General features: G+C 44.3%; 7 protein-coding genes across 8 annotated transcripts; 2 read left to right on the plus strand and 5 right to left on the minus strand.

The window, feature by feature from the left end:
- Positions 1-247: 247 nt before the first annotated feature.
- Positions 248-41505, minus strand: slc49a4 (solute carrier family 49 member 4). The gene is made up of 9 exons (XM_071538840.1): positions 41097-41505; positions 37854-37947; positions 29330-29601; positions 28213-28342; positions 24054-24162; positions 18187-18254; positions 12137-12264; positions 10006-10188; positions 248-2955 (listed from the first exon to the last, which is right to left on the minus strand). Exons 1-9 carry the CDS (start codon positions 41389-41391, stop codon positions 2840-2842), a joined length of 1395 nt encoding a protein of 464 aa, XP_071394941.1. The 5' UTR covers positions 41392-41505; the 3' UTR covers positions 248-2839.
- A 430-nt stretch (positions 41506-41935) lies between these two features.
- hspbap1 (hspb associated protein 1) lies at positions 41936-52389 on the plus strand. Its single transcript, XM_071538845.1, has 8 exons — positions 41936-41947; positions 42328-42526; positions 43843-44027; positions 45850-45986; positions 47444-47615; positions 49210-49293; positions 49771-49881; positions 50803-52389. The coding sequence occupies exons 1-8, from the start codon at positions 41936-41938 to the stop codon at positions 51394-51396; spliced, it is 1494 nt and encodes a 497-aa protein (XP_071394946.1). The 3' UTR covers positions 51397-52389.
- A 2760-nt stretch (positions 52390-55149) lies between these two features.
- slc15a2 (solute carrier family 15 member 2) lies at positions 55150-67961 on the minus strand. The gene is made up of 22 exons (XM_071538829.1): positions 67925-67961; positions 66634-66721; positions 66002-66143; positions 64822-64914; positions 64553-64652; positions 64141-64231; positions 63618-63695; positions 62660-62742; positions 62214-62297; positions 61885-61974; positions 61261-61305; positions 60877-60912; positions 60341-60429; positions 59580-59661; positions 59332-59457; positions 58584-58754; positions 58271-58317; positions 58090-58197; positions 57052-57151; positions 56800-56943; positions 56545-56649; positions 55150-55727 (listed from the first exon to the last, which is right to left on the minus strand). Exons 1-22 carry the CDS (start codon positions 67931-67933, stop codon positions 55515-55517), a joined length of 2124 nt encoding a protein of 707 aa, XP_071394930.1. The 5' UTR covers positions 67934-67961; the 3' UTR covers positions 55150-55514.
- A 1707-nt stretch (positions 67962-69668) lies between these two features.
- Positions 69669-78001, minus strand: cyp27a3 (cytochrome P450 family 27 subfamily A member 3). Its single transcript, XM_071538842.1, has 9 exons — positions 77666-78001; positions 77109-77299; positions 75816-76015; positions 74402-74599; positions 72945-73108; positions 72385-72551; positions 71203-71284; positions 70663-70869; positions 69669-70195 (listed from the first exon to the last, which is right to left on the minus strand). The coding sequence occupies exons 1-9, from the start codon at positions 77924-77926 to the stop codon at positions 70037-70039; spliced, it is 1629 nt and encodes a 542-aa protein (XP_071394943.1). The 5' UTR covers positions 77927-78001; the 3' UTR covers positions 69669-70036.
- A 2034-nt stretch (positions 78002-80035) lies between these two features.
- eaf2 (ELL associated factor 2) lies at positions 80036-84372 on the minus strand. 2 transcript variants are annotated; one of them, XM_071538847.1, is made up of 6 exons: positions 84224-84372; positions 83729-83823; positions 83452-83588; positions 83061-83233; positions 82228-82476; positions 80036-81536 (listed from the first exon to the last, which is right to left on the minus strand). In XM_071538847.1, exons 1-6 carry the CDS (start codon positions 84324-84326, stop codon positions 81487-81489), a joined length of 807 nt encoding a protein of 268 aa, XP_071394948.1. In that variant the 5' UTR covers positions 84327-84372; the 3' UTR covers positions 80036-81486. The 2 variants fall into 2 exon arrangements, with proteins under 2 accessions (XP_071394948.1, XP_071394949.1); XM_071538848.1 differs by having other exon boundaries at positions 83058-83233.
- Positions 84373-116235: 31863 nt separating this feature from the next.
- On the plus strand, positions 116236-128310 carry arhgef49 (Rho guanine nucleotide exchange factor 49). The gene is made up of 7 exons (XM_071538846.1): positions 116236-117491; positions 117636-117935; positions 122172-122367; positions 123982-124175; positions 125787-126381; positions 126726-126871; positions 127476-128310. Exons 1-7 carry the CDS (start codon positions 116236-116238, stop codon positions 128308-128310), a joined length of 3522 nt encoding a protein of 1173 aa, XP_071394947.1.
- Positions 128311-130435: 2125 nt separating this feature from the next.
- Positions 130436-135430, minus strand: tsn (translin). Its single transcript, XM_071538852.1, has 6 exons — positions 135272-135430; positions 134405-134498; positions 134116-134212; positions 133745-133860; positions 133580-133659; positions 130436-132156 (listed from the first exon to the last, which is right to left on the minus strand). The coding sequence occupies exons 1-6, from the start codon at positions 135335-135337 to the stop codon at positions 131926-131928; spliced, it is 684 nt and encodes a 227-aa protein (XP_071394953.1). The 5' UTR covers positions 135338-135430; the 3' UTR covers positions 130436-131925.
- Positions 135431-139204: the final 3774 nt, after the last annotated feature.

Raw genomic sequence — 139204 nt, forward strand, 5'->3', positions numbered from 1 at the left:
GCCACTGATTCTGATTGGAACCAGATTTGAGAAGTCTTCTACCATTGCATGCATACCGGCCCTGGAGGCCTGCACTCTGGCCTGCAGCAGACCATGAGCTCATCCCCAGCTGAGGAGGAAAGGGGGGGGGAGAAGCTGTATATACAGGGGCTTAATGGAGGCTTAAAAACAATGAGGTCATGCACGTTCACCCTTAATTGTATCACAAAACTGAACTGGGGAAAAACGAGATGGGATATTTCCTGGAAGTGCGGATGTCCTCTGGGTGTTGTGCACTGCAGCAACTCTTGCCTGAGGATGATGTGCGAGAATGAGATGTGTTTCCGTGCTGCCAAAATAACAACACAAACAGGTTCAGACTCCACTAGAGCATGATGTAATCTGCTCCTTAAAGGAAAAATTCAGCCCATTACAATGTAACACTGTTATTGGCGATGTGCCTGGCCTTTCTGGGTCCATTTTGCTGTTTGGTGGTGTGTTTTTCTTACTCCTGCTGGTCAGACATAGGTGATGTCATGTCATGTCGAGATATTTCCAGCACAGCTACAATGGAGTCTCATCAGTCCACATTTTTCAGCTATCTGAAACATCAACAGTAAATGTCAGGTTTCAGTGTCAGTCCCTCAGAATCAAATTGAAGGCAACAAGTTGATGCCCATTCTGTGGGGGTTGTCAAAAGGCACTCTGGGAAATGTAGGAATTCACTAACTGAAAAAGTAGGTGGCAGGTTGAGGGAAAGTGGATGCACCAAAAAAAGTAAATTACAATAATTCATCACAAAATAACTCCTGGAATGTACTGAACATCACAGATTGATGATATATATCAATGTCAGAGTATCCAAGGGTGGAGTTTTCCTTTAATAAGCTTCTTATTCTTAAAATGTTCATTTTAATAAAGTGCTGAAAATATTCAACAGTCATACATGTTCTTTTTTTCCTTTCCACAGAACAAGGACATTTATAACCCCAGGAAACCTCTGAGCAGTGCTGCAGAATCTGAGAACATGACCTTTTAACCGTATACATATAGAGACGAGCTAGTCACAGTGTGGAGGAGAGGGAGGAGGAGAGGGAGGAGGAGAGGGGGGGGCTGAATGCACAGCACCGGGCAATTAAGGCAACATGTCACAAGGTAAAAGACAACCCTTTCTGTACAAGGAGAGTAAAAAATAAAATACTAGCATCAGGATATACATTATAAAGCCTCCTCTCCCCCCAAAAGGAAAACAAATTCAAACACTTCCCGTAGTTCCTGTGCATGGCACCACCGACTGAAGAGGAAGAAAACAAACACAGAAAGAGAAGTCACCAACAAGTTAGAGTAAAACTGTGTCAATAAAGGGCAGGTGTGTTTTGCAGTTTGCCTGAATGTGGTTCTGTCCCTCCAGATTTGGAGCTGAGGTCTGTTGCAGTTCCCGTCTTATCAGTTGAGAAAATGTCTATTTCCTACTCTCTCCCTCAGGTTTTTGTCAGTAGATGCTCAGTCAGCGCAGTGACTCCTGCTGGTGCTTTTTGATGAAGAGCGGCTTGGCGATTACAATGCGATGTAAACCCCCATTTAAAAGAAACTCCCTCTGCTTAAGTGTGCCTCAGCAGTCCTGTTTCACTATAACTGTCTCTGGTATTAACCGTGTTAGTGTTGTAATCCCTCAAATAAATATTGGTTATAAAAGCTGGCTACTGAGGAAAACAAAATGTTAAAAACTGTAAAAAAAAAAAAAAAAAAAAACAGACAAAAAAAACAAATAAACTTAATTAAGTTAAGCTTCAAAAATCTCCCGTAAATGAACACCATTATCTGTAAATAGGTAAAACGTATGAGAACAACTTCTGAAATGTGACATACATACTTCCAAACACATGCTCGCTCGGCAGTTCAGATGACACAGGAGAATGGCTATTCCACATTATGAACAGTTCATTAGGGAAAAAAACAACCAAAAAAACCAGACAGAGTCGCATTGCGAGGGCTTATCCAATCCCAGCCCACGTCTCTGGCAGGCGACCAGCGTGGTGTCAATCATTTTGGTAGATCGTTTTTAGGTCTTGCATAACATTAGGCTTGAGAGGGCCGTAAAAGGTAATATGAGTGTCTGTCTCTCAATGACGGGCAATATCACAGGTCACTTAACAGCGCTGGGCCAGTTACGGCTCCCCAGCTAGTCATAGCCCACAGTTCTGAGTGGCACTAAAACACTAGGAGGTCCCTTGTTAGCCCCGACTCAGCACAGCCAGGCCCGCTGATTGGCTGATGAAGCCGTCCAATTATCACCCTTTACTTCCGCCACTAGACGCTGATCTGGAATCAGTTCGCCGTCCAGCTTGTACCGTTGTAGATTATGGGGCAAATGGAAAGGAAACTGACTGAAGACCAGCTTCTAGGCTTTGGGGCTATTGGAGAGGAACAGGGAAAGTAAACTGAATGGCCTCATGGGTGCGACACTGAGAACAACTTTAAATATTACATCATCTGTAAACAACAACAGTCCCTCATGCCATGACTGGTTAAAAAAATTAAACCGTTCACAAATGTTTGCTTACATACAAACGTAGGTTGACATATAAAAACAGACGGTGATGCGTCAGACGGCCATGTGGCGCCGAGTCAATCACGTATAAAGAGTAAACATAGACACAGAAACTCCTCTCGCTGCCTGGTGCCTCTTCTCGGCAGCCGTACAATGACTGAATCACAACGCATCACCACTGTTGCCAAAGATACACATTTACATAAAATCTTAGAGAGAGCGCTGGCTTCCCCCTTTCTCTCCCTTGTTTTTTCCTCTTTGTGCAAGAATTATTATTATATATTCAGTCATTTTTTTTCGCTGGTGGTTTCAAACGGAGACAAAGACGTCCAGGTAGAGGCGGTCGTAGGACTCCCTGAAGAAGAGGATGAGGACCAGGCTGAAGAGACAGGACCCAGTTAAACACCAGTTCAGCCATGACAGATCTGGATGGAGGAGAGGAGGGAGAGAGGAGAGGACATTTTATATTTTAGGCATTTAGCAGCATGCAGCTCTTATCAGGAATGACTGACACTAAGTGAGCAGGTAGGTGGCTCAATGTCCTGCTCCAGGACACTTCAGCAGGCTACATGGACGCTGATGGATGCACATGTTTGCTATTGTAGAGACTGAACCTGTGACCTTTTAATAGCGGGACAGTCTCCACCCGGCTAACTAAGGACCAGACCACAACATCATGTGTTCCTTCATAATGAAATATGAGCAGTCTGCATACATCAGGAAACCTAATGAGAGTCAGAATGAAGTAGTGCTGAATAATTTATGAATAATATATAGGACTAATGGCTAATCAATAGGAGTCCGAGCCGTACCGTATAGGAAATAAGAACCGCCTGCACTCTTTTGATCATGATTCTGAATAATTCAATGATATTGGGAGTGTTTGCCCATTATCATTGACCTAAACCTGAACCTAAATATGGTTCAGAATGAGGTGCTCTATTTTCTCTGTTTTGTTCAAGCTCCATTAACCAGAGGAAAGGTGCTTTGGCTGTCTGCAATAATGCTGGATGTGAAGGGCGACTGGAAAGCTAGTCCGACTGCACTGAGCCATCGGCTTCTGAACTCATCATCACAGGCAATCTATTCCTCGTACACAATCTCTCTATCACACACACACACTGACACACACACACACACACACAGAGAGATACGTGCACACACATGCACACACCTTGATACAAATATCCAGTCTGGGCAAAACCCAAATCAATAAAATCCTCCTTTCAAATGCAGTCAGCAGCACTTGCTATGAAGCCAACTGTCTCAACAACATGTAGGCGAGGTGTTTGAGGTGTTGTGTTTGGACTGACAGAGACATAAAGCAGAATCTACGCCGCTCGACGGCAACGGCCAACTGTTCAGCCAAGACGGAGGACGCGGTGGCAGCAGGCAGCTGCTAGGGTCCTGATAACGGGCCAGACTAAATATAGAGAAATCAGGTCACAACACACAAGCGAGCCCCGGGGACCCTGCCAGCGCGATGCATCTCAATTCACACCGGGCCCGGTTCGATCGCAGCGGGCGAGCCTTTCATAATGTCGTCAATCAATTGCCCCTGGCCTAAAGAGAGCGGCCGATCGATGCGTGGAGAGACTGGGGCTTGGACAGCACGGCCTGGCCTCTTTGGGGTAAATTGTATGATTTGGCTGTTAGGCACAAACCCCCGTGCGCTTGGTCACTCAACAACTCTCTGGCACGTGGACAAAGAACATGGGATGAGAGGGCAAGGCTGGGAGGAAAGGCGATATGGAGGCAAAATGGGGGTGGAGAGGGGGATGGAGGCTTGGTGAAAAGGTGTGAGAGGGGAGGAAGGTGAGGGATTGGGCGAGGGTGTTTGCAGTGTGGTGTCGAGACTCCCAAAGCAACCTCATTAATCAGGGGTGTGTGAGCCGGACAGCAGGAGACCTGGCATGGAGGCAGGTTAATGGAGTTGTGTTTATCTGACCCACCGTCTCTCCATCTAACTCTCTCTCTCTCTCGTTCTCACATGTATGCTTAACACAGACTCATCCATTTAAAGTTGGAGGCTCACTGTCTATGTGTCTGTGTGTGTGTGTGTGTGTGTGTGTGTGTGTGTGTGTGTGGGGGGGGGGGGGTGCGTGCGTGCGTGCGTTTAGGCCTGCAGCCTAGAATGAATGCTAATGTGGGCCCAAGGACCTCTTGGGTAATTCAATCAGGTGCTGTGGTAAAAATGGATAAGCGGCTCAATCGCTCCCCTCTGACATACCAACTGCAAGGAGGAGCCGGGAGCAAAGTGTGGGGAAATGGCATGGGAGCCCACCAAATGCTATACATCTGATTAAACACTAGAAGTTAGGGTATCAGCAGATTGGAGGAGAGGAGAGGAGAGGAGAGGAGAGGAGAGGAGAGGAGTCACAAGTCAAAGTTTACCTGTTCGGTTTTAAGTTGATTTTACGATTTCACTTCACCCACTATAAACCAGTGTGCAGCCTCAGATCATCATTCCAAACTCTAGGCTGAAGACTAAAGGTGACCTGAGCTTAGACTTGCAAAATCAGTACCATCTTTTAAATAATTTCTTAAAACTTATTTTTATTGCCTTTATGTGATGTGTTTCATCCTGTTATTTCTGATATTATATTGTTTTTGACCTGATATTCTTATCTTTTTATGTTTATCCTTTTATGTAGGTTCCCTCTTGTTTTTATTTGTTTCAATTTAGTTATGATAATTACGATAATTTAGTATGATGTTTGTTTTCATATTAATTGTTAAAGCACTTTGTAAAGTCTTTTAAACAAGTGACATACAAATTAAGTTTATTATTAGGAGGAGAGGAGGAGAAGAGAAGTTTGACGGACATGTGATGTACAAAAGGAGAATTGGTAGACAACGATGGCAGGGGAACTTAGAGCAGTTCAACCGGTGCGCTATGCTTTAACTGAACCATTACAAATGGACATCAGCCACAATTCAATTGATCACCACTGCCATGAACTCTAATGTGTTCTCTAAAGGCATTACCATATACAGAGGACATCAGTGCGAACATCAGACAGTTCATCATATTAACAACCTATTACAGGAGCTGCCACAGTCAGCAGATTGGTGCTACAGATGAAGATTGAGACGTGAGGGGACAGGCGTCTCACGGCCTTAATCAGTCATAATTGAGGTCAATGCAGCGTTGTAATTAATGTGAGTTCTCAATAGGACTCAATGTCCCCTTTATGGTGGCTTCTTCTGTTGGAGAAGAGAGGGTGACACCTCAAGATACATAGGCAAGCTTGCCACAGAGAACAAGATCATCCATCAAGAAATGAAAGCTTGTAACCATTTCCTCTTTACAATGCATGTGAAAATATTTACTGTAGAATGATGGAGCTGGTGAGCACACACACATCTACTATATCTGCATCATTCAAAATGACTGTCTAAGTGTGTGTGCGTGTGTGTACTTTGTATGTGTGCACTTGTGTTAACCTAGCTAATGCACTGCCATTCGTTTACTGTGTCAATGTTACCTCTCGCTCATGACTCACAACTCTTCCAAAAATAAAAACAGCAAAACAAAAATAAAGTGTTTATTCTCTCAGGAATGAACCGAGCTCCACACAGAAATGCTGTTTTTGTGGGGGTTTTTGAACACCTCCACACTCTTCGTGGGGGGGGGGGCTGAAAAAGTCAGCCTGCGAAGACATTTCCACTTCAGTCGAGCATGCAAAGTTTAGCGGGAAGAAGAAAAAAAAACTCTGCGGGACTGAAGAACAGCGGCAATTATTTCACTGCAGTGAATAATCCCTGCTTGCCCTATGCAGAAGACTTTAACAACACACAGCTGAACGGCAACTCTGTGCCACCCCTTCCCTCCTCGCCTTCCTCCTCCCTCTCCTCCTCCTTCTCTTCTTCCTCTACAAAGCCTTTGACGTTCTCTTGCTCCACAGTGCCTTTTGCCGCTTTGTATTCCGCCCAACGCACCACGCTAAATCACACAAACACACAACAGATGAAATCGAAAAAGAGCGACAAGTGCAGATATATGGCCGGGAGGCTCCATTCATGTTTCTCAGAGACTTTGGGAATTTAAAAACACGACAACAGGGCCGGAAGGGCAGTTAGGGCTCACTGAACCAAGAACAGCTTCTCACAGATATTAAAATGGACATGGAGGTAAATTCATAAATGCCTCTCCGCTCGTAAAGGAGCCATAATTCAGAATGCATAACTGGGCAGTGGGCAGCCAAAAAGAAATCCTAAAGTGAACTGTAACCTGGAAATAAATGAAAATCTTTGAGCCTGGGATTGCCAATTTTCTAAACCAGGAGATGAGAGGGTTTTGAAAAGACGGGGCTCATGTAGAATTTATCAACTTTGAAGTCTACATATTACCTGCCACATCCATTACGGAACTACACAGAGGAAATTAGAGTAATGAGACAGCCCACTAGAATACTTTCATGGGGAATTTACATAATAATCACATTAATCTGTGGAAGAATGATCTCTCCGGGAGAACAGAACACAGCTGTTTTCTAAACAGGACAGGAAACTTTTTTTTTTTCACTGGCCACAGTGGCTGCTAGATTTCACTATTTACCAGCCAGGGAGCTTTTCAGAATAGAGACAAACCTACAAACAGTGGTTGTTACTTGCCAATGTGGCCGGCAGAATAGACTCAGTCATTTTTTACTAGTAGTCAGCTGGTGGCAATTTACCACTCGTTTTCTTGAGCCATTCGTGTTCAGTAAAGTTATCTACAAGCTTACATGTACTGTGTGTCCAAGTCTGTATCAGTGTGAGCTATCTGACAAGAGAGCGCAGATGAATCACATGCTAGGAGACAACTTCAGGGTGGGATGTGAAGAATAGAGCCACAATAACTCCATCACCATGGCTTGATCTTCTTCCTGGCTGTCACAGGGAAGTTGTCAGGATCTATCTTACCGCATCAGATGCCTTTGGCTCGCCCGCACACACACACACACACACACAAACGCACAGCCATCCATCGATATTCGCACTTGCACACAAGCACGCACCCACACACAAGCAGATGGACGCAGAAACACACACTGCACAGGCACAACCACAAGGCAGACAGACACATTAAAGATGCAGACACAGAGAGACACACACACACACACACACACACACACACACACACACACACACACACCTCTGTCCACATCAAGCAGTCAATCATTCAGCACCCCTGAGAGGGGAGCAGAGCAGAGGATACATCATGTATTCTTTATGAGTCCTTCCTTTGTGAGTGTGAATATGTGTGTGTGTGTGTTTGGTTGTGTGTGTGTGTGTGTGTGTGTGTGTGTGTTCGCCTGCAGCTGCTATGTCTCTATCTACCTGATGCTCTCTGTCTGTCCACACCCTGTCTGGGCTACACTGCCGTCCAATCTATGATTTATCACAAGCACACTGGCACACTACCAGCTTAGGGAATTCAAAACACGTCACTGGTAGTGCTGAAACGATTAGTCAATCGATCAATCAATAGACAGAAAATTAACCGATTATAATTTTGATAATTACCTCTGCCAAAGAGGTTATGTTTTTGGTGCCGTTTGTTTGTCTGTTTGTTTGTCTGTTAGCAGGATTACGGAAAAACTACTGGCCCGATTTTCATGAAACTTCGTGGAAGGGTGTAGCATGGGCCAAGGAAGAACCCATTATTTTGGAGCGGATCCGGATCTGACTCACAAACAAGCAATAATAGCACGAACCTTGGCGGAGGTCTGCGCTCTCCGAGTGCCCTTCTAGTTGATTAGTGGTTTTAGTCATATCAAGTAAAAATACCAAATATTTGCTTGTTACAGCTTCACAAATGCTAAGATTTGCTTGCTTTTCTCAGTTTCACATAGACTAAAGGATTAAAAAAAGGATAATGAAAATAATCATTAGTTGCAGCTTAATCACTTGTGATCAGGATTGCAGTCTAAGTTCCAAACAATCACAGTTTAGAATTATTCTATGCTAAAAATTTAGTTGGGTGGGAAAATAATGACAGCAGCAGGTGAATTTTGTTCCCCAGTAACTAGGAATAGTTCAATTTCCCTGTAATTTAATTCATTAGAAATTATCCCAATTAAAGAATGTATAAGAATGACTATTGTGATCATAGCTTTCACACTCACCACTATTATATACCAACGTACAGTTTAGACAGATAAACAATTCAATATTAAATCAACAACAATGAGGGTGATATGGGTGTCGCAGGGAGAAAAATCTTATCAAATTGGGGTCCGTGGCCTTATGCAAGCCTGTGGCAAGAAAATGTTAGAGAACTGCTGCTCTAGACAAAAGAAGCTGGTTTCCTGCCCTGGCTGGAACACACACACACACACACGCTGCCTGACTGTCATACTTGTTAGTGGGCTCTAAAGGCCTCCAGGTCAAAGCATATCCACCTGCACCGGGAAGACAATCCAGAAGAAAAGGATCAAGATACAGTTGTCAGGGAACAGCTGTCAGTAGCCTCCTCCAGCCTCACGGCAATTGGAGGGACTTGGCAGTGGAGGAGGATGAACCTTATGAATATGTATGAGGATCTGAAAATATATATCCTATTTACTTAAACAAAGAGGGGAGAGGGAGTGTGTCATGTTCTCTGGAAGATTTATCCATCATTCCAGCTGACTGGCTCTGCGATGTTGCCAAACTTACAGGGAAGGTTAATCAGACCACGAAGAGGTTGGGGAAAAATCACAGTGGAGATGGGCTCACGGAAAAGACATGTGGACCTGTGTACACACCCATACACAAAAACACACACTCACATGCACGGATGACTGAGCTCTGTTTACTTATGATTTGTCTGGCTCCTGTGAAAACGGTGGAGGCAGAAGAAAAGGAGACGACACACTGTCCTCTCTGCTGTGGGCCGACATTATTCTATCAAACCATGCCAGGCTGCCAACTCGAAGATAAATCCAAGGCTAAACTACAAAAGGAAAGTTTTTCTCTTTTCCTTCTGAACGTGTCAAGTCAGGGAACCTCATCTTCCCATCCTCTGCCGATTATCACCACTATCGTCAGCGCTTGGATCCCACATCCAGAAAGCACCTGTCATCTTGAGCTCAAAAACAGTGCATTTTCAGTGCATGATGTGACTTTAATGTTTTAGCCTAATCAGTATCTTTGCCAGGGAAACCGTTGGTACAGTCCCACCTGCCGCACCCCTTCCTGCCTGTCAAACCTCTGACATTACCTGAGGATATTTGAGATTTCCTTTTCTATCAAGAACAATGCTATATTTAAGATAAAAGATTATGGATGTGATTCCCAGCCACATTCCAATCCAGTTTTTCCATGGTTGCGATTGATTGAACTGAAACCTGCAACCTTCCCTGGAAGAATAATGGTTTAAAAACCAATATTCTGAATCTAATCTAATCTCCACTTCTGAATGTGCATTTTCAAAACAGTTCTACAGCAATGGGGGTTTTGTCACATATTGCTTCCCCGTCATTGCCCAGGCAGTCCTCCTGTCTTACCAGTACAGTAGAAAGTGAGGAAGAAGAGCAGCAGGCCGGTGACCAGGTTGCCCAGGAAGGTGACCACTCCGCAGGTGATGCCCTCGGGGACCGGGTACACCGTCTCGATGAAGAGCTCAAAGAAGATGGGCACGCTGCTGTTGATGAAGATGCCCACCAGGATGCAGGAGGTGTACAGGGTGGCTACGAAAGGGCAAGGAGAGAAAGAAGAACGACATTGGCTTACAATTTTATTCACATTTTAAATTTGCTGACACAAGAGAAGCCGTGAGGAAAAAGAGCCTGCACTCTATTTGCCGCTGCAGTGCTCTTTCTGGGATTTTATGTATTGTGTGGTAATGGGGTACAGGCCATTCAAGCAGCTCTTTAAATAGCGTGGGCCAACCTGCTGGTCAAGCTTACACAGCTGCAGTCAAGTTATATGCCACCTTCCCTTCCTTCCAGATGGGACTGCTGAGAGGGAACAGGTTTAGCTAGTTGAGTCATTAAAATAATCAAGGTCAGTGATCCTCCATCAACACTTCTGCTGTGAAAGACTTGACCATTACAGGCCCTGGTGCTTAACTAGAGGAGAAACATCATGAAAGAGAGGCCATCGAGCACTGCAACACTACACAAACAAATCTCCCACTGGTTTCCTGCTGTAGATGCAGCTCTGGTAATATGGCTGGGCTTTGATAATGAGACAATGGTGGTTAAGCAGTGGGTGGTGGATGTAGGAAAATCCACAGGCTTTAAAATCCTGCTGTGAATACTGGCTAAGTTTATTTCCCAGAATGAACCAATTGAGGTCATCTTTTTCAAAGGTTTGTGGAATACAGTGTTATTGCCACTACATATAACTGGTCAATGCTGACCGTGTGTGTACGTTTGGCCTTGTTTGCAGAGCATTCAAAGAGTGCTGACTGCGTTTGGCCACCATAGTGGTCTGTCTCAGCTGCAGTGCTTTGGTTGGGGCTTGGGGTGAAGAGCGTGTGTGTATTAGAGTGGATGTGTGAGCAGATTAAGCCATCACCTCTGGAGCATCACGGCACCCTCCATCTCCCTTATCACAGCAGATTGGTCCAAATGAGCAACCCATTAGCCTGCACGTCCCTTTAATCACAGTGCCTCCGAGGGCCCTCGCATGCCCGCCCGCCCGCCTGCCTGTGACGGGGAACCCAGGCGCCACTCACGCAGCCATCAAAGGCTGGCTACTCCCCTGCTCGTCTTTATTCAACCCTAATGAAGCGCTTATATCAAACACTTAGCCCAAGAGCTTCACCCTCTGGGCTTTTTCCTCACATTATTACATCAGGTATCAACCGCCAATCCCTATAAGGCAGTGGGAGATCCCTTGAGGGGAAGAGCTACATGGTAACATCAGCACTAGGCATGTGGTACATGTTTGGTGTTAACCCCTGTCTTTCAGCACTCCCTACTGTTTTGGAGTTGTGAAAATAATTGTAGCCTGTGGATATCAATGGGTCCAGGTAGGATAAAAGGATAAGGCCTGACAGACAGAAAAGCTACACAGACAACACACCCCATTAACAACATCTGTGCAAACTATTTAAAAAAAAAAAAAACCCACAAGTGACTAGCTGCTTGCTGACAAAAACCTACAGGAGATTACACTGATTGGTGTGTGCTGCTGAACATCCCACCGAGGATAATAAGGGGTATTTGGCAGACTTTGTTGCAGGATCATGCCACCCCTTGTATGTATGCCAGGTGGATGAGCAAGGTTGGAGCCTGCCTGTTGTGGGCTGCCAGTGTCTGGGATGGGAGGGGGCGAGATAGAAAGACAGCGGTGCCAGAGACGGTGAATGATGATGGATGATGATGGCTAGAATCAGTGGCTTTGAACGACATATGCTTGTTGGTTTGGCTCAAGGAAATTCAGGGGAAAAACTCCTGTGCTGTTCAGTCCATTAATGTCTGTAATCGGTCTGTCACTGACGTCTACTGCAAATGGATTGGTTCCACTGAATATGTATTAAATATAAGAACCAAGTTGGAATACAGGAATACAGAGCAAATACAGCTACATCTGTGTCTATGGGCTTAACAAATCCATTGAATAATGCAGGGGGTGTTATCCCGCAAATTCATCCTAATGTAAGAGCATCAACATCCACTATGGACCCACCTGCAGTGGAGGGGAGGTGAGTGAGGCTGGTCAGACAGGTGAGTGTGAACCAGGTAGAGGCCAGCGAGGCTCCTGCCATCATTAGCACAAGGATCAGCTTCAGCATGCCCCGGATGGAGTCTGCAAACCTGGGGGAGGGTGGGAGGAGGGCGGAGGAAGGGAGGAAGAGCGAGAGAGAGAAGGAGAAGGGGAGGAGGAGAGAGGCTAGATTAAAAAAAAGGTACAAGAGGCAAAAAAAAACGTACTCAGACCTCCAAACCTGGAACACACCAGGAGCAGACAGAGTGAGACACTGTAGTGAGTAAAGAAAGCAGCTCCAAAAGCAAGAGGCATCGTTCACACGATGAACAGCAGTGCCATCTCTCAGTGCTGGCCTCTTCTGTGACTTTGTGTCATAATCTATTACTAGAGACACACACTGTTTCAGCGGCAGGCCAGATCGTTTCCTGCCCCCCTCTTGTTTCTGAGTGCCTTTGTTGTACTTGTCATTAGACACCCAGACACTATACCAAGAGTTGATTCAATTTGTCTCACCAGCTAAGCAGGCAGATATCAGATGAGCATTATTCTATATTGTTGAAGACAAGCCATCAGGCGGTTCCCAAACCCGCTTGAGTATTGTTTCTCTTTGCAGCCTCTTATAAACCCTCACTGTTCGTTAGCTCTTCTCCACTCCTCTGGGTATGCATACATACACTGGTGAATGGTTAGATGAAGCTACACGGAAGCCTGTAGCGAAGACAGACGCTAATTGCCTTTGTTATGTTGCACACAGACAAGATGCTTGAGAGGAGAGGGTTGAACTTGACAATGAACGTGTGGGAATGGACCCACCCCATACATGTGGGAATTGTCTAATTAGTTTGGCTAAGTCGTGAAGTTCTGTCAGTATGCTGAGGGCCAGGGGATAAGGAAAATCATCTTTTGGACAGCTAACGAGAACATCTTCCCTCAAACCTTTTCCTCCGGCGTGGTATTTTTAGATGACATTATTGTCTACTGGGGTTTCATGAACTGTCATTCTGTGAACACTTGACCCGATAGCCTAACACATAACTGTCTGTGTACAGGAATAAATCAGAGCACTGTTCTATGTATATTCATACCTTTGGACTCTAAACTGCCATGAGGGAATCCAGTGCAGCCCAAGGGCAAAATATAACTAACATGTTTGCACAGTGGATTTTGCACCAAACTCCTTTTAATATTAATGTATGACTTGTCATGAATTTCCTCCATCTTTGGTAAACAGATCTGCAGCCAAGATACAGCCATAGTATAAGCGTTTAAAAGAATGTGCGCTGACTGTACTGGAGAAGGGGGTTTGGTACGAGGACCCAGTGAATGCCTCTACCCAGAAAAGTCCAGTTTCTCTGCCCACAGCTACACCCCACAGATCCATATCTTCCATCTGCCACTGACTGGCTCCCATCCACAACCCTTCAACAATCCCCAGTGCCATAGAAGGACTAAATTCTGAGCCTGCACCCAGCCAAGCCCTCATCTCTTTGGGTAGAGGATCACCGCCCAGTCCCCTGTATCAATCCCAATCTGATCCTCTAGGGAGAAAAGCCGTAAGTAGCTTATTTCCTAAACTCTACCTCTGATGGTCCCTGAATCCACTTATAAAGGGCCTGATCGGCGATTGGCATCGGGTGCACCAGAGCTTGAATTAAACTAATAACATTGAGTGGAGTTTGGATTTTGAAAGCCGCCGATTTATAATCCGCCACCAGCAATATCAACACTGTATCATCGTAATTCTTGCATTTTTGTTACCTGTCATATCTGAACACTAAAAACATTCTAGGGCATTGTTACACTCCACAATGGCTGCTGAGAGAGGGGCAATGTCTTCTCGTGAGGTAATGTCTGAATTGAAAGCCTATCATTTTCACTCCCCTAACAGAATTTATTGGGCATAAAGATAGCATCATTTAAAATCATGTCGCATCAGATTCCATTTTCTGTACTCCTCATGTCTGTGAGGAATGATGCAATAGTCATTCAGTCTGATATTATCATTTGAGCCTGTCTACGTTTTCACTGTGGGACATGCAGAGAATTACCAAACAGATGTAGATGGTATAATATGATGACCAGCATGCTATCACAGAGGGGCCCCTGCTTATTGGCAAAACAAATTAGGCTGTGGATTCTATTTGCTCAATCAAATCTCTCATTAACCTGAAGTATTGTCTGGCTGAAACCTCTGCGATGTGAAAGAGCACAACCTGGTTCTCTTTTCCGCCTCCTCCTTCCTCTCCCCCTCTCTACTGTCTTTTCCTGGGGCTAGTAATGAGAGGATAACGAGCTACACTTATTCGTTCTTTTCACCCTCCCCTCCCCGCGCAAAAAGCGGCGGCAGCGATGCCACCTTCATCTCTGGCTCCAAGCTGCCTCTGCCTGGGCCACACAATTAAAGAGCTGCCAGACAGTTTGTCAAATGTTTCCGTGACGAGTGCTACACCTTTGAGCATCCACCACTAATTGACCCCGCCGCGTCAAGCTCCTTGCCATTCATCTATCCATCTGTGCGACATGAGCAACCAATATTAGCTAAGCAGCCAGTGTAGTTTGACGAGGGCAAGTGCTAACCCCCCCCCCCAAGAAACTTTGCCTTGCAGGGGTTTAAACCACTTAAAATGTGCCACTGCAACACCTGCAGCACAAAAAGCTTTTAATAGGGGCCATTTTTCTGCTCCCTGTGGCAAGCTGTGCTCAGCCGTGGCACAGTGCTGTGCTAGCTAGAGGGAGAGGGACAGATAGTGGCATATAATAACTCACATCTCGACATTAACATCTTCAGGGTGGCTAGTGGGGGAGGGACAAACATCGCTCCCTGTCCAGTCCATTAGGACAAGCTAGCCAGGGAAATGTATCTAATAATGGCATATTGCACCCTAGTGTTGTGGACAAAGTCAGGAGGATAGGAAGACGGAGAAAGAGTGGGGAAGAGCAAAGGGAGGCAGAATTGAGGGATAAGGGGAGAGAGAGCGAATAAAGAAATGAAAGATACTGCAACATCTCCTGTTTCTAAAACGTTTTTACTAATCAAGTAACCCCAGCTGGCTTGCATCTAGGGGCCCGTCCCTCGACGGACGTCCCAATCAAGGAGGAGACGTGAGAAGGAGAGCAATCAGCCAGGTGACTGAAGACGCTTAATGAGTTTGTCTGCGTCCCACTGTGCATGCCCCAGGAGCAGCTGCCACAAATCACAACAGGTGAACACTTCATTCACATTCTGGCTTAGCATTATGATATATCAACTCACACCAAGCCAAAAATTAGCAGTTTTATGGGTATAAGGAGACAGCCGTTAACATCTTACAGCCAGCCGTTCATTATGCTTGGAAAGCCTAGCATAACAAAATGAACCGAGGCGAGGGCAAACCGCAGTCTGGACTGATGCTCATATTCAGCTGTTTCTTCATGTGTTCTTAACTGCTATGAACACCACAGAAGGTCAATTACAGTAAAGAGCGCAGACAAGTTCAGCTACGGGGACTGGAATCGAATTTCTTTTGAATCCTACTGCCAAAATCTCTCAACTCACAGGATGACAGTTTACCAAAATTCGGTCCAATAAACAAGCTAATTTTGAGTCAATGAGTCATTTACATGTGTTGCCAATACCACCATTAAGGCAATAGTCTGATGAGGCTGTTTACATGACAGTATAAACTGACAACTCTCCATAATAATACTGTTTACATGGCTTAAGTATTTATTTTGATTATCCAGAGAAAACTGTGGAAATGGGATTTTTTTTTTTTTTGCTAAAAAAAAAAACCCAATTTGCCCACCACTATCAAATTTAAGCCAAAAAATTACAGCCTTGATTCAGCTCTACCAAATCATGTTGTTCATTGCAGCCATAAGCCTATCTCTATAGTAATCAAAAAATGCAATGTTTCAAGCTCTACTTTTGGGAAACCTGTTGGAAAGCAGTTGTTGCACCCTGGCAACTCGGCGTTTTTGGATGAAGATACAGAGTGAGGATTGGTGGACACAGGTGATCCTTCAGTGATGTAGAGTGGAGGGAACTTTAGAATGGAGCTGTGGGAACTACTGCGTCCAATGAGTCTCCAGGATGTCACTGTCCGTCTCCTGTATAAACTTGGAAGCTGTACGGAATAGCCTACCGAGTTATAACCAAGCAGTTTGGTGTACACAAAAACACAGAAGGTTGTGTACCTATTTTGCAACAGCCTGGGGCTAGTTGTGCAAGATTTAATAATCGTACCCACATTGGTTGAGGTGTGCGTAATTGTGCAGCACTTGGAAAATGCACATCACATCCCTCAAATTAGAGGCTGCCGATGGAACGAACATACCTGTCCTGCCACTTTCATATGAATTTCATCAGCAGAAATGTATTCTACAAGCAGTTGTGGATGGCAGATATTGGTAAGAATCACTCCTTAATCTAGGTCAGTACAGGCTACAGTTCCCTTCTACCTCCACATAAGAATGGTGAGCTGGACACATACTTGACCACAGTTCAAGAAATGTGACTACGCTGTATACATGTCCTAACTGGTGTCTATTAATGTGATTAAAATTATAGTACTCCATATATTACTATGATTATGCTTACTTTGACTATGAGCATAAATGCATTAACATAATCAGAGTATGGTATTTACATGGGCTCTGCCTTAATCACATTATTGTCTTAATCACATTATAATCACATTTTTATCTGCATATTAATGTAGCTAGTGTTACTTTTGTTTACAAGCCCTGGTTTGCTTGTAATTGGGCAGTGTGAACCTAAACCAACCGAATACAAAAATGCAACAAGTAAACATTTCCACTGTTCGGCCCCATTGAAAACAAACTGCAGGTGTGATCGCACCCTAACAAGGCCACACCCAAACCCTACAAACCAAGCCACTTGTGCATTTCAACAATTGCACATAAAGTCCAGTGCAAACAATGTGCAGCCAAAGTCATTAAAGCTGAATTTCACTGAACTATCTACTGTTGTTGCAAAGAAAGACTTATCAATCCCTCCACGGACTCAGAGTCTGTGCAATCAACACAAATAATTCAACAGCCCTGTTTACATATACTTTCAGCGCATGCTGCAAACAGCTTCATTGATCAACTGTGGGAGTTATGGGCTCATTTCCCTGATTACAATGTTAAGAAAACATTGGGCCCTGCCTGGAAGTGCTGATTGGGCCCCCGCTTGCGATAAACGTATATCCGTCAGCGGAGGAATGAATCCCTTGCTTTTGCAGACTCCACACTTTGTCTTTGCAGTGCGGCTCTCTATCCATCAATGGAGGTGAAGTGGTGATTGCATTAGCATCCATTCCCCTCACTCTATCACAATGTGGCTGCATTCAGATCATATATTAGGAGAAAGAGAGTAGATGAGGTAACGGGAATGAGACCCCCTCCTTTACCTCAAAACAACCCTCCACTGTTCTTTATTAAGAGATATGAGGGTTGAATATTTATGTTATTGATAATATTATAAACAGTAATTCTTCGCAAATGTCAGAGGGACAGATTGAAGTACAAGCCTCAAGAATGCAAAGAGATCAGAGCTATCCCACAGTGAAGAACACTTTGCAAAGGTAGGCCTACTAGTTGCTAATATTGTTTGCCGGCACAGCCAAGGTTATCATACAGAATGTGAATATTGAATATTCCCATGTATACTGAATGGAAGTATACTAAGCGAGTGTAAAGGAAGATTTGTAGTAAACACTGCTCTAATTTGATGCCTCAACGGTTTCACGGACATCGTTGGGAATATTATGAGCACCAGTAGTCTGGATTTGCACAGGTCTTAGAAGTCTGGACCAGACCTCATGACCAAGTATAGTGAGTGATACACTGCTGAGCCAGACTTCACTGCGTTGGGCAGCACCACACAGTGGCAGTGTTGCCAGATCTGGCCAGGAGCATTCAAGTTATCTTACCTTGCAAGCTGATGTTCATGTTTTGAAGTTGTTTGAAGCCATATTCAACAGTCATACAACAAGTCAACAAGTCATACAATGAGATTGATGAGAAAACTGGGTAAAGCTTACCTGGCCATTGCAATTCCAAACACACAGCCACCCACAATGGACCAAAATCCAATCCAACCTGCATCCACCTGTATATGGGAAAGAGTCAGAGGTAGGGGTATAGGTGAAGAGAAGAGAATTGAAGAGAAGAGAAGAGAAGAGAAGAGAAGAGAAGAGAAGAGAAGAGAAGAGAAGAGAAGAGAAGAGAAGAGAAGAGAAGAGAAGAGAAGAGAAGAGAACAGAACAGAACAGAAGAGAAGAGAACAGAAGAGAACAGAAGAGAAGATTATTCAGGGTTCAGCATGCCGTACACGGCTGTAAGTACAGAGCTAGACAGAGAGCAGGCACCAAGTGTCTGAAGTCTGCTGAGGCCTGTCAATCAGTGAGTCTAGCAAATTGCAAGGCAGCATTGTGGCTGGAGAGAATGAAACTGGCCTGTGTGGGTGTGTGTGTTTTTGTGTGTGTCGGATTGATGTCCTTTCTGATTTACATACATGAAAGCAAACGCACACACTTGGCCTGACAGATGGAGAGAGAGGACATCATGACCAAGGGTCTACGGCAGAATCAGTGTGAGGATAAGTCTAGCACATGCACACACACAGACACACACACACACACACAACCAATCAGTGCGTGGCACACAGGAGAGGACGTCTCTGAGTGCCAATGAAGGTGTTTGACTCCCATCAATCTCCCTGAGGCAATAACTCACGTACAGCCAAACCCAACCAGATGGGGGATGAAACAGCAAGGGACCAGAATCTAAAGTAGGATCTGATGCTTTTTGTTTAATCATACACTGCACTGCGCTGTCAGAAAAGTCTATAATAAAGAAAAGTGGACTATCAAAGTTATTAAATGGAAAATGTATTCAGGCAGAGTAAGTGATGAATGACAAAATGTCATTACGTTTGATCTAAATTACAACCCTCCTAGTAGTCCATGTGAGCAAGCCTTCTGCGCGATGCTAAAAGCTCACTGGGAAGGCGCCCATCTCTTGTTTACACGGCCTGAGGCGGTGCGGTGCAGTGAACTGCACCCCCTGGAGAGGACGAGGATCTGTGCCACTGTTGTCATAGAGACATCTCAAAAATATTCGACTCCCAAACATTCTTAAACACCCACCGCCCCCTGCCACCTATTACTACCAGTTATTATCTATGTAGGTTGTGCATCACCAATCCAAGTGTTTCAAAGGCGTATAATTTGACATCAGTTTTTGCACCAATTTAGGAAGCTCAACACAAATTGCTTGATGAGCCATTTCAATTCTGGAATGCAAATCACTGTGTTTCATGTGCGGGTGGAGAGTTAATTAACTGCGGTATTCTTAGTGCCTCGGAACCCAAAAAAGGCCTGATTTGAAGCTTAATCATGTCTGCTATTTTGTGATTGTGTCAATAAGCTGGAGATGGCTGCTGTTAGAGTAGGGAAAGCCGGGACTCCAGGCTCTTGACACATGAATGTGTTTGTTTTCCTTAATTCTCTCTCTGTCTCTCTTGTTATAAGCCATTTAAGCCAATAATCAAAGACCTTATCCTTAGCTTTAGTTTGACACGGTATTCCTACACCAATTCACTTGGTGTAATCCCAGAAAATCCATAAAACAGTCTAAAACAGCGAGGAAGTATTCTGTCTGGAGGCAGAGCATGCAGTCTGATAAACTTATACAATGCTCCTAGAGTTTACAAGCCACTTTGTAAGGGAATAAAAAAAAATCTCTGTAATCAAACTAAAAGAAGGAGGCCACATTTACAGATCAGCCTTCCAGCTCTGTGAATACTTAATGGCTACTCTCCATTAAGGGAGCAATTACATATGAATGATGAGCGCAGCGTGGAACCTGTTTCCTGAGCCCGGCTCATTATGGTGATGCGGAGCTCCGTGCTCAGCCCCTCTGTCTGGAGGTCTAGCACTGTTCCCCCTGCAGAGCTCACACAGTGGCCATTCGGGTCCCTGGAGTACAGTGTTTCTACTTTATCTTGCTATTCTGATTGTCCAAATTAGATCCAAACCAGAGATTACACACTTTTGCCTTAGTCTGACCATCTCCATCTTCAACCCCCCAACCCCAACAGCCTAATGCCTGGTTCATGCTTCGTGCAAACATTTAATTGCAGCTGAAATGACTGGCCGCATTGGCTGTATTTAAGAGTCAGGCACCATCTGAAATTAGCTACATAGACGTTCTTCTATTGAGGACAGGATGAATGAGGAGGAACTAAAGCCACTGGCCCATTCCGGATGTTTTTTCTTCTTGTTTGGGGGTGGACAGCTGAATTTTCTTACAGCGTCACTCAAGTTCTGAAGTTTTCATGAGAAGTATGAATGCCAAGGCACGCAGATAGTAACTTGTCTGCATTCATACAGAACTTGCACACATGAAGCCACAAAGAAAGCATGAACCAGGCATAAACCCAGCCTAGCTCCAGTTCTAGCCACCCCCTGCCTACTTTGTTCCACTCGGACATATCACCTCCTGCTGCTCTATTTCCCAGCCAGCCGATCCCTGCGTGCCTCTGTCCCACTCTCTGTTATTTATGGGATCAATTCCTGCTGTCTGGTTGTAGACACCGCAGGATGAGAAGGATGCATTTCTGGGTCATATCTAGTCAACTCCGGAGGACTCAGCATGACAACCTCTTAAACTGGGCTCAGATTACAGGAGTTTTAAAATCCTAACTGATTTTGAAATCGGGTTGCATCGCGCACATAAGGAGAAAGTTAACCAATTTTCTTCTCTTAAAGCGCAAACAAGCTCACACTACAAGTTTAAAACATGACCGTGCATCACATACTACAAGATATTATTATGATTATCTTGCCCGACGGAGCTTCTGTATGCAACACCTCATGTGACCATGGAGAGGCAGGAGGCAGATGTTTACAAACTTGGAGGCGGAACAGCTGGCTTTGGTGTGTTCAGCAGTTTGCAGTAGTTTGCCAAAGAAAAGTGAAAGGCCAGACGAGTTTGGATGAGGAAATGGATATTCAAATATCTGTTTGTTATAACGTTGGTACGCTATCGCTAGCCTAGTGCTAAAAATGACTGCATCACGCAGAGGTGGAACAAAGTGGTCACCTTCAAAGAGGAGACAGAAGAAAGAAAGGTGATGCTCTGACTGGCCCGCCACCCCCCACTAAGAGCACGTTAGAAGACTGAAAACAGCATCTGACATCTGCAATACAGAGGTCATCATTATGGGGAAGGAGGGCGAGAAAGGCACACAGCAGCAGTCCTCCTGAAAAGTGGCACAGTAGCAGAGAGATTGACAGGCGACATTTGGGTGAAATGAGGGGAGAGAGCGAGAGAGAGAGTGAAAGAGAGAGAGAGGGAGAGAGAGAGAGAGAGTGAGAGAGAGAGAGAGAGAGAGAGAGAGAGAGAGAGAAGTGATTGGAAGGCAGTGAAGGGGGACAACGCTGCAATGCTGGAGCAGTGCTTCTGTATTGATCTGGCACCAAATGAGCAGAGTCTGGATTATAACAGACTGGCACAGGCTACACACACACACACACAACATCAGCAACGGTGGCACAATACAGCAAGTAAGAGTGAAGGGAAAGAAGAGCTACGATGTATCATGGTGTGTGTGTTTGTGCATATGCATGCACACGCACACATCTCCACCGTAATGAACAAATTAATGGAGAGAATGAAGGAAATTAATAGAAAGTATGAAACTGTTCTCTTAATATTACTGCATTGTTCCTTTGCCCTTGGCAATCACTGCATACTTAAAATTACCAGCGAGAGAGTCAAACCCAACAACATTTTACAGGGATGAGAGCAAGACAGCAAAAAAGCAGAGGAAAAAGGCAAAGAAAAACTGTTATCTCCCATTACAAATGAGAGTTGTGTGCTGAAAAATCCAAAACATCACATCCTTTACTTGTATCTATCAGTCATTTCACACTCCAACCGGTAGCTATCTCTATTGTTTTTTGATCTTACAGTATCAGTGGAGCTTTCAGCAGATAGGAAAGCTGGAAGAGTGAAGGTCATGATTCGGTGGTGCCAACATTTGCAAGTGAATAGTGAGCTTGAGGAGAGACAACCTATTTACTTTTCCACACTGCAACTTGACTGTGAGAACAAATATATCAACACCTCCAGAACAATCTAACACTGTGAAAACCTTCTGTTGCATCTGCACTCCTCCTCACCCTGTTGCGTCGCTATATTGTTTCATAGGGTTTTTTTTCTAGCTCTAAGTTTTGTGCCCAGGGGACATCCTGTAACAGAGATCACTTCATTGCAATAGACTTTTGTTCAGACATCTTCTTATGTAGCGTAGATAAAAGAACTTTGGAGGGGGGGAGTGGGATCTTTTGACAACAAATGAAATCCAAGAACAATTTGTTATGCGCTCGGCGGCTCTGACAAAGAGGTAAAAAGATAGAGGTGTGATGAGAAGTGTCTCATCCTCCGCTCTCCTGTGTGTGATCTCTCCAGCGGTACCTGTCTGACGTTAACCTTGAAAAGATCCTCCCTTTGTCTCCTGGAGAACGGCTGTGTCAGGACACAGAACATGCAAACTATCTTGAGCTCCGTCTCTACCCGGGCCCCTCCCCTCGCCCCTCCACTTGTCTTCCTCTTTTGTCTGCCTCGGTCTCGGATGTAAATGTGAAGAGTGGCGCGGAGAGCCTCAGACGGGGAACTTCTCATTAGAACGAACAGGATCTTGAGTGGCTAAGTGCTCGTCCTCGTTGCGCTCGGCGTCTTCAGGCTTGCAAATAGAGCACCGAGGGCTTCGCACGCTGCGTTTGATTGGGCCCTTCAAAAAGAGTTACATGGGGAAAAGAGCTGAAAAGATGGACAGAACCTCTGTTTTAGATCAGTGAGTGTAAAAGAGAGAAAGAGAGAGAAAATCATTGAGCCTCGATGGATGAGTTGTCTCTTTTTTCATGTTAGGAGTCATATTACTGAAGCCGATTTTGTACGGTAAGGGATGGTGTTTTTGAAGTTCAAAGTGTATTCACAACAGTCTGAGAGTGAATTAATCCGCCAATCCTGAAAAGTTTAGCTGTCTGGGGGCCTCCTGCACTGAACTGGCCTTCAGTACTGGTGTTGGCAGTGGAGCATTGGGGTTAATTACCTGTCAACATAGCCAGAATTACAGATCTGCTTTAAAACAGAGAATTCATACTTGGATTAATTCCCACCCTCGCCAGCACCTTGGAGGACCACACTGCACTGTACGGGGCACCTGTAACTTCAGAGAATACATACTCTCTGTGCCTTGGCCTTAAAGAAATAACATTACCAGGTCAGTAACAGACCTCATTCTCTGGAGGCACAGGGGTTTCTGAAAGGTGTTTCAGGACACGGCCGAGAGACAGCAGGGCCAACTTGCTAGCTATTGATCCCATCGTTCACCTGTGCAGGCTCCAGTTGTGAGAAGCTTACAAATCGTATTCTGCAATTTAAAATGCTGGCACACCTGGGCTTCTTCAGGTTTTCAGAATGGGAAAAACAAACCTGGAAAAAGGAAGCCTCAAGAGCACTGCTATTCATGCTGCTTCACTTTCATGTGGAAATAAAAAAGAGAGCTATATATAGCTGGTTGCAACGTATCCATTAACAGAGTAACCTAGATGAAAACTAGTCTTTTGCAGAGATTAAATGGTGACTGGTTCTGCACAATTAAACAGAAGATGATCAAAGTAGCAATAAAAATAAAATAATGAATTATACATCAAATTAATAATAAATAAAAATATTTATTGGTCTTCTAAAGAATATATTCTTGCCGTTTTTGTCAATAACCTGGGTTACTGTTATGCTTCCTTTTTCCAGTAAATCTTATATGATCAGAGCAGATATAATGATATTCGGTGTGTGTGTGTGTGCGTGTGTGCGTGAGTGTATGTGTATGCAGGCCTACCTGACTGACTTTGGCTGGCGTAAGGATCATGTCTAAGACTCCAGACCAGCCGGCGACCACTCCAGTGGGGACTGCATAGGCCAGCGCTATCATCAGGAACCGCAGGTTACTAAAGGGGACAAACACACAGAGATGAAAGGTTCTACTAAGTAAATCTTAAGGGACAACAGAACCTGGTAACAACGTTTTACAAAGTATGATGTTTGTGTAGCGATTCCAATAAAAACAATCCAATATGAATGACCGCTCTGACCAGCTTTGTCAATGTGTGAAGCCTCCTCCCTGTACAAGCTAACAACACTGAGATGAAACAGTATCTTTTCCCCTCCTGTCCACTAGTGTTTTAGAGGCCTGCAATGAACTCCAGCTCTGTTTCCTATCCTGCTCTCTCAGTACACACACACACACACACACACACACACACACACACACACACACACACACACACACACACACACACACACACACACACACACACACACACACACACACACACAACACACACACACACACACACACACACACACACACACACACACACACACACACACAGAGCTCTGGCTGCTCTCCCTGCCCCTGTCCCAGAAGATGTATCCCTGTGCAGAGTGTGGTGACAGAGAGATAAGCAGCTACCTGGACACAGCGGGCAGAGCTGCCAGAATAGAGCTGAGAGAGGGCAGCACCCACCTAAGACTCAACAATAGTTTTCTAGACTGTCCTATCCTGTGGATTTCTATTGATTATGGGACATTCTAAGGACAGACTCTAAGTGGGTAAATTCATTAACACCCAATTCCTGGCATCGTCTAGCTCAGTAGAGTGTGAGATCACCTCTTGAGTTACATTATCTTATGTCCTGTTGACTGACACACCGCCACTGTATGCTCAATTATAATTTTTATGAGTCTCCCCTACTGTGTACTGTGCACCGCAGGAATAATAAAATACGACATAAAGACACCTCCATACATCTAGTAATGTATGCGTAGCAAGTAGATGCATGCATGTGTGCGCGCGTACACACACACACACACACACGCACAGCTCACCTCTCTGGAGTATATGGCACCCCTCCAAGCACACGCCACCCAATTACAATCACCCGGAACACCCACGCTAATCACCTTCGCCCAATATGGTGGCATGCTGATTTAAATCACTGCCACCCCCTCAACCTTAATAATGTGATTAGAATCACTGGGCGTCTGACAAATGAGGCAGGGCTGGCAGAGAAGGGTGCGAAGATAGATAGATTGTTTTGTTTTCTCTTTTTGTTTATGGACGCCGTTTGACTCGTGCATTTGTTTCTCCCTTGCTTTGTTGATGGCAATGCAAGCAGCATCCTGAGCAGTATCGCACTGGGACATCTGGAGAACGCTTTAGGCCTCCCTCATCCCTCCTAGGACTTCAAACACTCAAGAAACAGATCAAGTTCACACACACACACACACACACTTAAAAGTTATTACCTCCGCCAAGGAGGTTATGTTTTCGGTGCTGTTTGTTTGTTTGTTTGTTTGTTTGTTTGTTTGTTTGTCTGTTAGCAGGATTACGGAAAAACTACTGGCCCGATATTCATGAAACCTCGTGGAAGGGTGTAATATGGGCCAAGGAAGAACCCATAAAATTTTGGAGCGCATCCGGATCCGACTCACGAACAAGCAATAATAGCACAAACCTTGGCGGAGGTCTGCGCTCTCCGAGTGCCCTTCTAGTTTTTGAAGTTTCAAACTGGAGGAAACTTGTCCCAAGACACACAATCTGTACAGCAGCAGAAATGTTAAAACACACACCCTTTCCCTTTCCTGACCCTGTAGCACTTGACAATGGATCACTTTTATTCTCAGAATGCCCTGACTCCATAGAAAAACAGACATAGCCTGTCTCTCTGCTGCGAGCCTGTCTCGTCCTACGCTATATGAAGCTACTTGGCCTTGGAGGGAGTATGGAGGGGGACTCATAAAAGCCCGGTGATGAAGCACCCTCTCTGCCTTTCTCCCAGCACCCTTTTCATTAACCTTGCCAGAACGGCAGGAAATCAATATCCATGCACCTTATTCCCCCTCCCAGAGCTTATTTAGATCGCCCAACGTAAGCAAGCAGACGCTAGCTCCTGGGTAAGAGAGGGGCCTTTTTTTGCCTTCCTTTCCTGCGGTGATGAAATATTTCGGGAGAGTCTCAAAGCTGGCAGTGTCATCAGCTAAGTGCCATTTGTCCTTGGCAGATCCGGCTGGAGATCAATGCATCAGGATGACAACTTTCAAAGCTAAAGTGAGTATGACTGGGGAGGGGGGGGAGATCATCAATACTGAGGCTTTGGGCTGCTTACTATTCCGCCACACTGTGATCAGATATACTTCTCACCACGTGGAGAGACATGCAGGCTTCTAATTAGACTGCTGCGGCTGAAGCAGATGCGAACAGCTGGGGGGGACTCATCAAGCTCAAGATCATTAACCGCTGTTCAGATTCTGACTGGCTGAATGGATGAATGGATGCACCGATGGATAGATGGCTGACTAATTGACTAGTTGGCCGGCACCAGCAGTGATTGTGAAAGCCACTTAAACCGGAAAATGTTTCCATTTTTGTCAGACTTATGGAGACATAAACGCACAGAGTCTGTCTGTGACTGGTGGAATCGCACAAGCACACATGCACATAAACACCCATGAGCCACTTTCCTATTCCATCTCCAGTCCCTACAGGAGGATCCTAAGGCTTTGATGCTGCTGGATTGAGATATATGCTGTCCAAACAGGTCACTGGAAGGCTGCCTATCACTAGAGGAACAGATAGCATTACACTCTCGATGGGACAGCCTAGTTAATTTGGTGTGTGTGTGTGTGTGTGAGTGTGTGTGTGTGTGTGTGTGTGTGTGTGTGTGTGTGTGTGTGTGTGTATCTGCCCAAAACTGTGCATTAGGTTTGACACCAGCTTGGTCACTATCATCCATCTCAGGGAGCTCTTACAGGGAGCTAAGCCCTTCTGTGTTGGTGAGAGGCACACAGAAAGCCAGGCGCTGTAGTGAAGCTATTTCCCGCAGCAGGGGAGCAGTGTAGCCAACAGTGGCCAAATTCACAGAGCCAGACCAGCTCTCTGGCTGCCATAGCCCAGCTTTCCTCTCCCCTCTCCAGCCCTTTAATCCCTGGCCTCTGCCTTGGGCCCCATTCCTCCACAACCCAGGCAAAAGAAACAGCAGTCATTCCTCAGGCAGTGCCGTTTCCTCAGGGCCCCCTAGATAAATACTGCCAAGGTGAAGTGTGTGAGAGCTGGTGGGGGGTGGTGGGGCTGGTGGGTTACAGTGAAGTCGGATTCAAACATCCTCTCTAGATTTCCTCTTTTCTCTCCCCCAATGCCCTTTCCAAAAGTCAGAGTATAAAAAGAAAACACGACTTCTTCGCTGCCAATACATTGTGTGCGGGAGGAAAGAAGACAAAGACGATGAAACGTCAATAACAGCGTTTCCACGGTATTGAGATTCAGCCCCTTGTCTCTGCCGTCCATCTCTCTCCCTCTCAACCACCCCCCTCAATGTTGCCTTTAGAATAGACTGATGATTGAACCTGATGGTATAGACACTGAGGATGATCTAGTTTTCAAATAGGGACCAGCTATGCCATGTTATAGCTTGCTAATTAATCTAGAGGGAGGGCTGGAATTTCTTTGATGTCCATTAAATAACCTACGCAGATGGTGAAAGGCAGACACATCAACTCATCAAGACCCCTTCATTAAGATTCCATATCCTTCTCCAGAGTAAGATTCTGTTACTTACTTTAACTTTCTAAGACAAGAGGTGTGCAATGCATTGGCAAATAAGAATTTGCTTGCTTTGCTTGGCTTGATGAATTTGCAGACACGGTGGTTAAAGAGCACTGAGGGTGGTGTAGAAATATGCTGCTGACTACTCTCTTAAAGTCAGATGTGGTAAAACATAGCAGCACCTGAAACGAATTTCAAATGAAGTACTGAGGTTTTACTTGCATTAGAAGTCTGTACCTGAGTTGAATCAAGGACACATCAAGTTAGGCATACTGAATAATGTACTGAAAAACAAGTTCAACAAACGATATCAGATGGTATTGGTCTTTCAGATAACTTTGTGTGTGTGTGTGTGTGTGTGTGTGTGTGTGTGTGTGTGTGTGTGTGTGTGTACCTAAGAAGTCTGCATATGCTGCTCCGGTAACTGAGCCTCTGGCTGGCAGCGGCCACACTGGGGGGCATTGGCGGGCGCGACGGGAAGTAGAGCAGGACTGCGGCAAAAAGCACGGCGATCGCACCAAACTCTGCCAGAGCACAGTGACACACAGACAAAAGAGAAAATACAGGTTATTTTCATAGATAAGAGAGTCGGACTAATGTGACATTTTGAAAAAGGTCACCGCGACATCTAAAACTAGCCATCATTCTGGAATGAGCAGAACACACTACAAGACAAGACTACACACACAGTCAAATGCACAAGCAAGTCAACAGCAAAGGGCTGGCAAAGAAACAGAGAGGCCTCCAAAACTCTGTGCGCCGCCCCAAACAGGACTCGAAATCTCACAGTTCATCTAACTTGGCATGGCACTGTTTGGCATGAGATCGCAACACATCTCTCTAGGAGTCTAGGAGGAGCAACAGAGTTTTACATTCTAGACTATTTCCCAGAAAGCTCCAGTGTAGCCCTGTCCGTCTGTCCCTGTCATAATATGCGGATTGATCCGAGCAGCCGCTGCATATTACTCTCTGGCAGAGTTACATGCCAGCTCACATTGATTTTTCACCCCCCCCCCGCCCCCCCCGCACCCCCCCATCAATCTTTTCATTTGGCAAGGTTGTTGATTGCTGCCTTGCCGCAGGTGTGGAACTTTTTCGACCTCAGAGAAGGCTCGCCGAAGAATCTTAATTCTCTCCAAATGTCTCCGACCTCTGTCTAATTTTTTCAATGACCTCCAAAGCTTTCGTTCGCGAAATGTGGCCGCTTTGTCCTTTAAAAATTAATAACAATACAACCTTAGGTTAAACAAAAGCCGCAGCCTCAATCTATTACAGCATGGTGGATTCTCTTTGTTTCGGTGTGCTTTTAATTTTCTGAATCAGTTAAGCATAACAGTCCAAGCAATCTATTTTTCAGAGGGGCGGTTATGAAGATTATCATCATAGGTTTTTTGGTGTTTGGATCCCCTTCACCTGATTGCATTTGTGTCCCTTGACGGGGCTGACATGATGTAGAAATGATGTGCTATCGATCCTCCATGCCCTGAGAGGTCCTCTCTTGCTGTTAGTACCTGCATACATAACCAGCTGGATCCTGTCTCGGATGTAGCTGTCAGAGTACGTCGGCGCCGCCTTGTTCACCACCTGGGTGTCGTTGGGGGCGGGCACCAGCAGAGGGCCCACGACGAAAGAAGTGGCGGCTCCCAGGTAGCTGATGAGCGAGGCCACGGCGGTGGCGGTGGCTCTCTGGTCGGGGGCGAACCACGTGGTGGAGAGGAGGGGGCCGGCGCTCATTATGGTTGGGCCGGCTAAACCGTTCAGCAGCTGACCGCCATGTATCAACCTGTGGCAGAAACAATAGGGAGACATGGCTTCAATTCTTCATTTTAAAAAAACATTCCAAGACCATAAGCCTTGGTTTATTGTTCAAAAAAGTGGCCTGATAGTAAGCTTAAACTGCACTGCACTTTTTGCACAGCATCAAGCTAAGGATTACAATCTTGTGATGACTTTGATCTTTTGGAGTGTGGGTCTCATGTGTAATCATGCCTGTTGGATCTGCCTTCCTACTCACCCACCACAAGGATGAATCAAAACGGCTGCAGTGATGAGTCTCTCTTCAATGTATTATTAAATTAAAAAAAATATATCTGCCAAGACAGCAATAGCTTTTATACCAAAGGTGGAGCAATTAAGCATTTCAATAATGACGGGGAGATGGCAGGGAGAGGGATAGAAAGAAGATGCGATTATGTTTGGGAATGTTAGAAGTAAGCTGTGTCAGTTCACTTTTTTCAGTTTCAGTCCAAGTTCCAGTCTCACTAGCGCTCCTCCAGACAGAGTTGTGCTAGATAGATGTACTGTGAGATGTCCCCTGATGCCACAGGACCCCTCGCCGCCCCCTCACCACCCCCAGCCCCCCCAGAACTGTCTGACTGAGACAGCCAGCCGCCGGAGACAGCGCACGGCTGATTGATTGTCTGTGAGCTTAGTGAAGGCACTGTTCATTCAGAGCCGTCTGAGATGGCTCAGCGGGGAGAGAGGGAGAACCAGAGGGAAGGAGAGGGGAAAGAGAGAGAGAAAGTGATGAGGCAGGGTGCAACCACAGAGTATGTGTCTGTGTAAGTGGGGGAGGAGGGTTGCTGGGCTATTTCTGAGTTTATTTTATTCAAAAATATTCTGAATATTATCATTTGCACAAGGATTGTACATTCGACAGCCGAGCATCCTTGCTGATCCTCATTCAACATAACTGGACACAGCCTTGAAGGAAAAAACAGGGTGTCTGTGAGTATAATTAAGTTAAAATTTAAGATGTTTTTCAGACCTTGTTAATACCAGTTAGGATAAAATGACCAATTTTGCATTTGAAATAAACATGAAGACGAAAACTTTAGACCTATCAGAGTTCATGGCTGATTTCTTACTGGAAAATACCAACATTTTTAAGACTTCTCACCACAGCAAAAGATTTTTAAGACTTCTGTAGATTTAAAAAGTTTGAAGACTGTGAATTTTAATAATATGATGCAAGATGTTTCAGGACCTGCTGACACCCTGGAAAACACATGGCTGCCACGTGGTTGGCCTCCATTGTCACCATTGTTAAGCTATCATTGATATTACTGACTTAGACATATAGCAGAAAACATGTACAGACTGTGTGCTTTTCAGTGTGCTGACACTTATCCAGCCCTCTGGCCACATCTCGCTCTTTCTGACTTGGCTGTCTCTGGGCTTCACAGTAAAATGTCTCATAGCAGAAGACAAACAGCTGCGGTCAGTGACAGGGCAGATCGATGGAGGAATCACACGTCCGGCCCCATATCTCCTTCCCACATCTCAGACCTGTTAACATCGCCACCTACACATCAACGCCCCCTAAAATACTTACCTCTCTCACTCTCTCCTTTCACTCTTCTCCCCTCCCTCTTTCCTTCTAGCTTCCCTTGCATGCTGTCTCAGTCTTGGGGTTCCTACACATTTTCGCCTATCAAATTGTGTGACTTTTCCATGACTGTTTCATGTTCCATGTAGGGCTGCAACTAACGATTATTTTCATTGTCGATTAATCTGTCGATTATTTTCTCGATTAATCGATTAGTTGTTTGGTCTATAAAATGTCAGAAAATAGTGAAAAATGTCGATCAGTGTTTCCCAAAGCCCAAGATGATGTGTATCACGGTGCCTTAAGGTTCATCACGGGTTGTAGAGCCCTCACTCACCACTGCACCTTATATGCTAGAGTTGAGTGGCCCTCTTTGGCGACGCGCCGCCTTACGCACTGGTACACTTTTATTTACAAAGCAATCCTAGGTCTACTCCCCCACTATTTATGTGATTACATTTCTAAAACCCACAGCAATTACTGTTTACATTCCAATGATTTGTAACGTGCCAACGGTTCGTTTTGAATTTGGGAAGCACTGTTTTAAAGTACTCTGCACCTGCTGCCTGGAACTCACTGCAGAACACATTGAATCTAAAGGAACTCATCACTCTTGGAACTTTTAAAAACCATATGAGAGATTTTGTAGCAGCTACATATCGCACTTGTTGTTGTTTTAATGTAAATTCTTAATCCTGTTGCTTATATCTAGCATGTATTTTATTTATTTTGTTGTGTGAGTTGGTGTTGTTTGTTTTTAATTGTTGCAGTTTTAATGTTTCTTAGGCTGCTGTCTTGGCCAGGCTTCCCTTGAAAAAGAGGTCATTGTATCTCAACGGGATCGACCTGGTTAAATAAAGGTTAAATAAAAAAATTAAAAAATCACGTCCTCAAATGTCTTGTTTTGTCCACAACCCAAAGATATTCAGTTTACTGTCATAGAGGAGTAAAGAATCCAGAAAATATTCACATTTAAGAAGCTGGAATCAGAGAATTTTGACTTATTTTTCTTAAAAAATTATTCAAACCAATTAATCGATTATCAAAATAGTAGGTGATTAATTTAATAGTTGACAACTAATCGATTAACTGATTAATCGTTGCAGCTCTAGTTCCATGACATAATAGTGCAACTTTCATGACAAATATCTCCCAGCAGCTATGTTAAAATGTTGCCTTTTTGCTGTATATCTAATTCAAATGTATGAGGACTTTAGCTACAAATACTCAAGTAATCAGGATTTTTGGTTCATTTGGGTGATTATTCATTACATTACATTTTAGGCTCTTAGCAGATGCTCTTATCCAGAATGACTTACAATGAGTGAGCAGATAATATGACACATGGCTGTCGTGGGAATTGAACCCGTGGCCTTTGGGTTATGGGACAGTCTCTCTAACCACCATCCTGCTGCACCTTGAAAGGTCTTTGACATTTCCAAAACATTGTAGACAACATTTTTTTTTACTTTTTCAGGCCTGGTGACCACAGTTTCTTCTACAAATTCCATGACTTTTCCAGCTTTTGAATGATTGTAATAACTCTGTTTTCTCCTTTCACACTCTGCCTCCCCCCACCTTCCACATCAGGCACAACACAGTGATTAGAGTCTCATTTCTGTTGAAGCCACGGAGAAGGGGGGCTGATAATGACGAAACGATCCATGCTGCTGGCTGGTCCAGACACCAGACTGGTCCACCTGCTGTACTGTATCTCCTCGTTAGACACAAGGATTATTACAAATCTGACAGTATTAACCAATGACAATAACAGCAACAAACACAAATTAAGATTCAACATTTTGGGTTAACAGTGTGGCAGTTTCTAAAAAGTGTGAGGGGTCGTGATGAATCGTCCAATGACTCAGTTCCAGAGGCTTAAACATAATAACTGTGGCCTTGCATGACCTCCTGTACGACCTCAGGATGGATGTGACTAAGAAAATTGCCTTTAATGTAAAGGTGATGAGGACAGATGAGGAGACACGTGAAGCAGCCTCATTGGGGGGCAGTGGAACGGGAAAAAGAAAGAAAGGGAGGGGAGTGGTTCGTTCAGCAAGAGATGATGAACTTAATCAGTATTGATGAATCCTGTCAGAGTGAATCTGAATGAGAACGAGACAAAGAAGACAGCACCATGGCAAAATCATCCTACGGCTCCCACTCTGCCAGAACTGACAGACCCTGTTCTGACATCGCATAAAGGCCACTCCAATTCTGTCTTGGAAATGGCACCACAGCAATCGTCGAGGCAATATGGCAGCCCTCTATGGGCCCCACAGTGTGTTATCATGGCCAATCAGACAGAGTCTGAGAGAGTCTGAGATCTAACTGATAGACACTTGCTAATCACCACACAGCTGCTCCGTATTTACATACATGAGAGAGAGCGAGAGAGAGCAAGAGAGAGAGTGACTGTGTATAAATAAGAGAATGTGGAGGAGAAAGAGAGACAGTCTGCTTTGATTTGAGAGGAGGCCTAATCACAGCTAGGTCTAATCAGTGGCCATTGAACCAACATTGCCTTTTCTCCCTCTTGCCACTTCACACAACAGAAACACATCCAGCTTAGGTGTCTTTCAACCACGTCAGTTTGAGCTAAGCTGAAGCTTCCGCTTAATAACAGAAGGGTTCTTCCGTCCCTCACAAGTTCACAACTCCCTTTGATTTCCAATAAATGAACTCAAAACCCAAAACAAAGAGGCGTTTATTCCCTCAAGAGAATATCATGAAAAGAGGAAGAAGGAAAAAAATGCCCATCGAACATGAAACGGCCTCTGGAACAAACACAGATCTGCAGGGGGCTGTCAGGGGAGCTTCCCTCTGTTTCAAAACCTGGCTAACTGTAGCCACTCTTCTCCTGTTCAGGGAAGCAGGGAAATCAAAGGCTGCGTTTGATCGCTCTTGCGATGCCCTTGAACTCCACACAGATCCAAAACTCTGCAGCCAGCTAGACTAAACTATTTAGTTAGGCCCCCTCCCTCTCTCCCAGGTAATCTAAATCGCCATCTAAGCCCCCGCTACTGATATGAAAAAAGATCATATTTATGAGGGCCAGCAGACACAGCAGCAGCTCAGGTCACAAAACAAAGCTCTCATCGTCTGACACTGGGAGCTCAGTGTGTTACCCTCACTAACACAACGCTAACAGTGACATCTACTGGTGCTCCAGGGAGCCACTTTATTCTGACAGCCTAAACATTACTATGAAAATCCATGTTATCCATTAAATAATGGTTTCAAAAAATAAAGCAATCAGGGATTGTAACACTGTATTCGAAGATACACACAAATTTGTAAGAAAACACTGGGCCTCATGCAGGAAGCGATATACAAACAAATTTTCTCTTATTTTTGTTCGTATCCACGATTTGTTCTTATTTTGTTAGTACCCATTGATTTCTGGGATTCACCAGTGTTTTCTTATTTTTGCTCTTCTCTTAGGTAAGAGAAAATTTTACGAGTGGTCGAGAGCACTCTTACCAAGATAAGAAAAAAACCATCTCGTTTCACAGTCCACAAATTGTTTGTCCAACGCAAGGAAACATACGTTTTAAATTTGAGGAACATAAAAAAACACATGAATATCATATAATCAAATTTAGATTATTATATGTTTTAGAGTAATTATAATGAGTATGAGTATTATAATGGATTGTTAAATTCGTGGGCTAAAGAAATACTATTGGTCCATTGATCCCAATTAAGACTATAAAAACCCTTGGATGATATTGCGTGTGTTCAGCCTCTGAATGGCTTACATACTGCTCTTAGATGCTTTGGCCATCCAGGCCTTAAGCAGAGAACGTGTTTTTAGAGATTGCACAGATCTATTTGATGAGACGGATGAATGGCTGCTGAGCCGTTTCAGATTGCCAAGAGCGCCTCTCCAATTCTTGGCCGTGTGCCAGAGTATTTGCACACGGCACAACACCTGCCCTTATATGGTGTTTAGGGGGCGTTACCTATGCTAATAACAAACAATCGGCCACGCGCCTCCAATTTATAATCAAGTGGGATTCATCATTCAGCACACCTGGGTAAGAGCAGATTTGGATGGTTAAGAACATTTGGTGCATCTGGAGTTGACTTCTCTTATTTTTTCTCTTAACAGAATATTAAGAGAAAATATAAGAGAAATGTAAGAGAATGTTGCTGCATGAGGCCCAATGTGACCTATTACATTTCATCTGCAAATTAGACTGAACTGTGTCAGAAATAACATTTGCTAAAAATGTATGCACTCATGCTAGTGTAAGGTGCTTTGGATAAAAGCATCCACAAAATGTCATGCGGAACTGCATCTCTTCACTGGTCTTACCACCTGCCCGTTCTGTTATTTCTGCTACACAGAAATATTGCTGAATGAGGGTGAATGAAAAGGTCAAACCCAAAGTTACCTGGTCATGGTCTTTCTTAAGATAGGTTAATTCAAAGGTTACGAAGTGACATAAACTTGTAAGTCTATGGCCGCAAAGCACTATAATGCGGAATTAAGCACCATAGAACTTGCTTACACCTTGTAATTGCCATTACCTTGCATCAAAGATCTGAAGGCTATTCTTCGCAAAAATTGAGGTCATTAACATCACATTCTGCCACATTTATTACTGAATTTATTACTTTATAAAGTGGTCATTCTGTAAACTAAAACAATCAGCTAGACATAAGTGGTTTCTCCAGTGTAGTAGGGTTTTGGATAGGATTTCTTGGTAAAATAAAACTTTACTCCCTTGAAGCCATACAGGAAAATGGCTCCATAAAATTGTTTGTGATGAATGTACTACGCACGCCAGTTACACTCAATTCAACATCTTGAAGATTTAGGCTATCGCCACTCCACTAAAACCAATGGCAAATCACAGAGGATGCGTTCGATGAAGTTATTATACTGCCGTTAGAAAAGCCTCTGAGGAGAGATCCTGGCATCCCTCCCTCCACTAATATATCCTTGTCTGTGGAATAAATGTTTCCCCGCCACAATGAGCTCTCCTGCTCTGTGTCCTATTCCTAAGCACATGACCCATAATTTTTCACATGATACTGGGTCAAAATATGAGAAGTCCTCAGCACTAGAGTGCCCTGTAAAAGGCACCACTGTAAAACTCAAAGACCAGGAGCTGTTATGTAATGCGGAGTGACCTATACGAGGTCAACAGTCTGAGATAAGAAGTCTGCACATGCCCAATCAGGTCGAATGTAAAAGCCGGTATGAGTATAGGAGTGGCCTCGTGTGACATGACAGTGCTCTTGATTCTAGGCTGCTGAAAGTGCCCTTCGAAGCAATTAGTATGGGATACAAGGAACACTCATACGTTTCAACCACACAGTCCCTAACACCAAGGCAATCAAACCACAATGTAGAAGTTGACATTTCACAGCAAACTGTAAAAACTCTTCATATTCAACTTTCAATTTGAAAATGAACAGGCTTCTATCACAAGGAAATCAGGAGTTTCATTTTCTTAATATCCTTAAAGAGAAGCTTTTTGTTCTCCGTTTAATTTGGCTGGTATTAACAGAAAGCTAGCTATAAATTTAACTAATGGCTTTCTTTCCCCAGGCTTATGGGACGCCGGCTGTAGAGAGAATGAGGCTAAGAAACAGGATGGATTCACCTGCTCTTTGAAAGCCCAAATTCTACAAACATTCCACAAATCCATGGTCTGGAAGTGCTATGTAGCTCATTCTAATGAAATACAATTTCCCTCCTCTATTGAAATTTTATGATGTACTACCTGGATCGTAGTCATTGTGGAGCCTAATATGAATTACGAGGCAGATTAACACTAGGAAGTACTCAATGAAATTACATTTTTAAAGCCACAATATAATTGAAATGACCTTCCCTGAGCCCTTGCACTTTATAAAGAGTAACACTGAGCTAACGGGTAACACTGAAAATGAAAATACTAAGAATAACAGCTTCTATTTTATGCTGTTTTTCAATGGTGGTTGTCAAAGTTAAGTCTGATAAGGGAGAAAGCTGGAAGCAAGGACGGAAAAACAAAGTAAAGGATCCACAGTATTGAGCTGTCTTCAGAAGCCTAATCTCCAACAGCAAAATGCTGTCTGACTGTCCCTCTATTCTGTTACAGGGTTCCACTGTGATGGAAAAGGAACGGGACCTTGGCTTAAATCAATGCTGCTGAATACAGCAAAACACCCTAAGAAGGCCAAAACATTTGTCACCCTCAAATGCTGTATTGTTGCATTTGGCTATATTGATGTTCATCCAGCTGCTATTCCCTTTTCATTTTATAATGCTTTCATTTATCAAAATAAATTGTGTTCTAGCTGTTATACCCTTTTCCATTTAAAGAAGGAAATTGGCAGAGTGAATGTTTTAAAATAACTTTAAAATAAGCAACTGTAAAAAGTTCTAAAATAAAAATTACAATAATACCCACAAATTCACATTTCAAGGTTAAATTCAGACAAAGGAGTGGGCCATAAAGCCTCAACTACTGCATGTAGCCAGTCCCGAATCCAAGCATAGGCCAAAGGCATAGTGGGTTGGAAAGGTTTGTACGAGTAAATTATGTAAGGCTTTTGATCAAGAGTCATTCCTTGTCTCCTATTCAAAACCCATTGAAGGAGAATCCTCAAGCAACCCCCCCTCCCCTCGAACCATCTGTTCCCACCGGGTTTACAGAGGACACAATAAACATCGAAACACTTGTTACGCCTCCATCGTGGAGTCTTACCATCGTCTTAGTTGCTGTTCACTCAGTGGCACGCTCCGTAGAGCGGCTCCCAGCAGCATGAAGAAGGCCGAGAGCAGGAGGGACACTCGCAGACCTGGGGGACACAAGATAGGGCAAGGGAAGGGGAGAGAGGCATAAAAATATGGCATATGGGAGTGGGGAAATAGGAGATGGAGGGGGCTTGAGGTCACTGGCCCATTGTCAAGTTTTCCTCCAATTACAACTAATCGTATTACAACAACAACCCCATGCCCAGTAAAAACACTTCCCAAACAATCCCATATGTTCAACAGAACCTGTATGAAAGCACTAGTCTCCTTTCTCTATCAACTTGGCAGTCTCTATTCTCAGTTTCACCCACATGACCCTCATTTAAGGGAACTCTCTCCACTTCCCTGTTCTCCTTTTTCTATTTGAGTTGTCACTTGCTGAGGCTGCTACTAACAGGCTACAAATATAAAATAAATAAATAAATAATAAGAATAAATAATGAACTTTATTTTATAGCGCTTTTCTAAAAAAAAAAAGTTCACAAAGTGCTTTACAGAGAAAGAACAAAAGACATACAGCAATAGAAAACAAAGGGAAAGAAAACAAGATTAAAAACAAGAAAAACAATTACATAAAGGCCAGTCTATTGGGGAGGAGCAGATCAATCCACCAAGACCAGTCAAACAGGGCTGGGGTGGGGTTGTACTTTATTGATCCCTGAAGGGAAATACGGCTCACATGTCAATATTGCATTATGGTGCAAGTTTGAAATTCCTCACATTACATTCTTTAGATAACAAATGTCAAACTGGGCATGGATTCAGTCAGTCGTTGGTCAGCACTCTGTGTTCTCGTCCGTCAAACGTTGACACGTGTCACTACTAGCAACGAGCACCAACAGGGATTTGTCACGTAATCCTTCAACAAAATATCATTAGTTTCCTGTCAGCTGTCTCTCTTTTTATATTGAGAAAAAGCACTTCCCAACTTTGGTCATGGTGGTATTAAAGGCCATAGATTTTGAGGAGATGGTAGTTGCAGCGCAATGTTGCTACCTACACAGATATTATCATCATTACATATGATGCATGTGGGCTAATATTTCTATAGTGCTTCTGTATTTTCTGACCCAAAAATGTGACTAACCTACATTTCTGGCAGGCCCTGGAAGCCAGCTACTACAAGCCCGACTTACAGGCTTTACAACCACATACTTAAATGGGTGGATAAGCTTTCTCTGACACATTTTGCTACATCAGCATATGTGTATGCCATGCTCTTAAGCACATTACATGGCCTACCTCTATTCCAAGGCTGGATCACGTATGACTTCAGCCGAGACTCTAGCCTCTGTTGGATGGCAACTACCATGTTGATCATCACTGGTTGCTACCTTGGGGTGGGGAGAAATCCCAGGGGCAAGTGGGGTTTTCCCCATTGACAAGGAGCTTAGTTGGAACAGAGGCAGGAAGGGTGTGTGTGTGTGTGTGTGTGTGTGTATCCCCTCTACAACACAGTTAAGGCCTACTGGCAACCTCTGGGTTTCACATGGGTTTTCAACCAAGGTCACGGTGCTGCTTAACACAATTTGTGATTGCCAATTGAGCTTCTCTAATTCAATATGTCCCTGACTCAGATGTAAAGAGTTAGCTAAGCTGGACTTTCAAGTTGAGTGTTAAGTTTTCAGTTTTGATGGGAAGCTACAGCCAGAGTATTTGGCTAACTTCATATAGTAACACAGTTTACCATGTCATTTACTGACCTCCATAGGCCTTTTCTGTTCCACAACTGTTATCAAACCCCACCCTGATGATTAATTGTGAAACAATATAAGGCCTAGGCCAGGCCAAATAGAGCAGAGTCTCTTGAAGACCCTGGAAAAATAAAGTCTACTGCTAGCGTACAATAAGAGACGTGATGACCTTTGTTTGAATTAGTTCTAAATCACACCCTTAACCACTAATTTCTATGATGAATCAGAGTCACAAGATTAGTTGAGTAATTTCTTGGAAAGGTTTTCTGTATTGTCCTTTATCCATTAGCTGCCTGGTTACTGTGAGCTTGTCATCTGACGGTGCAGTCTGGGCATGAACTACAATGTCAGGTGATGCGGAGGAACCGGTTTGGTGAAGTACATTCTGACTCAGTGGCTCAAGTCAAGAGGATGGACTGAGTGGCAACTTCTTCATGCTGCCTTACTGTGACTATCGTTTAGTGGCACTTGACAAAAATGTTCTGTTGATTCAAGAACTTGGTGGATTTCTCAAATGAGCAAGCACTTCAAGTGACCCCTGTAGAAAAAAAAACTAGGCAAACTTTTTTCCAGGAACATGCCGTTCCGTGATGGTGCAACAAGAATATCTAACGAAATAAAAAAATTCCATCCTCCAAAGTCCCTCCATTTAAACATATTATGAAAGAACAAATGTTGGGTTGTAGGCCAGCAGTTTCTTTGGGGTTGAAATGCAGTTACGTGCCTGGCTGACAGACATTCACAAAGGCCAGTTATTCACATGTTTATAGGCATATTTTGAAATGATGAGCATGTCTGGTGGTATTTGAAACAAGGCTGCATCTGATAGGCCTAAGCTTAGACCAAGTGTACGCAAACATACCTAGCTGTCCTTTGACTTGACTTAATTTGATCAATACATCTTAATCCAATGGCTGATGTATTCTGTGAGGTTGGCGTATTTAGATTCCCCTTGCTGATGCCAATGTTACCAGCAGTCTAATGCAGTGGTTCCCAAACTAGGGTTCAGGGACCCCATGGGGCCCTTAAGTGGGTGCCAGGGTCCCCAGCGAAATAAAGATTAGTTCAATTTCACTGTAACCTCAGAAGTTAGCACTGGGTGAGAATATACCAGAGCATTTTTTTCTGATCAGATGTGTCACTTTCTATTGAACCTCCCCACCAACAGAAGAGACTGTCAACAGAAATGTTAGACGGGGATCCCTGAGCCGAAACCTTTATCAAATGTGACTCTGTGGTCGGAAATGTAACGTTATCTATCTGGACTTCCTCGACATGAAAAGTTTGGGAACCACTGGTCTAATGCAGATGGTGGGATATCCTGAGTGAGCTGTCACGTCAATTAGGCCAAACTCTTGAGTTATTTATTACTGAATAGATCAACATGTCGTCTGCTTATCAAAGGCCTGGGGTTGAAAACACACAGAGAGAGGGGGGGGGCTGTCAACACGACGAGATGGACACGATAGGACACTGTGTACCGGATGAAAACAACTCACCTTTTTTATCCATTAGCCACATAAAAAGCAGCCATGGGACGAAACCCACCGGACCCCATAGCACCAGAGCGGCAATGTCGGGCTTGGTGAAGCCGAAGGCGTGTACGGCGGAGTTCTGGATAGGACCCCAGGAGTTCCACACCATCCCCTGCATGAATCCCAGCAGAGAAAACAGGGTCAAAACCAGCCATCTTCTCCCGTATACTCTGCTGTACACTGGCTGATTGTTTGTCTCCGGTTGAGAAGGAACGAGAAGCGGCTCCCTTTCGGCTTCGGTGCTCGAACCGGCACCCATCGCTTTCCTTTTGTCAGTTCAGTTTAAATTTCAGTTTCACGGTTATACGATGGGGATGGGGAATGAGAAGTTCGCTACGTTTCACTCGCCCACAGAAACAATAACAACCGATATCATCTGTTACAATCGACTGAACTTTACTGCGCATGCCCGGGCGGAAGTGGTTCGCGATTTGAAAACTGTGACTCGCTCGCCGCCATTTTGGTTCATCTGCCGCATTTATTTGAAAGGGTTTTTCCACAGCGATAGAGCCAGAATGGCATAGATTTCACACTGAGCTGTTACGAATGGAAAAAAGGCAGACGCTCACGTGAGCTTTGTTTACTTCCTTCTGTGCTCTGAACCCCAACAGCACGTGCAGTGAAAGGTGAGTTCCACACTTGTTCCGGTAAGAGACACTCTTATTACACGAAGCCTGCTTTTCTGTAACATTTTGACAGTGGACTTTAAGCCCAGAGTGTCCAGACAACCCACTTTTCACACACACGGAGGCTAACTAATATAACTGTCCAATTCTTTGCTAAAACAACATCTTTGTGTAGCCATGGCGTCCAGAGTGCTTATTCACGCAATGGGGCTGTGCTTCAAAGCAGTGCCCACCAAGCATCTACTATATTACAGTGGAAAACTGAATGTGCAGTATAGCGGGCTAATTGTCGTATTTGGGTCGTAAAGGTGGGCTAGTGGTTAAAGAGACCTTAATCCAGACGACCTGGGTTCAAGCAAACATCCGTCCTGCTGAAGTGTCCTTGAGCATTATTATTTATTATATATCATATTGTAGATAAGACAGCTTGTCTTAGGTTCATGGTGTCATAATCTCTGCCAGTGTCTGTCTGGTAATGTCCCACCACCTGTTACTCACCAGTTGCTTATTTACATGAACTGAACTGCGTCCAAAGTGTCTGTGTCACAACGTACCTGTGTGTCCTACAGACCATGGCCACACCCACCACCGTTAGACCCTTCAGTCCAATGGAGGCCCAGAGGATTCTGCATAGTCTGCAGCAGCCTGCAGTCTTCCTCAACATGACCTGTGGTTGGCCTGCTCGCCACTGGACTGCAGAGCACCTGTCTGGTTGTCTTGGTGACAAGACAGTCCGATTCAGACTTGGGAGAAAAGATGAGACCAAGAGTAAGACCAGGAAAATGTATCCAGACAGATTTGGGTTGAAATAATATGCTTATGATTTCCTTGATTGAATGTGCAGAATGAAACAAGACTCAACCGACCCAAAATGATAAACTCGACCCTACCACCAGATAGATAGATAGAGATAGATAAATACTTTATTGATCCCGAAGGAAATTCTGGTGTACAGTAGCTTCCAATCTGTACATTACGAGATAGGAAGGTACAAATAAAAATTCTGAAAAAGCACGATAAGAGACTCCAAACTGGCTCATGCAGATGGTCAAATATTGAAAGTATTTCACCACCGCTATAATTCCAACGTAAATGGCAATGTTACTATCGAATTGCCGCTGGCTGTTAAACAGATGATTTAATTTCAAGCCGTCACAGATCAGTGATCTCATTCATTCATACTATATAGCTTATGCAACCCTGGTTTTGGAACTGCCATGCTCAGCCATATAAGTCAATATGACTAATGTCCAACATAACTAGGATTATTATTACTACTGCTGCTACTACTACTTATTTTTTATTTGTAATTGAATAGCAGGTATTTTCATTTTCTTTTCTTTTTTTCTTTTTTCATGATTTCACTTTTTGGAAGGTTTCTAATGCAAGATGACTTTTCCTGTGTTTCCTTGCTCTTTCTGTTCCTGATCACATCCCCACACAGAGCCTAATAGGGTTGTATTCCACTTTCAACCCATCTTCAGAAAACGCACAATAATTAATTCAGTTCATGCTCTGACAAGTGATAATTCACAAATTAGGCTGTAGTTAGCAAGAGCTGATAATGTATTTGGGATTGTCTAATGATCTAATTTAAAATGTCACATAAGCCAACAGCAGCATTTCAGTGAGAGCTTTTGTCTTTCAGTGTCTGGTGTATTTCGCCCTCCATGTGGCTCCAGAATGCCTACAGTAATCACTCATTCTATGGTAAATAACAGAGAACGTGTCCTCCAATAAAAGCCAGCTAATTAGACTGCTAAATCATTTTTTTCTGCTGCAACAGCTGACAGACGGGTATAACTCATGATGGATTATAAATGTCATCACTGAACCGGAGACGCAACACTTTGTTCACCAGAACAAAAGCAAAAGTAAATCACTAGAGCAGTGGTTTATTTTGCCCATGAAAGCGGGTAAAATAAAATTTCATGCCTCTTTGATGATGCATTGCGGTGTGATTCTGGTTTGTGAATTGCATTTATTTGAGCATAGATCAACTGAATTGAAACTTTATTGTAATTTTCTAATGATCACTTTCTCTCATGCTTTTTCTCCCTCACTATTTCCTCCCCTTCTCACAGCACCTCTGTTTGAAACCCAGTGTCCTTATGTGGAGGCCAAGCTGGGACAGTTTCTCAGCTGGGCCAGGAGCCAGTCTGGGGCAGATGTAGGGCCTTTCTCTGACTACCCCTACTCAGAGTATTGGGCCTATGCGGACTACAAGTACATCGCTATGCTGTTCCAAGACCAGCCTTCCATGTTTGAGGTAATTAGCCTCCTGTTTAGGAACATGTTCAGTTTCATAATGCTGCGGTACACATCTAACCAAGAAAATCCAAATGAAATGAAACAGACACATTTGAACAAAATGGCATCTATTCTTACAAAGTCATTGCTGCCATGAAAATGAAATGGACATTATTGGTTCCTATTCCTGTTTTTGAGGGTAGAATCTTCTGGATTTCTACAACATTGACTGGTTTATTTGGTGTAGTATTTTTTTCCAACAACCCTCCAAATCAAAATCTGTCTATCATCAGGATGTATTGTATAATTGTAGTTAATTGCTACCTTGTATTTTTGAATGACATGCCCACATTCGGTTGTCTGTCTCTTCGCCCAATACCGAAAGTCTTTTTTTGAAAAGCACACAGCTTCTTTTTAGGTAGTCTGATGACGGAGAAATCTCAGCAGCCTTGCATCAAATGTTGATGAGCATCAGACAGATTGAGGTCATGCCAACCTTCTCTGTCTCGCCTAGCAGTTATTGTAATGTGTTTTTAAGTCATTCTGTCAGAATCAATAACCTGCTACAAGATTGCTATGTTGAATCAAAGTGTTGTTATTGATGCATGGCTCATTCTTACTTGTTCAAAGCACAGCTATGTGGCCCCTAAAGAGTAGAAGAAACTGATGAAACTGATTTGGTGAACAGCTTTAACAAGGCCTGTGATGATGTAGGACAAGTTGAGTTGGATGACTAGGACATTTGACCACTTCGATCAGTTTCTGGCCACATAAATGAGTTAAAGCAGCATTTCCTAAGATTATATAGATTCTTGAACAGTAGAATTTGTAAGTAAGCCTACATTTTAAACTGTAGGTAGCAGAAACTGTCACACTCTGCATGAACAGCTTGGTCAAGCAATCTGAGGGCGAAGAGATGTCTTTAACAATGCTAGCAGTGGAGCAAATGTCGCACCACAGGTGATGCTATGCACTGATTCTGGACTGGACCTTTAAATACTTTTATGCATCCATTTATAATTGTATCCCTCACAAACCATTGCCAAGTGTTTCAACTTATCAGCAAGTGAAAAGTCCAAAATTCACAAATATGAAGCAGCAAAAGTTTTCTACTTGCAGACAGCCCTCTTACAATTTTTTTTCCCCTGGCATTTGACAGAGATTTTCAATTAAAATGTTAAAGTAAAATGCTTTTGCCCATAAAGACATTTTTTTCCCCTGCTGTTGTGGTCCTCAGGCAGGCAAGACATAAAAGTCCTGTCTTGTCCCAAGCCACTGCCACACAGACATTTAATTTTATCTCAATGATTATACCTTTTTATTGGGCATCCACCTGCAATTTTTACCTGCTGACACCCATGCCTTTGAGACAGGCAGACATCATCTTTTTAAAGGATGAATGGTGCTATGTAAAAGGCTGCCTGAAGGCTAGATTGTCCAGTCTGTCATTTACAGCCGCCTGAATATGGTAATGACTTCATTATTCAGAATGCTGGCCTGAGTGCCGTGCCTCTGCGCTCTGACAGCAAATGATTGACAGACCAGTGTTTCAAGAAAGATGACAAATAGCTTGGTTTATCTACACAATGGCCTCCATTGGCTATCTATTATTGGCCCTGTCTGAGAAGCTGATGAGATGGGGATGTAGTTGTACGCTTATATCATAATATATCACGCCAGAGTTATGACAGCTGTGAAAATGGCAGTCTTACCTGTCTCCCTTTTGCGGCGTTATTGCTGACATTTGGAGGTGAGATTTACCATTTAAAAATCAGACTGTTATTTGTCTTTGCGTGTCATTTTCTACTGATTATTCCCGTTGAACCCGGTGTATGTTGCAGGATGTGATGTGGTCCGAGTTTGGCTTCAAGGGCCGCAACGGGAGAGAGAGCACCTTGTGGATCGGCACGGAGGGGGCCAACACTCCATGCCACCTTGACTCTTATGGTTGTAACCTGGTGCTGCAGGTGCAAGGAAGGTAAGGAGGATACTAGCACACAATGGGATAGACCCACCGAGATATAAAAACTCTTTGGTGCGCTTTTTTCTTCTCACCTGGTTGGCAGCGGCCATTGACTTGTCATAGAGAGAATCGACCCATGGGTAAGATAGAGAAGAGAGGTAGCTGAGCAGACAGAAGATAAAGAGTTCCAGACAAAGGCAGCTGTATATCACCAGACTGGGATTGGTGATGGAAGTCTTCTGCCTGCCATCCATCCCCCTCTTTCAGAACAAGAAAGGCACAGAGTCCTATAACTGCTGATGAGGTGGAGAGGGCACTCTTCATTTTTCTCAAAGGAGGGATGTGGGGGGAGCGAAGAGCAACTTGGACACCGAATGTGATCTGTCCCTCGGCCTTTGAGAGAGAGTTAATTTGTCGCGCACACCTCGCTAGAGAGAGAGGGGAAATGGAGATAGAAGGTGAGGCTCTATTGTGGAGCACAGAGAGTTCATGAAAAAAGGGAAAAAGGTCTTTTTGTATCTTATCTCTCTCTACTGCTTTCCCAAGCGAGCAACAATTTTATCTCTCTCCTTGTAATTGGGTCTCAGGCTCTTTTATTTGGTCTTGATCTCAATTGGAAGAAAAACTAGCTCCGGCAGTTCTTTGACACTGCTTATCTGTGAAAATATAATAATGCTGATTGATAGTTTTGGCTTTTGTGACAATGGTAGGTCAGATGAACTTTTAATCAGTTACGGCATGGAGTGCTAATAGATTATCACAAAACACTCATTGAGCGATTCAGAATTTCGGATCAGAGAAAAATGGGTTGTCTTACATTTGAGGATTTGCATTTGGCCCTGTCGACTTTATCATATCCTCCAGGCAAAAAAAATGTTTATTGTGGTTTTGATTCTTTTTACCTTACATGAGTGTTTGGGGTCTAAAAACCTGGTTCCACATTTCATGTTATTTACTTTTTATTGAATGTCCTAGTCTGTAGTGGACATCAGGTTTCCATTGAACAGAACTACTATGTAGGATAAAATAAATTATGCATTTAATTAATTTAATGAAAAATGCAATAAAATGAAATCCATTTTAAATGACCTGTTGTCTTTGATATTTATCTTTGTTTGATTATTCTCACATTAATCATGACTATTGTATTTTGGGTCATTTTGGACATTTTGGCATTTTGGCATTTTGGGTTTTAGTCAATTCTGGAGCGGTTTAAAGGCTTTTTTAATCACTTCCTTATTATTAGTATTTGCTGTAGTCTGCCCAGAGAGCAGCGCAGGTGGTGTTTACACTTTTTGAGCAATGCTAATCTTATAACTATGTGGAATACAGGAAACTAAGCTCTAGGCCTACCATAAGCCACTTCAGCCTGAATTTATGTCTTACTTACAAACTTACTTACATCATTAACTGACACCATTGTGCCAGACAAACACATAATCCTAGAAAAGCATTGTTTTCTGTGTGTGTAGGAAGCGCTGGCACCTGTTCCCTCCAGATGACGCTGCCAACATGTACCCAACCAGGATCCCCTATGAGGAATCCAGCGTCTTCAGCCAGGTAGACGTCCTCCGGCCCGACCTCCAGAGGTTCCCTGCCTTTAGGAGAGCCAGGGCCCACACCGTCACTCTGCAGCCTGGACAGGTCAATACTCTTTCTCTAGTACAGCAATTCATGCTTATGCAGGCAAGCCATTTGCAATTTTCATCCAACATTCAACTAAGACAAATCAAGCACCTCTTAAGTGTTTTAAATTGATTTTTATTTTTCAAATGCGTTGGAAAGCCATCACGAGTGATTCACTGAGGTTTGACGTTATGCAATAGACCTACATTTATGTGATGAAGGGCTTGTGACACAGAGGCAATAACCATAAAATATAGCTTTATTGGTCTTTTTGCACATGCATAGGTAGACTCAACAGAGTGATTTATTTGTAGTAGTGACTTCCATAAAAGTGTGGAGCAAGACACTGGTCATGACTTGTGTTCCAATTAAAATCTGGCCTTCTCAGTAATGTATAGCACTTTCCAGAGAAGCGCTGGAGCATGCATTTGGAATGAGATGGAAAGGTAATGCTATGTTAAAGTGGGCTGTGTCATCACTCTAGATGTCTAGTCAGGTGAATAGTAGCAGGGTCAAGTCCAGGCCAGTAGATCAACAGACAGCTCAGTCACGTTCGCCTCATCTTCTCCCCTTCAGAACCAGGTCAGTTCAGAATGAATGTGACAAGTAAGATGCGATAGAGGTGCGGTGCCGTCAAAAGATGTCTGTTATGATCACCACATTTTCAGAAACGGCCTCAGCTACCTCTCAAGCAGTTATTCAATTCTGAATCACTCTGTCGGACTTCCTTGATATATTCCTCCCTCTCTTCCTCTGCCTTGTTTCAGATTCCAGCGGCGCTGTCTTGCTCTTCAAGAGTCAAAACAGTGACAAAGCAATTAGCCATCTGTCTCTCTTCACTATCTGCTGGCGCTAGAGCCCCTGTAGCGTACTAAACATCCTCCTATCAGCAACACCATACCCAGCTGTCAGGCAGTCTCTATGTAAACTGGCTGTGCAGTAATGTGCAAGTCAGGGCCACTAACTGTATGTATGTGCACTTCACTTTAACCAAGTGGAATGATGCAACAGGCCATTTTGCTTCTTCTGCCCAGAGTGAAATGATGCTGGTCATACAAATTACAGATGATAAACAAAGCATTCTCTTCTTCTGAATGAAAAGCACTAGTCTCTTCCCCGTTTCTCTTATTACTGCGATTCCATCAGGCCAGTTTCGGTGTAATAAGCCCAGACCAGTCCCATTGGGCCCCATCGGTGGCAAGACACTTGGCAATATTTCACCTGTCGACACAGAAGAGATACTGCTGGCGTACACAGCGATTTCCCTACCAGATAGCTCCACCTCTGCAAATCAAACAAAGCACGGAACATTCCTCTTGTCTTGTCAGAGCGCGGGGCATGAATGAATTAGGACTGCTGAAGAGCCAGGGAATCAATAAGGCTTGCCCATTTTAATAGAGACCGACGTCACTTTATGAATGGGTGAACCACTGATGGTCTATGGGGAAAAGGATATATGCTGCCACCTAGTGGATGGTCCCAGTAATTCTGTATTCCCTCACCTTGTATCACAGCGGCTTAAGAGGATAAAGTAGAAAAGCCAATGAACTGTTCACCCATGACTCCTCACTGTCCTTTAACCCTCAGAGGTCTTCTGGTCTTTTCTGCTCAGGTGCTGTATGTTCCCAGGCACTGGTGGCACTATGTGGAGTCAGTAGACCCTGTCACCGTCAGCGTCAACTCCTGGATTGAATTGGTAAGCTAAACCCCACCGTAGCTCTCCTCATCCTGAACCGCTCAGCTCAGGGTCTAAAATAATGAAAAGATGTTCTATGTATTCTGGGCAAAATTTGACATTTGAGAGGAGCCAATTTAAACCTCCTCTTTCCCCCGAAGAGCTCCTGCTCGAGGATGGTTGATGCTAAGAGCGTTTAGTGCTCCCAGATGAAGGCTCCTCTCAGCTTTGAGTAATGAACAGGCCTGGCAGTAAAAGATTCCCCTGTCATTATGATGAGTGTGTGTGCGCGGCGAGGAGTGTGTGCCGCATAAAAAAAACCTCCCCGCCGCCAGACAAATGTTTATTCAGATAGTGAGTCTCTCTCCAGCTTTCCCTGCAAGGTCACAGACACAACAAACTCCGCCAGTGGCATATCCCCAGACTATGTCTTTATCATTCAATTTCATTTCCTTGACATGCCGTTCTTATTTTCCTTGACTTCCTATTCACGGACAGGAAGTGGATGACGAGGCAAGAGTTGGCGAGGCTGTGACCAAGGCCGTCGTCTGCGCCCTGAAAACCACACCTAGCAATGACAACGCTGATGACTGGCTCAACCCCACCGAGGTAGAGAAGAAGAACACGACAGCTCTCTGATTACTGGCATTTTTTTTTTTTAGTTCAGAATGGCAAGACTGCTCTCTGTGGTGTTTATTGTGGCAGTTTAATGCATAATGTAGCAAAATGCAATATCTTTAATTTAAATAGATACATATGTGTTTGGATGTATGTAAGAAAGTAGACTGACAGGTGTGGAACCTGACTTCACCTGCATACATACACTTTTGACATTTAGCTGATGCTCTTATGCAGAGCTTACAGAACTTTTATGAGAGAGCAGGTAGGGGTTCAGTGTATTGCTCACTCTTACACACTTCAAAAGGACACATAGCTGATGATGGGCACACATTCCTACTGCACAGATCAAACCTGCAACCTTTCTGTGATGGGACAGGCTCGCTAACCACCAGGTCGCCCTCCCACACCTTCTTGATTCTCTGTCTAAAGTTTGGCACAGCCTGGCAGCCTCTACCACACAGATGGTACATCTATCCCACCTACCGGGCAGGGGGTCATTTGCGGTGTAGTGAGAGTATAAGCTGCTATATAGAAACACAGATCAGAGAGAGTGATTTCTCACACTTGGCCAGGCTCCAGGAAAAGACTAAAGCCTCAAGAATGCTGCCTGTAACCACAGAGAGAGAGGGAGAGAAAGCAAGAAAGAGATTGAACTCTTAACCCCCATTCTTTCTTGTAGTCGGTGTTTGCAGGGCTGGACTTTTGCCAAGCTAGACAGTCACATAACAGTATGGTAGTAGACTGCTAACAGACCAGCTATCAACCAAGCAGAATAAATCTTTTAAAATTTAGAAACAGATATGACAAGGCTCGCTCAGTATGGTTTACACCAGCTTGAACTGGGCTTGTAAACAGGGACATTGATGAAACCTAAGCAATGTAACCTTTGTCTCTGTCGTGTTGCTGCAGGAAGGAGTGGCATCCCATACTGAGAACATGCAGTATGTGAACCTGGCAGTGAGGGCCTGTTTGGGAAGACAGAGGTGCCACCGCCGCAGCAAACAGACCCATGACTCCAGAGAGGCTCATCCAGTCAAGCGGGACTCGAGTGGACAAGCCAGGAAGAGCAGCGGCTCAGCCGGGGAGTCTGTACCCTTCATCCTTCCCTTTGGGCCGCATCTCATTCCGGTGCACTGTGAGCGAAAGGACTCACCAGAAACAAGGGAGATGACTCCTAAAGATCTTGAGATCAAGTCCTCCAGGAACTGTGTGGTCCAATCTGAACCAGGCTGTGCGGTCCAACCCTCCGCAGACTGTGCCGTCAGCCCGGATGCACGGACGCGTGAATGTAGCCCTGGTCCAGATCAATATAGAGCTTGTCTCTATGGGGATGGGATATCAGAGCACACTGCGGAAGATGGTGAGACAGAGGACTCAGGACTTACACCAATAACCACCAACGACCTGTTGGACTGCCTGGTGCATCCCGATATCATCGCCCGTGTCACTGAGCTTTTGTTGGAGAGGCAGAGAAGCAGTCACAGGACCACCACGGCGTCCTAGTTTTAATATTCACCTACTGTAGACTACATAGCTCATGTGCCCAAGGAGGATATCAGCAAGCTCCCCACTGACTAGTAATGGCTCTGACTTAAGCACGGATTCACAGATGCTAGATCAATTGGTCTAAAAATATCAGGATAAGGCTGCCTTGGCTTCTTTAACTCTGGATGTCTCACTGGAGTTTGCAGTGATTTAGAGCTGTGGAGAAGTCTGAGTGCTTTGACCTGAGAAATCCATCCTGACTACCAGTAATGCCTCGGTGTCAGTGAGAAGTGGGGGAGGAGGAGATGAGAATTAACGCAGCATTTCACCCTACTTTTCTTATTTTCCTCTCCTGATCTGTCAAGATCTTGCTGAGATTAACCCAGTTTGCAGGAGGCCACAGCCAAGACTAATCGTAATGCGATGACTGACTCCATCAAGTGGTTCTAACATTCCTTATGCTTTGTTGTTCTGCACACATACACATCCTGTTCAGTTCACCCCATAGTGAGGAAAATGAGCACTTAAATCAATCTTGTACAAACCTAATCTTAGTAATACAAGATAATATTCATGAGATGTGGACATTAATTTTCTGCATTACATTCCCCTGTCATTTAGTAATGAGAATTGTCGTTGAATAGCCACTGAGGGCCGATCTTAATGGTTTGGAGATTGATGTAAGATGTGTAAGGAGTGATGGATGAAATGGGTCTAATGCCGTTTTCACATCAGCTGCCATGGGTCATGGATCTTTGAGAGGGGAAGCAAGGAGTAATGTACATGTGCAAAGAAAATATCTTTCCACTAACAATGTCTCTATTAATCTAATCTCTCTATTATATGTACTATGTTTTCCACTTGCCTGAGCCAAGCTGAATTACACTGTAGAGTACAGATCATGGACACTTACAATGTAAATGTGAAAATAAGCATATTGGCAAGGGCAGTTTAGATTGGCACAGTATTGTGGTGTAACAATCTTCCAGTGATTAAAATAAAATTTATAACAGGAATGCACATTTTTATTTCTTATTTTAACCTGAACTGGTCATCTCATGCAGCTGATGGCTTGAAAGATATATGCTAATATATATGCGAGTTAAATCTGACCCAATTAATTACAGAACCCACACGAACAAATATGAAAAACCTTGGGAATTCCACTTTTTTAGATCTCATTCTCACTAATAGGCCCCATAATTATCAGCATAGCTGTGTGTTCTCAACAGACTTCAGTGATCACTGTCCGCTGTATTAGGGACACTAGAATGAAGAGGTCAGGGTCACAGATGCAGGTTCCAGATGCTGAACCGGCCCTGGAACATTTTTTGTCTATTTTTAACTCTTTAACAGACAAACATGCCCCATTTAAGAGACAACGAGTTAAGAACAGATGTAACCCTTGGTTTACTTGTGAATTAAGTGGTCTTATTTTGCAGAGGAACAAAGCATGGGTATTGGCCAGATCTACTGGTTGTGCTGTGGACTGGCAAACTTTCAGATGTCTTAGAAATAAATGTACGTTAATGGTGAAAAAGGCTAAGTCTACCTTCTACCTGAACAATCTGTCTGATTGTAGAAATAACTCAGCAAAATTCTGGAAATTGGCTAAATCTCTTAAGGGCAGTATCTCAGCCACTCTCCCGCAGCAGATAATGCTGGACTCTGGCCCTTTAAGTGACGAGAGGGAGATCTGCAATGTTTTTAATCATCATTTTATTGATTCAGGCTCTCTATTTGATAAATTGTATAGAGTACCTAATTCACAACTAGCTCTAGATGATAGGGTCACTGACACAAATGAGGAAGTGCCCTTGGCTTCTCCTCATGGAAGTGTTTCCACTTTCACAATCAGACAAATTAACTACTATGAAGTTTTAGATGCCCTGTGTTCTTCTAAATTTATGAAAAGTTCTACAGGTGCAGATCAGTTAGACCCATATCTGTTACAGCTTGCTGCCCCCCTTATAGCTGAGCCTCTAACACACATTTTTAATTTCACAATCACCTCTGGCCTAATCCCTAAAATCTGGAAATCGGCCTTGGTAACTCCTTTACATAAAGGGGGCGATACAAGTGATTTAAATAATTACCAGCCCATTTCTAAGCTTCCTTGCCTAGCCAAGATATTGGAATCTCTCATTAATACACAGCTTCGGAATTTCTTGTCTACAAATGCTATTCTAAACCCTTATCAGTCTGGTTTCAGAGCTGGTCATAGTACAATTACAGCTACGAGTCTTGTAGTTAATGATGTAATTTCTGCTCTTGATAGTAAGAAACATTGTGCAGCTTTGCTTATCGACCTATCAAAGGTTTTTGATACAGTAAATCATAGGTTACTCTTGGATAGACTGTCCTCATTAGAGTTTGATGAAGTAGCCTGTAACTGGTTTCGGGACTACTTCTCTGCAAGAACCCAACGTATAGAGGCCAAGGGCTTGCAATCCCAGGTTTTGGAAATAGTGAATGGTGTGCCGCAGGGTTCTATTTTAGGCCCAACATTGTTCACATTATATATAAATGACATTGGTGCCTCTGTAAAGAACTGTAAACTACACTTCTATGCAGATGATACAATTCTCTATGCCTGTGCATCATCTGCAGAACAAGCTGTAAAAAATCTTCAAGTTGCAATTGACTGTGTTCAGAAATCTCTGATTGATCTCAGATTAATCCTCAATGACTCTAAGACGAAGTATATGCTCTTCTCACGAGCCAGAAACCAAGACAAAGCATTAAACATTTGCTCCCTTAATGGGGCCAAAATTGAGCGTGTAGCCTCATACAAATATCTAGGTATCTGGCTAGATGAAAAGCTTTCATTTAAAACTCACATATTTGAGCTCAAAAAGAAACTGAGGATTAGACTGGGATCTCTCTACAGAAACAGATCATGCTTTACTCTTGAAAACAGGAAGGCAATTGTACAATCAACTCTTATATCAGTTTTGGATTACGGTGATATACTTTATATGCATGCAGCCCCTACTACTCTGAAATCTCTAGATACTGTGACGGCCCCTGTGTGCTTGTGTGTGTTGTGTGTCAGTTACTGTGTCTACCATGTTGTTTTTGAGGTGCCAGAGAAGCTGATTGTAGTGTCCATCCAGATCTGGAGCACCTGGGCCCAGTGCTCTACAGGATATAAAAGTCCCAGCTTCCAGCAGGGCTCCCTCTCTTCCCTGCCAGCGCCTGCACCCTTTTGTTTTGCTTTGCCTTTATTTTACTTTTACTCCACAACACCCTACACCACACTATCCACATACATCCACACGAACACTACTGATGTCATTGACTAGCACACCTCATATCCAAAGTTACCCTGCAGTTTATTTTCTTCAGTACAATAAATAATTTGTATTTATTGGCAGTCGGTGTCTTTTCCCGTTTTTGTCATGGCCTAACGGGCTGGGTTATGACAATACATTCTACCATAGTGCCTTACGGTTTATAACTGGGGATAATTTCAGAACTCACCACTGTTTACTTTATCTGAAATTAGGATGGCCTTTCGCTTAGTGTTAGAAGGGAACAACACTGTCTCCTCTTTGTTTACAATGCATTACTAAATCAGTTACCTTCATATCTTACATCTCTTTTAAAGCTCAAATCTCTCTCTTATAAGACACGTGCACAGGAATATTTGACTCTTGAAACTCCCCTCATTAACACTGAACTTGGGAAATTAGGTTTTAGTTTTTATGCACCAGACAAGTGGAACAGGCTGCAGGAATTGCTGAAACTAAAACAGATGGTTTCACTCAATCATTTTAAGCTTTTATTGAAGGACATGGTAACAGTGGAGTGTTCCTGTTTCTATTGATCTGCAAAGATGCTTTATGTTATATGTATATGTATGGCTTTATGCATTTTCTATATATTGTGTTGTTATAAACAAACTGCTGCAAGAAATATCCAGCTACCACATCTTCATACTTGGTATTCACAAAAATACATACAAAAATACAAAAATCACTAAAAGAAAATATGTTTCATTAAAACAGGGTACCTTCTCATGATGGCTGCCTGGCCAGCTACTGTGATTACATCACTGAGTTACATTTTGTAGCCGAACCAAAACAGTTAGAGTAAAGTTTACCAGGGAAGATGGTGGATGAAGTGGGGCTCAGTTACAGTTTGGTGCCCTTCCCTGTTCTGTTCAAGTGTATGTCATCGGTCGCCTTTTTCTTCAGGTCGTCGTCGTCGTCTTCCTCCCTCCCTGCGTCCTCCAGGTAAATGTTGTCCAGCTGCTCAGGGTCAACATAGGTGTAGAAGAGGGCCATGATGGAGAAGATGATGCAGACAGCCACCAGCAGGCCGGCAAACAGCAGGAACTCCATCCACTGCCACAACAGAAGATTAGCGTTAGTCTGTGATTGCTGGATGCAGACGTATAAATGGACTTACACTGTACCATTTTTCAATGCTAGCCTGTGACTGTATGATAATTCATTCAAATCAATCAACAACTGGACCCACATTTAATGTTGAGGTTTGCTGCACTCTAGTGGATGGCTACAAAAATGCTTTTAACATTCTATGGTGAAGAGTTGGTGCCAAATGGATTTGTATTGTATCGAGTCCCACATCTAATCTTTATGTTGTGGTAAATAGAACGCTGAGTAAACTAGTGAACCTCCAGTCGCTGATCATCATAAGACACAATACAACCACCAATTTTAACCAAAATCAATTACAGTTTCAGAAAAGCATTAATTAATGTTTTTTTTTCCTTAAAAGACCTTATCTTCATATGACTTACATCAGTTTGATACCACTTACTATGATGTATACTGTGAACTTACATAATAAATATGTCCGTCAGCCTAAAAAGGCAGGCAAACTATTCTATAAACTAGAAAATGTGCTCAGTAGAGCACAGACCTCCGCCAAGTCTGACAACACCCCACAAGGAAGTTATGCACCTTTTGATGATATGCCATGCCCACCAACAATCGACTTTTGGCCAATTGACATGAAAAGTTAATCATTCCTTGGTCCATAACCAACCTTCATACCAAGTTTTGTACAATCTGCGCCGAACTTTTTGAGATATCCTGCCAACAGACGAGTTGAGTTTTGGTGTGTTTACCCTCCCTGATATTTCCTAATACTTCCAAGAGATGTTCGTATCTCCCACCATGTCCGATGATGTCATACCTGTTCCAGCCCCGCCCCTTCTGCCACGATCAGCACTATGACGTTCCCAAATGCAACAGTGAGCAGCCAACCAGCCTGCAGGACCGACTTCATATTTGCTGGGGCCTACAGGGGAGAGAGAGCCAGGTAAACGACTACAAGCAAGCCACAAAGCAACAAATATTTAAGCTATATTTGAGCTCCTCAAACATCCCAATGTTTATGCTCTCTGTCTTAGGTACATATGTAGAGAATACAGTGCAATTGGGGGCTAACCTGTGAGTAGGAGAACTCCAGGCCTGTGATGGAGAACATGACCTCCCCAGCAGTCATGAGGACGTACTGGGGGATCTGCCAGGCAATGTGCACATTGTTGGCTTTCACATCCTCCATCTTGTGAGCAACAATCTCACCCAATTCCTGACAAAGCAGATCAAGATGGTAAGTCTTTTGCAGACAGTGCTGTCTGCGTGAATAACTGGTAAAATCTGGCGATTTTTGGGGCTATTTCTATAGCAAGCATCTGACCTCCATGAGTATGACGGTGTAGGAAGCTCCAAAGTCGAGCAGACCCAGGTCAAGAGAAGAGTAGTTCTTTGATTCTGGCTTGCAGTCGACATGTGGGTATCTAGCAGGCAGCGGCAGATGAACGAAGGATGAGGGCAAAAGTTAGTAGAGAAGAAGAGAAACATACAGTATATAATTTGATTTGTCTAGTTATGTACAAGTCTATAATGAATCAACCAATCATTCAGTCAGCCAGTCAACCATTTGAGCAATTATTATGTTTTTAATATTGCATGTTTCAGTATGAAATCCCTCAATCTATTTGGATTAAATGAAGCTGAATTGGGCTTTTATTTTAGTGAAACTGCTTTATGCCAGTACTTAATGATGATAATGTTTCATATTCCTCCTCCCAAAGACTTTGTGCAATAGACACTGTGCATCATAAAGCATGGTGGTTAATTACCGACTGTAAAGCTCTTCATCATCGTACCTTGTATGCTCAAGCTGGTTGTCCTGCCCTGTCCCATGTCTTGTATTCATTGGCACACTTTTATCTATAGGGCCATTCTGGGTCTGCTTCCTTATATTTGAGCTGAACTGGCAACATAGCTTTTATGTGCTCTGCTCCCTCTCCTTGGAACTCATTGTAAAATCATTTAAAAACTCAAAGGGCTTGTCTCTCTTGGTGAGTTTAAGATTATGATGAAGGATCTTGAGGCGGACTCAATAAGGAGCTGTCTACACTTTGCTGAGTTAAAATCTATTAAAGCCCCTGACCCTGCTGGTCTCCTACTGGACTACTGCCTTGTGTGTGCTCAAATAGTTTTTTACTTTGGCTTTGCACTTATACATGCCTTTTTATTTCTATTTTATGGAATACTGTGTTTTTGCTCATGTACATTGGTGTATGTTCTTTGTCATTGATCCTGCTTTCCTGCCCAGGTCTCTGTTGTAAAAAAAGGTTTTTAATCTCAGTGGAATAACTGATTTAAATGAAATAAAAAATTAAATTAAATTAAATTTCCCCAGCTATACACACACTTCAATTCTACTTACAGTTTCCGATCCACAGGGTGGTTAGGTGATACACCGTAGTCAGCAGGGGCGTGGAAGCCCAGTTGCCCAACAGTTAGGTTTATTGCCTCCGGCTGTGTGTTGATGAACCTGTTAAAGACACCAGTTAGTTCCAGGCCTCTGATTCTGTTGACAGCTTTCAAATGCACTGTGTTTGTATTACCTCAAAAGAGCATTCCCATTTCCATTTTTCTCTATGTTGTCGTCCACCTGGATAAATAAATACAACCATGTCAAGAAAGGAGAGCCACTAGCTTCTGGCCATACAGCAGTAACATCCATCACTATTCTCTGCTGCAGTCATTTTGACTGTTTCTTGAATTTTACAGTACAGAGCTTATCTAGCACAGCTTTTGCCTTTAAAGTCATAGACAATGACAGGATCAATGTAATGTTGTCACTCTCCCTGCATATCGATGCACACTCACACACACCCAGGTCAGTGTGACTCGTACATTCATATACTTCACACTCACGAGTTTGCACAGGACTCCAGTAGGTCCGGGGTATAAGATGAGACTGTAAGCTTTCTGTTCCTCGAACGTCTGGTTACACTGGGCGGCTACGTCGACTCCACCGTAGCTGATGTTCATTTTCAGTTCCTTGCTGGCCGCCTCCAGTGGAAGCATCACATATTCAGCAGGGTCCTAACAGAGAGGCCGGGGTTAATGTTCAACTGTGACACCAACTCTTGCTGCCGTGGAAGTGAAGTGCACTATTAAATATTATCTCATTTCTTAGCTATCTTCAGCCCTTCAATTACAAAACAGTAACATGTTTGAGGATGTATTCATCTTTGTTTTTGAAATATTGAGCGAAGATCATCAGGTAACATTTTTCCCAGAATGCATACGGTATTGAATGAATCCCTTCAGTTACAGTAGCCCAATTCCTACTACAATAGCTATGGGCTTTGGGATTACAACCAAACAAAGAAAACCTCCTGATCTTTAAGACCGCTTTGGGAAACCAGGTCCTGTAAGCACAAAAACTGATTGGTTAACACTTGCAAGAAGACTTGTACAAACCACTCTTCTATTACACCAAAGTCAGTATAATATAAAACAAACATTAAACAAACTGGACCAAGAAAACAATCTTAAAGCTAACCCTAACCCTAACCCTAACCCAATCTAAAAGTCTTTGCCAAAGACACAGAACAACACATTCATTATTGTCCTATACATTCATTCTTCTTTACCCATTTACTCCAGTCTGGTTTACCTTAAGGTGTTCGATTTGCTGAGGAAACAGGTCACTGCCAGAGATCTTTAGACTGACAGTTTTCTCTGCCAAGTTAAACACCTGCAGGAGACACTTGCCCTGAGGTGCAGCTTCCACCACTGTTTTCTAGTAGACAGAGGAGATGAGCAGAGGACGACATTGGAAAATAGAGTCAGGACAAATGTTTCTGTGCATACGTGTGTGGACGTGCATGTGAATATACGTTTGTGATCTCTGCCCATACATACCACAACATTCACCTCCACCAAAGTGGCTGCTCCAAAGGCTAGCGCTGCAAAAATCATCCCAGTGGCCATCTTCCTTAGTGGTCTGAAGGAAGAGAGGAGTGAGCCAGACAAACCCAGTTATTAGTGGTATTCACTCTATGAATCAGACAGGTGATTTCCACATCATTGTGCTCTGATTGTCCCACTGATCTGCCTGACAGCGTGGCTGCGTTTGGTAGAGTAACATCTGTTGCAAATGTGTCCTTTATGACTTGCGTGTTACGGGTGTGTGTGGAACCACATGATACCACTGATCTGCCTGACAACGTGGCTGCGTTTGGTGGCGTAACATCTGTTGCAAATGTGTCCTTTATGACTTGTGAGCCGTGTGTTACGGGTGTGTGTGGAACCACATGATACCAATTTAGCATTTGAACTGCTGACAGTAGTCACAGTTTCCTGGAAACTAAGATTGTAGTAAAACAAACTTTGATGATTTGGATGAACACTGGATGAACAAAAAGTGCTGTGTGTCTGTCTCTCTATAAATCAACTACTGCTAAACTAACACAGACCCAAAGCAGCATCCACTCATCACATTGGCATTTGTGAATATATGTATGTGTGCATGGACTTGTTAACAATTTATGCAACTCTTGCAGTGTATCCATAGGATATAAATGTAGGGTCACACGGCTCATTTTGCCGGTTAAAGAGGCCTGTTAAATGCTCCTGTCCGCTATAAAGACAGCGGTCTCCCAACACAACAGGCTTCCACTCACGTGACGTTGATTCTGCAAAGGCGTACGAGCGGATATATGATGATGTCAAAGATGGGCACAAAGACAAGAATCAGCAGAGCATTCAACATCTACGACAGGGAGGGAAAAAACACACCTTTAAATGACTCTATAAAAGGTCACTAAAACTCATAATAAAATCATAAAGGTTAGAGTTATACGTGGATAAAGAGACAATAACAAACATTCTTGCTCAATATCACTTGCAAAGAGATGAGGTTGGTGGTGATGCACAGTTGTAAAAGTGTTCGGGCTTCAGATAAAAACAGCTGTGATTTCTGTTGTGAGTAGCACCACTGCTCCAGTCAAATATCAGACTTGTATAGTGCTTGGATAGGGTGATTTACTTGAGGTGTGCTTCTTTTAGCTTATTTGACACACTGGTGAGCGTGTGTATTTTCATTCGACTAGTTCCACGGTAAATTAAAACCAGCTCCCATCTTTGAAAGGCAACAATGATGCAGACGCAGAGCTTCTCTATTCAAACTAGATCCCAGTGAAAGCAGAAGAGTAAGTACCTGCATTTGGTCAGGCTTCACGATGAAGGAATCTCCCTGTAACAATAGTAATAAAGTAATAAAATAAGACGATTTCACAGAATATGCAGGGTTTGTAAAATTCAGTTCAACCACATGAGGGCAAGTTTAACTTATCAAGGCCATAAACAATGGCATTAAGTGAAATAAAACAACAGACTGCAATAAAATCATAATCAAGGGAAGCGCTGTCTTACAGGAAACATTGAGCAATCAGATGAGTTTCAGTACAACAACCCACATGCTGATATGCAAGAAAATGCAAGGTATCGTTACATAATTTGGACTGCATTTAGAGAACTGGATTTCTAGAGAACTGGAGTTTTTTGTTAAGTTTGCATTAAAAAATTCATAAGAAACCCTTACGAAAGCCATGTTCATCCTGGTGGCTTGGAGTGTCCAGCGGGAACCCTGCGACAAAGAAAACACTGCCTGTCACTGGCACATTCACTCTATTCTATGGTAACGGCTTCACACTCGCTTTAGTGGAATAATCAACCCTTAAACTACAACAGGCTGCTCTGGTTTCTCGCCCTGGAGAGGATCCAAATGAAGAAATGGCGAACAATTTACATGCCTTCCACTTGGCGAAGGACGCATGGCTTTTGTTTCCTCTGATAGCTTTTTAATCAGTCTTTTTAGACCAGGAAAGTGCCTGGGAAGACTGAAATTCGGGGTTGAATGTGGCTATGAGGTTTTCCCGTAATGAGACGGTTGTGTTGGGTGTTGGCCAGAGGGGAAGATAACAGGTAGTTAGGGGTTTAAGGACAGAGATATGACACAGGTCCTTGTCCTAGTCCTTGTTGAGAAGACTGTAGATACACTATCGACAGGGATTGAGTATGATATTTGACTGTGATACGGACAACCCAATAATGTCATCTTCGTGCTTATCACACAGCAAAATGGAGCTGGCTGCTGCAATATTGTCTAAACCTGTCTATCTTGAGGACTGGAGGAGAAGAGCTCCGCTCGTCCCTCCTCATGTACCTGCTGATCAAACAGAGCCCAGAACATGGGGAGCGGGATGTAGAGCAGCAGAACCCGCAGAACCATCTTAATCTCCTGGATCAGACGCCTCTGTTGACAGAGAGGAAGATCAGACGGGACGGATTATTGATGGGATCATACCACCATGACTTCATTTTAATCATGGATATTGCACATATCCCCACTAGTTTACTCTTCCAAATGCATCCTCAGAAGTGACACTTGGATAGATCAAACTTGCACACTGATACAAGTGCTTCTATGGAGCACTTGGCTCCATGGAAATGAGGTAATGAGCCCTTTTGTTGATGAATATAAAAACACCATACCGAGTATTTCTCCTCAGCCCAGTCCAACCAGTGTTTCCTCTCATTCTCATACTTAGATCTTCTCCAGCGATTGCTGATAGCAAACTGCAAACCAAGAGCAAATAAAAAGCAAGTATAAAGTTAGTGGACAGATATAACAGAAACAGGAATACTGGGAGTCGAATGCAGACTTCAAAGAAGAAAAAACACTAGTATTTTGCTGAGTGCCCCTTCCTTTCTTTTCTAATTTTTTTATTGAGATTTTCAACAAAAGTTCCCAGGGTTGGGCAAGCATATTCCACATTGTTATAAAATATACACCAATGTAGTATCATATAAAAATAAAACAGTGACAATAGTGACAGTAATAGAGTGCCCCATCCTGAGAAGGACCAGACTTGGTTGGGGCACAGTCGAATCCCTCTGATACCACACAAGTTACATAGGAGAACTAAGCGATGTCTCACCCCAATGCAATTGCAGACTTCCAGCAGGATATTTCCCTGAGGAGGATTCTTCTTATACAGCCCACTGCCAGCAATGAACACAACTGCACAAGATGGATGGAGTTAGACTGGACTCAGAGGAGTAAAGATAATTTATGTTGAAGACAGTTTGGCAAACAATTGCTCCACTCCTCTGGTATCAGCACTACAAACAAGCTCCTCATTAGCCTTAATATCGCCAAACTAACATCACATACAGATAAAACATAGCAGAGTACTTCACCATTTAAGGATGTTTTCTCCTCTCATATCTTTTGCCACTGTGGATGATTAAGTGCTTATGAGTAATACGTTTATAACATACAGCAAACACACTAAGCCTCGGTCTGCTTCTGCTGGCTTTTGACTGTGCGGACAGCGACCCCGGCCCATATGTTGGGTCATCCCCGCCGGAATCTGTCCAGTTTAAAAACACTGGCTTGTTTTCATAGCGCGTGGTTTAGCTGTAGTGCAGTAAGCCAACCATGAATCCCATAAGGATCAAGAGGACTATGATTCAGGCAGGAGTGAGTCATGACATGTGAGGAGGGGCCTCGATCAACAGGAAGCGCGGCCAGTCGAACCAGCAGCTCAGTTGGACTTGCACACACAAGCGCTCACCCTGCAGATCCCAATTGAACCCAGCTGAGATATCCATTCCTCCAGTTGCTAAGACTGGGACAGTTCATACTAAGTGATGCTGGTAGTAATTATACTAAAATAGCCGATCTTGGGACATTATCTTGCAGCCTGGAATAATGTTTTTCCTGGAGGCATACAAATTGAATATAATTGTTTTCTTTTGTTTTTTTCTTCTTTTACTTATCCATGTCTTTTTCAGCAACGCACTGTTTGAACCCCATCTTCAGGAGTGTACAACCTCTCCATACCTCACCTATGTCTGCTAGTAAACCTCTCCAGCACAAGAAGCGACACCCACCTAAAGCCACGACCATCAGAGCTGCAGGAACCCCAAAGGCCAGAGCGTAGCAGTCATCACCGAAACACTGCACCTCACCTGCAGGAGCATGCACAGGATCAGCAGGGTCGGAGATACAGTCCAGTGTTGATAACACCGGCTGAACTGTGCTTCAACCTAAGCAAACCTAAGCTTGTGAACACTTCTTGAATGGTGAATCTGATCAATTAGTAGACATTTAATGATGCATCATTGGAGAGGAACAACATGAACAAAGTCAGTGGTGTTAGTCTCTCCCTGTACTGAGAGACCTGTGATCTATATAGTGGTCAGTTACATTCCTGCATGTCTCCATATGCCTGATAACTGATATAACAAATGACAAATGGCCTTGTAGCAGGAGCTTCAGGATGTGCCTGATGTTCCTGCTCAGAGACAAATAGCCTTGTAGCAGGAACATCAGGCACACCCTGAAACTAGGTCAACTTTGGTCAACCACCTGTGACCACAGTGTAAGTACCGTATACAATTCACACACACTCACCCCTCAGCATAGGTGTAATGACAGTTGATAATACACTCCCAGCATTGATCGACATGTAGAAAATGGAGAAGAATTTCGTCCTCTCCTTCATCTGCATGTAGGAGGCAGCGGAGGACAATGATCAACAATGTCAGTAACAAGTTTGTTTTTTACTCATATTTTTTGCAAATAATGTTTATAATGCCCTTGTAAAGTCCTTTTTAAGTTTTCAGAAGAGTGATGTGTGCAGATGTCCTTATCTAAAGACAACAGATGTCATACACTAGTGCTGTACATTTACACTCCAAATTATCTGAATTAAATGCAAAATGGATTTCATTGGTTATTCATAGCAAGGCTTCTTCTGACTCAAAGAAATATGACTTAAGACACTTCCTTATCTTTGAGATTAAAACGTAATACTGTGTCTTACATGCTCCTCTTCAAACTGGTCTCCTCCAAATGCTGCCACACAGGGTTTGATCCCTCCGGTGCCAAAGGCTATTAATATCAGACCTAACATGGAGAGCGCACTGGGACACACACACATACACCAAACATAAAACGCACACACATTCACATTGACAAGACATCCACTGTGACTTCTAACCTCACACCGATGACAAAGACCTCTTTCTTATGTCTGACAGTGTTATGATTGCTGCCCTTCCGTCCAATTAGAGATGAATACAGGCGACTTACATGTGCACAGTGCTGTCCCCCACGGTAGGAATGGCTCCAACAGACTTGATCACATGGCCGATTACATAGACGATGGACAGGTAGATGATGGTCCTGTGGGGAGCGAACTGGATTTACATTCAGAACTACTCTCTCGTCCTCAGTACAACATCTACCTGCATGTTTAGAGATACTGGTCTCTCCTCATAGATCATGTTTCACAGTTTTGGGAAAGTTTGTTCCCAGCTTAGAGAGTTGACATATTGCATGATGTACACTACCAGTCAAAAGTTTGGACACACCTGATTAAATATATTATGTTTTTCAATATCTTAAAGCCATAATCTAAAGGCTTCTGCTTAAATTTGTTTTTTAGTGAAATATAAATAGTGAAGTTGATGCCTATGTATGAATTTCTTTCCAAAGCCTTTGCCTTTCCATCAAGGCAAAGGGTGGCTACTTTAAAGAATCTAAAATATAAGACAGTTTCATTTTGATGTCTTTACTATTATTCTATGTGAAATATAGTAAAAATAAAGAAAAATGCGCTTGTCCAAACTTTTGACTGTCATGTGCCACAGTGCAACTGAAAAGCAGGCTTGCCAGCATGCACAAAACGGCTATGAAGGTAATAGGGAAGAAAGAATATGAGCCCATACAGAGCCTGTACGAGCAGGCAGTCATGAAACAAGCAACAAAAATCACTGTGGACTCTCAACATCCCCTCTTCTCTGAATACGAACCTCTGCCATCAGGAAGAAGACTCTGTGTGTCAAAGTGCAAATCAAACCGCTTGAAGCTATCGTTTGTTCCAGCCTCCATCAAGCTGCTGAACTCTAATGCTAAATCTTAGTGCAATAGAGCAATGTGCAATAAATACACAAGCACTTTAGCACTTAGCACTTTAATTCCTAGTTTCTTTTTAAGCCGTCGTGTTGTCAATGTCAAATGTATAGTAAAATGTCTTTTTTTTATGTCTTTATGATGTTTTTATGTGAAGCAACTGTGTCAAACGCTTCTCATGTTTTGTGATGTTTTTCATGTGAAGCAACAGATTGTAGCACTGTGCCCAAGACAAATTTCCCCTCGGGGACAATAAAGTTTACTCTACTCTACTCTGCTACTACTGATGGCTTCTGCTGATGACACAACTGGAGATGCACGATGGATGCACTGAGGGGTTAAGGAGGCAGGGACTCACTTGAATTTGCCCAGCCAGGAGTCAGCGATGAGGGCCCCCAGCACCGGTGTGAAGTAGCAGAGGCTGCTGAAGGCGTGGTACACAGCCGTGGAGAGGTCGTCATCCCAGTGCAGGTAGCGGATGAAGTAGAGCGTCAGCACCGCTGTGGGTCGACACACAGACAGCTGCTCACAATGGAGTGGTGCGCTAAATGAACATGGCTCCTGGGGTTCTCGACTTTGAAATTGTGAATTAAGAAGTGAAATTCTGACATAAATCAACGCAAATCTTCAGACTCTTCTCAAAGTATTCACATGATGATATTTTGGAATACAAAAGAACAAATGCTGTTTTTTTAAAGGTGTGCGTGTGCATGTGCATGTGCATGTGTGTCAAATGAAAGAGGAAGTGTGGCAGACAGACAGGTCATGTGAGGGGGGGGGGGACTAGAACCAGGAGGTATTTATGGTGGTCTCTCTGTTGGATTGCCCTCGTTGACCTAGAACCTGTTAACCAATTTAACAAGCTGAGGGTCTGCCTGTCGTTCATCATCCCTGATCCTACTTATTTCAAACTGACTGTATTAATACAGAAGCATTTTCTCCAGGTCCATCCATACAAGTACATGTTGTCAGGCGATAGAATTTGCATACCCTTCATGCCATAGTAGGAGAAGCGTTCACAGAACTCATTCACCACTATGAAGGCGATGCTGACTGGATAATTGGTCCCACATAGTTTCTGAGAGAGACACAGAGAATTTTGTTACTGAATGATGAACAACACCTTTTAAGCACTATTGCAACAAATGCATTCCATAGTAATAAAAACATCTTGTAGTAGTGACCATAAATCACAAATTCCATAAATTAGGTCCCAAATCTCTTTCCCTTAGTCACACATAATTAAAATACAACAAATGGCCAACAAACAAGCTTACCAATTCAAGATCTCTAAGATTGTGATACTAACACAATTGATCACACAACTACTTTGCAATGTAAGTTAAATGTGTTTATTGTTTATTTGGATCCCTATTAGTTGATGCCAGATCAACAACTACTCTTCCTGGGGTCCACAACACTTAGTCAATCATCCATGACTTGCTCAGGTTAATAACTGTGTAGCCTACATTACAGCTGTGAAGCTTCTGATAGGCATGAGCTCATGATCATCTAAATTAAAGGTAAAATCACTACAATATTCCTATAATAAAGGGACATATAGGCCTGCTAGTGTGTCTGCGATACTCAATAGTAAGTTTATAGTATCTTTCTCATAATTTATAGTATTTCTTGTCGCTTAGTATTAGGCTACTATTGGATTTTCAGTGGTATAATTTGTGACCTGCATGATATTTTAAAGTTTTGCTCTGATGTTTGTATAGTATCCTTCTTAAATATATGATAGGATTACTATAGTTCTTTTTCGTGAGAGTAATCATACTTTGGAGTTGACTCGCTGACACAAGTAAAACAAAAAGCAAAGCTTGCACTGAAGCAGCATAAGCTGCAGAGACATTACATTAGACACAATTGCCACCAGTGCATTGTCAGTGCTGTGTGACAGTTTCAGTGTCTCTAAATTATGGCTATTGGGCAATGCTGGAAAAATGCGCCTGTTGCATCAACTTACAAATAAATATAGTCGAATATAACGGTTGATATAACGCATAGACGGTAGATATAACGCACTGACCCCGAAATACGCTTCTGAACTTAGACTGAAAATATAAAAAGAAATGTGATTGATTTTGGCAACACTGTCCACAAATAGTGAAAACCAGAGCGTTTGAAACGCCCTCCTCTCTCTGTCCACGCGTCCCATTCCAACTACGTGCAACTTTTTAGGTGAATGAAAATGGAAAAACTGGCGACAAAAAGCGACTACCAAAACCTGAAAAACACGTGAAACCATTGTTGCAAACGCTTGCAATTAGCCTACCTTCACCATGTTGTCTGTATTCCTGGTGAGTTTTGGTCTCTACTGTCGCATCAGACGGTCCTGACTGGCATCCGAGTCCGTCCCACTTTCTGCTCTCTGAAGGCTGGAACGAGAGCCCTTGCTCATATACACACAAAATCTGCTCTTAGAAAAGTTAATATACGACCACAAAACTGGGACTTGGTTATTTCGGGAGCGATGGGGCCCCCAGACGGACAAAAGACGCTACATGTCACGCTTTATGTCAGAATATGTTTAGAGCTATTTAAAATCGGGATTTAAAATGTATTTGCATGTGTAAGATGACATTCAATCGAAATGCATTTGAATAAAAAGTATTTCCAGTGCCCAAAATATATTTAGAATGAATTTAATCTGCATGAATAGAAGCATGTTTTGTCAAATGTTTGTATATTTTGAAACGGTGTTGGGTCTTACTTACTGTGTTGCGGTAGATCCGCTGAGTTCCACTGATGGTCCTCCTGTTGACTGGAGAGCTGGGGAAACGTGTTAGCGGCAGCCACTCCGGATGCACAATAGTCTTCTTGTTTGGCGCGGAGGCCGCAGACCCGAGTGTGGGATGAATGGTCAAAATGGCCTGGAGCGGCCGAGCTGCCTCTTTTCATTGGATGGGTGACTGCGAGCGCAAAAGTAAATCCCCTTTAAATTCATCATAAGCGAGCAGCCGACTCACCGTGTGTGACATGTGATGATGATCTCTGTGGTTTGACCCACGTCACCTTTGACCGAAAATAGTCAGTTACTTGTAAAAGATAGGCTACATATGTGATGAGGTGCATCCAAGTGAAAGCCATTGTTCTTTATTGATTTCCCTTATTAGCCCTTATCTCTATCAATCACAAATGAGATGTAGATAAGGAGAAGCAGAGGAGTTAGAGAAGGATTTTTAAGCGTTGAGACAACTAAGATGTGGATTGTTCAAAAGTGACTGCAAATCAACACCAGGAAGATGTCCCTAATATTTTGTACATTCAGTGTTTATCTGATATTATTCATTGATGTGTCTTGTGTCCTGTCCCACAAACTGAGAGCTACAAAGATTTACATTACATAGTGCCTTTTTATCACTTCTGAACCATGCCATGAAGCTTAATGATAGCCTACCATACATTTATTTTATTATTTTCTAATTTTGTGTCTAATCTCGTTGTAAGGCTCATGTGATTTCATGGTCATCAAAGGGAGGGGAGGAAGGGGCCTTATCTAATTGTGTAATATGACAGGAAATAAATCTAATCAATAATGGATCACAAAACAGTCATAAATGATTGTGTGGCATGTGACCAAATTATTCCTTGGTGTCATGCCTTGCATTGTGTTCCACTGATGGAGAGCAGAACAGTGACTTTGCTGTGGATGTGGTAATAACTGTGGAATGAGACAGCATCAGTATCAGTAGGGGTTATGAACTCAGTAGCTCCCACACAGCTATTGTAACAACTCAGCCATGGCTCCTGGCCTGCCTGAGTGTCCCTGAGCAAGACACTGAACTCCTATCTGCTCCCCCAGTTTAAGCCTCTCTGGATAACAGCATCAGCTAAATTGGAAATTGAAAATAGGTGTAGTACCATCATGTGTCCAAAAGAGGTCAATATTGCTCTACTACTGTACAGGCACAACACAACACTGGAGTTTAAAAATTCCAGCTTTATTAAGCTAGGGCAGTATCATTAGTGGAAAAAAAATGTATAAGTGCATTTTAACAGTAAATAGTACATCTAACACAATTAAGACAAGTCCAGTTTAGATCTGAAACACTACAATGAATTTCTGAATGAATGTTAAAATCATCAAAACTCTTAATTGTAAACAATCACTACAAAAATCGGAGATACACAGTTTTCACATGAAAGTAGCGAAATGTAAAAATTACATGGGATTTGTCTGAAAACCAATAGCTCCCCGGAGCAAATACTGTTTTTGCATGATGAATTATTTCTATTTACATGGAAAAAAACATGTAAACTTCTTCAACCAGCTGGTGTTTTATGTCATGGGGTGGGTGCATTTGAGGCAATCCTCAACACGTGAACCCTCTGTAAACAAGTGCTCAGTGACAGGAAGGCAACATGGTGCGAATACTAAAACAGTTCATAGAGAAACTCCTGCCATTGTTTTAACTGGCTCCTGCTGCACTGGCCTGTCCAGAAACTGCAGGTTGATTGGCGTAGCAGGGGCAAGAAGGGTTCTGGTGATTGGCTTGACTGTGGTCCCTGCCGGATCCTGCCTCACCTCGTAATGTTTTATCAACTTTTAAAAGAGAGGGAGAAAGAGAGACAGATAGATTCCACATCAGTATTTGAAAAGTCCTGACTGTAATCAATGTTTCAGCACAAAACGATATGATAGATGAAATGCTAATTATCCAGCAGGGCCTTAAAGTGAGATCTGAGAGTGCAGCTAGTCCACGTTCCAGTTTAATGATTACCAACTCCTCCCCAGAATTGTTACCATGGTTTTGTTTGGGTGGAATCAGTTCAAAGTTTAAGGTCTGAGTTGTGGTCTTATTGTTACTGCCAAGACTAACACAGAAAGAGAGGCAGTGCCTAGTTCAAACAGGTAGATCAATATTAGATTAATGCTGTCTGAGTGCAGCGTAATAACTAATGAAAGGCATAAAGGCATAAAGTGTTGATATTGGGAATGCTAATCTATGATTGACTAGCAACCGTTTGTTTCATGATATTCAGAAGAGCAAAACGAATCACGGGCCTTACCCGGGACAGGAGGAGATACATCTCCAGCTCAGCCACCCTGCGGCCCAGACAGGCCCGGATCCCGAAGCCGAAGGGCAACGAGCCGAACGGGTGCTGCTTGTACCGGTCATCCCCTCCTCGCAGCCAGCGCTGTGGCAGGAAGGCGTAGGGCTCGGAGAAGATCCTCTCATCGTAGGACACGGCATAGTGGCACAGATGGAACAGGGTCTGTGGGTGGAAGGCGACATTCCCATGCAATGTGGTTTTCATTCAGTGAGTTGGACGTGCACAGACTTTCGGACGAGACAGTATTCAATATGTGTGAGGCACAGATTTCGGTGTCTGGGTTAGAAGTTAAGGCCTTGTGATTAACAACTTGTTAGATCTAAATAGGAGTCCTGACTACTAGATCACCAACTTGTTGAAATGAAATGAGTATCCAAAGTCAAAGGTCAAGTCCCTGTTGGAAATAAATCAGCAGGTAACTCAAAGGCTGGATGCCCAAATTTCACGTAAAACAATGGATCATTTTCAAACTGTATAAGTGACATGTAGACTCACCTTTTTGGGGAAGAGATGCTCTCCCACTACAATCTCATTTTCCACAGTGACACGAGCATTCCCTGGTACCACTGGACATAGACTGGTGGTGATAGAGCACAAGCAGTCACTCAAAAGTCAAGAATAATGGCTTTGTTTCATCTGATTATTTGACAATTGCAGCTATATCCACTGTAACTCTTTGTGACATTGAGCATAGTTCAGCCAGCAAATTGAGTGATGTTTCCTGGTTGACTGTGTTTACCTTGTCCCCATTTGCAAAGCACTCTACACAGAATGTGATCACTACCTTCATAATTTCTTCACCAATGTGCCTATGTAATCCACAGATAGGACAGACTAAAGCATGCCTTCAAGTGAACAGAAATAACTTCACACTGCTGTACACTGCTCGGAAGGTAGGCTGAGGGAGTGCAAGAATTCCTCTAACCCCAGTGTTATCCCTTTAACCATTTCTCCCTGCCAACCTGACCACCCATTTAATGCAAACGCAGGGCCAACCCTCACCCATCTTGCACTTCAATACTAAGACAGCTAAGATTCATTTACCCACTTAGACTGCCAATTTGTTCAGGTGAACAATGCAAAACACGGCAGCAGTAAATTTGACCTTCTGCCTGAAATAGTGTTTTGTCATTGAGGGTTTTAACAGGCAAAATGCTGAGTAGAAAACTATCTGAGGATAAGCTGCAAACAAGGAAGCCACAGGGGTTTATTTGAACAAAGCTGAAATTGGAAAACACATAAAGCCCGTTGGCTGTTCTAGTGCTAAGCATCTCAAGTTGCAATCCTTTGTGCCACAAGCCACAGCAGGCATTCATACAGAAGCCCAATTCAGATGTCAAAAGAATGATGTGCTAACCTACAAATGGTGACTAAATAGGACATCAGGCTCCTATATCATAAATCTACTGGCTTGAAACAGCCTGCTCAGCAGTTCAGAAACAAAATTGTCTTAGCAAACCATTATACCAAGAGCTGAAAACTGTGGCTAGCATTGCTATACTACCATATGATGTATAAATCCTGTCTTGGTCATAAGATTTCATATTTTGTTCCCCAGCTGATAATCTTTCTCTTCAGCCAGAGCAATCACACTATAAACTAACCACTCCAAAAGAAGTCAGGTCTGCATGTCTTATCATAAGATATCCTGATAAAGGTCTAGTGAAAGAATCTAACCGTAGCGTCTCCCTGACGACGGCCTTCAGATAAGGCATCTTTGCAATGTCATCGCTGTTTGGCACCTTGTCTCCAGGGCAGATGCTTATCACCTCCTGGTATAACTTCTCCTGGATCTCTGGCTCCCTCGCCATGTGGTACAAAGACCATGAGATGGTGTTGGACGTCTGCAACAGAGTCGCCCACGGATTATTATATGGTATTGTTTGATCAAAGACCTCATGTGCAGGAAGCGAGGCAAAGTCCAACAGTCCTTTCATGCATCTGGTTGTGACCTTTTTCTCAATGATCTGTATACTATGCTAAATATGGGAAATACTCATACAGTATGCAGTTAACGTAGACACTTGTCAACTCTATGATCATTGAGTACAAAGTAGTACAGGTATATATGAATGGAAAACATGAGTCACAGTGGCACAAGTTTAACAGTCGTTGAGTTTCAGTAAGTGTACATATTTAGTATTTTCCCACATAACATACATACACTAAATATAAACACATCCATTCCACAGAGTGGGCACGTTGCTAAATGATTGGTCATGGTAACTCCCCCTCACCGTGTCGACTCCTGCCAGCAGCAGTTCAGTGATGCTGCCCAGGATCTCAGAGACGGTCATCTGCTCGCTGAGCAGCAGGTGTGTGAGGTACGCTCCCTCCAGAGGCTGGCCCAGGTGCACCTGCTCTTGGATCTCCTCCATTTTCTGCTTCACCAACACCTCAGCTAGAGGAGGCAAGAGGTAACAATCACATGAAGACTGAAATGGATAAATATTGAGAGTCGCAAAAAAAAAATTGTAAAGCTGCCGAACAACCCAAAAGTTCTGCATGACAGATCAAAGGTGGCTTGTTAAAGGAAATTCACAGGCGTTTCTCATGTCAGTAGGAAACAAACTCTTAAGTTTGACCTCAATACATAATGGCCAGTAGATGGCGCAAGAGATACACAATCGGGCATCTTGTGTTATGGCGCTTTTCCACTGCATGGTACCGGCTCGACTCGACTCGACTCGACTCGACTCTACTCGCCTTTTTTGGTTTTCCACTGGCCAAGTACCAGGTACCAGGTACCATATTACGTAGTACCTGGTACTTTTTTTCGTAGCACCTCCGTCGAGGTTCCAAGCGAGCTGAGGCGATACCAAAAGGTGACGTAAAAACACTGCAGACCACTGATTGGTCAGATCGTCATCGCGACACGGGACGTATATGCTAACGTTAGCTACCAGGCTAGCTTACCCTCTTGCGTCGCCTTGAGCAGCCAGAGAGCAGTCTGCTGTGTCGCTGCCTTCAGCCTCTTCTGAAATAAAAATCTGTCTCTTTGCTGTGACTTAACAGCCACATACCGAGAATCAAGAACACCATCGCTTCGATATCCTCCATAGTAGCTGTGTGTCGCGTTTCATGCAGCGTCGCTATGACGACCAGTTTGGGGGGTGGGGCACATTGAGGGGGTACTATTTGCAGTGGAAAACCAAAGTGGTACTACCAAAAGCGAGTAGAGTCGAGTCGAGTCGAGGCGAGTTGAGCCGGTACTATGCAGTGGAAAAGCGGCATTACAGACAACACACTGAAGTGGACAAAGACCTGTCAGGTGGACTTTGTCTTCTGAGGTAGTCACCGGAGATCGGGTAGAGGCCTTCAAATTGATTTGTTAAACACAAACTGAAAATAGCCATGAACTCTACTCCTGTTTTGACTGCAGGTGGTAATGGAGGGAGGGGGGGGGCTTGTGATCCTGTGTGATCCAGTGGGTGGAGCATGGCACTAACACTACCAGGGTTACTGGTCTGATTCCCATTGGGGACAGCCACGCCTATTATGTATGTATTTATGGCACTGTTGGGTGCTTTGAATAAAAATCTAATAGCACGTTGTATGTGCGTGCATGGAGGGGCGGGGCAGTGAGTGGAGTGTCATTTCAAGTAATTACAGTGTCATTCCAATCAACACCAAGATACAGCTTAAAGATACACTTCATTCATTTAGATCCACTGTTGAAATGAATGTGGCTCACCAACTTTAAAGAGGTGGTCCCAGGCGGCTATGAAGTGCTTCCAGAAAGGCAGGTAGGGCCAGGTGGACTTGGGGAAGATGATGACGAGTTGGGAGAGGCGGAACATTTCCCCCACTGAGACGATGAACTTCTGGGTTTCCTCGGGCACCGTCTCATTCAGACAGCCCATACGGGTCTCAAACAACACCGAACAGATCCCTGCAGTCACAAACACAAGACTTTGATTATACAATAGAATATGTACTCAGGAATACTTTGTTACATTTATATAGATGGAAGGGAAAATTTGAGTCCTTGGTCCAGAATTGCTGAGCTTGGGCTTGTAATATTGAGAGGATAGTGATGTTTAGTGGAGTGATCTTCGTTAAATTCTCTGTCAGCATGTAAGATTTATCTGCTAGCTTGATCTAGACATTTGCTAATACAGCTGGTCCACTCCTTCCCTTGACCTATGAATAAATTAGAATTGAACTGAAAGTTTAATTACCTCTAAAGACATTTGCTTTGCACACATAAAGGTAGAAAAATACATAAGAAGTGGTAACTGTTTGGAAACTGTCTGTGATTAAAGACTGCCTGAAGTGTAGTCTGTGTAAGCCTACCTGTGTAACCACATGAGGAACTATCAGACCCACAAAACACCTCACATTATCTAATCAGCAGTCAAGGCTAAGGCTCCTTGAGCAGTTGCTTAAAGGTCAACAGTCTGAATGATACTAGACAGTGATATGTTGCTCTACACCCTCTATTAGTCTATTCTGTACGCCACTCCCATTCTCAGAACTAAAGGATACCAAAGCTACAAGGCCTTCTCTTTGTTAAAGTTATAATACTGATCTAAGAATTCATATTGCAAACTTCAGTTTCAATAGCGTTTGTGACAGAATAAGGACAGCTGTAAGATATCCATGTCAAGTTCTACACAGCATATAGAGTAGAGCCATTAGATAAAGAAGTGCAGACAGTTTGTAAGGTGAAAGAGTCAAGCACAAGTGCAGCAAGGCTGATTCCATTTCCCTCCATTAAGTATCATGGTTCTATACAAAGTGTCTATAGATAGTATAGATCTATCTATAGATAGATCATGAAGACGTTCCACATCAAAGGTCCAAACAGACAAATGGGCAGATCTGCCACAAAGAGCAAAAGTATGGAGGTAAAGAAATGTTTTCACTCTAGAATTGACTGACAAAACTCGTTTGACAAGAACTGCAGATGACTGCAAACATTTTAAATTACTTATGAAGATGTTGGGAAACCAGATCTGTTTTTCATGTAGCCAAAAACACATTTTCTCTACAAGTATTAAATGAGAAGGAAAGAGCTCAACACAACTTTTATGGTTTTCCTTAGCACAGCACCTACAAAGTGATATATATCCATAACTAATGAAATGAAAATGTTCTGTGCTGACCTTCAAAAGCGAACTTGTAGAGTTCTCCAGCCAGGTCATTGACCATCACTCCTTGGCCCTTGGTGTCCCTTAACCAGGCCACCTTGTCAATGAAGTCTGTCACCACCTCGTTGATGATGTTGTTGTAGGCGAACACATGCTTGGGCTTCAGCATCCGAGGGTTCAGGATGCTACGGATACGCAGCCACTTCACTCCCATCCTGCCAACACATACAAACCGGGTTTAACCTTAGAAAATGGGCTTCCAGATAGAGTGAGACAAACTCGCATAACACCAAATACTGGTTCATAATCAATCTACGAAACTTAATTTGTTCAGTGGACAGGATTTTAAATAAGGAATTGTTCGGATATAAAATGACAATCTTGCAAAATTATGTTTCAATGGAATCAGTTTGGGGTATCTATCAATCAACATTGCTTTTGTTTTTGGAGTTTACTGTACAAGTATTACTACATTACTACTACACTCATTTTGCTGTGCACTTGTTGTTTTCATACCTATTTTTACGTATTTTTACTGAAGCTTGGGTAATGAGTACAGTGTCATCAGTATATTGAAATAAAGGTCATAAAATATGCCAAAGAAGAAGAGTTTGATGTACCTCCACCTAAAACAGTTCAAAACTAGAATATGTTTTAACAAGTTTTTCTTTGGATAGGGATGCTTGTCAAAAAGTCTCAGTAATATGAAGAACCCTAACCCTAACCCTAACACTCTCTCAGTGAAGACAGCAACTCCCAAAGACAGACTGCAACACTGTTTCTCTTAAAAGACAATATGTCCCATCAGTCACTTTCTAACAGGAACAATGCTGCAGTCTTAAGAACATTCTGTACTCTAATTTGTGAAACTTTATGTTTTACAAACTGAGGATTCAAGTGGTTGTACAGGTATGTACCAGATTCCTGAGTTTGTAGTCTAGTGTTATGTCAGGGTGCAGGCTTGCCTAACACTGTCTGACACACGTCTCAAGCACTGCTGTGTTGATACCTACACAAAGACTGAGTGCTGCCAGAACACGTCTGACAGGACTGAGTGAGCAGCAAGGTGGAGATGCTGCTATTACACAACCACAGAAACATTGGTAGAGGTGGTCCAAGAGCGTGTTTTGATCTGACTGGAGTCAGAGAATGAAATCCTGCACAGTCTGCAGGTTGTGACTCAAAACCTGTGAAATATCAGGTAGTAAATCAGGTAATAAATCTAGAATGGGATTTTTACCCGTCCTCTGATTCATCATATGGCCTGTGAGGTGAAAGTAGAGCCGGAGGAGCAGGGGGTTCACTCACTCTGTCAGGGGTCCGTAGGCCTGGTTCCTCAGCTCCCGGTAGCCCCTCCAGTGCGGCATGTCTGACCTGACCGGGTGTCTCCCCTCCTGCCTCAACACTTGCTCTATCAGCTCAGCGCTGGCCACATTCACCACCACCAGAGGACCATACTTTGACTTCCACAGAGGACCGTAGATCTTGCTGTGTTCAATCTTTGAGCAGACAGTGTAGGGTAATTGGTTGGTTATTAATTGTTGCTAGAAATGTGCTGTAGAAGGGATAAACAAGACATTTTACTGAACCAAAACAGATCATGGCCAGTGCTTGAGTCCAAATCACTTATAAAGCTAAACCTTTGCAGCCTACACAGATAGGATTAAATGCAGGCTAGAATAACCTCACTTGTGATCTAGGAATTACAGTCAATATATTGAGGATTTTAAAAGGAAGAAAAACAAACTGCAGACTGCAGGTCAAATGGGTGCACCGAAGATTGACGGGCGCAAATGAATCATGTACAACAACAGACAGGACTGCACAGTATGTATGTAGGTCATTAGCCCGTGAAGCCCACTTACTTGCATTTGATGTGCTGTTTGGAAATAGCCTTTACCGAAAAGCCAGTATAAGGATGTCATGAAAGAAGGTCCATCCAGATCGTCCATAGTTTTCTGTTTACTGTTGTCACCCATAACAGTGGTGGTGGATGCGTCGCGGTGGATGTCCCCATTATAACGTAACGTTACACATTTTAATGCCGTTGTCGCTGGTTGAAACCCATTCACGTGTTGTTGACGATAAGCTCGTATTCCAATGTTTGTTAGTGAGTTGCGGAACATGTTTAGCGCCGGGACTGTCTCTCCGCTGAGGTTAGCAAGTGTCAGTCTGTGTCGCACTGATTTTCTGCTGCGAGTTGCTCCTTGTCGGCAGTTACAGAGTGCATAGCCCACACATCTCAGCTCTGTGGATTTGGACATTTGCGGTTATTGTAGCCAAGTCTTGGGGAGCGACCGCCCCCCCTGGTGCCCCCATGGTTGATGTGCCCTCTAGAGTGGCGAAAACGAGAGGAAATGCCCTATTGGCTGCCCTTCACATGGGAAAAATGATTGAGTGCCCTCTAGGGTGCCCCTTCATGCAATAAATGTGCCCTCTAGAGCAAGAAAATTCGATAATGTGTCTTAATGAGCGCCCTTCTAGTGGAGAAAACGTGATGCAGTGCCATATAAGATGCCCTTACAATTGTCTAAACTTGACGTTCCCTATGGGTGCCCTTCCAATGGAAAAGGGTGCAGTTATGAAGTGCCCTCTATGCCGCCCCTACATGACAGTGTCCCCTTCAGAGAAAATGGGATGCAGTGCTGTATAGGGTAGCCTACTCCCACAGGTGAGAAAACATGATGAAGTGCCCAATTAGGTGCGCCTCTAATGGAGAAGTGCCCCTCCAGTGGATAAAATGTGATGCAGTGCTGTAATGTTTGCATGTGCCTGAAGCTCTGGGGGGAACATAATGAGCTAAGAATGAATGAATGAATGAATGAATGAATGAAGCTTGAATATAAAATTAGAAAATGATCATATTGCCCTCTGGTTGCGCTCAAAACTTAGCAAGAAAGGATTTGATCTCTGTGGGGAATTTGATAAAAAGTCATGGGCTATTACATGAGATTATATTGCATAATAGTGGATAAAATGTGAGCCTGACTCAAGTTCTATCTAAAAGAATCCTCTTTCCTTGTTCATGATTGTAGCCCACAACTAACCCTAACCCTTTTAGGATTAAAATGGAGAGTAGAGACCAACCAAAAATCCTTCACCCTGACCAAATAATAGGCTGTATCAGTCATGGGGTACTTGCAGAGGTAGCATTTTGATGTAATCTCATCTGCACTGTCCTGTTTTTTTATTTTTCAATGTACTCTTTAGGTTAGGTTAGACTATGTTAGGTTAACTGTATTTGATAGTAAAAGACGTAAATTGTTGACACAACGATGACACAATAAAGTTTAAAATACTCATTCCCATTGTTCAAAGTTTTTAGCCAGTTTTAGCCACACACCCCTAGAATGTTCAGATGTCAGAAGGGATTTAATACAGTCTGAGCTGTAACCCTGACATCCTACTACAGTGTGTGAGGTAGGTAATACAGCAAGCTTTCTTTGAAGTTGTAAAGATTGAGTTTTACCAATGATGCATTACTAAATACTAATATATGTACACTGCAAGATAGACTATAGCCTATGTGAGTGCAATTTTCATATTCTTTTTATTCACCATTTAATTTTGCATCCCTAACGAAAAATCACTATATTCTTTTTGGCACTTACAGTGTGTTTGTGATAGCCTACTCAGCAGTGAGTTTAGTGACCTTGTGGCATAGCCTATAATCTCTTACAGTGGGCTATTACTTAGTGCTTTTCTGTGGCATTTTTTTTTGCGCGATAATAGACTATATTCAAGTTAGTTACTGTGTTTTACTTCGGAGGTGTTTGTGAAATAAACATTATAAAGGTTTATAGTTCCCTGTGTGTTTTTATCATAGAGGTGTGGTTAGACTTTTAATCTGGATCGCCTAATAACACAATGTTAATCTTAATCAAGGATGAAGACTATTTCATCATACATGATGCATCATAGTTTTTTGCGCACTGGTGGGGCCCCATGTCGTGAAGTAGGTGCCCTTTCCACCACTGGTCTTGCCTTCAATACAAATTTCATTTTCATATTAGCCTATATAATATTTTCATATTTTCTGTGTTTACCCGCCCTGTCTCATTTCGTGATGCCAGACTGCAATTAAGAAACAATACAAAAATATGAAAAGAGAACACCTCCCGGGATATTATTGCTGTAGTCTGTGGAGCTTCTTCAGACAACAAATACACATTCTCCAACTCAGTGGCACTCCCTTTAGTTAAGATATCCAATGTGATGAAATAAAACAAAGCACGTAAACAATTAAAATCTTTATTTATCTACAAAGAAATTAATTTCAAATAGTTTACTCATGATCCATTGAATCTGCCGTTCTCTTATGCAAAACATATTATAGTTTTTACTTTACAATTTCCCAGACATCCAAGATTGTTTGTCTCCATCTCACTCCTCCTTTCCCCAATTTCCTGGGACGTCAAAGAAATGTGCAAACACAAACAGTTGCTTCCTGTATGGTGAGAGCGCACAGCGGCGAGATATGAGGCTTGTCACACAAAAAAAAGAGGCCCGTGTTACAATAACTGGCCAAGGCAAATAACAAAGGCACACACTTGAGGTGCGGTATCAAAGCTTCTGGTGTGGTATACATACTAACGTTTACTTCCCATTGCTCTGCTTGCCCACTAAAAATATATAAAATATATTAAGCAATTATCTGTTGGTCAGAGTATATTGAGAAATATAAATAATTCGTCAGATTCAAGTATTGCAGGTTTAAAGCTACAAAGCAAAGTAATTTCTTCAAACACATATCGCTGAGAAAATTCTTGCATGACGCTAAGTCTACCCAGTTCTAGTGCACTAGTTTGCCAAAAAGACCCACTGATATCTTGAAATATCACACAATAAACACGGTACCTTTTCTTTGTTTTTAGAAAATTCTTAATATGGAAACCAACTCAAAGGATTGGCTTATCCTGCAATTGTGTCACAGTAATCCAAAGGAAAAGACTCCTACAACTAACATAACACTGATGCTAAAAGGGAAAAACAGAGGACCCTGATATCGATGTGGCCCATCCTAAAAAAAAACGTAGCTTTCACTTTTGTTATTACAAACTAATGACACTTAAGAGCAAAGTACCAAATTAAACTTTTTTTTTTAGATATATCCAAGAACTGATCACAGCTTTTAGCCCATATCTGACCTAAGGCACTACACAAGTTCAGAACACAGAGGATTAGCTGAAATGCAGGAACGATATTAATTCTCCAGAGGTGGCTGCAGATGTCTGATTTGGTAAGCAGAGATGTCCATCTGTATGATATGAACTCCTCTCTCATTCTGCTCCTGATGAACCTGATGTCCTTGGTCAGTTCAACCACATCTCTGCATTCAGTGAGATGAAACACTGTGGCTAGTTTCCTATAACATGTTGCTTCTCTTACCAACCAAATCATATCTCTCAGTTAAACCATCAATTTAATTTCATCATGTTTCTTTGCATAAAGAACCAATCTGAGATTTGTTGGAGTAGAAGCAACAAATTATTTTTGCCAAATGAACATTAAGGTAAACCTGCCCTAAAACATTGCTGATACTTAGTACTTAGGAGACAACTCCCTATACAAGGAAGCAACACAATGACAGGTCTGCTGCATATCTGTCTGCATGCCCAGTTCCACTCCACGCTGAAAAGGCTTCCAGATGTCCACAGGCAGGCAGGCAGACGCCCCCTGATGATGTTCAGTCATCATCACTTTCACTGCCTGATTCACTTAGTTGGAGGTCGTTCTCTGCAACAGAAATAGATGGTGAAATAAACAGTGAGATATAACGACTGATTAAACATATATTCATCATGCTTTAAGTATTCACTCTGGTAACACACGATCAAAGGATGGTGAGATCTTTAGGAGGATCCAAGAAAGACTAAATATTACCATTTCCCTCAGAAGCAGTCTGGTAGAAGCCAATTTATCTAATGCTGGGGACACACTACAGGATTATAAGCCTGATTATAGCCATGATTTAGTCAACACGACTGATTTTCACGTTGGGGGTGGTTACAATGGACAGTCGGCATGGGTGATCTAGCAGTGTGTGATGGTTAAAGACTTCAATGTCTTGCGTTCCAATCTAGATTCAAACCAGTTAGTACCTGTACCATCACGATAATCTCAAACGTCTTTGATTTTTACGACTCAAATCTGGACAAGTCTTGACATCCTTCTGGAGTGTGAGCTGCTCAACACCTCTACCTCATTATTTGTTTGGGTTTTATGACGTAGAGCGACATGATCGATGTGATCTGATGTTTTCACAGTCTATACATTTTTGCAGTCATGCTGGTCACACTGGTACTTTCAAACTCCTGGCTCGTATTTAACTTTGGAGGTACTGAGCCGTCACCAACCTTAAAGAATCAGGACACGATATACTCAAAGCACAAGGTAAGCCAGCCAACAGGTTCAAAGGGCTACTCACTGAGTGTGTTCATGAGGTGTCCTCCTCCACTCTCCTCTGGGCGGCTGTTGGAGTGGGAGGTGGCGGTGGTGCTGGTGGTGAGAATGGGCATGCTCTGGTTGGCCGGGGCCAAGGGCGGCGGGGACCTCCGTCCGTCTTCTGAGTCGCTGCTGGAGCTGTCGTCACTGCTGGAGGAAGAGGAGCTGTGGGAGTCGGAGGAGCTGTCACCGCTGCTCATCTGGTCCATGACCCGCGCCTCCGCCATCAACTCTGTATACACAAAGGCATACATATACATAAGATATAGAATCAGACTCATATGTAGTAACTGGTCTCATACATGCACAAATATGCTGCACATATTACACTGCACACAGACACACTGCGGAAGAGTATACATTTATCCTTTTCATAGTCATGTACTTTGTACCTCACAGACCTTCTTTGTTCCAGTTTGTACTGGTCATTCACTGATACAAGTTATGTCTGTTTCAAGGCTCCTGTTTGTTTTTGAGGATCAATTCAACTGCACTTCTTGATAAGGTGTACAGCCTGCTTGTTAGACATGCTCCCACACATGTATGCAATAAAGAAGCCATACTCTTGAACCTGAGCTGAGTCCCGATTTCCTCAACACATACAAGCATACATTTACCAGATGGTAGTAGCCTAGAGGTTCAACAGTTCAAATCCCCAGATAAAAATATGCTGGGAAAAGTGGATGAGTAACATTCCTGCCTCTCTTGCCGGAAAAGAGCATGTGTGCTTTGCCTGGATAAATGAAAGCTAGAACACAACTACGATTGTAGCATGAGGCAAAACAATTTATGTCTCTGTGACTGTCAGCATGCTACCTCTCTCGATGTCATCCATGGGTGATGCAGGGGACATCTTCTCTTTGGGAGGAGAACTCTTGGAGCCACTTGGGGTCTTGTTGCTGCTGCCACTGTTGCCACTCTTTATCTGCTGGCTCAGACGGCTGGTCTGCTGCTCCAGGCGAGACTGGATCTTGCTGCTGCCCTCGGCCCTGGAAATGCACCGGTACAAGTGAAGACACACACACACACACACACACACACACACACACACACACACACACACCTTGGAGTCACAGATGGTCAAATTTACTGAACAGTAAATATGGAATGGTTAACACGACAGTGGTAGCATGAATTTTTTTTTACATAATTTTCAAGGCAACAATAGTAAACAGATCCTCATATTTTCTATTGCAAGCCAACCCACCTGGTCTTTTTGACAGCTATGTTGCTGTTGAGTTTTTCCAGGCGGTACTCTCCTGTGTCATGGTTCACAATGAGGATGCACTCCTTCATGTAAGGCCTCTTGGATCCTTTGAAGACTGTTACTGGGGCAGTTGAACCCTAAAAAAAACAAGCAACAAGGAGAAAATAGAATAAAACAGTCTTTTGAATTCTTAATAAAAAAAATTAGTTAAGAGCCAAACAACCAGAAATTAATCTAGTGGAGTGAGATTTGAGAGCTTCAAGGCTTTGAAACTAACCTCTAAATTGGGTAGAGTTACAGTGACTTGCTCTCCTTTGCCCACTTCAAGCTCTCCTTCACATGCTGTGTCAATGGAGGCTGGTTTGAAGTCATCTGTGTCAGAAAAGGTACAAAAATGTAGTGAGTCGTTGGTAAAAACACGATGACAGTCAGTCAGGCCCTCGGTGTGGACAGCTGCAGTTTCTACCCAGTAGATGGCGATAGTGTCTGCACTGACGCACAGCTAACGCTAGCTAACATTTTGACAGCTGGAGCAACAACGGTTAAGAAAATAGACAAAATAGCTGTGGGTTATCTAACTTACGAACGATGATGAGGCACACAGGCAATTTTCATCTTTCTAAATATTGATAACAGCAAACAGCACCAAGTGGACCGACAAGGTGACAACATGGCTAACAGCTCCCTTTGGATTTTTAGCTAACGAGCTAACTAGCATGCTACTGTTAGCCACTACACAAGCCAGACAATTTGGATTCAAAGTTCTACTTACATCGCACCGTATGGTATGCACTTTTGGGGTGTTTCTCAAACGTCTCCCCTAATTTCAAGACATGTTCTTGATTGTCAAAATTGGTATATGCTGTTCCATTCATTCTGAGAGTTTCATGTGGAACAAAGTTTCTGCTATTCTTTCCTATCCGATACAATCTATGGCAGAACGGCCACCTCACTCGTACCGTTATGCCCCGCCTCTTCCTTGTTGTGATTGGTCAAATCAGGTTATTTCCTTTGTCTGATTGTTTCATGGTTTGTCAATCAAGATTCAGTAGGAAGTAATAATAGGGAAGCTTCATTGCTCATGTCACATGGCGTGGTACTAGTAGTCATATATCAACTACTTATTTTATTATCTATGTCTATGATGTCTGATGTCAAGCTTTCTATTTATGCTCCCAATTTGTTCTATAAATCAAATTTATCCAAACATTTTCATAGTAATTAATTATATCTGGGCGACTAAATTGGACTGGATTGTGTATCTGTTATAGATAAGAAAAACAAAATAAAACGAAACATTCACAATATGGATAGTGATACTTAAAACAATATCATTATATCAGACAGACATGATCACCTCTGAATAATTACGCATGGTTAACAGAACTCATAACTCTTTAACTTTCATGTTAAATAAGCCATTGTCCACTTATCCAGGTAACTCAAGCAATATTCTGTCATAAACATGTTCCATCATGGCTAACTTGTTTTAAATTCAACTCCATTTTTAATATTGTGACATTATCATACTGTGAATCTAGCACTGAATATCAAATTGTAGGACATTGTATGTTGAGCAAATTGTTAAACCTCTACTCTTATGTTATGATTACATTATGTTATGTTGTGGAGATAGAACAAATTAGTATAGATAGTATAGTATTAATAGAGGAGAGTGGTCAAAAACCAGTTGAATCTATAATATATAGTTTGGATCTCTGGTAATACCCACATCAGAAAAAAAGCTACTGCTTATGTAAAATGAATGGAAGTCACAGAGGTGCAATACTTTACAACACATTAGCAGCATCAGTAGGCTAGTTGTTGAGCTGGGCAGGTGGCCTAACTAATGAATTAGTAACAGTCGCTGGCTGCAATTACAATATATTAGCTGAGCCCTACGGGCTGGTGGGGTTCTTAGCTCCCTGAGCCTTGTGGCAGTGAAAATAATCTCTTCTCCCTCCTCAAACTGTTAATGATTCCTAAGCCTTAAATGCCTGCCCTCTCTGCACTGCACTAAGGCCATATGCTGCGCTGCCTTCAAACATTAAAGGATCAAGATCTAAGAGTGGAAGGTTGAGATTACACAAGAGCATTATCATAGAGTTGTCACAACACAGTTCCTACCTACCAGGTGTGTGTGTGTGTGTGTGTGTGTGCATGCGTGGGTAGGTAGATGGGTGGGTAAGTCGGTGGATGGCTGTGTGTGTGGGTGTGTCGTGTGGGGTGTTAGCCATTGGTCGGGTATGGTCCCCATAAAATATGTAGGTCAAGTGAGGTAGACTGCACTTGACGTCTATGGGAAAAGAAAGCACACGAGGCACTGTGAATAATGAAGGAGAGAGGGAGAAGTAGCTTGGGAGATGAAGGGAATCATCCGTAATGGGAAGGAAGTAGAGAGAGGAAAGAGTTGAGCTGAACAGGCAGTTGGGATGGAGACTAGTCCGCTGTGTGACCCCTGACCCCGAGCTTATAGGGTAAGAATCAGAGTAAAGTTCATTAGCTGCAAGGCCCTTTCTGAATAAACCCCAGCTTATATAGAGAGAGAAATTGGCTTAGGAAGGCACACCAGAGATTAATGCTTATTCAGCGGGTAGTCTTATTCATGCATTCTTCATGACTTTATCAATTTTTGGTGCAATAATGAAGACCATTGAGGTTTTTGTAATTGGAATTCTAGTTCAATAGAGGGGCTGCTCTTTGTGGAAATGACCAAGATGGATCACGAAAGGACTGGAGTCCTGTTTCACTGTGTCTACATCCCACCTGAAAAGAAACCAGTAGGGGCTCTGGCTCTGTTTCCATGGATGGAGGTAAACAGTGGCTGTCCTTTGGTGATATCAGTTACTATGGGGGTTGCCCTTGAACCGTGGGAGGTAAAGTTTACTGTTGCCAAGCAACTATCCACAAGTTCTGGATGTACTGCGGTGAACCACAATGGAGGGTCCCCCGTGTTGTAAGCCAATAGCAACGGTGAAAGAGCTAGGGTACCCCTTTCTGTGAAATTCAATGTCAGCCCTTGTAATACAGTATGGAAGTCTAGCTCTTCACCCTATATGTATCCAGCCTATCATCATACTGACAGATAGCAGTATAGTGGTCTATAGGCTGTCTGTAATGTCATCTAACACATATATCAGCCTATTAATGGACTTTTAACTTGAGAATGCTGATCAAACTAAACAAGGCATTTGCACATATTTATGTATTTTCATGATTCCTAAAGTTGGGAAAAGCCTAGGAGACAGAGCAACAACACGAGGCAGCTGTCAGTAGTCTGGGATGTGGCTGTATAGGGAGAGACACATTTGGCAGAGACTGGAGTCATATGGTGCAGAATGCCACCACGAGCTGAGTCCTGCTCCAGGCTACTCTTTTTGCCTTTTGAGTCTTGAGGGGGCCGAGGGGGGACATATGGCTGCGTGGCGACAGCCAGCTTTTTTCATGTGGGCCAATCAGGAGCAGAGGGAGAGCGTTTGTCCAGTGGCTACTGCTGCATTCAGGTACTGCGAGGAATATTGGAATTACGATTGAAGCAGCCCATGAACGACCCAACAAAGCGGTTAATAGCCTACTTAGTAATAATCACGAATAATATAATACTTATATATAGTAGCCTATATACTAAATAATATAGCCTAATTCTTTCATGGGTAAATACTAACTGGTTTTTCTCTCATACCTGCAGCTGTCAATTTTATTATCATTTTATTATCATCTAATTTTCTTGTTTGGCATTCCCTAAAATAAAACAAAAGCCAGCAAAAATACAGCACTTTTCACGTTTTCCGCCATTTTTGTTAGTCTACTATTCAAACCTACCCACTTCTGTTATTATTACCAGCCGAGAGCACTTGAATGCGACCGGCCGTATTAATTAGGAGCTTACGAGGAGCACGTGAAGGCAGCATAGTTCCCAAGGAGACATCCGCAAAGAAGAGAGAGGTTTTTGCTGTAGCCCGGACCCTCCGACAGAATCCTACAAAGTAGCATGTGGGAGGAATAGAAAATATCTGAATGAGCAAAGAGCGTGCGGTACTATGTTAGTAGAGCTGCTATCCAGCCCGCACGGACCCTCGACTCAAACACACACCAGTCCTTCATTCATGAGGAGCTGCGAGTGTGCAACCTGCAGTCTGAATCCTCTCTGCACTCCAGACGGCAGCGGGACTTCTCTCTGATGCGATGGAGATAAAACCGCTCTAAGTAACTAACAGAGTAAGTAAACAATGATAGATGATGCTATATGATTTTTTATAAGAAACACAGCCATTATTTAGTCAACGTTTTGCATCACCACTCACTCTAATATTCCTATATGGACTTGTAGTGTGTAGTGAATTTACACCTCAACGTGCTTTATAGTATTTTCTTTATTTTCTCTGGTATTTCTATAGAGATTTATAGTGTGTCTGTGGTTGGCGAGTTTACAGTGACCCTATCGTAGCTTTTCATCTCTTATCTGGAATCACTATAATATTCCTAAATATTCATATAGGGAGTAGTATCCTTCTACAATTTCTCATAGGATTAGTTCTTTTTCCTATAAGGGTATGTTTGCTCCTGATGCAATAAAGCAGGCTGCTGGCTTTCACGAGGAGCTGGAGATGTGTGTGTGGTCTTCATTGTTTGGTGTCTGTCATTTATCGCAAAGCCCAGGCTGCAGCAGGGCTGTGGCAGCAGCTTCTGACTCCTCCGGTAAATAACTTAACGTCATTACCTGAGCAAGAGGAGGGCAGGGGTGGAAACAGCTGCCAGGATGAGCTCAGTTCACCTTTGGGAATTGTCTAGCAGCCTGCTGTCTGTCCTCAGTGTGAAGAAGGGCCATTAGAGTCACATGGAGGGCCAGAACAGGGGTTTCCATACTTTTTCATGTCAAGGACCCCTAAACAGCTATACGATTTTGTCCCAGAGAACCCCATCTGAGGAGATTTCTCTTGTTTGGTCTGATTTACTATAGAAAATATACTGAAGGTGGGGAGATAACGAGAGAGTGTAACCACTGTTATTAATAGTCATTCTTCCTATTCTGTTTTGTCATTGAGCTACCTTCTAGTAAATTAAATAATACTGAAATTAAGCTATTCCTTATTTCCCTTGGCGACCCCCTGGGGTCTCTCAAAGACCCTCTTGGAGTCCTCAGTCCCCCATTTTGAGAACCACTGGGTTACAATCGGTAGCCACCTTAAGGGGCAGGTGCACCCACCATGACTGGAAATGCCTCGGGTCTGATGGGAATACTGGAGAATGCAGGCTGACTTCCAGACTGCAATCAGATAATGCTGATGAATAGGGTGAAATCCCGTTGTTTGGAATAGCTGCAGTTTTCTTTGTGTTCCAGGAAAAGAGAATATAATGGACCTCAGTCTCGCTATAGACCCTGCTACTACATTAATAGTTGATGGAAATTGACTTGTTTTGAGTCTTTTCAAGATGAGGGTCACATGATTGGAAAACCATTTGACTTGTCATGCGTGTTCCTCACAAAGGCAGTCCCACAGGACACATGAGAAACATATTAGTGCATCTCAAGGAACATGTCCCTGCTTAGTCTGTTATTTTTTGGTGTCTAGAGTCTTCAACAGAAATTATTGGTCCATTAAGAGGAAACAAACCCATGACTTATGGATTAGTTTTGCAAGCACAAACTAATTATAACTCTCTTCTCCATTTTCTCCTCTATCATGGGTAAAGAATTTCATCAAGGCCATTTTTCCTGCCTCCACTGCTTTGAATTAACATATCATTAAACAGGAATTCGATGGAATATGGAGTATTTCATGGCCTAGCAATGTACTTCCATTTTCAGGGTTATTGAGCATTTGTAATCTTGCCTTGCAGAGGGAGCTGATGCATTCCTGAGGCTCACACTAATCTATCAGCAGAATTCAAATAAACTCTCTCTCTCTCACTCTCTCTCTCTCTCTCTCTCTCTCTCTCTCACTCTCTAAGAACACGCATTGGCACTTTGTAATTGAACGTGACACAGATTGATGTCGGACACAGAGAGAGGCCCAGCATAGAATATTATAGATTTTCTTGCCCAGGTAGACCGTTCAAACGTTGCTGGCTTGCTCCCCATCAGGGATTTAATCAGCGAGGTGATCTGATGAAAGGTCAAGCAGTGGGCCTGTAGGCTCTTACAGCCTCCTGCTAGCCACAGACCCACAGACCCATACAGCAGGGCCAGCCAAAGGAGAGTCAATAGCACTAGATTTAATGAGACAGGTCGATCAGTCAGGCTAAGCCAGTAGATATGTGTGGCAGGTAAGCAGCCCCAGGGCACCATAATGCTAATGTGTATACTAGCGACAGGCATCGTAATGTACTTGTTTTTATTTGGACCAAGACCAGCTCGGCTGGACAGAGCATAATTGCCTTCCATTAACTTATTGGCTGAGTTCAGGAGTTTTTTAGTCCATTGACTTCCAATTATTTAGCCCTAAGTAATGGCCATTAGTGTGGTCATTAAAGGATTGAGGTTATATTTCATGGGCTGTTTTTTGCACAGTATAGAAATTACAGTGCAGTTACACCAATATGTACTGTAATGTATCTGCACTGTACACTTCAATATGATTACTGTTGTATGGTTTTGTTTAGAGGCTTGTACTGATGTTGTAATCTAATTACATGCTAATTCAGAGTTGATCATACGTCCTTGCCCGGCACTGTCCAACAAACTGATTATAAAACACCTTGATAATAATGTGTCATCTGTGAACATAGTATGTTGTCACATTTGGACTGAAAACAGAGCGAATTCTCTCTGTTTTGTATCTTGTGTTTTGAGCTGATAATGTGTCTCTTAAAGTGGAGAATCTTTGCTCTACATTTGATTAAACTACTGTATACTTCATCAGATTTCTCAGAAATTTGCTGTGGTTCAGTTTTTTTTTTAACATACAGGTGAATTAACAACAAACATGCTTTGAAACAGTATAGAATAGACTCTGGAGGAGTGTAAAACCTCTGTAGCTCTACTGCTGACATCAATAAGCCCGGCACTCGCCCTTGATGAGAGGAGCGCCACGTTGTCTCAAGAGCACCATGATTACATCGGCTTAAAAACCTGAGGAAAATGACAGAAATCTGGCAAATGATAAACGGCAGAAGGCATCTCCAATTTCAAGGTTGTAGATGGCAACTCATTCCGTGATTTATTGTTTGGACTTCCAGGGGTAAATGATGAAAACAATGAAGTCGGCTAAATAATGAGCACAGGGGCTGTTTGATGGGCGTGTGTTCCAGGCAGCCTATCAGTACCTCATACATCCAGCTCCATAGCCAGCCTCGTCCTCCCCTGAGGACCACCTTTGTTCCTCGATCCTGGCTGGAGGGTAAACAGTAACACATCCCATTGTGTCCTGTTAGAACATCAGTCACAGCTGCATGCACAGGCACATGAAAGCAGGATCAGGCATCAGTGACAGTGTGTGTGTCACCCCACCTCCCTATTTTCCCAAATACAATCAACAAAGGGCATCAGGCGGATGGATGACAGGCATTAGAGTTGAGCCAATTATGGACAACCACTAATTACCAATGGAGTAATTAAGAATCAGGCAGCTGTGGCAAGACCACACCAGCACAGAAATGCTGTCCCTGGTAGTGAAACAGTTAATTACGGGTGCCCTTTACACTGCATGTACACACTTCCACGGCATGCTTTGAGTGTGTACATGCAGTGGATGTTGGGTTCTTACAGAGCTATTTATTCCCTCTTCACTGAGGAAAGAGAGAGCTGGAGCGGGGAAGAAATGTTTTTAAGAGGCAGGCTGGAGAGCAGGAAGGTCACTTGATAAAATGCTAATACCAGCGCTTAGCATCCATGCTCCGTCAGTCTGACAAGGCTGGATGGCTGGGAGAGATCTCTTCAAACAGGACTGACACACACACACACACACACACACACACACCAGCCTGGCCTTTCAGCCAGACTAGTGCTGTGAAGGACATAGATAGTGTATCAGGCTATTTCTCTACAAACAAATGCAGATTCCACCCCTTGTTCTTTACACACTGCATATTTGAATTACAATATTAGAGTCTCATGCGAGTGTTTGTTTCTTTAGTTTGTAAGGTATTCCATTGTCTGCGCTATTCAACATTTTTTCCAGCAGTTTACATCATTAAGATGTCATTTGAAGTAGCTGACAGCACAGCAGTCATTTCGAATGATTATGTTGCCTGAAAGGTTTAACCTTCTTTGACATGGCCTAGATCTCACAGTATTATTACAAGGATTAGTCTGCATGTTAGTTAAATCCATTCAAGCTTATTAGTTGGACAACATTAGCATATAGAGCAAATTGCAATTTTAATTCATAACAATTAGTAATGTACTGGCAAATAAAATGGTGGGTAAACTATGATTTCCAGTCTCTGATCAAATAAGGCAAACAACAACCAGTATAGCAAAAAATCTGTTATATTTTAAGAAAAGCATTTTATTATGTTTTTTTTTTTCTTTAAAAGATCCTATCCATAAAGATTTATGTCAGCCTAAAAAATGCAGGTAAACTCTGTTCTGCAAATACAAATGTGGGTAATCTGAGTTTAGATGGATTTGCCATTCACTACATCCCTGATAACAATACTTGATTTATTGTTTTTTATATAACATGGTCTGAGGGGCTGCCTAGACACCTGGCTTTGCATTGGGCTCGGCAGTGAGCATTTTAAGCAGCTGTGGGGCAGGTTTCCAGCAAGGTGGATAAAAGATGTAGTAGGTGGTCAGTTAAACGTACCCTGGCATACAGTAGCTTTCTGTCAGTGTAGTAATATTTTAAAGGAGAAGCTAGCTGACAGCCTCTGGCATGGTAAAAGCTCCCCCAGTGCGTGACCTCTCCTCCCATCATCTGGTGTAACCATGAGTAAAGCTATAGAGAGGGTTCCAGCTGTGCTCGCTCTCCCCACCTCCACCTCCCACCAGCCATTTCTAACCCCGCTCTCATTTTCCACACCTCTTTCCCCACCTCCCTTCTCTGGCCTAGCCGCTCTCATAATCCTGTCTATTCTCCCTCCCTCCATCCCATCACTGCTGCCCTCGCTCCCTCCGCCTCTCTTCCATTCTGTCCTTTCTTACCTTTTGTGGAGGATGTGGTAAACATGGAAAAAAATGACAAAGGAATACACTAAGCTACAAATGGAGGGAAGGACGCCATGCAGAAAGAAGGGGAAAGCAGACATAGGAGACTCCCCATGCACACCAATGTTAACCCTCACGTTTTCTGTCTTTTCCTGCCATAAGTTGTCATAAGTTTTAATGTCTTACTATAACAAATAAGGTATACTTGTTTCCAAATTAGGTGACACAAATTGTCTTGTGTTTAGTAGTATTAGAACCCAGCTGGAAAAATAATCTGCTCATTCCATCTCATGGGATCATTGCTATCATGCTGTTGTCCACTGTCTAATGTCATGTTCTAGCCAGGTAAAGAAAGCTGTGTACCGCCAACATGGCCACCAGATATCATACCACCCCTTACCCCTCCACCCCACTGCTGTCAGGCTGTGGCTGAGTGGTTTGGAGGGTAATAGCCTAACTGTTGGCTGACACAGCAGGGAGTGCGCCCTGCTAGCTTGCAAACCACTGTTAGTGTAGCAAGACCAGTTAGCCGACGGACACGGCAGATTCGGGCCACAGCACTCCATTCTCTCATCCGAGACAGGAATCACTCACCGAAAACCTCCCATCAGCTAGCCCCAACGTAATCAACCATTATCCTCCACTCCATAACATAACATACCACCATTCTGGCTGAGTGGATTTTTGCCCGAGAGCATTTCGTTGAAAAGAACAAGAAAACAACCTGTCACACAGTGAGCTATTGTTCTCCCCGATTTTCCATCCATACAGTGAAGTGAAGGCACTGGCATTTTACCGGCAAAGTATATTTCTCTCAGAGGAGATTGCTCTCTGTGTGTGGACGTGTGTGTGTGTGTGTGTGTGTGTGTGACGTGAGGAGAAGCCAGATGCAGAATGGTAATGAGAATGAAAGCCCCTGTGCTGCCCTACCTGACAGCCTGAAGACTGCTCGTATGTGTGTGTGTATGTGTGCATTCGTGGATGTGTGTGTATATTTGTGTACACACACATGCGCATGTGCAACCTTTCGCTGAACGATTAGGATTCAGGTCAGGGCACATTTTAACAGTTGGAAGGATTATCCTGAACGCAGCTGAGTCGGCATGCTCCTGCACCCTGTTGTGTTCAGGTAAAGCGGTTAGTTAGTCAATCAGCACCCAGAGGGGCACTGCCGAGGTCAGGAATTCAGAGGCTGAAGCCTGCGCGTTGCTTTTCAATGCACCCTCTTTGCCCCTGGGGACTGGCTTGGCAAAATGGGGATTAAACCACTGGTCTGCATCCTTGTCCTTCCTCCTCCTCCCCTCTTCTCTCTCTCTCTCTCTCTCTCTCTCTCTCTCCCCTCCATGTGAAATGGAAATAGTGGTGCCTGTCTGTTGGGTCCCCAGAACAATATGAGAGCTGTGCTAAATGCTAAATTCTCTCCCTATCTTCGCTGAAAGGATGGAGGCTATAAGCTCTCTGTCCTCCAGTTTGTGCCTTTTGTTCTCAAAATAAAATAAAACCCAACTGGCTCTGTAATCCGACTGGCACTTGCAATTTCACCCCTTTCTCAACAAGGAAAATGTCTGTTTTTGGACACGGCACTGTTTGTTCACTTAAATAAACATGATCCCGTGTCTCACAGCCTCTTCCTTTTTTCAGCCCGTGTTAATCGTCAGAAGCTCCTCTTTGTGGCGACAGTGTCGCTCGTAGCTGTGCTTTTTTTGATCCGGAGATAGCCCAAGGTTTCCTCTAACAGCTTTTCCATGTGCCTGTATTCTAAGTGCAGTGGCCTTGTCGGGTTCCTGCTCTTGCCCTGGAACCTTGGTTATGTCACCGCCGTCTCATGATGTTGTGCTCTCTGTGCAGAGTGCTTAGCGTAGATGTGGACCTCATCTTCATGCAGAATGACAGTCCATGGACTCGTCCTCGCCTGTTGCCTTCGCTCTGTCCAAGCACAGCGTCACTGGGATTCAAAACGTTGAAAAACGGCCCACCCGCTGCCTGCACGCTCTGCATCATAATACGCCGTGGGCACACGACTTGTGCTGAAAGAGCTCGACCAGCCTCTCCTATTGTTGTGTAAATAACAGACGTTTTCTGAAGTATCTCCGAGCTTCCTTCCTATTACCATAAAGATTGCTGTGGTTGAATGTTGATGGCGGAAGCCTGTTTAGCTCTGCCACCCACGCGGCAGCAGAGTCCTTACGAGCAGTAGCCTCTTAGTGAGCCTCCTGGGAAAGGGGAATAGCATTGATCTCATCTGTATGTCAAAAGGGTAATCTTCCCTTGACTGAGGATGATCCAGCCATCCATGCTGCTGGTGTCTTGCCATCGTTGTGGAGATTTAAAATGTTCACTCCAGCGTGCTCCTCTGGCTGCTACGTAACCACCTCTGCGTCAGTGTGTCAACAATCTTGTGTTTACTGTATCTGCTGAGGCGGTTAATTGGGGTTGGAGAGATGGACGTCCATTTTACCGATGAATGAAACCCAAGTCACGTTTCTTTCTGCAGCCCAGCAGATTCACCGTGGCAGTTTCGTATTTGGCAACAGTCTGGCTAGTACTTATTCGATGCATGATGGCGCCAGTAACCCCTGGCGCTCTGCTGCTCTATGTGGCACTGCCAGTATCAGATGAAGCAGAGCTGTTTAATGTGGGCATAAAAAATTACCTTTTGATTTCCCCGTGGTGATATTTCAATTGGGAAGTGGGCCTATTTGTGGCGGAAATGAAGTGATACTAGCCACCGGCAGCGTAGTCCTGCAATACCTCAGCAGCACTAACCAGATCTGTGGTATCTGTGGTGGGGTTGATGAGAGGCATGTAGATGCTGTAAGAGAGATCCAGTTATGTGTTCGCTTTAAGAGGTATTGGATGTCGGCAGTGTAAACCTGTCTGGCTTACTGTGGAGAGGATGGATGGATTGACAGGAAAATTGGATTTCATGGCTTCCCATCAGGAGGGCTGGGCTGATTCGGCGCACTGTGTGGCTGCAGGCGTGCTGATTATGTTCGCAAGCTCCCTCCACACACAGGGCTTTTAATCAGCCAATTTAGGGCTCGGGATAGAGATCCACTGTAGCGGCAGGTACACATGCACAGACACACATACACTTATGCACATACACAAATCTATTTGACACACATTTTCAAGGGCTTTCTCCCTCTCTCGCACTCACTCACATACACACGCTTAGGAATATAGGTCATAGAATTTTCTTTACGTAATAACTGACACGTAATAACCAGTTTAATGGATTCTCGTGGTTTCCTCTCTCCTATCAGACCTATTAAACATGGATGGAAACTTGAATAATGAGGTTTATGGGTCATCCTGGTTGTATGTGGTGCTGTTTTCCATTTATTTTCCATTTTAGGGATGCTGTAGGTCACCTGTTCTAGTGCACTGCCTGTCCAGATCAATGAAAACACACATACTACAATACTTGACTGGTGCTGGGCAGAGCAAATCAATGCATTGACAAGATATGAGCCTTCACACTATTTAGAGTGCCCACAATTGACTTATTGTGGGCACTCTAAATATTGGGCAGGCTCATATATTGTGGGCACATCCACCAATGTTTTGGCCTTGTGAGCCTTCTTTTGGACGTACAATGTGTTTGACCTGGTGGGCCTGGAAGTCTAACTAGTATTGGTATGGCTGTTAGTAAGGCTGGTGGCATATGCGCTTGCACACACACACACAGACACACACACACACACACACACTTGTCATGATGAATGAAGCAGCAGTTTTTGCTGAGGAATGTGGGCCAGTTCCCATGCTGCCTCCCATGCACCACTATGGGTTAAAGTATGTTAGCGTTCACACAACCAGCTATCTTGCTGCAAGAATGGAACTGCACTTTAGAACTAGAATAGAATAGAATAGAAGATAGATAATACACACACCCTGCTTCACTTGACTGTCCACTGAATCAGTCATGGCATGTATTCTATTTTAAGCATCAGCCCCAATACATCCCCTAAGACCCAACCCAAGTTGACCTGTATGTCAGTGGACAAAGACATAGACAGTGGTGTAAATTTAGTTCAGTGTGCGAGCCGGTGGCTACTTTCCTGTATGCGTGTCACTGTGTGCCTTTGTGCATTGTGCCCCCCCACAGCCCACCCCACCCCACCCAGCCACCCATCACTCAGTCGATTGTCTCTCCCTCCTGGCCAGTCATCAAAGGACAGTATTGTGTCCCACAATGCCCCTATGGTTGCCAAGCAATCGAGCCCCAGATAAACAAACCGGCAAAGGGCATTTTTTACGACGTCCTGTATTAAGGTACCCCCCACCAACTGTGCATGTACACACACACACACACACTTCCCTCAATAAGCAAACATGCTCATCTACCCGAGGGGGTCACAAACAATGCATTCTTCCTCCCCAGGAGAGCCAACAGTACGAGCCATTGTGCAGCAGTGCGTCTGTATTAGAGGAAGGCACTGCTTGTAAACACTCTATTAGGCTTCCTCTGTGTAATATGAACAAATACAGAAATGGCATGACTGAGGTTGTGTTTTGTCTTCATTTCCCAGTGCATACATTGTCTGGTTCAGTACGGTGCTTCATGCTTGTGACTGCAACATAGGCTCCCATGGATACATGCTAGTGTTCCGACACTCTGGTTTACCCTGGTTCAGCATAGTCTTCTCTCCATGCACGCTCCTCCCCTGAGTCATGGAAGCCATGCTAAATTTAGCAGGCCTAAAAAAGTGATGATGTGGCAAGTCCTTATTGAGAGTGCACCCCCAAAAGTCTCTCTCTCTCTCTCTCTCTCGCTCTCTTTCTCCCTCTCTCTTTCGTTCTCAGTAAAAGGCTGTCCGTGACTCACCCATGGCAGAGCGAGGGCCCTATGAATTATTGAACCAATGGTGGAGCCCTCATAAATTATCTAACCGCGTGTCGCCGGGCGGAGCGGGTAGCTCAGTGGCTACATCTCGACCCTCTGTGTCAGGGCCTGGACCTCTGTATGGTCTCCTAGCAGGACAGGGCCGGCCTGGACACACACACGCACACACACACACACACACATACACACACACACACACACACACACACACAAACACACACACACATACACTTTGCAACCCACCTTCCTTCTTGTCAGCCTCTACAGGATAAATGCCTGATCTTGATCAGCTCTACCTGAGGGCAAACTCAGCTCCACCCATGGCTCTCAATACTGCACTTTGGTGTTTTCTGTATTCTTCAAGCGTATAGACCTGTCTGTTTGTCTACTGAGCAGCACCCACAGCCATTTTGCCACCATGTATTGTCATTACAGGTCCCAATTACTTCATAATGAATGTTAAAGTGGTTTTCAACAGGGCCAATTTGGCAGTGATTATATTTCATATCCTTCACCATATACACACACACCCACTTTCATTCTCTGATTAATGCCCTCCTGCGGCCACCATTGATTGTCTGACGTGTGATGGAGCTGCTAAATATCGGAGGAACACTTTAACAGCCCTGAACGCTTTTAGTGTGTTTCTGCTGATGGTAGCCTTGAGATGCAGAACGCTGGGTGTTTAGTGAACATACCCCCCTTGAGGAGGGAGGCGCATTGACTGCTGATAATGACCCCACTGAAGCTCTCTCTCTCTCCCTATCTCACTATCTCTCTCTCTCTCTCTCTCTCTCTCTCTCTCTCTTTCTCTCTCTCTCTCTCTCTCTCTCATGGTTGATTACTGGAGCGGGGCCAAAACAAACAAGGTGGAGAAAAAAGTGTTTTTAAGCTCGGAGCGTCTTGATGTAGGGAATGGGAATGGGGGTTGGCTTTGATATAATTTGGCAACAAGATGGCACTGGCAGTGATGAGCATATGGCTGGCATGGTAACACTCTTAAAAATTGCCCACACACACTGCATGTGTGCATGTGTGCAAAATGAAAAATGGAGACACACACAGTCATCACTCCCTTTTTCTCTGTTTGACACTGTCATCTCTGTCCTCCCTTTCTGTTTGTAGGCTACTCTATTACAAAGACACACACACACAAACACACCAAGAGCACCAAGAGCCTTCTGGCTGATGCCTAGTGGTACCAGGCTGTGGGCTATAGTGATTGTTATTCCCACAGGAAGTTGGGGTTCTGGGGTTATCCTGGACTCTGGGGAGATTAGCTCACCCTCCATATGCCCATTAAGCGCCAAACAGACGCACCAGCACATTGTCATTACAACACATTGCACCGGGGGCCAAATACCCTCATAGTAAAGCCTTGGCCACATTCTCTGGGACAGCAACACAGTGCTAATCCTTTGGTGTTTGATGCCTCGCCTGTTTAAATGGAAAAGAGCAGCGGCTGTGTAGATATGCCTGTGAAAAAATGTTTTTTTTCTCGCATGTTAAAGCATTAATAAAATGAACTTGTTTTTCTAGATTTGTGGTATTACATTTTCAGGGTGAATTTCAGGTGTTTAGTGAGCACTCCAGGTTTTTGATTTGCAGTGGATTACTTTTATCCAGGACACTGTGTGAACCGGTGTAGGTGATCCAGGCTGTTACATCATTCTGATTGAAGAGAATGAAGCAACAGAGAATTAAAGATTAAGCATGTGTCGAAAGATAGCCAGGATGATGACACAGCAGCCCCTGCCTGTCCTGTGTCCGTGTGTGTGTGTGTGTGTGTGTGTGTGTGTGTGTGTGTGTGTGTGTGTGTAGGGCTGTGTGTGCGCGCGCGTGCGTAAGGGGCGGAATAGAAAGCACCTCAGCACTCGAGCACGACAGCCGCTTCCCGGTTTCCATGCCGACCACAAGGGCTGTTCAGTTGGAGCATGCTCACATTGGCTCCCCTCCCTGTAACAATAGCCAGTGAGAAGGCTGGAGCGTTCATACACACACACTGACTCACTCACACACTCAGCCGCACACACACTCTACTCCAGCTCACAGTGGGAGCGAGACGGAGAGGAGCAGCTGCCTGCTGCGCTGCGGAGCTTAAGGCACACTAACACACACACACACTCGCTCCTAACAAAGGTGAGTCCACACACCCATTTTACTCTCAATTTTCTCTTTTTATGCTGGTAAACAGTTTGGAGCAGTAGCTGAATGAGCCGGACAGGGAAGACAGTTGTTGCCGGTGTGAAAACTAGGGATACAGAGGAAGCATGTGAGCTGCTGTGACTGGCAACATCCATTGTGAGTGACAGGACCGCATCGATTCCCTTTCATCATTTTGGAATAATGGGATCATTATGCTCATATTCACTCCTGAAGAGGTTTGGAAAAACTCTCTCTCCGCAAATTGATCCTGTCATCTTATGGGCGGTGAAAGCGGATGGAATATTTATTCCGCTAAATTGGAGGTAGTAGTAGTTGACAAAGCAGAGGTCACTCAATAATTCATGTAGTCTTGTATGGAGAGAAGTCAGTGGATGACAGTAGGTGTAATGTGATGCTTTGCGTGGATATAGCTTGGTGAACTCTTTTAGGCACCTCTGGCAGGACAGGTGATGCAGAGGCTCAGTTTTATTTATGTTTTGCTTATTCCGATCAGGATCCTAATACTGTACATCAAGCCTCTCACAGTGATACAGCTGATTCTAGAGACCCTGATAGGTGGGAGGTTTGTCTGAGTGTGATTTTTCAGGGTAAGAGTGTTGTTTCTTTTGTCCTCTTGCTGGTCAGAGAAGTTGTGTGTTGGGATAATTGGATTCAAGCTGGGCTAGATGCTCACCCACCTTTTGAAAATGTTATATGATCTGGGCGCAGGGAATGTGAGGAGCTTCTCCTGTCATGCCTGGCTGACCGTCTGAAATCTTGTGTGTCTATGTGTGTGGTGTGTGTGTGTGTGCGTGCATTTGAGTGTGTATCGGGGCGGTCAGTGCTGGAGTATTATTAGTATTATCCTGTAGTCTCGGCCCATTTCTCACTTGGCACCACCCTCAGATACACACAGAGATGCAGACCCACACACACACACACAATCACCATCCGCCTCCCACAAGATTAATTGGTGTGGCTGCTAAATTCCTGGTGGGTCGATAGTGTGTTCCTCTACAGCCGGCCGGTCCTCGTGTGTGTGTGTGTGTGTGTGTGCGTGTGTGTGTGTGTGTGTGTGTATGTGTGTGGTGCGCCGTTGTTGTCCGGCCACAGAGCAGCATACATATCGACTAGACCACATATAAACCTCGGCTCAGCACCCGTCTGCATGTCTGTACGCCTGTCTGTATGTCTGAGCCCCCTGCTTCCAACACCTGTCTGGCACGTGGGGGAGAGGGGGAAGAAAAAAAGAGGAGAAAGAGGGGAAAAGGAGGCGAGAGGGAGGAAAAGAGGGGAGGAAAAAGAGAAGGAGCACGCGGAGCAGAGGAGGAGATTTGTAGAGGGGGGGGGGCAGAGTGATAGATGCTAGAGAGGTGGAGAAGAGGGGAGGCAGAGGCAGAAAGAGAGAGAGGCAGTCTTTCACCCCGCAGGAAATTGGAAAATAAATTGAGTTGCCACATCCAGGTTTGCATAGCGCCGATGCTGGGGAGTGGTAGGTAAGAGCTTTGGGCTCGGGGCTTAGGAGGTTCACGCAAGGCTAATCATCTCTGTGCCCACCAGTTAGGACGACCAAGAAGCTTCCCGGAGTTCTTAATTAGGAATTTCCATCTGCTATCGATTAAAAAAAGATACTGTATGTAAGCAGCCTTTGTGTCTAATTTTCCGTTTGACAGTGAACACTTGAGTCCCAAGAATGAACGGGACACCTAATTCTTCAGGCAACAATTGAGTGAAATATATCCCTCTAGGTGGAAAGTGCATTTTTGTGATTATTGGAGTAAGAGAAGAAGAGATTTCTCTGCAGTGCTGGGCGGAATGTAAAGTGGCATCCACTGTGGGCTGTCGAGTTTGATTGTAGGAAGGCAGGGTGTTTTGGTGGCTCGGAGCGGGCGGACAGCCAGTGTGTGAGTAATGTGACACTTTGCTGATATGACAGGAAGCGTCTCCTCATCTTCTTCTTCTTCTTCTTCTTCGTCTATGGCGGCTGGATATAGGGGAGTTTAGAGGCAGACAGGTGGCTTTCTGTCTCTGTGTCTCCGTGTGGCTTTGTACTTGTCGCACACTTTTGCGGCTGTACACACACACTTTTCATGCAAATGCAGGCAGGTACACTTGCAGTACATGCATACACACACACACACACACACACACACACACACACACACACAGTGCTGATACCACCCTGGAGTGTTGATGCTTGTTAGTAAGGCCACTGTAAACTGAGGCGACAGTTGATCAATGGCTCTCCATCCCTCCTCATTGCCAGTCCCCTCCTCTCTCTCTCTCTCCCTCTCTCCTCCTCCATGCTGCTAATCATCGCACCCTTCCGGCTCTGCCCTTTCATCCTTCTCATCCCTTCCTCTCCTGTCCCCTTGCTCTCCTCTCCCCCTTTTCCTGTATTCTTTCCTGTCATTGCTATCATGTTAAAACCTCTCCTCTCCTCTCCTCTCCTCTTCGTCTCCTCTCCTCTCGCCCCTGGAGTTTAAGCCAATTACAAGCTTGTCCTTGGCTCACAGAGGAGAAAGAAGAGGGGCTTTTCCTGCTTTGCCCCCCGCTCCCCTCTTAATATTTTCCTCCCTTCCTCTCTTTCTCCCTCTCTCTCTCTCTTCAAAAGGGGGAGAAGGTGTGAGCCATGCAACGGCTCCCACAGCCCCTTCAGCAGAGATCCTTATATGGTGTAGCTGCTGCCTCTGGAGCCAGCCAGTCAATACCAGGCCATGATCTATCCCTGATGGAGCCTTGTTAGAGCTGACAATGAGCTGACAAGAAAGGCTTTTTGAATATGTTGACAGTCCCCTCGGCAAGGTCAAGGGGCAGCATCGATCCAGGGAAAGGAGACGACTGTGAGAGCACATGATGTGAAAATGATTGCATTGCTATTCTGCTTGAAAGTCTTTTTCAATTGGACGGTTTCATTCACAAAATCTATTTATCCATTTAGAAAAAAGAAAGGGGCGGCGATTCCATTCCCGGCATCTGTTCAGCGGAGCTCTCACAAAGAAATATTAACTTCAGTGTTTTTCTCTGACTCCTGTGTTTACGTCAGCTCTAATTTTGTTAGAGTAGGTGTCTCTTTTTCTTTCAAGTAGTGAATTTCTCATGTTGGAAAGAAGCTCTTCCACTGTAAGTAGCAAGGCATCAGCGAAATGTCTGACTTTTATTCATGAGGGGAAGGATTTATCCCGGGTAGCTGCCTCTGACCCGGTGGGTAAATAATAAGAGAGAAAACACACACGGCAGAATCTGTTTATACCTTTTTCTTGAGTGACAAGTCAAGGACGGGGGGGGGGGGGGGGGGGGGGGGGCTTTACACCCAGCAAAAGTGCTCGACGGGATACATGAATGATTTCATGATCCACCTCTGAATGCACACACACACACACACATACTCTACTACTCTCTTTCTCTTGCTCCCTCCATCATCAATCTCTCTTTCTCATCTCTCCTTCCTCTCCCCGCTCATCTCTGACGGCATCTCTTATCTCTCCCGTCTCCCTTCATTCTCGGTTCGCTGATAGGAATGACTCACATTGCCATCTGCTCCCAGCAAATCCTCTCCTGCCTTATTACCCTCCCTTTGTTTATTAACGCCACTCCCGGGACTATACGGCTACCTCTCCCCTATCTCTCTTCCTCTCTCTCCCCTCATCCCTCTCTCTCCGATCGCCTAAATCTCTCTCCCCCCCCCCCCCCCCTTCCTTCTCCTCCTTCTCCCCTTCATTCCCTTCGCTCCCTTCCCTGTCCTCCTGTCAGGCTCTTATCATTTTCCTATCTAGTCCTCTTAAACTCCCTTCTGCCACATTCCTTTCCCCGTGCATCTTTTCCTCTTTTTTTTCTTATCTCCATTCTCTCTCTATCTCCCTCTCATCTACCTCTGTCTCTTTCTCTTTCCCCCAGGAGATAGATGGTAGGAATGAGGTCAGACAGTGTGTGTGTGTGTGTGTGTGTGTGTGTCAGTGTGCATGCGGAGGTGAGGAGATTGTTGATGTTATTGTCCCCGTAGCAGTGGTGCTGCCGTTGTCGATGTCATTATGATCCCCCGCAGTAACGACAACAAAAACAAGAAAACACCCCGGGGGCAGATATATGTGTGTGGGCGTGTGTGTGTGTGTGTGTGTGTGTGTGTGTGTGTGTCAGACTGAAAGAGAGATAAGTAGAGAAAGAAAGAGAAACTCTCACTAACAAGCGTGCCTTGGGTCCCACAGACCTTCCGCTGAACCCGGCTACTGTCATGTTACATCTCTATGGCGACTGTGTCTGCCCACGATGCTTGTTGTTGTGTTTTCGTGCTTTGCAGAGTGGCTTTAGCACAAACACTGGCCTTGGGAAGTAATTAGGCCTGATATAGCATATATACACCATTTCAACCATCTGTTTGGGCTGCTGTGTCTTCCCGGAGCCCAAACATTTCACAGTTCAGGGTCAGATTGTTTTCGCAGGTAATGTGAGTTGATATCGTATTCTGGCTTGCAGGACGGCCCAGTGGTTAGTGAGGTCATAACCCAATTGGAGGGCCGGGATTCGATAAATTGTATGTATCATAAGAGTATCAAACTGATGTAAGTTAAGCTACATTGGATCTATTTAAGGAAAAGAGAGTATAAATCAGTGCTTTTCTGAAAATATAACTGACTTTTGTGCATGGAAGTGTTTGTTTGCCTTATGTTGATCGCTGACTGGAGGTCAGAGTTTACCCACCTTATTATTTACCTCAGCATCACTGGTCCCAAACCAGCAGGCGGAAACAGACTTTCTCCCTGGGTATATATGAATAAAGTATATCAAATCAAAATCAAATACGATAATTATCCAGGGTGTTTCCCTGCCTTCCGCCAAGTGCATGCTGGGACAGTCTCCAGCTCCCTGTGACCCTGAAAAGGAATAAGCTGTTGAAGAAAATCAATGAATGAATTTTTACTGTATATAAAAAGTGGAATGATAAACAATTGACAAGTGACATTTATGAGCATCATTCGGTTTTAATTTCCTGTTTGTGTCTGAGAGTGTTTTGAAAGCATCAGGAGACAAAGGATATGGAGGATTTTCTTTTGGTTTCAAATGCTGCATCAGAGCGCCCAGCCTCCGGCATGTCTCATCCCAAAACCCCAACTTGCTCTCTCTCTCTCTCTCTCTCTCTCTCTCTCTCTCTCTCCTCTCTCTCTCTCTCTCTCTCTCTCTCTCTCTCTCTCTCTCTCTCTCTCTCTCTCTCTCTCTCTCTCTCTCTCTCTCTCTCTCTCTCTCTCTCTCTCTCTCTCTCTCTCTCTCTGTCACTTAAATGCCAGCAGTAGCCCATAACAGCAGCGTGGCTGTAACTCTCCTCCCACCTTCCTCAGATTTCTCCTCAGAGGCAGCATTACCCAAGGCTAAAATGTGTAGATAACTCAGCATATCACATTCTCTGCGTGTCTATTAGACTATTTGTCTCTCTTTCTCTATTTCTTTTCTCTCTCTCTCTGTGTCTCTCTCTTGTGTGTTATCTATCTCAGCTCTTGTGGGATGAGCCGCGCATTGATTCATCATCAGCCCAGATATGCAATTATGATGGAAGTGCTTCATTTAACGCCTGTGTAGTCCCTTCAGAGGAACCAGCGTGCGGCGAGGTTACATCACACAGTCACTGCTTCCTATATCTCACTGTATTCATCCTTCATCCTGTTTTAACATCACGCTGCACGCTGTCACATGCGATTGCAATTGCTTCAGTACAGTGTGGCCGACTCCAATTAAAAGTGCTGAACTGTACTTTGATGAAGGATTCTGTGATGTGTGTGTGTGTGTGTGTGTGTGTGTGTGTGTCTGTGTGTGTGTTTGAATGCATAGCTAATATTCAGTGTATGTATCTACGTCTCTCTCTAGCTCTGTGCGGCTGTTATTATGGATGCGGCAACCGAGCTGAGAGAGAGATCCATAACCCTCCATCAGTCAATAGGGGAGCTTGGCTATAGCGTGACAGAAAGCCACTCTGCTGATTGGGCGACAAACACACACACACACACACACACACACACACACACACACACACACACACACACACACACACACACACACACACACACACACAGACATAGGCACACTGTTACTGGGATTATGCCTATTTTTATCAAGGCCTGTTTTCCTCTGTGATCATTGGGTAATTATATAGCTGGCTGCTTCATCAATTAAACATGACTCACTGACTGTGTTGACATGCAGACTTCGATCGGGTATAATATTGACCACAGATATTGTGTGTGTGTGTGTGTGTGTGTGTGTGTGTGTGTGTATGTGTGTGCCTCCTTGGCTATCATATTACACAGGCACCCGGTACTTTTCCAAACGTATTGTGGAGGACACCCCATGTTTATTTAACCATTTATTCAGCTAGGCAGGCCAGCGCAAAAACACATTCTCCTGGGAAAAGAAAAATGCAGCTTTTGGGAGACAAGGGTTGTGGATTCAAATAGAACAGCGTAAAATAAACACAAGGCAAGCAGAATTCTCCATTTCAAACAGCTACTGCATCTATCATATTAACCCACTAGACACTTTCATTGCTGAACAGTTGATAGGGGAATATTTGACCCTCCTTGTGTCACTTCAAAGCGTCAGTCTTTGCGGAGCACTTTATCTTTATGACAAGGCCTCATATCACATGATAGCCCCGGACATCATTTGCATGAATTGGCCCCTTTGAAGCGCCTCTCCCCGACTCAAAAACTCCCTCATTGTCCTCTCTGAATACGTGGAGATCTGCCTCGCCGCTCATGGAAAACCCATGCAAAAGAGGCGAGGTGTTATCTCTCCGGTTATCCGCCGCCTGTATAATTCATCTGCAACATTTCTACCTCCCCACACATGAAATATGAATGAGACCAGGATGACCTGGAACCAGAGAGGAAGAGGAGAAGTCAATAGAAGCAGAGGGCACGACAGCGCTGGGCAACTCGCTGTGCTTTTCTAAGTGCTATTTAGTGCCATACTAGAATATTACATGACTAAAATAAGCCTCATTCTCTCACCCTACACTGTATATTTAAATTCAAGACCATGCTTGAATGTGCCACTTGCCTGGATTGAGTGTTTTTGTAACCTTTTGTGACACACTCAACTTTACAAAGTGTGTACTGTAGACTATTGAGCTATGTGAGGAATCCTACTTCTTCAAATTTCTGAGAAAAGGTATTTTTTGGATGCTACGAGCCAGCGCCAGGCGGGCTAATACCTATAACAATGAACCCAATTTATTTTTAACTCTGCAGCTGAGAATAGCTCTACTTTCCACGCCTGTACAGCAAAGCCCACAGCTACTGTAGTAAACCTCCTCCACTGTACGTCTCTATTCGACTCCCCGAAGACTTGTAGTTTGTACGCATCCCACAGACATTCTGCCTAATTAACTCCACTCTTCCACACTTCCGCCTTTGATGTTGCCTGTACGAAGCCCCCCCCGCCCCACGCCCTCCCCCCGCCTCCCCCCTCTCTCTCTGAAGCAGACTGGTAGTATAGGTGTTGATGACAGTGCCCCGGGTGGTGCCTCATTAACCCACATTTCACCGGCTGATGAGAGAGAGCAGGGGGGTGTAGAGGATACAGAGAGAGCGAGAGAGTGGGCATGAGTGTGTGTGTGTGTGTGTGTGTGTGTGTGTGTGTGTGTGGTTTTTTTGAGAGGGAAATTGGAAAGGCAGAGAGAACGTGCCTCCGTTGCATGTTGCGTCTCCTTTTGAAGAGACTCCTCAACATCTCTCCAAGGATGGCAGGATCCGTTCTGCTTTTCTCCTTACTCCCGTATTCCCACTACTTCACTGCTCCCATCTTTCCCCCATTTAGCCTTCTCTGATTTCGGATCCCCCCCGTCCCTCCTCACCGCTTAAATTTGCATCCTATCCCAGTCAGTTAGTAGACTAATCCTTCTAGCAGCAATTCATGTATGGGCGTCCCACAATCCTCCCATGCTCTCCCCTCCCCTACTGCCATCCTGCTCCTGACAGGAAATGGAGAGGCACTTCACTTCATTAGGATCCTAGTCTCTTATTACCCAGTGCCTGGCCCTGTGTAAGCCACTCCTCAGTGTGAGTCTGTGTGTGTTTACATAAGGCGATTGTCACAGCAATGCAGTCTCACATTCCCATATATAGTTTAGCCATGATTACAGCATGCTGTAATTAACACAATGTCATTTTAGTTTAAAATAAGAATAATTCTTACTACTGGTTGTTTTATACCAGTTGTAACTGAGATCGAGCCTGAAATTCACTATTTTGAAGATATATTTTCTGCAGAGGCTACTAGGTCAATATTAGTGTGAGGGAGAAATTCCTCCACTCTCACTGACATTCACAAGTCTTGCATGTGCGCAGGATGGATCCTATAGAAAATGAATGATGATGGCGGTCAGGTCTTCTTATGTAAGACACTGCGGATAAGCATCTCAGAGAGCGATCAATAACCTAACACTGAGCCAGAGCTGGGAGGCTCGGGCTTTCCTGCATGTGGATAGGATTTCACAAGGATGAGATGGAAACTTCTGGATTAATAGCCTGGCTGACTGACAGGCAGATAGGCAGGCAACTCGACAGGGAGATTACCTATGCAAAACTCCTGGATACATGTCAAACGTTTGAAATAAATATGAGGTGTGCTTGGTTTATCTTAATTTGCGCTGTAAGTGATGGTGAGTGATGCTTTTTGAGGCTGTTCTAGAGCCTGGGAAGTTTAATTGAGTGCTCCTCAATTATTTTGAAGCATTTAAATATATTTTTGCCCAGATCTGGCATACAGACAGTCAGTAACCCACTGAAGTGGGTTGCAATTATATCTGTCTGTCACTGTCACAGAGTCACAGATCACACATCCTGGAAGGCTTATGAACCCCCTGACACTCAATTACTGCAACAAATTAGCAGAAAGAACTGGTGACTTATGGGTCACAGCCTTGGCATGCTGTGTGCACATGTTACTGTATTGGCTAGGTGTCATACAAGTCAAATGGAGTCACTCAACCATAAGATTTAAATACAGGAATTGATAGGCGAGTGTTGAATGTGATCTGTGGGCTGTTTTGCCCTGTCTAGCCTTCTTACCTCACCTGACTGCCCTGCTTTTACAGTCTCTGCTCCCTCGCTCACAATAATGTTGTTGCAGAGTGTTGTTATTGTTGTGGCTTCAGTGGCTTGTAAAACAGTAACCAGCCAGCCATATTTCACTGTCTGTTGGTGGCTAGCGTCTTAGGGCTCGCTGTAGTGCAAAGTGACACATCACAGCGCCTGGCGGTGCTTTAACAGCGTCTGGATCCAGACTACATGCCAGGACACAGTGTGTGGGCGCCACACTCTGCCATTTTCTGCCACATGCTGTGTATGCTACACAGCATGCACTCATGCTCATGCTCACTTTTGTGGCACTATACATGCGAGGCTTTCCTTTGACTTACCTCAATTTCTTAATTCTAAACATAAAGGTGCTATGTGTAGCATTTTTAAACATCAATATATTATTGTCAAATTGATTGTGATACCTAATTACAGTAAACATCTTACTGTTTTGTGCTGTAAAGCAATCGCCCTTTGTGCCGTAAAACAATAAAGCAAATTTCCCACAAAATCTGACCTGGTGGCACACAATGTAAAATGCAGTGTAGAGGCTGCTAGAGACTGACAGTCTTCTCAGTGACGGTCCTGTTTTTTTTTACAGTAATTATACTAATGTCTCAAAATGAATGTGCTAATGATTTAAGAGGTAGAAGTTAAAATGCTACATGTACATTAAAGCCTATCTACTAAATACCTAACCCTCTTTCCCCAACCTTATCCTAAACCTAACTCTAACTCTAACAATTACCTCTAACCCTGAAATGGACTGTTTTGAAAGTACCAAAATGTCCTTACATAGAAGTACAAGGATGAACACACACACACACACACACACACACACACATACAGGTCACACTGTTGGTGATCAGTTTAGCCCATGGGCCTAGCACAGGTTCCTCCTGTCTGTCTGCCTGTCTGTCCTCTTCACCTCCCAGGCTCAGTCCGACAGTGAGCTCTGGTGGGCTGTTAGTCCCTGCTGTGCTTTCCAGCTGTGCTTAGCTTGGCCTGCCTATCACTCACACACAGCACAGGGCTTAGTTTCAAATGCCTGCTGAGCCTACACACTGCAGCCGGAGGTGGAGGAACGTGTTCAGGCCATGCCATGCACACATATAACACACATATACAGTATATATACATACACATCCGCTCTTTCTCTCTATGTCTCTTTCCCACTATCTTGCTCTTTCTCTCATATACGCAAACAAACCCAGATACAAACCCACCATATAAAATGCTTTATTACATCCAGTGAATTAAAGCATATTTGCAAAACTATTACTGCAGAGACTGACATCTTTTATTAGTTGTTGAGGCGTTTTATGGATTGACCTGCAATTCAGAAGTCTCTAACACCAAGTTTTTGCTGTAAACATATTTGCTTCCATCAAATTCCCATATCCCTCTACATACTGCATATATATTGATATTTTCATAATGGTTCCACCAGTTTCATATTGAATATATTGAATGTTTTTGGCATATTCTCATATAGTATATAGATAGAATATTTTTCATATTTTTGATATATTTTGATATTTTTGTACATATTTTACACTCATTCGTTTATTGGCTCAATAACTTTTTTAGTTATATCACACAATAATAATGCTGTAACCCATACTTCCTCATTCGTACACTATACTTAATATGTTCTATTGTTGAAATCATCGGATCATCATGCGTATGTTTATATAAATATTATAGAACACCCATTTGATATAGGCTATTCTTGTTTATACTCTATTTCACTGTTTATATTCAATTTTTTTCTCTGCTGGATCCAATTACTTTTTGCTGCTGCAACAACCCAATTTCCCTACAGGAAAGGATCATTAAAGTTTCATCTTATCTTACACACACGGACACACACATACATACACACTCTGCTTCAAGTCCTTTATGCTGGAGTGATTGACAGTGACAATGACGTTTCGAGGAAATGGCAGCATGAGGGGGTGTGATGATTGTGAGGCTGACAGACTGGCAGACAGACAGTCTCTCTCCTCTGCAGCTGGACCAGACAGACGGAGGTGTGAGGGACCGCTGGAGGTGTCAAAAACCAAGGAGCAGGTTATTATCACCTCATCCTTGACCACTATGATGACACTTCATGATCCGAAAGGCACTCTGGAACACATATACACACACACACACACACACACACACAGACAGACTCCCAGCAGCACTGTAATGATATATCTATAATGATATCCTGCATAGCCTGCCTTTTAAAGCACGGTATACTTCCAAGCCTGTCTGTATAGCTCAGGAGTTTCTGAAGTGCTCATGAGGAGAGGACGGATGAAATGGGCTGGAACAGCGGGGAATTGGCTCAGTGATTTAAATGCTCGCCAGATAAAAAAAAAAAAAAAGGAGGGGGGCCACTTCAGTGCCGATACTCAATTTCCCATCCTCTCTCAGAAAGCCTATCAGTTTCAGTGGGATTGTCAGAGCGGGGTAATTCAGTGAGTGAGGAGGCTGAGAAAGGAAAGAATGTCTCTCAGTGTATTGAGGTGACCAAGTGGTGCTGAAGATAGCTGCCACCACAGCCAGGGATTAAGAGGCACAGGCTGCTAAATGACTAGTATGCACGCAGGTAATTGAAGGGGGTTTCTATTCCACTTTGTGGCCGTGCCAGATTTGATGCTATCTGGCGAAAAAAAAACAAAAAAAAAAAACATCAATGAAATAAGTCGAATCATCCGTCCATGCAGCGGAGTGGAATGCATGGGAAAAGAGGAGGGGCCACAAGAACCCTGTCAATCATCGACCACTCTCGGGATGCAGGGTGTGTGTATGTGTGTGTGTGTGTGTGTGTGGGGGGGTGCTTATATGTGACAGGCGCTTGTCAAAGCTGGGGAGGATGCAGCCACAGCACTCTCCATCGCAGCGTCCCATGGGGAGGCGGGGGGGAGTGTTGTCACAGAGGGGGTGTTAACGTCAGAGAGCATGTGACTCAGGCTTTGGATGACAGCATTTGGTTGCTTTTCTCATCTGAGGAACTGTGACTGTGCGAAGGCCGCGGACTACTGCTTGTCAGAGTTGCTTTTCAAATAAGGTGGGGATGTTTTCTTTTTCTGTGAAACGACTAAATGCATAATTCCTGCAGAATTCTCTTTTGCCTGTCTGAGCAGTGTCTTTGATGTGAGCTGTTGTTGTAATTCGTGGTTTAGTGTCTTTTGTTTTTACATTACACTCATGTTGGGTCTGTTTTGTTGTTATGTCTGGAATTTGCATGGTTTATCTCACTGGCTTTTATTCAACATTGCTTTATTGTATGCAAAGTACAGCAAAAGTTTTGAAATACTACTTGACGGTGTGAGTTTTAAGATGTTGATTGGGTCAATTAATCAGACAGACAGTCAATCACATTTTTCTCATTTGGAATGTTTCAAAAGGAAAAGATAGTTGAAGGTGCTGCGTGTGTGTGTTGCTGCTGTGGTTTACTTGTTTACTCTCTTACTGTTCACTGTTGATGGAACATAATGATTGTACTTTAGATAATGTAGGACTGGATCTGATCTCTGAATCTATTGTTGCTTGTGGATGTGACGCTCAATATTTATCCTCAGGCTGTTTGCAGGAACCCTAGCAACCTATGACCTGTTTCACTCACACACACACACACACACACACACACACACACACACACACACACTCAATGCAACAACAAGCATTTGGCAGGGTGTGCGTAATCTGCTACTCTCTCCTGATCAAGAAATCAAACTCTAATTATGTAATTGACTCACATCTAATTCAATCTGCAAGACGAGGCCACGGTTTGTTTTACAGTATCAAATATATCTGCTATTTAAGTCACAAGTCTCTCTGTCTCTTTCTCTCCCTCTCTGCTGCTGTGTCTATCAGAAGAAAAAGCAGCAGCGCTTGGTAGAGCAAACTTCTTCACAGTGCTGGTTTGTTATCATCTTAAGAGAATTCATCGATTGACGTGTTTTTTCTCTCCTTGCAGCTCGGGGCCACGTCTGTCTGGGTCGGTGGATGCTGTAGACAGATCGCCGCACCGAGGGGGAGACTGAGAAGAGGCGCTTGGGATCGGAGCCAATGACCTGCAGGAGGAGAGCAGCGCCGTAGAGGCTTGATTAAAATGGGGTAAGTTTAGAAGATCAGACAACCCACTGCCGGGAGCTGCAGGAACTGCTGGCTGCGATGGGAGGATTTGGTTCCAAACCTGATCCCTGGAATATGATGCTCACTGTTAGGTAACCTCTGCTGAATCAGAGAGGGGGGTAGATAACGCTGCTGGCAAACACACACACACAACACACTGATGCGCGCACAGACACATCGACACATCGACACATGCACATATACATGCGCCGATGCACGCGTACACACTGATCCCCTTCCAGCACAAGCAGATAAAGAGACATTTAGCATGGAATATTTGGCAGGTAGCCTACTGTCTTCGTAGAGCCTCCTGGCAGGATGCTCTGCCAAGAACTGTAGACTAACCCGGAAAAAAAATTCCACCAAAATCTTGAAAATAGCAGTGCCTCAAAAAAACATAGAAAACAAACCGAGGATTGACTTCAGGTATGCCGTATTCATTTTTTCCAGCCACTCCTATTTGTGGTTTTTCACGTGTTGGATAAAAATATATGTAATGATGCAGACTGTCAGCGGCTAACAGTGGCACTGAGTCCCAACACATACTGATTTATTTCTGTCATTTTCACACTGCCCTCTCCACTGACTCCGCCATCATATCAGGAGAAATCAGCCTCCGTGCACGCTGGGACACTGGGGCTGATTTACCGAGGAGCCGGTAGGGATGACTTATTCCCCGGTTAGTGCCAGTGACAGTGGGAGCAGAGAGAGCGTGGACCTCCTGAAAGCCTTGTACATTGGCAGTAATTCAACCCCCGGAAGAGAGGGGGGGGGCACACACACATACACACATACACACACAGAGCAATGTGCTGCCTGCTATTTAGACACACAAGCCTCATGCTAATTAAACCCACAATCCACGTCAGCACTTTTTCTCCAATCAAAGCGTGGAGAGTGCATGAGTGTGTGTTTGCATGCGCGCGCACACACACACACACACACACACACACACACACACACACACACACACACGCACACACACACATTTGTGCCCGCCAAACAGGAAAACAGGGAAGTTCCCGGTGTTCCCGTGAATGACTGACGACCTGCGAGTTCCAGTCCTCCGTGCTGAAAGGATCTGCTTGTCTGCATACATTTAGATCCCCAGATAAATAACGGTGGTTTTTGTTTTGGCACGCCGCTCATTCAATAACCGCTAACAAATGAGATTTGAGGAAGGCTGCCTGTGCTTGTCAGGTTGGAGGTTTTTAATTAAACCCGATCGCGGCCTTGTCCACCTCCAGCATGCGGGGAATCGAGATACATCTATTATGGCAAACAGTGCCGGCGCATGCCAATCAGGCGGCCTGGGCAAAACTATAAATGCTGCCCATCCACACGTTCGGGGGGTGGGGGGGGGGGGTATACAAACTCAAATTGTTATTACCGTCATTTCTTTCTCTCTCTCTCTCTCTCTCTCTCTCTCTCTCTCTCTCTCTCTCTCTCAAACACACGTTACCATGCAAAATGGGATCATCTACTATGAAAATTTGCACTTTACTTCGTTCCTGACATGTATTTTGTTGCCAAATTACCATATGCTTTCACCATTACGCGACACCAAATGCCAAAAACTGTGTCCCTCTCACCATTACGCAATGCCAAATGTGCAACGTGCGTGTCCCGTTGACCATCGTCACACATTGCCAGTTGCTAAATACACAACCTGCAACCAAGAAAAACAACACAGTAAATATGTAAAAAGCACAGCCCAGCAAAAAGTCATGAAAATAAACTGCAAAGGCATCTTACCTTCCCCCGACGCACAACGTAGGCCTACCCAACGCACACACACATCGCCCTTGATTGGTTAATACGTTACGTTACATTCAAAACAATTTAGTAAATCCTCCCTAGTTGTGTCTCATGTCGCTTAAATCAACTCACGTAGTGCAATATTTATTATTACTTTACTGAAAGAGACTTAAAGCTACTCAAAGCTACTCGTCAGGAGCAGGTCGGGAGATAGAGACTGGGAGTAAAACTCAACCTGTTGCTGTAACTCAGTCTCAGTAAAACAAGGAGTAGCCTACAATGTTCCTAAAGCATAGTAGGTTTATTTCTGTTTTTTCTTTCTTTGTAGATCGCGATAAATGTATTTATGCTGTGTCACCCTAGTAACAATCAAATTAAGACAAGTGTGGACAAATTTGGCACCCCTAGTGGCGTGGCACCCTGGGCAATTGCCCTGTCTGCCCCGCCCACGCGCCGCCACTGAGCCTGCCTGTCTGAGCTTAGGCATTAGGGAGTATTTGTAGCTAACTAAAGATGATTTGGGTTTTATTATTCACCTAATGCATCGGGGATGAGCCCTCGGAGGCCCCGTTTCATAATCATAGTCATAATCGTAGCCATAACCGCCGCACCGCTCATTCTGATGGTAGGCCGAAAATGAGATATGGATGATGGGCGTTAGCGGTTGGACGGCGGACATGCTATTTGTACTCATTACAGAGAGAGAGGGAGAGAGAGAGAGAGAGGGATAGAGAGAGAGAGAGAGGGGTAGAGTACAGCGAGTACCGTCTTGCTGGCTCTCCCGGCTCTTGGCTAATCTACAACTGCTGTCTGATTAGCAAGAAGGAAGGAGCAGCGTTGGCCGCAGGTGGACAGCCAGGCAGTTATCTTCATTACTGTCCCCTCAGCTTACTGCTTTCTCTTAGCGTTACGCTCATTTCCTCTTCTATCTCTCATTCTTTTCTCTCGCTCGGCTCCATCTCTCCTACCAGCCCTGCTTTTTCTTCTTTCCGTCTCTCTGCATCTGTCTCTCAATCTCATGTTTTAATAGCCTGACAAGGAGGGCAATAATCCCCCTCTTATTATTCTTGCTGCAGAGAAGGAGAGAAAAGGGGGGGGGGTGGAGCAAGAGCTAGAGAGAAGACAGGGAGCCATTTATAGAAAATGAATGTGATTATTTTAGTAAAGGAACCACGCATCAGGGACAATACCGCTGTGTTTGGAGCTGTGGTTATCCAATATGTGTGTGTGGACTGTGTCTGTCCCCGTGACAGAAGGCCTCTGACAGATCATTGTCACATGGCCTAGGCCAGGATACAAGGTCTCAACTGCTGATCCAGTGTATTAGTGTAATAGCTGCAGTTGCTGCGGTATTATCATGGGCTGAAGAGGATTCTGGTCTGATAACAGAATTGAATTTTCATCGTAGGCGTTACCTCAGCATCCTCAGCTTCAGTCTTTCAGAATCTGGAACAGAATAGTTATTGATGACACTGGTGCAGACGTATTACACAATTACACAGTTTCACAGTGCATAGTGACACTCATGGAACGAGAACAACAGCACCTCACGCAGTGCAAAGGGAAAGTGCAAGACAGGCTCAGTGTTTGTTTCTTCACACACACACACACCCATCTCGGTGTCTATCGGTGTCTGTCTCTCTCTGTTCTTATCTCCATATGTTCTCTCTCTGTCCCTGCAGGCTGCAGATCCTGCTGCCTGCTGTCTGTGTGTGTGAGGGCTGCTGGCTGAGCCCACAGCCATGCCAGAGGTAAAGCCCCCACCGCCATGTGACTACCCCTCCACCTCCTCCACCTCAGCCTCCGCCGGCTCTCCCGCTGGCTGCGCCTCCCCCCTCACCCCCGCCATGGACATGGAGCCCTGCATCGCCAACCTCCCCCTGTCCCCCGACCCCATGTCCCCCTTCCCCCGACACGGACACGGCGTCCCCCACTACCCCGGCCTCCAGGGGGCTCCCTTCCCGTTCATGTCCAGGTGTAACAGCAGCACTCTCCTCACCAACTTGGGGCTGAGGTACTGCTCCAGCAGGCCAGGGCCTCAAGGCCTGGGACCGGGGCAGGGGCCGAACCCGGGCTCCTGTGTCCACATTGGAAGCAACGGCAGCAGGCCTTACAGGAGTATGGAGAACCTCAACTGGAACACTATGGCCGATCCTGGCCTGTATGCGTTCAGTGCTGCCCCCTACAGGAGTGTGGACAGTGAGTTTGTATTCCGCTGCACTGCCACCAGCCACTGGTACGACGGACCTCCAGATGGATCCGGGATGGGGGTCTATGGAGTGGTGCCCGACCCGGAGAGCCTCGCATTCTACCCTCGGCGCGGGCTGCCCAGGAAGGACCTGCCCCTCTTCCCTCAGTGGCAGTTCCCCGGTGGTGCGGACGAATGGGATGCCAGGAAGGGCCTGAGGGAGAAGCTCCGCCTCCAGAGCGCCAGGTCGGCCGCAGAGCCTCCAAAGCCCCTCCCACTGCGACCTCAGGTGACCCCTGGGGTCATGCCCGTCCAGGGGTCGTGCGATCGGGAGGGCATCCCTCACCTGAATCCAACAGGAGTGGCGTCCAGGCCGCTGTACGCACTGCGCATCACCAGCCCCGAGGAGATCAAGCAGGAGGTCCTGAGGCGCTTGCAGCTCAGACGACAGAACAGCAGCCCCAACCTGGCTCTCCACAGCTCCCCAGACAGCCCAAAAGTGGTTAAGACTTCCTACACCACAGACAGTATCGCCAGTAACAGGAGTGGAGCAGATTCTGTGTCAGAGCGCCGCAGACCCCCTGTGGGACGTCTGCACATCCCCACCTTCGAGGAGTTCAAGAGGATGAGGCAGAGGGAGGGGGGGCAGGGCCAGGGTGCCACATCTGAAAAGGCTGAGGCTGACAGGCCAGAGGACACAGCTGGATCAGATAGTAAGAAGCCTCCTTCTACTCGGACTGACTTTCAGTCTGGCTCTAGTGAAGGAGAAAAAGAGGAGAGAGGGAGCATGGAGGAGGCAGACGGGGGAGAGCGAAGAGTAGAAAGGACAGGCAGTGGGGAAGCAGCGTCAGGCCGCGAAGGCCTGCAGACTGCCAGCTCCCCTGGGAAACCTCCCTGTAACACAGCTCCCACCTCCTGCACCTCCTCCACCTCGTCTCCCTCCTCAACAACCAGCACATCCTCTCCCATCCGCACAGGCCCGGCTCCACGCTCGCCCCTGCAGCCTCTGGCCAGCTCGGCCCCGGCACGGTGCGGCGTGGCCGGGATAGAAGAGCGGAGCAGCAGACCCAGGAGGAGCAGTCTGGAGCTGGCCGGTTCGGTTCCCTTCCCTCCCAGCAGGGAGAACTGGGAGCGGCCCTCCAGCTGCTGCCCCGCCCTCCTCCTGGAGGGGACGGACCTGTCCAGCTATGGAGCCAAGATCTACAAGATGAAGGACGGACTCATCGGCTCAGCGCTGGACCTCATCAAGAAGAGGTTAGTCTGGGTGGGGTAGCTGGATGGTTTAGAGATGTTGGTAGGAGGTGGTGTGTGGGGGTTGGGGGGTGACTGGTTTGTTCGTCTGAGTGTGTGTCTGTGTGTGTGTGTGTGTGTGTGTGTGTGTACGGTTTGATTTTGGCATATCAGATGCAGCTATAGATGTTATCTCAATGCCTTACTACAAGTTGCTGAATATATTCCAAGAGCTCAATTATCAGGAAATCCACACTACTCTCTGCACATGCCTTATTGTAGAGGCAACACCAGTAGGGATCATATTTCTGCCTATTTGCTTTTTAGAATCCATCCACACATGCATTTTTGCATGCACACACACACATACACACACCAAGATCAAATTCAGAACACTGTGACAGTGCTTATTAAAATTGTGTTGGACTCCAGCCATCTATAGGAACCGCTCCCAGACAAATGAGAGTTGAAACATCAAATTAGGAAAAATCAAACAAAAGGCCTCTGATTTATTTTCTAGCTTCACGCTCTCTGTGGGCTTTACTTACGATGAGCCCACAGTATTTTGCCAATAAGTGTGTTTTCAGATCCAATTGATGTCTTTGATGGTGAAATTGGATCTTGTAGCGTGCATCTGAGCCCTGTAGCAGCTTATTGCAACAGAGGACAACAGAGCAGTGTGTTATCAGGCAAGTGTATGCGAGTACGCTTGAGCCCATGCGTGTTCATACGTGTGTATAATGTGTATGCGTGGTCAGCGGGCACGCCTGCAGTCAGCGAGTGCCTTGCGCGGGGGTGTGTGCGTGTCCATCCGTTTCCCCCTGTGCGCGTTGGTGTGTTGTCGATTTATCTCAGTTATTGCGCTAACAGCTGTCGCAGCTAACAGGGTTGGCTCTGTGTGAGGAGTTGTGTGTGGATGCCAGGGGTCTGGAGACTCGTGAACGTGTCTCTGTGGGCAGGAGGCTGGCGTGAAGCATGACAGACCGGCCGACTGGCACCATCCCTACAGACTGGCTCTTTCCCCGTCACCTATCTCTGTCTGTCTGTCTGTCTGTCTGTCTGTCTGTCCCTCTCTCTCTGTCTCTCTCTCTCTGTCTCTCAGTGGCAGCTGGGCTGGCCATGCTGTTGGCTAAATGGATGGAAGCTTCAGTCTGCCATGGTTAGTCTGATCAAGGACATACAAGAGGAGAGTGTTGTTTTTAGTGCAAATATTAGACCGTGAACGGAGCGACACGATAAGGACTATAGCAGGATATAACCTCAAATTCCCCCCCAGTCTGGAGACTATGATAGATAGGAGATAGACAGTATCTTTCCCTGCCTGTCAGGAGTCTCCACTGAATGTCGCTTCTTTGTCTGCTCTGCTAGAAGGGATGATGGATGTCTGAAACTTAGCTGCATGAAGGCAGCAGAAAAATAACTGCTGCACGGCGTGCGCATGTATGTGTGTGTGTGTGTGTGTGTGTTTGTGCCTTTGTCTGGTATGTGCACTTTCATGTCCAGGGTAGCAATCCTATAATAGAGCCCACTGACAGCTCTAGTACCACAAGTTCAATATTGTCTTTGATCCAAGTGGATTAATGTTTCATGTTCTGAACACCCATGGTGCAACACACTATGTATTCCCTATGGATTTAAATTTGACCTCCATTAGCCTCGGGCTCTGTGAATATTTTAATATTTGGAGATTTATTAATTAAACATGATGATATTCTGTGTGATCTGTGCGCCCAGTGGTATTTGACTCCACCAAACAAGTCTCTCTGTTTTAGTGCCCCGCGGAGTCCATCCCGCATAACAATGTGCTGTACGAATAGTGCATGCTAGAGCTCTCACTGCCTTATTACAGTAATATTCACATTATTGCACCTGGGAGGGTTTTATGAAGTAGAAATGCATGAGAGTACTAAAGCACTAAAGCAGCACTGCTGAGTTAACTGTATGCTGCAGCCTAATAAAAGCGCACTGGTCATGTATATTGCCCTGTATACAGCATTTCTATTGATGTGCCTGCATTAGATGCACACACTCATACGAGTATGCTCAGAGAAATATATTGAATCCATAGGAGTGATATACGCATCAGTAAAAGTGACAGCTGGGCTAATTTCAATGTCACATTGTGCTGCGTTGAGAGGTGATCTATCACATACAGTGGTGTGCTGATAAATTAAGCTTCAGGTTATTACCTCCCATGCATCATCCAAGGTGCGACAGCTAATACTGTGGAGGGAAGGCTTTAATGACAGTTTTTCCAAGTGGAAACCAATTGAACGCTTTATTGCTGCGTCTTCAAAACCATATTAATTATATTTGCCTCCTTGCCCCTGGCACCAGCACCAGTTTGGACACGGCTGCTGCATTGGCTTTGTTGTTACCTGTTTAGTACAAAACAGGGTGCCGGGGATTAGTATGAAAATTGCGTGCGCGTGCATGTGTAGGTGTGTGTGCGCGAGCGTCAGAGTTGCGTCAGAGAGCATCAGAGGGATACTGAGAATTACTTCTATGTAAATGAGGTGTCCTGGAAGAGCTCAGTGATTTAACTGGCTTGGGAGGGAAAGTCCTCAGACAAGACGGAGTTATGTAAGAACCATTAGATTAATGAGACCTCCTGTTAATTTACCGCAGGGATACGTGATTCTCCATGACAGGCCAAAGCGAACTGCACATCAGCCAACCAAATAAGGTTTAAACAGACAATTGGAACAGTTTAAGACATTTGGATAAGACGAAGCATAACTGAATGTTAATTGATGATTATGAGGTTGTATAACGTATCGTTGAAAGCAACAAGAAATGTGGGAGAGGAGGGGAGAGATAAGAGAGAGAATTACATATTACATACATATTACAGTACATGCAAGATCATGAGCCAAACATGTATTCACCATCTCTCATATCACATACTCAAACTCATATACAGCTGCTCTTGGGTGAAAACCGTGTATCTTTAAAAAAATCAACGTTTCAACAATTTACAGCCTTATTTTCCTACTGAGAGCCATGCATTGTTGAAATCTATTATGGGTTTTGACCCTAGGGCCTATGAAACTTGCTGAACCAATGAAGGACCACATAAGCCTTCAATTCAAAATATAATAATCACCAAAATTGCTGTTACAAGAATTTTTTTCTGTGACAGCAGCGATATGGTATGCACTTATGCCTGCTGTACCACGCCAATGATTGAGAAACAAAATCAATGTACATGGTTTGGCTGGTTCCTGTTTCTGTCAGCGGCTGATAGCGGAATGCAAATTTGTGCATTATTTTAAGTCAAAAGGAGTGACTGTTCTGCCACCATTATCAACCATTGTCAGTTCACTGTGTGTCTGCAGGCACATTTACAAGTGCATGCATAAGTCCGTGCAGGCGTGCCTTTGTGGTTTGTGTTCATGCGTGTGTGTGTGTGTGTGCTTCTCTATTCCAGTGTAGTACAGGTGTGTGCTCATGTCTGTCTCTGCAGACAGCTGTGGTGTCTCAGTTAGAGCGCATGCTGGCCACGTGCGGCGAGCGTGGCTTCCCAGTTAGCAGACAAAGGAATGAACGAAATGTATGATGCCTAAGGGTGTGTGTGTGTGTGTGTGTGTGTGTGTGTGTGTGTGTGTGTGTGTGTGTGTGTGTGTGTCCCTGTGGTCCAGGGGTTCAGGTGTTAATGTCCAGTGATGTGTCTAATTGCTGTCCTCCTGAGTCACTCGGCTGTGGCCGGGGCAAAGCCTCCCTGGAGGGGAGGAGAGGAGTAGCAGAAGGGAGATGGAGAGAGAGGAGGCATGGAGGAGCAGGAGGGGGAGGTGGGTTGGGGGACAGTGGAGGAGAAGGAGGATAGGTGGGGAGGATGGAAGAAGAAACAGCAGGAAGGAGAGAGAGGGATGAATGACAGGGATGCTGGGAGGAGAGGGGAGCACTGCCAGGAATCATAATTTCATGCCTGTCCCTCCCTCTTGCTGCTTTCTCTCCCTCTCTCCTTTGCCCTTTTCCCTCTCTCTCTCTCTCTCTCTCTCTCTCTCTCTCATTTACTTCCTCTCTCCCCATCCTGCTCCCCTTCCATATCTCTCCCTCCACTCATTGTCCTCCCCACTCGCTCCCTTCCCTTCCCTCTCCCTCTCATCGCCTTCAAATTTCCTCTTCCCCCTTTCCCCCATTCTCCTTCCCTCTCTCCATCCCTTTCTCTCTACCCCCCACTTCCCTCCCCCTCTCCCTCTCCCCATCTCCCTCTCTCTCTCTCTCTCTCCCTCTACCTCCGTCTCCTCCTCTCTCCAGCTGCAGTGCAGAGATCTCAGCCGAGGCCCCCGTCAGGCTGTCAGGTGACCGGGACGGAGGCGCTGACATCACCGCCCCCCCGACCGACTGTCAATCCTCCCCCGTTGCCATGGCAACGTCGGCAACGGCCTGCGGAGCGGAGGCTGGCGACGAGACGCCTGCAGGAGGAGGAAGAGGGGAAGCAGCAGCAGAATGCGTAAGGACTCCTATTCTTTTTCCCTTTCCCCCCCTCGTTAATGGCTCTGCGTCGTCGTCTGTGCTCGTCTTCTTCGCCGTCTTTCCCATCGCACCTCTTGTTGAACACATTGGAGGGCTGTAGCGTGCAGAGAGACGCATAGATCCATTAGCATTCAAGGATGGCTGGGGCAAGCAAGGGGACTGCGACACACACACACACACACACACACACATCGCACACACATACACATCACTCACGCACACTCATGCAGAGGTATGTGGTGAGAGGCTGACAAGAAGGAGCGTGCGGCTCTCTGTCTTCCAGCAACAGCTCGACGTCTGAGGATGCAGTGAAAGAGGATTAAGCCCCCCCTCTAGTTGCTGGCTGCTGGTAACTCAGCTCTTCATTTCTGCTCTCTGCATGTCTCTGCTCTGCTGGCTGCCTGCAGCCTGACACCAGCCTTAGCTGCAGCTAGCATTGTGTTCCTCTCTACCTCTGCTGTAACACCAGCCTCGTCTCCAACCTCTGCAGGAGGGGAGAAGAGGAGGCGAGAGCCGGAATCGACGGGGAGTCTCGTCTCGCTTTATTGTGGCCGTCATGTGTAGCGGCTGCATGCTAGGAGGCTGCGTGTAGTTTAGAGAACAGATGTCATGGTGTGCTTGTTTCTCGCACATGGATCGGAGGTGTTATTGCACATAGATCGGGGGTGGTATTGCACGCCTCTCCTGGATTCGGCTTTGAATCCACAATGGAGCCTGCCTCTGCATTCCCAAAGTAAGGACCGCAATTTGTTAATACCCTGCAATGAGCACCCGCAGCATTAATTATTCTCCTGCGTGTTACCTGAAACCTATGGGCTGCATATTGTGTTGTCTTCTCGTATAGAGCGATGAAAACATACACCTTCCTGTGTCCTTCAGTCTCCTAGGGATGTGTAGCTATGGTAACTGTTAGTTTGTCAGAGGGAGCAAGGAATTGTCTGCATTTTGGGAGGTAATCAATGATGTGAAACTCAATATTATTATTAAATGTCTCTGATGGATGCTTCTATCTGCAGGGGTGAGGAGTCGCGTGTCGTAGCGATGACCTTTGAACTTTACCCCATAGGTCCAGTCCCAGGGGCTTGACAGATGCAGAATGATTTTAGAGTGATGTGAGAAATCTGTAGAATGTTGTGATGTGCTGGGGAATTCCTCACCTTACCTTGGAAGATAGATGCTGCATATTGTCAGTTGGGAGACGTCTCTGATCTTCAAGGCTGGGCTGTTTCAACTTGTGATAAGAGCACATACTTAGATGTGTGGCCTTCTTGTGTTTGAGCCGGTGTCTGTGCACATTACAGGCCTTGGCAGATGATTTGTCCTCTGTCTCAGCATGAAAATTGGATTCTTGTCAGTTCTTCAACTTTGTGGATGGAGCAGAGAGATAACCAAGAGTCCTTATGCAATCATATGGTAGTGAATGGTGACATCATACATGTAATACTCCAACACACACGCTAATTTCTCCATTTCACTGTTGTCATTCTCACTTTATCAACACAAGCTCTCCTCAGAGAGTTTCCCCCTTTTTTCATCTGTTGCTATGGCAACACAGCCAGCTGATTGACACGTGTGTCCGTCCTATCAGCAGCACACTGGGCTGGGCTGCAGGCGCTCCAGCTCGGACGCGGCCTATGAGCTGGCTGAGACGGTGAGGGCGCAGCGCGAGTGCCGCCTCCGGCCCCACTACAGCGACCCCATGCCAGCCGACGCTGCCAAGCGCAAACAGCTGGAGATGAAGATCGCTGCCGCCGCCCGACTCCACAGCCAGCGCAGAGACAGGGACCGAGACCGAGACAGGGACCGAGACCGAGACCGAGACAGTGGTGAGTAGATGCTACACGTGTGATTACATAGTTTTAGGTTCATATTGACATGTGACATGTGGGAATGGAGGCTGTTGCTTTGTTTTGACTTTTTTTTTTTTATAAATCCATTACATGTCAGTTATAACAAAGCAATTTTGGACCAAATATTGAATGATGGTAGCATTTGAAACTACACTGGCCATGACACCAAATGTTTTTATTATAAAAATGATTGACTGTATATTAGCCCACTTTCAGAAATGTGTCATCTTGCTGTCACATTACACATCCCATTTGTCTTAATAATTTGGATGACACCCCTACCTGAGTGACTCTCATTCATGATGGCATTCACTTCCTCCTCAGCCTCGGTCCTGGGCAGCTCTCTCTTTTTGGCATGGAGCCCTATAATGTACATACAGACTCTGAGCATAGAGCCAAAACATCTTATACACACACACACACACACACACACACACTCCCAATGACGTTATGAACCCAATTGGGGGAATGTTATGTCACAAGTATCTCTCCCTCCTACTGTAAACCCACTCTGCCTAAATAGGCTCTGGCCCCAGCTTTGCACCGTAGATTTTGACTTTACGATGCTGTAATCTTCCTATGGAGAACTGCCTGCGGCCCCCTCTGCCTACAAATCCTTGCACTTCTACAGTACTCCATGTCCCCACTGCGTCTCCCTCAGATCTCAGGGAGGGTGAATCACCCTAAATTGCGTGTGAATCTAAATGGCAGTATTCCAGCAGGTCCTCCAACCAAGCCTGGCATTTTACAATCTGCCCCATTTTAAAAGATTAAGGCTATTAAGAGATGTGTTTGTTTATTGAGCTTCTCTTATGCAACTTCGTGTCATGCATGTCTCTGAACATTTCAGCCTTTGCTCCCTCCACCCCCCCACCCCCAACCCCCCACCCCCACCCCCACCACCACCACCACACACACACACACACACACACACACACACACATACACTATTCCCCCCGCTAATACCCTGAGCTTCCCTGTCAGCAGAGGGTCTTTGACACTGCACAGAAGCCACAGAATGTCAGTCAATATGGAATATGCTAATGATGACCTTGTTGCTCTCTCCATTAGATATAGAGGATCTTGACTGTGGAATAGTTTCATCCACAGTGTCAATGAATTGGCATCTTGCAATGATTTTATATAACCTATAGACATAATATAGGACCTGCCTAATGAACCACGTGTAAATATGCAAACTAGTTGAAATCTACACATCTGCCACCACTGTCTCTCATACACACATAGACACATACACACATAGACATACACACACATAGACACACACACACACACACACAAACATGCACACTAAATTGTATTGACGTGCATTGGAACAAGGGTTAAGCCCTTGGATAGAGGGTTAGGAATCTAATTATTGGAGATAGATGATATCTATAATTGTTCATTTTGACATGATGAGTAATGAATTTAGGGATTAAATGGGTGTTGTCCTGTGTGTGTGTGTGTGTGTGTGTGTGTGTGTGTGTGTGACAACATGGCATGTGCACGTACTAATTTGACTGACACTCTCGGTCTCTGTCCTCCCAGCTCCAGCAGCAGTGCGTGGTCGTTCAGAGCCCCGGGGTGAGGAGCGGCAGGTGGGTCTGGGCGTCACTCGGTCCGGTCAGCACCGCTGGAGCACCGTCAGCAGCCTGAGCGCCGACAGCGGCGTGGTGGGCCTCAGCGACGAGCGGGAGGAGGAGGACAGCGAACCTCGCCGTTACCGCCGCAGCCGGGGAGCCGAGGTGGAGCGGGTGGACAGCGGCATCGGCCCGGGCCTGGCCCGCGGCTGGAAGAGACCCTCCGCCTCCCTGCGAGCCTGGGAGGCCCAGAGACCCTGCCCCGACTGCGGTCAGAGGGACGGCGCCTCCAAGGAGCGAGCCGAGGGCATGTGCGACCGCTGCTCCAAGCTGCGCACCGAGCGGAAGGAGGCCATCCTGGAGTTTCTCAACACGGAGTCGAGCTACGGCGAGGACCTGCGCATCATCAAGGAGGAGTTTTACTGCCCCATGCAGAGCGCCGGGCTGCTGACGGCCGAGCAGCTGACCGTGGTGTTCGGTAACGTTCAGGAGCTGATAGACGTCAACGACCGCTTCACTGAACACCTTCAGGACAGCATCGACCAGGCCTTCGACCAGGTGACCCACTCACTCTCTCTTTCTCTCTCTCACTCACACACACTCTCATCCTCTCTCTCATAAAAAAGCTGTCATGGCTCATTCATTCTGGTGTTCTGTAGTTTGTATCTGCTGTAATCTCCTGACAGAAAAACAAGCTGCTCCCTTTTACTGATATTTAAAGCCTTAAGCACTATGCTGGTATTACATAAGTCACCTTATGGACACACTAAATGACTAATAAAGACTACTACTATAATGACTAACACTTTAACACTAACACTAACGCTTGAGTACAAGTGCCTGCTTGTAGTAATTTTGGTGAATGACACATTGTCAATATGCACCCATGGGGTTTGACTCAGGGAGATGAGGATCTGCTGACGGTGTGCATAGGAGAGATCTTCCTGGAGTTTGTCAACATGCTGCCTGCGTTCCAGACCTACTGCCTGCAGCAGTCCACCTCCGTCAACATGCTCAACACGTTGGAGAAGGAGAAAGAGCTGCTCAGGTACACAAACACTCAAGTGGCATTTGACTGCTATGGGGAACATTGGTACAATTGTGTTCTGGTATTTGATGTTGCTGATCTATGGTCTGTTTTTTAGATTACTGTTGAATTATACATCAGTTCTACATCCTAACAAAGTAACTTGAGTTGCCAGAACTGAAACTAGACCGAACTTCTACTTTGCTATGTACGTCTTCAAGACAGGAGATAGACAGAGTAATTTTTTTCATATTTGGGATATAAATGAAATCGACTAAATAAACTATTTTGTTTCCACTGCAGAGAATCTTCAGCATTCTCTTCCTGTTGCTCTGTGTAAGGGAAGAGTCACTTGGGGAGCTTTCTCTAGTGTCTGCTATGGCTTTACTGTGTAATTCTTAATGGAAAAGACAGAGGGTCATCACTAATTCAGAAGAGGTTCTATTTTGAGAGCAGAGCTGAAATATTTTTAGACACAACCACAGCTCACCCATGAGTCAGGCTGTCCTGTGATTCCCATTAATCAACTTTGTAAAGACTTTTCCCCAGGACACGCAGATTGTAAGTATCTCTCTCTTTCTTTCTCCATTTCCATCTCATAATTTTTTCTCATCTCTCTATCTAGAATCTTCCTGGATGTGTCCCAGAATGACAACACAGCGCTGCGTCGCATGAACTTGCGTTCCTTCCTCATGGCGCCCCTGCAGCGTGTCACTAAATACCCGCTTCTGCTGAGCCGCATCAGCAAGGCCACCACCGAATGCCACCCGGACCACGCACGTCTCCGTGAGGCTAAGAGCCGCGTGGAGTCCCACCTGGAGCACATCAACATGAAGACCAAGCAGGAGGGCACCGGCGTCACCTGGTCCCTCCGCTCATTCCGCCGCGACAGCCGCAAGAACCGGGAGGTCATCAACATCGAGATGCGAGAGGTGTCCATGAAGACGGTGGGCTGGGCCAGGGAGAACACGCGCTTCGTCATGGAAGGACCGCTCCAGCTGTCCCAGCCGGCAGACGGCCAGTGGGTGAAGAAGGGCAGCAAGGCCCTCAAGTTCCAAAATGTCCAGAGTCTGCTGATGGTGAGGACACAGCGGGCCGGCGAAGGCCCGGGACAGGGCACGGACCTGGGGGCCCGGGGGGATCAGGTGGAGGGTGGCGGGGAAAACATCCGGGACGGAGTACTGGTTCTAATCAAGGACAAGAGCAGCGGGAAGTTCACAGTGCTGAGAGAGCCCATCCGTCTGGGGAACTGCGTGGTGTCGGCAGACCCGGACTGCGAGGACACGTTCGAACTGCTCGATATTCGGCGCGAGTCCTTTGTTTTCCGGGCAGTGGACAAATCTCGCACCCAGCAGTGGTTCCGTCAGATCAAGAGATATGCCCGTGACTTGGGCCCCTGGAGGAAAAGACGTAACGCCTTGCCCAATATCATGATCAACACCAATCAGACTCGCTCCTGAGACTAACCGTCTCCCTCTCTTGTTAGATATACCACTGTAAATACCCCCACTACTTCTACTGCAAAAATGAACTGACAACATGAAGCATTTCTGAGGGACAGCACCAGTGGCTTTTGAGATTTCAATGAAAAAGGTCTTTCCCAAGGTCTTGTAAGGGTCAGATTGTGATAAAGATATAGCACTTTTTTTCTTTTTTCTTTTTTACAAAACTACAAGTGCGCCATAGTGTCACAAAATGATGTATGAAGATATAATTTAAAGATGTTAACGAAAAAAGCTATCAGACACTTGGACAACCAAAAAACTTGGGTTGGTAGTGCCAGCCTTGATTGTAAAGACTGTTTGCTCTTGGAGAAAGAGAGCTGTGTTTTCAGTATCCTAAACAAGGTGTCTGTGTTGAAAAGCATGACTGAACATGACTGGCCACAAAAACGTTGAAACTGCAATGTCATTTTTTTTATAAGATGCACAAGAGAGTGGGGAAACTACCATTTCTTTTCGGTATGTGTGCAGTGGGAGATGCGGATCAGAGCTTTCTTCAGTGGTTTCTGTTTGTTCTCACACTGGTAGATTCAGTCACTGCCCTCTCCTGTCTGTCTGCCTCCCTCTACTGTATGTTGGTGGCAGAGCAACCTACACTGCCGGAGAAGCAGTTAAACAGGGCCTCTCAAACAGGCTCAGCATGGGACGGACCTCCTGTATCACTGTGTTTAGGGTAAAGAAGTCACATAACAGCAATAATCTCTGCCAATTTCAGAAACGACAGTAGCTATATATGTATTCAATTTCCCAAGATCTCCTTTGGATTTCTGGAGATCAAGGTTTTTATCCTACTTGGATGGGAGCGGTGTTGATGAGCTACATGGGTTAATTTCAACTGAAGTCTCAAATCAGGTCATGTTTGTCAGTATCATTACAGCTGGGTGGGCTTGGCTTCCCAGTAGCATCTTAACACTAAGCTAGTCTCCGTTCCATAGAGAGTCAGTGGAATTAAGATGATCTTAGTGCCATTAAAGTGATTTGTGGGAATTCTAGCCCACCTCCATTTCCCTGACATTAAGCCAAACACTTAATGTATGCTCTCCTTGACTGTGTATTTAGCGGGTGACGAACCCCACTCCAAACGTCCCAACCATCCCGTATGTTATCACACGGTTCCAGCTGTGTGCTGGTATGTGACAAGGTGATGAGCTTTTGTGCCTTGGTATTTGATTACTTTTATGCTAAATTGACTGAAATATTTGTAACTTGCCACAGTAGCATTTATCTTTGAGACCTGAAACAGACTGCCCTCTGTCGCCATGTTACAAAATGGCACTTGACTGAGTTTGATTTACAGGCAATAGTAATCATTCCACCTACAGTACCGGGCTGCTAAGGTTGTATCTCATGATTTACCTGACCCCCTATCTTATCTGTCGTGTGCTTATACTACTCCTGGCGTGTTTTTATTCATGAAGGCTCTATTTTTTTTTTTTGTTTGATGCACTTTATCATGATTTACATCTAGATCTAGTGAATGGTGACAGAACACTCTCCAGCAAAACCGCAGTTAGAAAATGTATTATGTTGTCTTGTTTATTCACAGTTCTCCATATTTGAACGAACCGAGTTGACCACGGCTGATTTCAGCGGGTCAAGGCAATAGCGTTGGCCTACTCATCAAACCAAAACCACTGTTTAATAATCATGCTGTCTTATGTTTATGTCATGGAGTAGCACTGCTAGAAGAGGTAGCGCATCACTGTGTTTGGGGGCAGGTGTGGACAGTTACGCCTGCCCGCTACTGCTATTCTTCCAATGGCATCAACACTGTTACAACTCTTATCAGCTTCCACAGCTCCATACAAACACGACTACCACTGCTGTACGCTGGAGGACGCCATTTCAACTAACCTTTCCAAAACAGGCGTGCTGAGTTGTATACCATTTCTTTTCCTCATTTGCATTCGAAAGACCTAATGTAATATTTCCTGATGTAATATATTGTGAATTATATTAAAAGATTTTAAATGCGACTTTGCTTGTTTTGTAGTTTTCTCTCGGATCTACTGGATTGTAAAGTCTGGTGAGTCCTATTGAACACTGAAATGCAGAATGTAGAAATATTTAATTTTAAGCATTGTAGAACAACTGATCCCAAAAAACGGATCAAAGACAGAAATACACACAGTACATGTGAAAATCAAGTGGAATCATTTGTAAGCAATGACAAATGCACTTACTACTCAAGGAAACAGAAGCAAAGTGGAGGAGAGCAAAAGTACAGTATTTCTAGAAAATGTTATTCAACTCCACTACGGTATGCAAGCAAAGGGAAGCATGGAAGCTGACAATAGAAACAAATCATTAAGACAGGACATATCCTTGAGTGAACAAGGTTTCTCGCTCAATGAAGACAATAAGCCTGTAACATGCAGTACATAACAGTGTTCAAGAGCCTTTGATGTGTTCTAACTACTCTGCCGTCACTCTTGTGGTGTTCCAGAGAAAGCATAACACAAAATGTAAGAATGGCTCAACAGACATATTCATTGGCACCGTTCTGTAAGTGTAGCTTGCTGTTTAAATGACAAAGAAGAACTCTAACGAAGCACATAGTGTAGCTTTATATCTTGTCTCCGATGCTGTTTCTTTGGCTCTGCCTCTCCTGGGGCCTCATTTATAAGTATCTATATGTATGTTTGGTGCTAATGAGCAAAATCTAAGCCAAAACTGTGATTAATGAAAGTTATCCTGATGTCAGAATCAGTGAGTTACAATTATTTTATCCATTTTTGCTGTAATATATCAATTTCTAAAAATATTCTATATAATGACTCAAGAATGCTGTAAACAATTTTCATTTGTTTTTAATCTCTTTCTTTGATTTTATTCTAAATTCCATCATTTGATCATTGCAAAGATTATTATTATTTTTTTTATAAATGAGGCTCCTGGGTTCTGTTAGTCCATTTGGATGCATCCACATTTGACGCCATGTTCAGAGACCTAAGAAATACCACCAGGCATCAAGACACATTATCTGGTGACAAACACAAATACATTTCACTTATTCTTTTTGTTTTTGCAAAAAAAACACAAATGACCACAAAACAAGCGCTGTATAGCTGGAACACACTTCTCTTTGGGAGGTCTCCGCCTTTCTTCAATGAAAAAAAAAACATTGATATAGTGTAATTCAATGACAAGAAGTTGACTTCCAAAACGGATTCAACAGTTGCAAAACCATCTCAATGAAACACGATAACAGGTGAATTAGATGAAGCCGAACACAGATGAACATTTCCAAAAACCAGCATCAAATCGAACCTCCCATCTCACCCGTCAGAACAAGGTTGCTTCTGCCAACATCTCTCCCACCCCTCTGACAGACTGTCATCCATCTAAAGCACTTCTCACGCATGCACTCGGGCACACACACATCCATCCAACCACACACACACACACACAGTCTGTCCTAGGCTACTGGGGCCTCAGGCAGATCCCTGGGTCTCGCCCTCCAGCTGGGGGTGAAGTCTCCAGTCTGCAGCAGCCGTGAAGAGGTCCCAGCTATCGCGCCCTCCTCCGCCTCCCACAGCCATTCACCACCTCGGGTGGGTGGGGCGGGGGGGTCTACTTGTCTCCCCCCGCCTCGGGCTCCTTAGCCAGGCCGCGGATGGACAGGTCGTACACCACCTCCTCGATCTTCTTCACGTCGTACTTGAGCCCGTCGTAGCGCTTACGCAGCGGGTCGTTCTTCAGGTTGAGCAGACGGAAGCCGGAGTCCAGCTCGTTGATGAAGTTGGAGATGCGTAGAGGCCGGCTGTAGTCTCCCGCTGTCACGCTGTTGACTGCCAGCCGCGACTGGAGGGGAAAGTAGAGGAGATTGGAGAATTGTGTGTTTTTTTCTCTCTCCATTCACTGCCATTTACGGAGCCGGGGAGTGGCCATCGGGAGAAAAATTATTTATGTCATGGCCACGATTTACTGCAACGTGCGCACGATATGCAATTTGAGCTCTTGTTTTCTCTTTTTCGTGCGCACGAGATAGAATTCGTTCCCTCGATTTCCTCTTTACGTGCACAAATTGCCAAAACATGCCCTCGAAATAGTGATATCGTGCTCTCGATATATAATACATGCGCTCTTCACAAGCTTAGAAAGAGTCAGTGCACATATTGGTGATTATGTTTAAATGTGGCGCTGTCCTGGGTGTGTTGCAGCCACCTGATTGTGTTTACATGGCCTGAAGTTTAAGTGGCTAAATATGTTGCAATATTTGGGGGATATGCCTATTCAGTGTAAACAGACAATGGATATTAACATACCAAATCCTTACTAGGCCTATCTGCAATACCTAAAAGGTTCCTTTTAAGTTGCATTTTTTCCTAAAATACACAGTTTAACGAAATCGAGGGAAAAATTTTTATCTTCTGCGCACGAATGAACTAAAACGGGCGCACGTTACAGTAAATCGTGGACTTGATATAACTTTTTTTCTCTCCCAATGGCCACTCCCGGGCTCCGTAGCAAATATATGGCAAACAAGTTGAAAAATCACACTAATAGCACATAATCTAATGTGAACAAAGCAGATTCTGACAAAATATAAAAAAACTAGTCATTCTGCAAAATGTTCTTTACATTAATCACTTTCTTTATGTTTATAAAACCTTTCAGTTGAACAAGTGAAACACCGAAATTCTTCCAACTGGATTTCAGTGTTGTTGGTTTGATAGCATAAAGAAAGTGATTCACTTAAATTCTGCAGAATTACTATTTTTTTTATATATTGTCAAAATCTGCTTTGTTCGCGTTTGTTTTTATGCTAGAAGTGTGATTTTCAGACCTGTTTTACCATATAATGGCAGTGCATGGAGAGAGAAAAACCCCCCCACAATTCTCCAATCATCTCTACCGGAGCAACAGATAACAGAGAATCGCAGATTTGGGGGGTATATCATGTCTAGGAAGCTACATAACCAAAGGTACTACCAAAGTTGAACATCACTTTAAAGCCAAAGTTGCTCAAATTACATGTACACTGCTACACTGATATGCGTAAGCAATTGAGGTACATTCATTGCTCTCCCTGAAGTGTACTGCTGATGCTGCACCAAATGAATCTGCTACATCACAGTGTGAAATTTCCTGTCACTTTAATTAAACAGGATTGCTCTTTCATTAGACACATTACACACACATCATTAGTGGGGTCCCTACACAGAGCGCTGCGAGATGGTCAGTGTATTTATAGCCTGTAGAACCAGTGACTGAAATCCCTTACCAGTTCACTGGCCATGATCAGCACGCCTGCCAGGTAGTCCTCCACATCCAGGTGAAAGCCTTTCTCTCGCACCACCTCAACTGTAGGATGGAGAGGGCAGAGGAAGCAGAATAAGGCAGCATTCCTAGTGAGCAGTTACACCTTATCGCACCAACTGGTACCTACTGCCGAGTATCTGGGCCACCTCCTCCCGGGTCACCAGAGCTTCACTCTCCAGGTAGACAACAAAGGCTGCTAAGAAGGTCAAGCGCTGCAAGACAAACCGCCAGTGTTCATGGAACCTAAATGGGGATCAAAGAAATCACAAGAGAAAACATTAGCAAAATGTATCATCAGCAGAGATCCCAATTTTGAGGAATTTCCATGAATGCGTCATTATCTCTGACCTTTAGAACACACAAAATGCATAATTTGCATATTTCTCCAGATTACCTTGCCATACTTTTCCAATCATTTCAATTAAGTGCACTGTGAATGTTCTGGACAGCAGGGGATTGCAACTACTTTGGATGGTGGCTCTTAGCGTGGTGTCGTACCTGTAATACTGCTCCACAGGAAACTTGGTTTTTAGGTCTGAAATGTGTGTCCTGACTGTGCAGAATAATTCCCGCGCCTTCGCACATTTATTGGGAACTGTTGGCACAAAGGAAAAAGATTTTAGAGTTCAGAAGGTAAAATTCAGGGAGGCAAACAGCATTCAATAGGTCAATAACCAGGAAACATAACCAGCATCCCATTAGCATCTCACTGGGGTTCCATGGCCAGTGACCAGTCATGGCTGTGACAGTGGTTGCTTGGTAATTGACAGTTATGCCAAACACTCACTTTCTTTGAAGCCAGATGGCTGGTGGACACTTTGGAGTAGAGTTAGAATTTCCCTGGCAGTCTGCTCCAAGACCTGGACCACCTTACGGATATCCTACAACGATATGCATAAAAATAATTATAAAAACATACGACCAATATGTATCTATGACACACCAAAATCCATCAAAAACATTCTCAATTTAATGTCGCTGTGCTTATCAGCAAACGTGCTTCCCTTGTAGAACATGACTTCAGAGCTTTACGAATCATTAACGTCTTCTGGTAAATTCGGTGTACAATTGATACCAAGCTGCTCGCTAACGCCCACCATGGTGTATTTTGGTGGAAGAAAATTGTGGCCACAACGGGCGATGCAAACCAATTCTAAAAGTTGACAATTTATTGAAATTAGCGGTGCTTGGTGTATTGATGTATGCCGAAGTGAATAATGCGCCCGAACGATTCGTTAACGGGGTAAAGCCATGTTGTGCGAACTGTGTAACGTTATCCTTTACAATAGGCAAGGCAGCATTAAATCACCAGATTGTTTTAATGAAGTTTGGCGTGACGTTATCTCCATATAAGAAAAACGTAAAGTATCAGGTACAGAATAAAAGCACGCAGCAGCGGGTAATTTATGATTTGGCATTATTCTATTATGAATTCCTAACAAGCTGTATATCGGTAAAATTGGGAATCTATCGTAGATTATCTCTAAATGCGCTATTGCCTAAATAGACTGGACTTCTTCCATTGCAATACTTTGTTAAAAGCGTAAAAAAATGCTGGCTAAGTGGTGTGTGTTAAAAAGACATCGCTTGCTAGCCAGCTTTACAAGCTAATGTTAACAGCTAGCGAGCGGGCTGGCAGGCTGCTCATTCATACCTCTCTTATATCCTGGTCGGCGCTCAGGAAACCTTGAATATAGCTGAACATCTCGGTTACAGACATAATCTACAGTTCGCAGACGATATCAATATGCCTTCTATATTGCTTTAACATAAAACATAAACGTGCACACGAGCCCTCCTGGTCCGTGTTAAATGTGTCGCGTGGAGATGATGTCATCATTCACAGCGTCATGGTTTGCACATTGCTGTTGCTCCTTGTGTTTATTTCTTAAGAAAAAAATACATTGGAAAAATGGAAAGGAAAAATAAATGAAGCCACCACGAGTGACAAAAACAGCTCTCAAATGGAAAAGACTGATGATCAATATAGGCTAATATTCCTGTAATCCTCCTATGGGCAATGGGAAGTATGTCTGTGGCACTTTATGGTGTTTTACCTCCCATTACATTACTCTAATATTCCTTTAATATAATGAAATCATAATAATGCTAATACGAACACTATATTTATATAATTCGTTTTGGACTAATTGTTTTGCAATTGTATAGTATCCTAATCTTTATTGGGCTAGCCTATATGATTATTATAGTTCTTTTTCCAAGGGGTAGGTAGTTTTTCTTCTGGCAGATATGTGTTTTAATTCATGGCATAGTTTACAGGTATTAGCATAGAGATTTGATTGTAATTTTGTCTCGTTGGCCTGCCTCGGGCTGATCTGTGATGGACCAACATGCTGAAGTGTCTCGTTCATCCTCTTGATGGTGCCAAAGCAGCGCACTAACTGAAGCTGTCTTCAAGTGCTCCTTATCCTGCTTCCGAAATGGAAGGTTATCAATATGACTCATATTCAACCTTGTATGTCCTTTTGGTGTGAAATAATACCGAAATGGACCCTATAAAAAAGTAGTTTTTGTTAGGTTGGGCCCAAAATGTTTATATTTGTGGTCGTTGTTTTCCACCCTTTGCAGCTTGTTTCTTCAGCACCAACTTCTACTACGACAACTTTTAAATGTGCACAAAAATGCATAACAACGATAAGTTAAACAAAGAAGGAAAACAGAAACATAGAGCAACACTAATTATTTGCACATAATGCCAAGCTATAACATAGCCTACGATAATAAAATATACTTTTACCGTCAGTTGTTGACACAGCCTTCATGCGCCCTGAACGTCACATCTTGGAAACGCGGGTATCACAGAAAATTCACACTTTTCAAGTCCTATTTTCCACTTTGTCGGGTCGTTCGTGTGCGTTCGACGTGTCCTATATTTCCGACAGCACTTGAAGGCAGCATGACGCAGGGAGACAGAAGTAGTAGCCTGTTGCTTGTTGATCTCACTACTTGCCCATTTAGCTCATTGCAAGTCAGGAATCTTAACAGAGAGGCGCATAGGCTGGTCATCTGCGTCACTCTCGTGTATCATATCGATAAATATTTTTGAATGACCCGCTTTTTTTTTTCGATACCCAGAGACTTTGAGACAATGCAGATAAATTCTGTCCTTATGATCTGAGATGGAGAAAACCTCGGCAGAAGATGACTGTGTGGATTCAGGAGCGGAGACTGGAGGGTGAGTTAAGAAAAAAACAAAAAAAACATTAGAGATGTGACAGCTGTTGAACCTGTTTCAGCCTTTGTGTTACAGACTGTTACTTCTTTATATGCAAATGTTCTTATAACCCAATATTTCTTTTTTGTCATAAGCCTCTATCATCAACTCAACAGTTTGCAGAGTTACACAAGGCTTCACAATATAATAATTTAATAGCACTAGAGTCATGAAATTTGATGCAGCTTGAAATGAGTTGCTGGAATTTTTAGATTCCATCCATATGCCACTAATTGCTCTAATGATGAGGACATATGGTGCAGGTCAGGAGATGTAATCCTAATGCTTTAGTGGAAAGTTCTGCAATCTTAATCACCAACACATTTTGGTAATGAGAGTAGCTTCTTCTAAAGCCATATGCTACATGGGGCTTAATTCAACAATGATTTGACAATAAAGAGAGTTAAATAAATGTATTGTTCACTCTGTTTTCAGCTACTAGGCAAAGATGTCCCCCAGTTTCCCTTGCGGTATGTCACTGATGGATTTGGTGTTGTAGTAGTGTGGACACAGTAATGTGTAGGCTATGAAAGATCCTTGTGTGTGTGTGTGTGTGTGTGTGTGTTTTAGTGAGAGAAACCTCAGATGACCCTTTTAGCCCTTGTCACATCCCTGGCAATGCAACACTGAATCATCGGACTGTCATTTTTCTTTTTCAAAGATTATAATTATTAGGGAAATAGCCTACCATGGGTCACCGTTCCTCACTGATTGTGGACTCTGAGTGGCCTTGAAATCTGATCCCAGGCCAGTTTTGTGCTTTCTGCTCTTATGCTGGAGGTTAGTAGCAGGGCAGGGTAAGCTGACGTTACATCAGTGCCTTGTTGCTGGAGTCACCTGGGCCCAGCAATTTCATTGGCCATTAACTGGAACGACTGATATAATGTGGTTGTGTGAGCGTGTTTGTTATGGGAAAAGAGCTCAGACAGGAGTGGAAAGTGCTGATGTGAACGGAAAAGCAGGAATGTCCAGTTGATAACCTGAGAGCCGCTCCTCACATCAGGTCATATCCTCCATGGGATCACAGCACTACTTCACCTTCCCTCCGCTCCTGCCTGACTCCCTGTGTTTCCTGTTCAGTTCCCACATCCACTGTTACTCTCCTCACCTCAGACTGTCTCTGTCATCATCTCTTCCCTTATGAAAAATCACTGTAATATTCCTATAATTCTCCTAAAGGGACTTCTAGTGTGTCTGTGGTACTCAATAGTTTATAGTGACCATCATGCTTCATGCTGTTTTTTTATCTCATATTTTACTACTGGATTTCTCTATGGTGTAATTTATTACCCACAGTAGCTGCATGGTATAGTTTTTACTGTGATATCTGTATAGTATCTTTATAAAATGTATAATTGGGTCACTATAGTTCTTTCTTGCAAGGGCTTGTCTGATTTAGTAACCTGTGATGCCTCTCTCTTTCTATCTCTATCTCAATATATACCTTTACCTAGAACTGGGCGATAATTCTATATTATCGTTTATCAATATTATTGTTTATCGTCTTTCAGTGGAATCATATTGTGATGATATGGTGAGTTTTGGACACACAATTCTGCTGTCTAAATTAATGATGACAAGCAAATTTTATTTAAAAACACTGACAAAATGAGGTTTGGTAGGAATATTGTCAGAAAATATCAGTTTTGTTTGACATCACACCTAACATTACCATTCCGTTCAATGGGATGACCATTAATTTTGAAACGTGATTTCGTATACGTGATCCATATTGTGATATATATCGATATCGAAAAAAATCCCTTTGATTATCGTGATATGGATTTCAACCATATCGCCCAGCTCTACCTTTACCTATGTCCATATATGTGCTAGTGTCATTATTTTCTCTCCATCTTCATCTGTGTTGTTCAACCTCCTGTTTCCCCTCCTCCTCCCCTCTTTCTTTCCATCCATCCACCTCTCTACCTCCCACTTTCCACTCCCCCCCCCTCCTCCCAGCAAACCCATCTATATTCACTCATTACACATGGTGTAACAGTGTCGCGTATTAATCAAATCAGAGAAACCCGACTCTGTTCAGTTCTCCGCATATCAAACGAGCCACTTAGAGATGGTTTAGAGCCTGCCGGGTCGCTCTCCAGTTAAACTTTTGTGTGCATGACTGGGCCGCTGCCTGTCCTCGCTGCGATCTGTGTTTATTGTCCTTGGACGAGGATGAAGCGGGGCGGTGTGGCTGCGCTCTCCGGGCCAGGCTGGGAACGCCAGGCAAGACGCTAACCGGCGCTGTCGGAGCCGGGCCTGCCAAACACACACCCGAGGGAGCCTTCAACACAGACACCCCCCCCCCCCCCCCCCCTCCCTCCCCCCACCACTCCAAAGACTCATAAA

This window comes from Centroberyx affinis, unplaced genomic scaffold, assembly GCF_046629955.1.
Source record: "Centroberyx affinis isolate AG114_WGS23_722 - 3 ecotype Tasmania unplaced genomic scaffold, CSIRO-AGI_Caff_v1 ptg003356l_1, whole genome shotgun sequence".
Lineage (NCBI taxonomy): Eukaryota > Metazoa > Chordata > Actinopteri > Beryciformes > Berycidae > Centroberyx > Centroberyx affinis.

Coding starts and splice junctions, on each gene's coding strand:
- arhgef49 (XM_071538846.1), top strand. CDS start 116,236: ATGCCAGAGGTAAAGCCCCCACCGCCATGTGACTACCCCTCCACCTCC. Junction 122,368..123,981: donor GGGAAGCAGCAGCAGAATGC/GTAAGGACTCCT, acceptor TCCTATCAGCAG/CACACTGGGCTGGGCTGCAG. Junction 126,382..126,725: donor TCGACCAGGCCTTCGACCAG/GTGACCCACTCA, acceptor GGTTTGACTCAG/GGAGATGAGGATCTGCTGAC.
- tsn (XM_071538852.1), bottom strand. CDS start 135,337: ATGTCTGTAACCGAGATGTTCAGCTATATTCAAGGTTTCCTGAGCGCC. Junction 134,499..135,271: donor CCGACCAGGATATAAGAGAG/GTATGAATGAGC, acceptor ATATCGTTGTAG/GATATCCGTAAGGTGGTCCA. Junction 132,157..133,579: donor TGATCATGGCCAGTGAACTG/GTAAGGGATTTC, acceptor TTTCCCCTCCAG/TCGCGGCTGGCAGTCAACAG.
- eaf2 (XM_071538848.1), bottom strand. CDS start 84,326: ATGAATGGAACAGCATATACCAATTTTGACAATCAAGAACATGTCTTG. Junction 83,234..83,451: donor ATAGCTGTCAAAAAGACCAG/GTGGGTTGGCTT, acceptor GTGCATTTCCAG/GGCCGAGGGCAGCAGCAAGA. Junction 81,537..82,227: donor ACACCTCATGAACACACTCA/GTGAGTAGCCCT, acceptor TTTCTGTTGCAG/AGAACGACCTCCAACTAAGT.
- cyp27a3 (XM_071538842.1), bottom strand. CDS start 77,926: ATGTTCCGCAACTCACTAACAAACATTGGAATACGAGCTTATCGTCAA. Junction 73,109..74,401: donor GGACCACCTCTTTAAAGTTG/GTGAGCCACATT, acceptor TGCCTCCTCTAG/CTGAGGTGTTGGTGAAGCAG. Junction 70,870..71,202: donor AGCATCTCTTCCCCAAAAAG/GTGAGTCTACAT, acceptor TTCCACCCACAG/ACCCTGTTCCATCTGTGCCA.
- slc15a2 (XM_071538829.1), bottom strand. Junction 64,653..64,821: donor GGGGACAGCACTGTGCACAT/GTAAGTCGCCTG, acceptor TGTGTGTCCCAG/TGCGCTCTCCATGTTAGGTC. Junction 57,152..58,089: donor CACCCTGTGGATCGGAAACT/GTAAGTAGAATT, acceptor GCTGCCTGCTAG/ATACCCACATGTCGACTGCA.
- hspbap1 (XM_071538845.1), top strand. Junction 42,527..43,842: donor GAGAAAAGATGAGACCAAGA/GTAAGACCAGGA, acceptor CCCTTCTCACAG/CACCTCTGTTTGAAACCCAG. Junction 44,028..45,849: donor ACCAGCCTTCCATGTTTGAG/GTAATTAGCCTC, acceptor TGTATGTTGCAG/GATGTGATGTGGTCCGAGTT.
- slc49a4 (XM_071538840.1), bottom strand. CDS start 41,391: ATGGGTGCCGGTTCGAGCACCGAAGCCGAAAGGGAGCCGCTTCTCGTT. Junction 37,948..41,096: donor GTGGCTAATGGATAAAAAAG/GTGAGTTGTTTT, acceptor TGTGTCCCCCAG/GTCTGCGAGTGTCCCTCCTG. Junction 24,163..28,212: donor AGCATATGCAGACTTCTTAG/GTACACACACAC, acceptor TGTCCCCTTTAG/TAACCTGCGGTTCCTGATGA.